The 114447-nt window shown below is 39.5% G+C and overlaps 7 protein-coding genes across 9 annotated transcripts; 3 read left to right on the top strand and 4 right to left on the bottom strand.

The window, feature by feature from the left end:
• The first annotated feature begins 12975 nt into the window (after nucleotides 1-12975).
• Nucleotides 12976-29952, top strand: LOC134675177 (facilitated trehalose transporter Tret1-like). 2 transcript variants are annotated; one of them, XM_063533373.1, is made up of 12 exons: nucleotides 12976-13153; nucleotides 16100-16252; nucleotides 16835-17037; nucleotides 17408-17594; nucleotides 19781-19945; nucleotides 20868-20937; nucleotides 21094-21160; nucleotides 21668-21760; nucleotides 25883-25994; nucleotides 26100-26214; nucleotides 28547-28696; nucleotides 29393-29952. In XM_063533373.1, exons 1-12 carry the CDS (start codon nucleotides 13090-13092, stop codon nucleotides 29430-29432), a joined length of 1419 nt encoding a protein of 472 aa, XP_063389443.1. In that variant the 5' UTR covers nucleotides 12976-13089; the 3' UTR covers nucleotides 29433-29952. The 2 variants fall into 2 exon arrangements, with proteins under 2 accessions (XP_063389443.1, XP_063389442.1); XM_063533372.1 differs by lacking the exon at nucleotides 21094-21160 and having other exon boundaries at nucleotides 12982-13153; nucleotides 20868-21004; nucleotides 29393-29945.
• LOC134675190 (chaoptin-like) lies at nucleotides 22305-24583 on the bottom strand. Its single transcript, XM_063533391.1, has 2 exons — nucleotides 24431-24583; nucleotides 22305-24001 (listed from the first exon to the last, which is right to left on the bottom strand). Exons 1-2 carry the CDS (start codon nucleotides 24450-24452, stop codon nucleotides 22803-22805), a joined length of 1221 nt encoding a protein of 406 aa, XP_063389461.1. The 5' UTR covers nucleotides 24453-24583; the 3' UTR covers nucleotides 22305-22802.
• A 94-nt stretch (nucleotides 29953-30046) lies between the features above and the next one.
• On the bottom strand, nucleotides 30047-65754 carry LOC134675370 (coatomer subunit alpha). Its single transcript, XM_063533582.1, has 21 exons — nucleotides 65747-65754; nucleotides 65354-65453; nucleotides 64351-64514; nucleotides 63411-63548; nucleotides 62489-62572; nucleotides 61549-61729; nucleotides 59442-59612; nucleotides 57784-57936; nucleotides 56871-57091; nucleotides 55879-56016; nucleotides 48185-48288; nucleotides 46920-47086; nucleotides 45120-45317; nucleotides 41316-41497; nucleotides 38574-38703; nucleotides 35635-35743; nucleotides 34731-34863; nucleotides 34087-34262; nucleotides 33169-33384; nucleotides 31576-31781; nucleotides 30047-30362 (listed from the first exon to the last, which is right to left on the bottom strand). The coding sequence occupies exons 1-21, from the start codon at nucleotides 65752-65754 to the stop codon at nucleotides 30105-30107; spliced, it is 3237 nt and encodes a 1078-aa protein (XP_063389652.1). The 3' UTR covers nucleotides 30047-30104.
• Nucleotides 65755-70038: 4284 nt separating this feature from the next.
• On the bottom strand, nucleotides 70039-93952 carry LOC134675325 (uncharacterized). Its single transcript, XM_063533532.1, has 6 exons — nucleotides 93946-93952; nucleotides 93512-93523; nucleotides 88532-88729; nucleotides 83577-83945; nucleotides 70562-70908; nucleotides 70039-70059 (listed from the first exon to the last, which is right to left on the bottom strand). Exons 1-6 carry the CDS (start codon nucleotides 93950-93952, stop codon nucleotides 70039-70041), a joined length of 954 nt encoding a protein of 317 aa, XP_063389602.1.
• Nucleotides 93953-94132: 180 nt separating this feature from the next.
• On the bottom strand, nucleotides 94133-96381 carry LOC134675369 (coatomer subunit alpha-like). The gene is made up of 4 exons (XM_063533581.1): nucleotides 96044-96381; nucleotides 94863-94979; nucleotides 94204-94440; nucleotides 94133-94147 (listed from the first exon to the last, which is right to left on the bottom strand). Exons 1-4 carry the CDS (start codon nucleotides 96269-96271, stop codon nucleotides 94133-94135), a joined length of 597 nt encoding a protein of 198 aa, XP_063389651.1. The 5' UTR covers nucleotides 96272-96381.
• Nucleotides 96382-96737: 356 nt separating this feature from the next.
• Nucleotides 96738-98365, top strand: LOC134675235 (exosome complex component CSL4). Its single transcript, XM_063533451.1, has 3 exons — nucleotides 96738-97090; nucleotides 97270-97518; nucleotides 98097-98365. Exons 1-3 carry the CDS (start codon nucleotides 96917-96919, stop codon nucleotides 98346-98348), a joined length of 675 nt encoding a protein of 224 aa, XP_063389521.1. The 5' UTR covers nucleotides 96738-96916; the 3' UTR covers nucleotides 98349-98365.
• A 706-nt stretch (nucleotides 98366-99071) lies between these two features.
• On the top strand, nucleotides 99072-112509 carry LOC134675119 (solute carrier family 53 member 1). Of its 2 annotated transcripts, XM_063533278.1 has the most exons (12): nucleotides 99072-99409; nucleotides 100267-100420; nucleotides 101186-101421; nucleotides 102316-102577; nucleotides 104789-105159; nucleotides 105947-106094; nucleotides 106558-106584; nucleotides 107648-107842; nucleotides 108167-108339; nucleotides 108734-108864; nucleotides 111102-111257; nucleotides 112334-112509. In XM_063533278.1, the coding sequence occupies exons 1-12, from the start codon at nucleotides 99341-99343 to the stop codon at nucleotides 112443-112445; spliced, it is 2034 nt and encodes a 677-aa protein (XP_063389348.1). In that variant the 5' UTR covers nucleotides 99072-99340; the 3' UTR covers nucleotides 112446-112509. The 2 variants fall into 2 exon arrangements, with proteins under 2 accessions (XP_063389348.1, XP_063389349.1); XM_063533279.1 differs by lacking the exon at nucleotides 106558-106584.
• Nucleotides 112510-114447: the final 1938 nt, after the last annotated feature.

Below are 114447 nucleotides of genomic sequence, written 5' to 3'. Positions count from 1 at the left end.
CTAATGGAAGTGCCCAAATGATGGCTACAAAGCTTACCTTTCGAATTAAATGATGGCCCCTATCCTATGACAGTTCCTTCAAGTATCTTTTGGTTGGGTTTAATTTAAAAAAAAATTGAATAAATAACTATATTAAAATACTAAGGTAGAGTAAGGCATGTTATATGTTTTATGATAAAAAATAAATTACGGGCAGCTATCCCACGTTTACCCTGTGTATAAACAAATCTTGGATATAAATCTGCGAGACAATAAAACTCCTCTCATTAATAAACAAGTCTGGCTGAAATCCCATCCGTCCGGGCCTCAGATTAATTAAAAAAGTTTGCGAAAAAACGCCCGACTGGACCCACAGACTTGCGAAGTTAAAGGACGCGCTTTTGACGTGATAACGTCTTATAAATCGATGAACAATTGAACACCGGTAGCACCCACGAAAAAGTGTCGCGTTGTGGACAAAATTTAATATCCATGGTAAAACGTTGTGGACGAATCTCCATTGTAACGTTACGTAATGTAATGGTAATGTTTTGTTATGACGTTATTACGCAAAATTATCGTTCGTAAACCGACTTTACAGACATATTTATTGCTGCAAAAAGATTTTAGAGTAAGAGTTTGTGTCGACAAAGAGATGTAATGACAATTTTTTTATTAATTATATTTGAATTTCCCCAAAATATTTGTACTTTTACAATGTCACTTTCTGGCATTATTCAATATTATATGACTTTTAAGCTTAATTTTTGTACTTTTCGTACTGATAAACGTTCTGCTTCTTAAACTTTTTATGATGGAAGTATCAAATAGATTTATTCAATAACAAAACTTATAAACTATTATTAAAATTAAGTATAACCTAAATAAATAAAATCTAATAGAATAATTATGGAAGTATTGAAAACCTAAAACCTAAATCATTAACTTTTGTAATGTCCACAGAAAAGATGCCGGTTTTCCCGAACGTTTTTGACCCATCTCATCCTTCCCCTTCTCCCAGCTAAAGACACATAGAAAATGTACCTATCGAAGAACTAAACACGCAATGCAGCATTGCGATACAGCGTGGAAATGCCGCCAGCATCCTTGGTCCTGCCTCAAGGGTCTAATTTTAGATTTAAGGTAGTTATTAATTTCGTTTAGTAGTACCACTGTACGAATATATACCTTGAATGTAAATAAATTCGATACAATATATAAAAGCAATAATATAAATTGAACATAAAATGTCAATGCAAAAATGTAATAAAATAAAAATATGGTATTGGCTCAGCGCCAAAAACCAAAGATAAATCGTTGAATATTTCAGCACACAACTGCCAGTTCATACGTTGACGTCGTTGACTGAACCAATTAAAATTCTATCTGGATTCATTATGACACTTTTATTTTTAAGTGATCATTAAGGATGCTAGGCCATCCAAATGTCGAAGTGATCTCTCAAATTAATGGTAGGCAATGGTAGGTGTATCTACAAATTTATTTTTTTCAGGCTCAAGAGGATTTAACAATTTATCGTTTTGTAAGTACACATAATAAATGACATTAACGAGTCTAACGCGATTAAATTTCATTATTTTACCTTTTTCCGACGTTTCAGCCAGCTTGCACTGAAGTCTGTTTCTTTAGGTATTTAACACATTCACTGCCCCCAACGCACATGTGCGTTCACCGTCATACAAGTTTGTTCTTAGGCCACGCCCCCTGGCAGTGAATGCATTAAATAAAAGTAAACAAAATCTACCCTCAAATGGCTCCTTAAGCCAGTTGAGGGACTTGAGGGTAGATGAAAACATTATATGATCAAATAATGTAGGTTAAAGTCAGGTCGTTCAGTGACAGATCCAGGTGGTTTTGCATTTGGTTGGTTAACCAATAAATGTTATATATAACTATAAGGTTTACTCGGGTAATTCCGAAATTCGGATAATTCCGAAAATCAGATGAAAATGACCCAAAATCCCATCATAATAAGAGTCCGTTTTCGGAATTTTCCAACGGTTTTCGACATTCGTACTTTTATTTAAACACCTAAAGATACAGACTATAGTTTCAAAGTGTCATGTCATGTCATTCTATGAAATATGACGTTTATAGTGGCACTCTCTTACTTTGTTCTGTTCGAGTCAGTGCGAAGTTAGCTTAGACGAACTCATTAAGGTATCAATTTTAATCCGCAACAGTCAAATGTCCTTATTAACAGCAGTCAAAACATCCGGAACCCGCAGGAACTCATAAAGAAACCCTCGCTTCGCTCCGAATGCTCGCAGGAGCGCACGGAATTTTAATCACCAATTTGTATTTAACAAATCTACCAAGAGGCGAGAATTAGGGTTCCGCTAATAAAGGAATCTGTTAAGAAAGTGCTTTAAAACAAATATAGTCAAACGTTGAACATTATTTTAATTTATTCAATAACAAAACTTATACAAACTATTATTAAAATTAAGTATAGACTAAATAAATTAAAACTAAAACTAATAAAATAAATAAATAAATAAAACTTACCCACCTACCTTAGATCCCCCAGATCTGTCCCCTGCGGAAGTGTGCCCATAAGGCTGGCTACATTCCCACGCTGAATAGCTATGCCTATTCTTTGGCCTAGGAATGAGCCAGCCCTAGGGTCACCCGTCGTTTCCAACAGTCTTTTTTTAAGGTCTTTAAAAAGGTTGTGGGCGTCACGACACCACGGCCCCAGGGTCTCTACCGCGAACGCCGCAAATATGTGGTTGTTTGTAAGACCAGCATATTTGCGGCGTTTTAGGGTTTCAGCCGCTGCTGCCGCGCCGCCAGCTCTCTGAGACGTGGCGACTAGATGGGACGGCGCTAGGGTGTCTACACATGTGGCATCCCAGATGAGCGGCCGTCCCATCTGCCAGGGGATGAGGGTTATTCCATCGGGCCTCTTGCCATCGTCGCGCGCCAGACCGGCTGGTTCCAACGCGGCCGGCACGCCCACGCTGACAAAGGCCCGACGGATGACATCGTTGAGGCTGGCGTGGCGGGACAGGCGGCCGGCACTCCTTCGGCAGGAGAGGCCGTGGGAGCCCAGACTGTCAACTTCTGTTCCGCAGGGACAGCTGTGGGGGACAACTATTTCGGCGCCTAGGCGGAGGCCGACAGCCAGTCTGAAAGAATTATTGTCCAGTAAAGTTGCGCAACGTTGAATAATTTTACGGTTTAGACTCACTTGTTTTTAGTCACTCGCGCGACATGTTTCGGAGAGCCTAGGTTTCCTTTCTCAAGCAGTAACAGTGCGAGCAGCGTTAACGACGGCCGTGTATCGCGCGAGACCTAGGCTCTCCGAAACATGTCGCGCGAGTGACTAAAAACAAGTGAGTCTAAACCGTAAAATTATTCAATGTTAGTATGTCTCACAACAGTTTAAATTCGATAGTCAAACGCTACATCAGCATTCGCTTGCCTTTATTCCCGTCTTTTGGAGTCGGACCTCTCCGTCGTTCGTCATCTCGTCATTCACCCTTTCTTTTCATACCATCTCTCAACACACAGTCTCATCAGTGGCGGATTGGCCCTAAGGCCCAGTAGGCTCGGGCCTAGGACGGCAAGATATTTGGGGCGGCAAATTGTGACAAAAAAAAATCTGATGATAGTAAATAACTCAAAATGTAGTCAATATGATGGGTGCTGAGAAAGGGGCGGTTACAGGGCCTGGAGCCTAGGGCGGCTAACACTGCGAATCCGCCACTGAGTCCTTTTCCTTTTCCTTGGTTTTCCTTTCCTCTTACTTCCCTTCTTACCTCCCTCCACATTCATTCCTAATACCTTTCGCGTCACATGACTTCCATCCCACGTACATCTCGTACCAAGTCAAACGTTACAAAGAGGAACTAATTCTGCACATATTTTACAATGAGTATATACAATTGAGGCAGTGCCACTATCCATAATATTTTATAGGAATTTCACGTTCAAGGTGCTCCCGCTGCAGAGTTAACTTGGTCTGATATGAAAATGAATGGAATACAGAACCCAAATGTCTCATAATGAATCGACAATAAAAATAAAATAACCGTCTTTCGAGTAAATTGAACGTAGGCTAATAAATCACAGCTATATGCGCGGGCGCTGGTCAGACACAAAGGAATAATGTCATAAGCGACTAATCATATCATCGACGTGAGAAAGGCCCGAGATTCGGTCGGCAGTCGGTGGGGCTGTATTGTTCTACTTCGCATAAAACATAAAACACACTCAAAGGCGAATAAATTGCGACCTAAGTTACCGCTACTTTTACTGCTGATTGTGCCTGTATCATTCTAGGGAACTTGCTAACTATGTAAACAAAAGTCACTAGTAAATACGTCATTCAGAGACAATTTCAATATGGCGGTTTGTTTACATAGTTAGCAACTTCCATAGAATGACACTTTACCTATAGCGCTAAGCAGGTTCCAATAAAAACGGGCCATTCATGTTTAATAAAAAAAATTGGGAGGGATATTGTATAAAAAAGCTCTTCGGAAAAAATAAGTGTTCCTACCTTTACTTTTTAAAGCAACTACATTAAGCGTAGCCATATTTTGATTTGACCAACGATTGGTACATAAGGCGTTATGGAACCGATTGCGCTCGATCGTTATTGCCTGTTAGTGACTTTGAAGTGCTCCTGCGCATGATATCGCACTCCTAATTGTGCCGTTTATACATGATGCATTGACTTTTACTAATTGATCTCATTTCAAGTTGTTTCTCTTAAGTTTATTTGTATCTTTTTATTTGATCATGCATACGATGTATCTTGGAGATACATATAATCTGATAAACTAACTTTCTCAGTAAGCAGTCAACAGAAAAAAATAAAAATGTTGGCCTGATTTGTAATATTTGTATAGACATATCGTGCCAAAATTGGGATATAGCTCCCATACATCTCGTTCCTTCATTCGTTTCGTTCGTTTTATTTTCGTCTTTCTCCGCTGACATATAGGTTTGCCAGACTACAAATGCTACCATATTTTATCTAAGTAAAACTTAGGAAAGTAACAAATAGTAAGTATATAAAGTTTTATATTTTACAGGTTGGTTCTTTAATTATTGTTAATAGAAATAAGAAAAGGAATATAGGTAAATAAATACATATTTAAACTTTATGAACTCTCCACATCTATCTACACTTAGAAGCTCCATATTGATATCGTATCAAATCTGTCTTAGGGTAGATTAACAAAGTGAAGTCTTATTATTTTTGACTAATTTCAGCCTACAAAAACCAATAGAACAAGACATCAACCAAGCAATATGGAACACAGATGTAGATGTCGCCACTTAACAGATAGCTTTTTGACGTCCGGAAAACGAACCTGTCCTCACGTCGTCGACAGACAAATTTTTCAGCGGGAAAACACATCTCGATACCAGTTAAGAAATAAGTTAGGCGTGACATCTAATTTGTGTTCAATTTGAAATCTTAATAAGCCGTCAAAGCGTTCCAGAAATAACTAACTAACTAATTATGAACAGGGGGCCCCGCGACAATTGACAAATGGGATTCGTACGGCGCGATACATACAATTAGTAGAGGAATGCGAACGCATCCTTAAGAAATGACAGCGCGGCAAAATGGCGGGAAACCATAGACAATTTTGGCGGGAACTTTATAAATAGATCAAACTAATTTCCACAGATAATAATATGATTTAAAACAGTTATTGAACCGTATTATAACGTCATTACGACCGGTTTTACTTTACATGTTATAGATTTTATGCCCGTAATGACTCCCAAATTGGGTGTTTGGTTTACGAGGGGGCCTAATTCAGTCTTTGTGGATGGCGATAAATCATTCTGTCGCGATGTGTGACAAATTGCCCTCTGGGATGTTATTCTTATCGCCCTCGAAAATAGTGGAGACGAACAAATGCAGTGCCATTTCCGATGAGACATGATTGTTACGGAAGTACCTAAATCAGTGTTTCTCTGGTTCGCCTAAGGGTTTGACTTTGTGGGGTCATTGGAATAAAGGGGCGGGGAGGTAACTATTTCGGTTCGGGCGTCGCCTATCTTGCGTAAAACCCGTTATTGTTTTGCATAATCACCGTAACGTGTACAATGAAAGAGAAGTCTCTAAGAACAAATTAAATTACATTATTTCTTTCCATTTAAAACAAAGTAGAGATTGAACACATCATTAGTTAAGAGACATCTCCCAGTACCTACACATTTTTGTAATTATACCACTTATAAAATTAGATAAGAACAAATAATATAAATACTTATACTCAACTCAACATTTTGAAAAAGAAAGATCTTAGGACTTAATATCATCATAAGGCATTCTTTATTCAACCATTAGTTCCAACAAACAAAGTATAAACGACGTTGGGACGAGGTATTGTACCTAAAGAAGAGAGACGAAACGAAATTGACCTATACCTAAATAAAATATTACAGCACTGCGATAGTGGTATCAATCCTACAAAGCATTACAAAAGTTGTAAAAATTTCAACGATTCACCATTCAAAGCAATGACAAATAATCTCAATTCCGTCTGCCACTCGTATCCCTCAAGCAATTAATATTATGCACAGTCACCGTCTTTCATAACATTCCCTAATTAAAACACAATAATACGTTCAAATTGCCACATGTTTGTATCCAACTAATTTCAACGCATTTCGATTCCCACTGACATCTGTGGACATCCAAACAGATTTGGTGCCGACAGGCGTACCAACCGATTCGATACATCGACTTTTTTCACCAACTTTTTATCGATTTTATCGATACTTCAACATTACACGAACGCAGCGCGTCGAATCCGTCCGAACCATCAATTAGTGGATGCTCTCACAGCGACGTTCCTTTTTCAAAAACATACGGCTTTGAAATCGATGAGCAAAAAGACGATAGAGGTGGCGGGGAAAAAGGTCCGATTCGGTTTTGATACGCGTTTGTAATCTGTTCGTTTTCATTTGATTTATAAAATCATTTGGTGTATATTTCGTGCAATGTGTTACTTTTTAAGTGGTGTTTATTTTTCTGCAACAATCATTTCATCTAGTTTACCTACCTATCTTTTGATCCTATTCTGATTTTTGTAAGCATTCGCTTAACTTCCAACCGAAGTTGAGTGTGGTATATTATACATTGATTACTAAAATACATCATTTAAAAAGTATGCAGTAGCATACCTGTAACGCCATCTGTGAGTGTGAGCAGGTAATTTACAGCAGTGCACATTGAGAATACTCAAGGGCTCAAGGCGAATAAAGTTAGAATGGAAACTGCATTCCTGCTCAACTGGTATCATTTAATAGCAAATAATAACAGATGACGCTAGGAGTACTTACTTACTGTGTTAAAATATATAATACACTCTTTATCTTTCCTCGTACCTAAACTCCTCAATAACAAAAAATGCTCTTGTTATCGTCGAACGTATCGTATAAACTTTGTTTAAAAAAAACAATCACGACGATGCTGTGATGCTGGCTGAAAACAAAAACTGCTCGTTTAAAAAGAAAAATCAATATGGCGTCGGTGTCGCGGCGAGAAAGTGTCCCGCCACAATATTTTAACGCGGCACTTGGGGTGCTGGCTAATTGGAATCTGGTTACAATAAACGCGTTGCAAAAAAAGTAAAAACCATTGACTATCGTGGTACTGATGATAGGTATTAGAGTCAGTCCAAGAAAAGTTTGCAGCGGATTTGACAGCCCACGCAGTGCATGTGTTATTTTAAACGTCAAACTTCTATGAAGTTATGACGTATAAACACCTACCTAACACTTACACTGCGTGGGCTATCAAATCCGCTGCAGATTTTTATTGATCCGACTCTAATAGGCTGGGTAATCTGGGGTAATACATAAAGTTTAATTGGCATAAATATGTGTACTTACTATTTCTATGTATGCTACGTATTTGTTTGTCTATTATTTTATGCTTATGCTTATACAATACAATACAATACAATACAATACAATACCATTTATTTCTCACATATAAGCTTACAGTAGTTTACCAATTCGCTTACACGGTAAAATAGAAGATAAGACACATTAACAAATTATAAATTCAAAGAAGTAAAAACTCAAATACAGTGAAAACAAAACAAATAGAATTAGGAAGCAGATAGGAAAACAAATACAAATAGTGGCATAGCCTTAAACAAAGGTAAATATTTAATATTAACTACCAAGTTCGGTAAGGTTTAGAGCAGACATGGTGGCAATGATAAATTTCCCCAACCTGTCAGAGAATAAGTCGGCATCCGGGACCTGGGTGAGTATATTATTTATTAGAGAGATGGCTCGGGCGGTGGGCGCGTTTGCGGCATGCACAGTGCGTGTCTCAGGGCTCGCCAGGAGGCGCCGGCAACGCCGCGCGGGGCGCGCGCCGCCAGTACTCGCACCTTCCAAACGGAAGCTCGGCGTGGGAACTGCTAGACCCACCCGGCCCAAAACAGTGGGATTGTCGATCCCGCCATGGACCAGAGAATGGTAATGCACTATTAACATCAGTTTTCGTCTGAGCTCCAAAGTATCGAGGCCCACCATTCCCAGGACAAAGCGGGATGGAAAGAGGTATGGTTAGTATCCGTAAGTCCGTTTATAAACGTACCTAGCGAATTTTCGTTGAACTCGCTCAAGCATGAGCCCATACTTTGTTTCGTGCGGGTCCCACACGACGGCTGCGTACTCTAATCGGCTCCGAACATAAGCGTAATAAAGTGTTAAGGCTATTCTGGTGCTAGAAAATTGAGAGGCTATCCTTATAACGAATCCCAGAGCTTTACAGGCATTCTTACAGGTCATCGTCATGTGTAGTCTGAAGTCGAGTTGTGTGTCTAATGTCAGTCCTAGGTCGCGTATCTCGTGTACCCTGTGCAGCTCCGTGTTACTGAGGTGGTAAGTCGCAAAAATAGGGTTTTTGGCTCTAGTGAAAGTAATCACCTTACACTTTGAAGTATTGAATGGAAGCCGGTTGTCTTCGCTCCATTTTGCCACTGCGTCAATATCACGTTGTAAAAGTTGGGAGTCCTCATTGCATTTGATGTCGAGAAACAATTTCATATCGTCTGCAAACATTAGACATTTAGCGGCACTGACGATCTTCGGCAAGTCATTAATCATTATTAGAAATTGAGTAGGACCTAAAGTACTTCCCTGGCTAACTCCTGAGCGAGTGAAATAAGGTTGTGAGTCATATCCTGCTAGACGTACGAACTGACTACGGTTATGCAGATAGCTGGCGAAAAAGGTGGTTAAATGCGGTGTGAACCCTATTGCAGCGAATTTTTGGAGTAGAATATCATTATCGACAACATCGAATGCCTTTTTAAAATCGAAATATGCCGCATCAACCTGTCGTCGACCATCCATAGCAGTTGCAACATAGTCCACAAAGTCGGAAAGGTTAGTGGTGGTAGAGCGGCCCCTGCGAAATCCGTGTTGATTGTCTACAAGCTGAGCTGAAATTTGTTGACTTATTTTGTGATCAATGATTGTTTCAAATAACTTGCCGAAAACTGAAAGTACCGCTATTGGCCTATACCCCGTGGCGTCTTTACCGGACCCACTTTTGGGCACTGGAGTAACCCTAGACCTTTTCCAGCATGCAGGATAGATAGCTGTTTTTAGCGAGAGATTATAAATGTATAGAAGCGGGAGTTGAAATACAGGTATACAGTCTTTAGCTAAAAATGGAGGGATCGCGTCAGGACCCGCGGAGGAGCGCGGTTTCAATCTACGCGCCGCTCGGCTCAAGTCCGAGATGTCAACACTATCTAGATTGACGCACGTCGCGTCTCCCTTACTCTTTTGTGCAGCCTCCGTAGGGTCTAGCCGCGGTTCCTCGGCCTGAAATACACTACCGAAGTATTCAGCAAAAGCATTAGCAGCTTCTTGGCCTGCCACTGGTTGGTCTTGGTAAGTGTAATCGTTATGTTGACGCCGGTCATTACGTTTACTCTTGACGTGGTCCCAGATTTTTTTTGGGTTGCTAATAATATCCTGCTCTATATTATTTTTGTATTGTTGGTATGCTTGATTTATCAAAAGTTTTACGTGGCTTCTATAGTACTTAAAAAGTTCATGATTATATACGGCTCCAGTTTCTTTAAACTTTTTAAGGTGGTAATATTTATTCTTAATGTTTTGAATAATATCCTTGGTAAACCATTTTGGATACTGGTATTTACTAACTTATGTTTTTAATGTTAATATTATTTATGTAACTTATGTTTTTAATGTTAATATTATTTTATAGAGTATTAACACTAATACTAACTAGATTGAAGTAAAAATGACATAGTCCGGACAGAGTCCATAGAATTGAAAATAAATGAATTTCCTAAGCGTGAGAAGCTTTACGTTTTTTTAATGTGCTACGTAGTATTATTATTTGTATGTCTTTTCCATATCTCGGGACCATGGGGTCCCGGACCTTTGGGAGGCGTACGTGGGGCCGAAGCCAACAGCGCAGAGGCCCTTTAAGACATTTTAATCTAAAAAGCAAGGGATACACGTGGCGGATACCATCCCCGAACGCACAATGTGATACATCCGGAGATGGTCCCCGCCAGGTGCAAAGACTATTGCAGTGCAGCACTTTTGGACTGCGATGGGAACTAAGGTCATGGGCTATAGATTTGAAAGTTGGATGGACTGGATAATGGGCTATGGGAGAGACTAGCGGACACCTGCCGTGACAATCAGTCTCAAAATTGTATAAGACAGGTGGTGACTCGCCAACTCATTGAGTGGGCCCCGCAATGGCCGCACGCACAGTGCGACAACAGGGCAACCCTTTGGAGCGGCTGTGAGGTTGTCGAGAGGTGAGTCTGCGGTAGCCAGATCCCGGTAATCCGTTCAAGGGCCGCCGGCGTTATGACATTTTACACTTCCAACCTGGAGCATAGGTCCCGCTCTTGCGACTCCACTCTGGCCGGCCAGGCCAATCAAGGCAAACACAGAGGCGAGGGCCAGATGACAGGGCCCTATGGAATAGGGGTCCGCGGTGTCGCCACTCACCGTCAGCTCGCCACAAGCTGCCCCCGCGGGGGTATTATTATTATTATTACACTATCACTTAAGAAAAACAAACTCTATTAAATAGTCTTATTTAATTTAAAAAGTAGCTAAATATGTGTTATTATATGTTTATTTCCTACTAGATACATTTAAAAAACAGTTAAATTATAATCACTACCGTACTGCATTAATTACTGTTAGTATTGTAACGAGTAAATATCATGTTACTTACAAGAATATTGGTAGGTAAAGCATGATAAAAACTGATTAAACGTTAGGCGGTGTTGAGATAAAAAACGTAAAAAAATCTGTGATGGTACGGAACACTAGTAGCGCGAGTCCGAGTAGCAAAGGTTGGCCATTTTATATGTTTCCGGAGAATAAACATTAAAATAAAAAAAAATGTGTTATACACTTTCTCTATAAAAGACAGTTGCCCTTTACATAATGTCTCTTTTTATTTCATTATTTTCTTCGAAGATCAAGAAAAAAAACCCTAAAAAAGGACTCTGAAATAAATGACTTGCAATTTTACCCTTTTTAATAACTGTTAAACCTACCAAACCGCCTTCAATAAATTATATAAACAGTGTTGTAAATTATTAAAATGTAAGTTGAAGTTGAAAAATTGTAATAAAAGTTAGTTTAAAATTATCATTAATCGAACCCACCATATGGACCACACTACTAGTTTTAACTTCAATTATTCATTTGACCTTTAGCCTCCAATTCTAAACAATTAAGTTTAAAATAAAACCACGTACAAAAAGTTCATCTAAACACTTTCGTTTCGCAATTATCCTTTACTTGTAAAAACCACAAATTACAATTAACCAAGCCTATCCACTGGAACGAAGACACGGTAAAAACAACTCTAAGCAAAAAGCGGAAGGATCCAAAGTTGACTGGCGACAAAAATACATTCTAACTGCATTCAATATCAAGGGCAATCGTAATTATTCTGATATTTATCGTAATCGTTGGACACGTTTAGAGGAAGATAAGTGATTTGATATTACGATATCTTAATGATTTGTTTTGGTATAGCTAAGGTACTTTTATTACAGTTGGGTCCGTATCTAGGCCGCATTTATTTAGATCCTTGTACGAGTAAAAACAGGATCGCTAGAGACCACGAAAAACTTACCTTGTCATTTTATCAGATCAGAGAGGATTAACTCTATACTTCCCTACTCTGTATTACGAAAGCAATTGAAACTAAAAAGGATTCATAATATTATACGCACTTAAATTTAATTATATGGTAAGCCTTTCTCATCTTAGTGCTTTCCGGGCTGCATTCGAAACGAATCCGGGCCCCGCTTTTTATGAAAAAAAAAACTAAAAATATACACTGCACTGGTTTTTATCAAAACGAGTGCCATACCTTACCTGACATCTGAAATATGTTTACTTGGACTATCAGGGAAAACTCGTCTACAACGTATTTCTTCCAGTACGTATTCCCTGACAAAAAAATTGTAAAAAAAAACATTACCTACATTAAATTATTTTAAAGTACATATGGTCCTATTTTCCCGCACTAGTGCGTAAAATAGCAGTTTTCGTGCGTATGTCAAAAGTTTAAAGGGTCATATGTACTGTAAAACGTTGTACGATACACGTGCGAATAGGTAATTCGCAACTCGTGTCTATTTAATACACCCCCTTCGATTTTTCGGTTTTCCCGCACTTGTATCGTAAATAACTATTTACTCATGTGATAGCATCAAAACATTTCCTTGGTCGTCTCCGCGACCTTCAAATGTCTTATAGGCAATACAGGCTTAAACAGCAATTAAGTTTTTATAACAAACAAATCAAAACAAAAAAATGTGAAGGGAACGGTCCTAGGACAAGAGACAAAGCAAATATGCTACCACAAATTAACAGCTATGGCAGAGAGTGCACGCGTCTAAGTACATTAACAATTAAAAAAAAACGTTTAGAAACTATTTTTTTTAAATCCGTTCGAAAACTAACAAACACTTTAAAAAAAGTCTGTTAGAAAACTAATAAATATTGTGTTTCAAATTGAGTTTACAAGTGATTAATTTATTTGTGGTTTTATGAATTAAATAGAGAGTGATGTTTGATACGTTCAAGGCGCAATTTAGATTAAAATGGCGTCAATATTTAGCAGCATCGTTAGGTAAGTAATAAATAATTACTTAAATTATTTAAGATTACTAGAAAATTTAGAAAATAATCGTACACCGCCCTCTTGTACCCACACAACCTCTGGGATGCTCCGTGCAAGATAAACGGCGCGATTCGGGAAATGAATTAGAGATTTATTAGATATGAAATAATAAAGATATGTGACGTTCCAAGGAAAAAGGTACCATTGGCCCCGCTGAATATTGGAACGGCGTTAATAATAGCGTAAGAGCCACCCGCCATAAGGTACCTTTTGCCGTGGAACGTCACATATCTTTATTATTTCATATCTTTTCCCGAATCGCGCCGAAAAGCCAAGAGTAAATTGCAGAGTTATAGGGGATTGCGAGGTCTACAGCTCACACAGCCACTGTTGTAGTATCTATTTTTTCTCAATTTCTGCTATAACACTAAAAAAACCTCAAAAATAAGGAATGCTTGTGTCCCGAGGAAATCTCGTTATAAGTATATATGTACCCCAAATTTAGTTTAGATTATCTACCTCTACCTAACACTAGATAAGTAGATACTACCTACATACATATCGATAAGAGCCAAAAAAGTGTAATAAATAAAAAGTTGGCTTCTAATTAAGATTACTTGCATTGCATACCTAGATGTTTTTTACCGAGCTTTTGTTCAATGTTGTCCACGCAGAGATCAAGGCCGGTCGGCATAATAGACTTCAGTATTTTTATTTGTCAGATAAGATGCATTATTGTTTACAGCTTGGCAAAAAAGAGTAGAAATTAAAAAGTGCCAACACTGTAGTGTCGTCCCTTTCAAACCAATATATATAAGAAAACGGGACGACACTACAATGTTGCCACTTTTTAATTTCTGTTCTTTTTGCTGTAAATTGAACTATTATTATGGAGTTTCCCAAAATGAATAGGAAACATTATAATATTTTAGGTATGGGAATGCCTTGTTAATTAAAAAGTAATTTATCATCTATTGGGAAAATGCACTTAATTGGAAATAAATCGAATACCTACTCCTACTCATGTTTAAGTCAAATAGTACGGTGCATAAGTAGAATATAGCGGATAGAATAACTCATCAAATACATTTATCTCCCTCCTTGATAGATAAAATGCCTAAGAAATAAAATGTTTATCTTTTTCAAACTGTTTAATCTGCCATACCAATCCCGAATTAACCCGAACGCAATATTTTTCCACTCTGCATTCGAATTAATTTCCAGACAGCGAAATCGACTCCACACTCTCGTTCGCGGCTTGGCCCGCGATTCACGCGCATAGTCTGGAGGGGGCTTTATACATATACACTAGCTACCTCCAGTTACTAGACTTCCGTGTAACATAGCTTATGTTAATTTAAATGAATCCACAAGCAAGCTATAACAGCGAATCAATACACTCATAAGCATCATAGGTAGGTACCATCAATTAAATCGGGCCACGATCTTGTAAATTACCTCTACATTTCCGACATTGTTTTAAATGCAGTGCTTCTATTCCAATAGCTGACATAGTCATAAACAGACCAGTGAAGGATTGCTTAGGGTTTGTGCACAAATCTCGCGAGGTGTTTTCGACTACTTTTTAAGGGTATCGTCTTGGGTCGTCCCATTCCGTTTTCGTCAAGTTCTTAAATTAGTCCTATTCTGCTTTCGTCATTCATTCTACATTGAAAGCCACCGACGATTGTGACGAATGTAGAATGGGTGACGAAAGTAGAATAGGACTAATTTAAGAACTTGACGAAAAACGAATGGAACGACCCAAGACGATACCTTTTTAAGATAGGTACCCGCGGGGGCGATGGGGCACGGAGATATTTTAAGTCTAGCTGGGCATATTGAGATCAAAGTTTCATATGAATTGGTCACGCTTTGTTTGGTAAGTGGTGAGAATTATAGGCTGCAACTGGTTTGTTTATAAATATTAACAATTATAAAGCCTGATACACAAAGCAGAATAAACTGCATGTAGGCACAGTGGCACGCTCTCCTCTCGTTTCGGAGGCGAAGATTCTTTTTCGATCACTTAGCCAAAAAAGTAGAGTAGTAAGGGTAAATCTACCAATGAGGCTACAGCAGACCCTACTTTGGAGGAGCTAAAGGGAGGGTTAATAACCGCCTGTATCCTAGTAAAAATCTAGCAAGTTAAATTTGAGTTTTCGTGTTATTGAACTATTTAATCTACATATTGCAATATGGACAACCGGTCTAGCCTAGTGCCTGCGAAGCCGACGGTCCTGGGCTCGAATCCCGGTAGGTAAGGGAATTTGTGTGATGAACACAGATATCTGTTACTGATCCATGGTTGTTTTCTATGTATATAAGTATGTATTTATCTATATAAGTATGTTTATATCGTCGCCTTGTATCCATAGTACAAGCTATGCATAGTTTGGGGCTAGGTCAATTTGTGTAAGATGTCCCCAATATTTATTTATTTATATTGCAATAGTGGATATTAATTACCTACATGTTGTATTAATCTCGTGACTATACAGCTGATACAAATCTAGTACAACAATTTTATTAACATATCTTAATTAAGTCATGCTTGAATAATTTATTTGCACTTTACAGCAACATTTACCTATGTATATTATACAATAGCTTGTTAGTTCTCGGATGGTAAGTATAATTGCTGTAACATTGATTACAAGATTTACAAACGTGAAATCGTAATACTTTTCTGGTTTAGGTACATGTGTAGAAATGAGTTCGTAATAATGACGGAAATGGCTTGACAGAGTATATATAAAATAAGACCTACAGCAATGCGTTAAATCTTAAATGGACTAGACAAGCAATTTAAGACTCATCTAAATAAATTATTTTTATTGCCACGCAGTATTGTCTATGGCACCTGGCTTTTTGTATGCATATAATATTCTATGACCATAGACAGCCTGTGTGACCAGGATACTTTTATTTAATTCTTTATATAATTCCCAACAGCAAGCTACGGCAGCCTATGCACGGGGATGTCCATGGGCTGGACGTCCCCCGTGATGCCTCTCCTGAGCGGTCCCGACAGTCCCCTGGTAGAAGCGCCTACTCACCAGGAAGAGTCCTGGATCGGATCGCTCCTAGTGCTAGGCGGCCTCTTCGGTGAGTCCTAATCTACTACAAATAGAACACGTGGTCTGAGAAATCTCCAAAAAATCGGGACCGTTAAAAAGAGGATAATAGTATCCTCTTAACGGTCCCGCGTCACATACCCGTTTCCTTGGACCCAAAGAATAGTCTGACCATTCTTCAGCTCCTTTCCCGATGTTCTAGTTAAAAGTACCCAATGTTCGCTTTTAGTTCTATAGCAATACAAGAACTAGCTCGAGATGAGAACCAATTCAAAAAACTGCTATCTGACCTTTCAACTCAAAGAGGAAGGAAACATAGTGCTTAGTTCGGTTTCTACACAATTTATTTTTTCACCGAAGATTTTCAAGGAATTTAATCGTTCGAATCCATGATCTCCAGTTCAGTCCAGTTCAAGTGGGGGTTGACGCCGGAATTCGACTTTATTTCTGGATACGATACAAGTGTAATTTCCTTTAAGGATGACTCACGTTAGACCGGGCCGTGTCCGAGCTGGAAATTCCGGCGCTTAATTTTCTATGACATGACAGGCGATCACGTAATGCTTTCCGGACACGGCCCGGTCTAACGTGAGTCATCTTTACTCTTCCCCAGGTCCCCTCATCACGGTCCCCCTGTCCAAGCACGTCGGCCGCCGGTGGATCATCATCTCCACTAATCTACCGCTCCTCCTGGGTTGGCTGTTAGCTGGTGTGGCCACCACGTTACCAACGTTGTACGTCGCGCGGCTGATGTGGGGATGCGCTACAGGGATGATGTTCGCCACTATACCGCTCTATATTGGGGAGATTTCTGAGGTAAGTATGTCACGTATTTGTTTCGCAAAGCGAGCCAAGCGTCATCAGCACGACTCTGTTCGATCACACTATACCTGCCAGGCCTGTGGTCGTATTTGCCGCTCCCGCATTGGCAAGGATAACTCGCGTTAGACTGGGCCGTGTCCGGGCCGGAGCTGAGCTTCCGGCGCTTACTTTTCTATGACATGACAGGTAACGTGATGCTTTCCATAGAAAACGATGCGCCGGAAGCTCCGGACACAGCCCGGTCTAACGTGAGTCATCCATACACCATACACAGCCATGAGAAACGTTGTCGCCCTACCTGACACTGCTTGTATATTCTGTAATAGACTCGAAGGCCAATGATGAGTGATATTATTGTTTACAGGACGCAAACCGTGGTGCTCTGAGCGCGCTTTTCCTCCTCTTCATCAACGTCGGCTTCCTCTTAGCGTACGCCATTGGTCCCTTCACATCCTACTGGGGCCTCACCGCTGCTGGAGGGATCCTGTCATTATTCTACGTGCCTTTCACCTGGTTCATTCCGGAGACGCCCTTCTATCTGGTCTGGAAAGGTAAGATTCAATTGCTAAGCTTTTTCCACTCTTTCTATCTCACTTTTCCTCTTCTTTATCAACGTCGGCTTCCTCTAAGCGTACGCCATTGGCCTCTTCACATCCTACTGGGGCCTCACCGCTGCTGGAGGAATCCTGTCATTATTCTACGTGCCTTTCACCTGGTTCATTCCGGAGACGCCTTTCTATCTGGTCTGGAAAGGTAAGATTCGATTACTAAGCTTTTCCCACTCTTTCTATCTCACTCGGTCTTTCTCTGTATCACTTTTCCTCTTCTTTGTTAACCTCGGCTTCTTCTCTCTCGTCGCTTTTAACTCTTGCGTTTGTACCTACACATATCTACCCCACATAGGTACTGAAGGTCGGTAGAGCATAAGGAGTGAAGCTCTTCCTTCCTGAGCTATAACCGCGAAAATCGAAGTTCGCAAATTGCGGGCATCTGTCTCTGTCACTCTAATTACAGTTTAGAATAGAATAGAATAGAAATAATTTTATTCGTAAGCACAAACACAAAATAAAAACTTATACTGAACAGAGAAACATAAAAAAGAGAAAGTGCCACGAAATGGTCTCACCTCAGCATGTTGCTGGCGACTTCCAGCGCTGATCTTCCGATAAGACCATCCGGTGAAACAATCACGACAGGTAATTGGAGTAAAAGAGAAAGATCCCCGCAATTTGCGAATTTCGGTTTTCGCACCTGAAGTGTGTCTGAGCGACATACGCGTATAAATACGAGAGCTTTTCCCTATAACGGCCTTCCCTGCAATACATTTTATGTGTCGATTTTGTCCACATCGATTTCTTACATGGATAATTTCGAAAAAATGCAATTCTTGCTTTTAATAACTATTTATACACGTCGGCGTATTTTTTTTCCTTTATTAAAACGTAGTGCAATGCAAGTCTCAATAATCGGAATCATTATGCAAAATCTCTTAGTATTTGAATAAAATAAGCAATAGGTATATTTAAACAAATTCATGATATACTGTAACCAATCCGCCATGAGCCAATTCACTATTTACAAGTCATTCATCGAATCATGTAAACATCTTATCACAGCACTTAAAATCTACTTTATCCCACCTCCATAAGAGCTATTTTAATCTGTCAACTATTTCGTTAATCGTGCCTTAATTTGAGGTAAACTGGTGGAGCGTGACGATGAATTGATTTGTGAATGACTGACGATTACTGCGCGTGCCGACGCATAGGCTGTGACCTTGGAGAATACCGTGGTCATGAACTATTGCGTTCTCATCTAGAGTCAAACCAAGAAAAGTCTGCAGCGATTTTGATAGCCCACGCAGTGCAAGTGTTATTTATACGTCATAATTTCGTAGAAGTTTGACGTTTAAAATAACACTGGCACTGTGAGGGCTGTCAAAATCGCTGCAGACTTTTCTTGGTCTAACTCTAAACGCGGAGTTTCTTGCAGGTCTCATATTGGGATACCCTCCTACAATTTAGGAGGGAATTAAAATCTTCTCGGGTCAGAGGTGTAGGGTTAGAGCCGGCATTAGCTTTATCGCGTATCTTTAGAACTAGCCTTATGAACCAATTCTGCATGTATAACTGGCCTTAATATTTGTAGTAGATAGACAACAATGGCCCATAATGGTTAGTAACAATTAAGATTAAAAACTAAGTGTTAGCTTAGTAGAACAAAATCATAAATCGACAAACACACACAGACAGCAATAACAATAATAATCACCTAGTAGCGGTTAAAACACGCTCAAAATGCCGCATTATAGGTGAGTCGTATCGGCCCGCTACAGTAGAATGCGGTTGGAGCTGGCCTGCACTTTGCAGAGCAACGAGGCAGTTCTCTTGCGTATTACGGCATACATACATACATACATACATCACTGGCTCAGGGACCCAAAGAGGATCTTGGCCTCTGACACAAGAGAGCTCCATTCTGCCCTATTCTGCGCCACTTCACGCCAGTTGTGAGTTGGGTATTCCGAGGGCGGACAGGTCTTTTTGGGCTTCGTCACTCCAGCGGTATCTGGGATGCCCAGGCGGACGTTTTCCGCCCGGGTGCCCCACATACGCTCTTCTCACAGCACGATCCTCCCCCATCCTCTCCAGGTGACCAAGCCAGCGGAGTCGTGTGGCTTTGAGCTCGCCAATTACGGCGTATTACGGCATAGTAGTCATAATTCTCCTTCTTTCAGGCCACACAGAAGAAGCCTCAAAGGTGCTCCAAAGCTTACGAGGAACATCAAAAGATGCAGTACAAGCCGAGTTGGATGGACTGAAGGCCATGGTGGCTCGGGAGTTCAAGGAAGAACCAAGGATCAAGGACTTATGGGCTACCAGGGGCAACGTTAAGGCGTTAGGTTAGTATTGCATTAAGGGCCCGATTCGGATTTTGAAATAGATATCTATTAGATATCTTTTAGACATCACCAAGATAAGATAACGATATGTTTAAGATCTAACCTGGCAAATTTGAAATTTGCGCGATTCTGGAGACACTCTTGAACGATTTCCACAGGATATGACTTAGAGAACCAATTTACATCTAGTAGATATCTTACTCTATCTAACGTAAAAGTGACATTGGTTGCCCGAATTGCGCTGCAAAAGAGAACTAGTTGATATCTAAACTATAACGTATCTAGAATGGATCTAGTACGTGTCGTCTCTTGTGAATATCTTGAAGTTCGAATACGGCAGTAAGTATCGCAAGTAACGGAGAATATTGTTTTGAAGACATATTTTAGGGTGGTCCCTGTCAGATTTTGCTTAATGAGAGAGTGAGACGCAATAACATTACACCAAGATATTTAACAGATGGAATAGCACCCTTAGATGCGTTTTAGCTGGGATTTTTGAGGGGCAAAGTAGAAATAGTAAGATGAAAAGAATAATTAGTGCTCACTGACCTGCCCGCGAGAGCCAGGCTCCAGGGGTTCAGCATTTATTGAGAGTGGAACTGTTCCTAACAGCAGCAACCAGACACCCTCCCCCGGCGAAATAACCGACGGTGGCCCACGAGAAAGTTTCTGTGGTGCAATGCCTTATGCCATAGACAAATAATATTTTTCTTTGGTCATACTGAAAAAAGCGAAGAAATTCAAAGGTGTATGTGAAGTCCCCACCCGCATTGGGCTAGCGTGGGGACTATACCCCAAGCCCTCTCGCGCATGAGAGGAGGCCTGTGCTCAGCAGTGGGACGTATATAGGCTGAAATGATGATGATGATGATGATACTGAAAAATGTTGGCTGCAGTTTCGCATATATTTTATAATTTCCAGGTATCTGCGTGTTCTTAGCCATGCTGCTGCAGCTGTCCGGGATCGACGTGTTGCTGTTCTACATGGAGGAACTGCTGAAAAAAGTCGGGACCAAGATGTCCGCCGCCAACGGGACCATTCTCATGGGCTGTGTCCAGGTTTGTGGCACTTTTGACGGTGAATTTTCTGTCTAATCTAGATAAACCGTACTAAAATATACCCAGATAAGAGTTGATAACTTTATCTGGCTGCTGAAGAAAGTCGGGACCAAGATGTCGGCCGCCAACGGGACCATTCTCAAGGGCTGTGTCCAGGTTTGTGGGACTTTTGACGGTGAATTTTCTGTCTAATCTAGAGAAATCGTACTAAAATATACCTAGATAAGGGTTGGTAAGTTAATCTGGCTGCTGAAGAAAGTGGGGATCAAGATGTCGGCCGCCAACGGGACCATTCTCATGAGCTGTGTCCAGGTTTGTGGGACCATTGACGGAATAAATTTACGTCCTTACCTAAGCAACTTGTACTAATATACTTATGCCTAGATATTACGGGAATAATCAATCAAGCTTCTGAAGAAACGAGTTCATACAAATGGACGTTGTTCAGGTGTTGGCAGCGTTGGCGGATTGCAAGCATTAGCAGATAAATGATGGGTCCTCGTCATGAAATGCCCAGATAGGGACCAAGATGTCGGCCGCAATCGGGACCATAGGTACTCATACTTTTCTGTTTTTACTAGATTTTACTTAATAAGTACTAAGGTACCTCATCATCATTACATGTGTCAGAGTCATCCCATGTCAATTTAATTATTTTCACAGGTCATAACAAGCTGCGTCACTCCGCTGGTGGTGGACAGGCTCGGAAGGAAGTTCCTGATGTGGACCACTTCGCTCGGACTTACCATTTTCTTAGTAAGTATATAACTTCTTAGTATTCCTACTACTGAGCATAGGCCTGGGCGATCCTGAAGAAAAATCGAAAATCATAATTTCGTTATCTGCCTCTTATATTTTCGCGGTAGACCCTCTTAATCTTATCCAGCGGACCTAAGATGGTCGCGCTTTTATCGTCTGGCCACGTGGCCATCTCTTTTTAACGAATATATTAGCAAGACAGTAACGCAAGATAGACAATAAGATTGCAACCAATTTATCCAAGACCATAAAAGCTTCCGTTCTGATGCGACACCGCAATTTTGATCATAAGTTCACGAAGCTACTAAAAGCCATTTAAAATGAGGCATTTAAGGATTTCTTCCCAAATATAACATTGTGAAAACATTGGAATATAGATTTTAATCATCAACGCCATCTATGAACGAATTATGGAACTAGTGGAAACGCGATGTATATCGATCACGGTAGATGGCGCGGAACTCAATTCTCTAAACATGAAATAACTCTTATGAAAACTTGATAATGTTTAAGAACAAAGTAAAAAACCAAAACGAAGTCATAATATACACGCCCATTTATTAAGACGAAACAGGAGCTGAGTTTTAAATATTTTAGGTAAATATACCCGTCTCGCTAATGGAAGTGGCTCCTAAAACTTGTGCGATAAGGACAAGGCGAAAAATCCCGCGTAAAAATCTCAAAAATCGAGGTTTCGTACTCGACTGTTTCCTCCTCCAAAACTTAACCAATCGTAAGCAAATTTAGAAATCTAAATGATTATGAAATTATCTGTGTCGGGCCGTTTTGCTTTTTTGGCTAATTGATATCAGTTTTGAATACTACGCCTCTCATTGCGGCATAGTCAATTAGGCCATTTTGGCCATTTTTAAAGGGCTCTAGCGCCTTAAAAAACAAAAATATCAAAAAAAGCAAAACGTTCAGACACAGATATTGTCAATATTAATCTGTGTTGAAAAAATCATTGCTCTAGCATCAAAACCCACGGAAGAAACAGTCAAGTACGTTTGTATGGAGAAATGACCACTCCTGTTGGCTCTTAAATAACGTTATCATATAGTTCACTATAAAATTCATTAAAGTTCGGTTGCCTTTTACAAGTAAATTCGTCCGTGACACAAACAGGGCGTCGGCCATCATATTTATCACTATTGTAGGATATTCCGTACTTCTTAACTTCCACCAAAATATCGTTCAGACACGCACATTGCCACGGGTTGTCCTGAAAGAATAAATGTGATAATTTCACTCCGGAGTTTCTTAATTCTAAGTTAAAATTGTCTTGTAAGTATGTGAAGCGATTATTAGATAAGTTCAATCGTTTCAATTTTGTGCCACGGAATGCGGTAACTGGAATATATTCTATAACATTATTTGCTAAATCAATGTTGTTCAAATGACGCATATTTTGGAACAGGGTCTCTGGAATGTTTTTCATCTTGTTATGCCCTAAAAATATCAGTTGTGCTTTCTTCAATGGTTTGAAAACGTCTTCGTGCACTTCCGTTATATAATTTGCAATTAGATTTAACTTTTCCAAGTTTTCTAAATGCGTGAAGATTCTAGGATTTTCAATTTTGGTTATCTCGTTCGTTGACAGGATGAGATGTTTCATCGTTCGTAAATTTGATCTGGTAGCGAAATTAGGGACTTCTGTTAATGAGCACCGATCTAAATTGAGAAAATCGATAGCTTCAAAAGCCGCTAGCATGTTCCCTGGAGTACCACTCATGTCATTCCTTGAAAAATCCATGAATTTGATCTGCGGTGATTGGTCGAAAATGTATGGATTTAAGCTCCTTCCTTTAATTTTGTTGCTTGATAAATCTAGATGTCTCAGCTTATGTAAAGGATCAAAAATGCCAAGCTCAAGGTTTTCCAGTCTATTCCCTTTCAAATCAAGTATTTCCAAATTGGGCTTTTGCGAGAGATTTAAGAAAACTGTCTTCTTGAATCCATCTAGAACGCCAAGTTCTAATCGGGATATCTTGTTCACGCTGAGATCGAGGTACTCCAAAGCGGGTAATTGGTGGAAGGACTCCATTTCGATATCTGTGATCCTACAGTTCCGAAGGGTAATGCCAGTAGTTTTGCTGTTTTCTGAGACCAGGCCCCGTTTGAGGATATAATCCGAGTTGTCAGTGGAGCAGACCACGTCGGTGCCAGGGTGAGTGCATGTGAGGTCTGCTTTGACCGCCATCGTTGTTAGTAGGATGATCCACGCTTTGGAAGCCATATCTGCAATGTAACGAAAGTTATAAGTAACGTGGAACATAAGTTTTGACTCGAGCATAGATTAATACGGCCAGCCAAATGTGCCGGTGATTTCAGCTTAGAAAATTCAACTGTCTTTCTTTTTTTTTTCTTCCTCTGAGCACCGATCTCCGCTACATCGAGTAGGTATTTAAATATTTTATGGTAGGCCATAACAATTAGATTGGAAGGGATGCAAAAGTATCTTCAATTATTACTAAACTGTTACTAAATTATTACTAAACTAAACTGTTTCAAACACGATTCAAAACACCTATACCAACTAGCTACATTATTTACCGTACCTCCACTCAAACCAAGCTTTAAAAATGTAAAACTGTCTATTATAAATAAAATTACTTCCTAGAATATTATTAACAAGTGTTATAAGAAATAATTGTAAATATCACTTACCCAACATCGAATTACCACGCATTATTAAGCACTAATTTGTAAACAAATTGCTCACAAGGCTAAATAACTTATCAAATGAGGAAAACCGGCCATTGGTTAAAACTTAGTTCCTATTTATTATAGATTCTTTCCAACGGTTATTATTAATACCATAGACGAGCGGTCGGCAACAAGCGGCCCGCAAGCCTCCCTGGATATTTTGTATGTAATATTGACAAACGACAATGTTTGATAGTCATAAATATTAACAAAGTGCGGCCCGCGTCAACTTCGTTAACTACTGTTGCTAAAAGCTGCCCTTGGCTGCTAAAAGGTTGCCGACCGCTGCCATAGACGACCTATCGAGCCGGTTTCTAGACAAGTAATAAGTCGTACAACCAGTGTTATACGATTGCGTTTCTACATATTAGGGGTCATCCATTAATTACATCACACGTTTAGGGGGAGGGAGGGGGTCAAGAAAATGTGACATATTGTGACATGGGGGAGGGGGGAGCACAAACTTTGTGACGTCACTTTAACTTCATCAGTAACCGAAAATTTATTTATTAAATTATTTTATTCGCTGTACATTTAAATAAAAAGTTTTTAAAACGATGATCGTTTTGGGTTATAAAATTACTAATATTTATATCGTCAAAAATAAATAAACTTTGATAAAATATTAATAATACTTAGGTACTTAATTCGATTTGGCGATTTCGTAGAAAAAATGTGACGTCACACTAGGGGGGGAGGGGTTTGCCAAATGTGACCAAGTGTGACAAGGAGGGGGGGAGGGGTGAAAAAACCTAGAAATTTGTGTGACGTAATTAATGGATGACCCCTTATATTAATTCCTGCTAAAACAGAGAGACCATGAGCTACAAGTATATTGCTCTTCATGATAGTCCAGGCTCATATAGTTGTTATTCGAATCACAAGCTTTTAGAAATTGATCCAACTATTTTATTATTTCGTAGGTACTGTTAAAAAAAAATAAGACTTCCCATCGCATCACGGATCGACGGTTTTCTTGTTTGAACTTAATTTTACACTCTGTTACAGCGGTTTTGTAGTTTGAAGCTAGTTGTTTTGCTATTTTTGAAAAACTATAGCACTTTATAGCAGGGGTGTCCGAACTGGTCCGCATTGCAAGCATTTACTTTTGGCCCGAGGAAAGGAAACGAGAGGCCGATGGCCTAGCCGCGGCCCTTGGATCAAAAAGTTTGGAGACCGCTTTATATAGCGTTCTTTGTATAATGTAAGGCCTGAGTGGACGCTCGGAGCGGAGCGTTCGGCGGGGCGTGCAGCGTGGCGTCGGGCTCACAAGTTATTTGAGCAGCGTGCACTAAGGCCGCTCCTATACGTTTGCATTTGTTTAACATGCACGCCGCACTCCCCGCCCCGCTGCACGCCCAAATCGAGCGTCCACTCGGGCCTTACACTAAATATATCATGCTTTCCCGCCAGTTCCTGATCGGAGTGTACGCAGTACTGGACTTGCATTTCAAGGTGGATGTCAGCTCGTTCGCCGCCGCTCCGCTCGTTTGTCTCGTGTTCTACATGATTCTATTCACACTGGGTAAATAGTAATTTTTTTATGACCATCATGCTGGCTCGTTGACCAAATGTGTTGCTGTTTGGAAGCGGTAGCAACCAGGTGATATTAATAAATGTCGACTTGCAGGTGTGGGTCCAGTGCCATGGATCCTGGTAGCGGAGATGTTCCCGGTGCGGACCAAGTGTCTCGCTAGCGGCATCGCTTCCTTCATGTGCTGGCTCGCCGGATTTGTTTGGACCAGGTATTCAAGTATATTCGTGAACGATTCTCAAAATCAGGGAACACCAATCGTTTATAGTTAAAATTTTTCGAACTGATCTTGTTCACTTACCTGTACTAACAATGGCATTGTTCTATTACAATCCTATTATCTGCTTTTGTTCTCGTAGGCGCCAACCAATTTACTTACAAAATAAGTTCGAAGTACATTGCATGTATATTGAATTTTAAACCTTATTTCTTGTTGAATGGGGTTAAAATGGTCTAAAAAGATAATATCATATTCAATCTTTTGGAAAGTCACATGCACCTTAGCCACGACAGGGACGTATTCTGGTGTTAAATAAAATATGTAGAAAGATAAAAATGTATAATTATTAATAATAATTTATTATACACATTAGTTAACAAAAATAATCACATTTAATCAAAATCAACAAGTTCTTATACAAATATATATCAATATTCAATCTGCGAAATGTTTTACATGCTACTAGAGGCAAAAAAAGTTACATAAGTGTATATATAAAAAAATAATCGCATGTGTCCAAAATCAACAGATTCTTATACAAAAATATGCCTATAATCTTAACACACACAATTTGATAACAGGCCAGGTAATTATTTTTTATTGGTGTCTCGCTCGCTCTTTTATTAGGTATACTTTTAGGTATAGGTCAGAAAAAAATACCACTAAATAACATTCCGACATAAACAGATAAACCACGTGCATATCAATTGCAACAATGCGAGTACGACCCTGGCGGCACATCTGTTATCTCTAAATGCAAAACGTATGAAGTGTTATTCTTACCTTCAAAGCAATTTTATCCTTATGATAAGACTATAGAGCCGATAATATAATGAAATTGTATGGTATCTCATAGCTGTTTTTCTACTGAGTGCATTCTTTTTGAGTGTCGATGGTGGTTAAATGCAAAAAAGTTAGGTTAGCCATTATTTAGTTAGTGTATTTTGTAGTCTATTGTTTAAAGAAATAGAGTCGTTAATCTATACTAACATTTCAAGGCGGTTATAATCTGCTTTTACTACGAGGTGATTATCCTAATTTGTGGTTTACCATCCACCAGATAATAGGATTGTAATAGAACAATGCCATTGTTAGTACAGGTAAGTGAACAAGATCAGTTCAAAAAATTTTAACTATACCACACTTAACACTGCATACATAATATAAGTTTTTTCACCACACCAGCTCGGAAAGGCTTACTTTGCACTTCAAAAACTGATAGCAAAGTTGCATTTTATTCACATGTGAGGCAAAGTAATCAAATGCAATTTTTGAGTTGTTTTCTTAAGTTTGCTGGTAGAATTGACTTTTAGATGATGATTTTGGATGATAAATATTTAATAACATTCATTTGGATTTCATTTGGTTTGATTTTGTATGATATTTTACATTTAATATTTGCTTCGGGTTGGTGTGGTGAAAAATTTTGTGTTTCACTTGGGGGCAAATTTTGTTTAACCCTCGAGCTTTGATACCCTCGCAACGCTCAAGATTCCATTTTTCGAACCACTCGCTACGCTCGTGGTTCAATTTTGGAATCTTTCGCTTGCTCGGGTATCAATATGAGCACGAGCGGTTAAACAACAACTTTGCCCCCTTGTAAAACAAATAACTATTGTGAGTCTTTTGGATTGTTCAATTACTAACTGTCGCTGTCGTGAACCAGGCCTTTGGCTCTCCTGCTTCCTTTTCGAAGGCCGTGGTTTAGGCCTCGATCGACCGATTTGATCGAAAATGAAATTGGCGTTAAAAATGTCCCCAAACGAAAATACCAGCGTCACTAATTGGTATTCTTGCGTCCGCATCTCGCCATTTGATCTGTAATATCGGTCATAATCGGCGTGCCTAATTGGCGTTTGCGTCCGCACGGCCTAATTTGATCGGACAATTTAATCAGATTGACGATAATTGGTCCCGTCTGGACGGGGCTTAAACCTAACTACCTATTACCTACTTCATAACTTCTGCTTGCTTGACCTCCACTTGAAACTAAAAGTTGAATAATCAATTAATAAGCCGATTAACTTAAAGTTAACAATTTCTATAAAAAATGCTTCATTGATATGATTTTATATATGCTAATGGTACGATTTAATCAACTCGTCGGCTAAATATGACATTGAGCCGTATTTTTTCTACACAAACTTGTTACTATATAAGTACAGTCGTCATCATATATATCGGAGCGGCCAAGGTGCTCACAAATATCTGAGCACGCCTCTATTGTCAAGGCGTTAGAGTGAGTTCAGATATTGTGAACACCTTGGCCGCTCCGATATATCTGATGGCGACTGTACTTGGTCGTATTTTTTTATTTCACCAGGTTCTTCCGCGAAGTAGAAGCGTCATACGGCATCTACACGGCGTTCTGGATACTGGCCGTGTGCTGCGGATTCGGGTTCATATTCTCTGCGGCCTTTCTGCCTGAGACCAAGGGCAAGACCTTCGATGAGATACAGGCGATGCTTAACAAGTAAGTCTACAGGGTCATTTTTGGATCGTTAGCCATATTCTGCGAGGTGATTAGGACATGACTTTGTCTATGGGGCCAACCCCGAAATTTAAAAAAAAATTGGACCCATAGAAAACGTCGACATCCACTCGACCAAAATACATGGAAAGGCCAAAAATTTTTTTGTGATTTCGGAGTTTCCCTAGAAAAAGTTGTTCAATATGGCCTACCTAATCCTCGCACAATATGGCTAACGGTCCAAAAATTACCCTGTATATAGCAGTATCCAGACGGGACTGATCAAATCGGTCGATTTGATCAGAAATGAAATTGGCGTCAATCTCCAATTTTAGATTTATGGTGATATTAGAGCCCTCTAAATTGAAAACATGCCCCAGAACGAAAATACTGGCCTCACAAATTGGTATTCTTGCGTCCGCACCTCATTTTATCAGTAATATCGGTCATTATCGGCGGTTGAATTCGGCGAGCCAAATAGGCGTATAAATGTAAATGTCCTAGTGCTCGACATGCTCATGCCCAACAGATGTCACTTTGCCGTCACCTCTATTGACTATGACTTAAGTTTCAAGATGACATGTACTGGGACCGCGTCGAGCACCAGTACGTTTACCTTATAGGACTTTCCTTGATTTAATTGCAGTTGGGATTATTTCTAGCGAAATTGCAGGTTTTGACAGTGCTTACTATTTTCAGATCTAACAAGGAAGAGGAGCCCAAACCAGTTAATGTCTAGAAATAAATATAATTATAAGGTTTTTTTTTTTAATTAGGTAATTATAAGTTTTATTTATCTCACAAAGGATACATTTTACAAAATGTACAAAACTTAAGAAACTAAAACCTCTGAGCCATGCCGGGTCCATTATAAGGATTATTTTCATAGGGTATATTGATATCGAATTCTGGCCGCCATTTTGGTGATACATGTACAACTCACAACTAGTTTAAGTCCTTGGCGTTCAAACTGTTGATTAGGAATTCCAATATGTAAAGTTAGTCACTAAGTTAGGAAAAATCATACAAACGCACTAGTGTTTCATAGCCGGGCTCATTTAGACGATGCGAGAACTCGCATGCGAGTTTCATTACATTGCGGGTTTTGACCGGTCGGTTGAATTGGACGTAACCAACAGTCCGCAATGTAACTAAAATCGCATGCGAGTTCGCGCGCCGTCTAAATCAGCCCTAAACCCAATGGTTAACAATATTTTTACGAATAGCAACTATTGGACGAGTATCGACGTGGAAGATTAATGTTATGTAGTATGTATAAGCAAAATTATGTTGATGTTAAGTCAAAATAAACTTCACAAAACTGTTATATTACTTTAATAAAAAACACTCTAATATAATAATACTTTTATTCTATATCCTTACAATATACATATGCAAAACGGAATACACATTATCTAGTAAACTGAAGGGGACAGATCCTAAGTCCAAGGACATCTTTTCCAATTTCGGCGACTCCGCAGACGGGGCAGAGTTTCCCTTTGTGCTCGGGGAGGTATGAAGCGGCGCAGAGCGAGCATTTTTCCTCCGGCTTGCCGCGGTATATCGGCTTGTAACTTATGCCGCAGATAGTGAAGGGGTTATGCTCATCGTATAGTAGTTGGTGTTCGTCGGTTGGCGTCTTTTCGCAGGCTTGGAGGATTTTTCTTGCCTGTAAAATAGGAGAGGTTTTTGAAATAGGATATTTTCCTGTAGTTACTTGTATAGATGGTCAAGCAAATCTTTTCAGTACAAAAAGACGCGAAATTCAAATTTTCTATGAGACCTTCGCGCCTATATTTTTCAAATTTGCTTTTTCTACTGACATGATCTGCTTGACTAACTATATATGGAGATGACATTGAGAATATTTAAAGACATTAAATACTACTCGCATCATCCCACTAACTTGGGGTTAAATGGTTAAACCTGGAGTTACCATGGTACGATTAGTACAATTTGAAACTGGGTTAGGAGCATTCCACGGGCTGTCCCGTACAAACGCATTTTATTTCCTGTGTTGCGACTTTTTTCTCGGCATTTAAAGCAGGCGATTATTTTTATGTGCATATTTTTGACCACTTGTCATAGATAAGGAAACTCTTAGACCTTTAAATCTTCAGAAACTTCGCGTTTGTACGGGACAACGGTAGACAATTTCATGGAATGCTCCGTTAACGGTTTAATCGGTTAACCCCGGGTTAGTGGGATGGTGCAAGTGGCGCTAAGAGGCTTTTAGTTCAAAGCCCTTCCTAAGTTGTCGGTACAGAGTCGATACAGTACGCAGTGTTTCTTCGCAGATTGGTGCGTATGGGTGTACTTGAGCCTACGCGCCATTCAAGTGGCAAAACTCATGTAGCAAGTCAAAATAGGGCTTATAAAACAAAATATATACAATCCAATTAAGACATTTTTACGAGTCTGAGTCTACAAATCCTTCTCGAAAACCCAAAGTAAGCTTTGTTTCAAAGCGTCCAAACCAGAATTAAGTTTCGAAAACCCAGAGTAGGATAAGCCGCATGATTTATTTTACTCGTCACTTTTCATCAGATGAAGACTCTTAGCGGCGACTTTCAATCTAGAGGTCGCGGGTTCAAATCCTGGCTTTTTGACCAAACCAATGAGTTTTTCGGAACTTATGTACGGAATATCATTGGATATATTTACCACTAGCTTTTCGGTGAAGGAAAACATCGTGATGAAACCTACATACATCCGCGAAGAAATTCAAAGGCGACCCAAGACGATACCGTATGTGAAGTCCCCAACCCGCATTGGGCCAGCGTGAGGACCATCGCCCAAACCCTCTCATGCTTGAGATGAGGCCTGTGCCCAACAGTGGGACGTATATAGGCTAATATTTTTTTTTTCATCCAATTGTTTACCTGTTGTGCAACCTCGGGCCTAGGTCCAAGTTCCAGCAGTCTCCTGGCGAAGGACGCAGCGGTCCTGTAGTTCTTAAGCTTGAAGAACATATTCAGGGCAGTTCTCAAGGTCAGGATCTGGTGAACGGGCTGGAGCTTGCAGTGCGTGAAGTAGGCTGCCATTTCACAGGTCCGCTTCTGCTCTTCGAGTGTGTTTTTGGGCATTGCTGTGAAAATAATTAGAATAAGGATAATATCGTCAGGTGACAAGCAAAAGTCACTAATTACAAAAAAAATTAATAATAATAGACTTTTTTTAGTACTAATATAGTTCACTATGGCTATGAACTTGTGGTGGTACTTAGTGACTTTTGATTGTCATCCGACGATATGTACAAAAAAATTGTATGCATTTGCCAAAGAAAGAACACGAGGATGCATTTTTAAAACTCGAATCCCACGGATTAAACTGTCGAGGTTTGTGAATACCATAAAATGTGGTTAATACGAAATAAAATGAGGCCCAAATATGACATAAAATGTAGGTAATTAATTACATAAGGAAAGAAAAATAAAAAAACAAAACTTAAACAAATACAAACATTGCTAATTTCGTTTAACAATAGGGAATATTATGCAAAGCTCTGCGTAGGTGGCACCTTTGTGGCACATACAGTAAACAAACGATATTGACACATCACACTTCACATCAATCACATGGCCTACAGCAAAACAAGAAAATCGAAATTTCGTTATCTAATCTCTCTATCACTCTTGCATATTTGAGCGATAAAGAGGCAGATAACTAAGTTTCGATTTAGCGTTTACCGTAGGCCCTTGTTAACAAACCGCTTTGATGCATCAATGTCATATTTTATTGTCTGTGAAAACTTGTCAAAAAACATTTTAAGGCACAGTATGTATAAGTTAGTCTATGAATTTACTGAGTCGGTAGTGCTGCACTCTGGCGGCAGATCATTGCAGTAATATCCCCTATTTAAGTATCAGGTAAAACCATCCATAAATATTTTTTCAGTACTTACATGACATATAATCTGTACAAAATTAAACTTTTTAGTATCCAAATTATAAAATCAAGTTAAGTGAAAACTTAATTAATCATTCTATCAATTTTATCAGCATGGCGTAATTGACTTAATGCGGTTGACCGATTGAAACAAGAATAACAGAAAAATATTTTGCGAATACGCCATAATACTACAAAATATGTGGCAATTATATACATCGACTAAACATGTAAGTAGAACGTAGTACAACATTTTTTCTAATAAACTGTGCTAATATTGTCCCTCGGAAAAACAACAAGAAATAGTTGATCCATCCGGTAGCATCAGGTCGTTGAGTTTACACCGTGCCATTATACAGAGTATCTGTGTAACATTTCCTTTCTCGACCGTCGCTATACAAAAGTCCTCGGTAGTTTGCAACTGTTGGTCACAGCTCAGGACCGGGATAAGTGGCGTACTAGAAGAGAGACCTATGCTCAGCAGTGGGCGATAAAGGGCTGGTATGATGATGATGGTCACAAACGACGTCCATAAGAAACCCTCGTAGACTTTACCCCTCATGGGCCACCAAAAAATGAAACCTCACCTTTTCTAGCCGTCTCCATCTGCAGCCCCAACAGATATTCCCTACAAATAGCCAGTAGTTGTTGCGCCTCAGCCAGCTCCGCTTTCCCCTCGACGTGTAACAGCGGCACGCGTTGGACAACGCGCTGTAACTTCTCTGTGGCCTCGGTGAACTTGCCGGCGGTTGTAAGTTGGTAACATTGTTGCAGTTGGGTGACAAGGTCGTTGAGTTTTGCAGCTGGAAAAGAATTGAGAAATGTGAAAATTCAACGAAATAATAAATGGCCTACCTATTATACCTAAGTAGGGTGACTGCTATAGTTTTTGGCCACTATATAGTAATTGGCTCACTCCATAGTAAGGCAGAAAGAAACAAGCCAATAGAAGTCTTATTGTCAAGAGTGGCCAATTTGGGTGGATCAACTTTTTTGTGTTGTTGTTCTGGCTCCATAAGCTTCATGAGCTCATCGCTTATAATTTGTTTACGCAAAAATGTATGTATGGTAAAACCATGGTAAAATCATTTTAAGAATTGTCCATATGGAATGTAACCATGGCAACGATTAACACTAAAAAGTGTATTCACCCAATCGAAATTATTAAATTAGGAAAAAGACAGTCACTACAACAAAAGTAAATTAATTAATCCTGGTCACGGCACCAATTTAACTAACCTTTATGGTGTATATAGTTCTTTTTTTAGCATTAGAAAGACTTTGAAAGAAGGTAAGCGATCTTGACATGTCTTTTATATGAAAACGCTTTTTAAAAATCAATAACTATTACTTATGAAAGCAGAAGTATATAAATGATCGTATTACATTCATAATTGTTACATATTTGCCGTAACTTATTTTGAAAATATGTTTTTCAATTAAAAGACACATCAAGATTGTTTACCTTATTTCTAATGCTAAAAAAACGGACTATAGGTACTTACTGACTATAGGCAGTAAATCTTTGCCACTAGCCTCCTGCCAGTTTCTGTGCAGGTTGGCGACGAGCGGCGGCGTGGACGGGAGCGCTCCGAATGTTAGCCGCGCGCTGCTGTACATGGCTAGGAACGTTTCTAGGTACGGCTCGAAGTTCACTACGCCTACTTGCTCGTTTAGAAGCCTGAGGAAAAAAATAGGTTTATTTAATTAATGTGTGCGCACTTTACGAATAACACCCGCACTTTAATAAAAGGACTCAAACGAAACCGGACTGAGAAGATTTTTTTAAATGTACATATACTAAGGTGATGGCTTCAGTAATGGACAAGGACCCCCCCGATGTATATCACTTCTTATTTTAAAGAAACTAACAGTAAAACATTTATTTTGCAACAATCAATTTAAGCCCGTATAATTTTTAATTTAGAAGGAAGTGTTCGTCGCTAGTGCCGATATGGTTTGTGCCTGGCACCAGCACCTCAATTGCTTAGATAAAATCAGTCTATGACAGGTACATATGTAGTGCATAATTAATTCCCATCGTATTTTCACGAAAGTGTCTTGCTATTTCAGTCAGCCTCGGTACAAAAAGTACTGAGGTTGACTGAAGTAGCATGACAAATACGAACGTCAGTGAGACTAATATTACCTGAAAGCGATCTCGAACTGGCCAGTAGCGACGTGGTCGTGTGCGGTCTTGAGTTTAGCGGACAGGGCCACGCTCGAGCCACGGGTCGGGGCCACGAAGTACGCTGGCGTGTCGTCGCCTCCGTCGATATCCGCTACACAAACAAAAAACATTAGTTCATGCTTATAAGATCAGCAATGACGTTTCGAACGAGGGTCAAGAAACGAAGTTTCGATGGAAGAAGAACGAAGAACGTTCCTAACAGAAGTTAAAAATTCAATACGTGAGATCGAGTACGATATGAAGCAATTAACTAGACCATCTAATAAATTACACTTAATAATATCGTTCAAATTGATAACTTCTGGATACAAATGGACACCCTACTATGAAGGAAAATAGGTGTACGTCAAGTGTCATCGCTTTCGCGACGAATTTAAACATTTGACAATGACAAATTGACACCTTATTGCTCATAAGTATTTAGTATTTCATGGCTGTTACTTTGGAAAGCTTATGATATAAAACAAGTGTTGTTAGAGCGTTTTCACATTGTCCGATCCGATATCGGATGTCTGAAGGAAGTAAAATGTAAGATATAAGCGTAAAAAACGATAAATAACGCTAAAAAAACGATAAAAAACTATGGACTTAATGCCAATGGCACTCTGCTGCAGCTATTTTCGTCATATGCGTCTTCCGACATCCGATATCGGTGCGGCGCTTCGGCGGAGGCGGGTGTAGGATGGTATAGTTGGTCAAGCAAATCTTGTCAGTAGAAAAAGGCGGCAAATTTAAAAAAAATTAGGCGTGAAGGGTTATCGTGCCATAGAATATGTGAATTTCGCGTCTTTTTCTACTGACAAGATTTGCTTGACCAAGTATATATCCGATATCGGTGAGGACAATGTGAAAACGCTCTTACCAGAAACAGGAGCCAGCTCCTCGGGCAGGTCGAGGTCCTCGTCGCCTACGTCCCAGCCTCCATCATCGCAAGCGTCTTCCATTGGCTCCTCGTCGCCATCACCTGCCTCCTATAACATCACATAACATTATAGTTCGTTTTTTTTTTAGCATTAGAAAGAACTTGCAAGAAGGTAAGCGATCTTAACATGTCTTTTAATTGAAAAACGCTTTTTAAAAATCAATAACTATTAGTTATGAAAGCAAAAGAATATAATTGATCGTATTAGATTCATAATTGTTACATATTTGCCGTAATTTATTTTTAAAATGTGTTTTTCAATTAAAAGACACATCAAGATTGTTTACCTTATTTCTAATGCTCGTACCGCCCAATGTACATTAGGATGTACACTCAGTTTCGATGGAATGTCAACCTTAATTAAAAACAATGTAGGTAGCATTTCATTTGTCTTGTAAAATTTTCAAACAAATGAAATTCAACCCTATTGAAAATACAACAAGATTTTAATTTCCTTGGCTATAATTTTGTATGGTGGGCGGCACGAGGATACAGAGGGAATATAATAATAGGCAAGGCTCTGCGTAGATGGCACCACTAGCACATACAGTAAACAAACCTCATTGACATCATCAATGACATTGACACTCATCTCGGTCAACATGATCACATGGCCTACCGTTTTCACGACAATCGAAAGTTCGGTTTCTGCCTCTCTATGTCACTCTTGCTTATTCGATCGATAGAGGGGCAGATAAAGAAATTTAGATTTTCAAGTTTCGCGGTAGACCTGTAAACTGTAAACAAACCGCCTTGGTGCATCAATGTCCTAGTGAAAACTTGTCAAGAAACCGTTCAAGGCCTAGTATGTATAACTTACTTTATGGTTTACTAAACAAATTAGTGCTGCACTCTGGCGGCAGAACATTGCAGTAACACTCCCTATTGGCCGCCTATTTTCGACAGAGGGGAACGCCTGTTAATGGCTACTCCGTTAGGTTATATCCTCCAAGATTCGTATTGTATTCCACTTACAGTCAGCCGTAATAGTTGCTAAGCGGGCGAGGTGTTCAAAATGATCTTGACGCGACTTTATTGTTAACGGCCACTTGCACCGTCCCACTAACCAGGGTTAACCGGTTAAACCTGGAGTTACCATGGTTACCAGTACAATTTGACACCGTGTTAACGGTTTAACCGGTTAACCCCGGGTCAGTGGGATGGTGCAAGTGGCGCTAAGAGAATAAGAGCGCGTCAAGGTAATTTTGAACACCAACATGCCAACACAACACCAACATTTCTTTTATTGATTTTATTTTCTTTTCCTTTTGTAAGAATTTGATGTTTTCTGAAAGAGCTACGTATTTGTATGATTTCATGTACATATATGTTTATTTTTTTATATCAAATTCTATAAAGTGTAACGTAAAAACGTTACATAACCTTGGTTACATTTACAATAGTTAAATTAAATCATTAGATAACTAATATCCTAATAAAAACATAAATACCTTAATAATAATAAAACACTTACCTAAAATACACTAAAATTAAAATACATTAACATTATATAAATACTTAGTATCAAGTCTCAACTTGTGTCCTCTTTTCTGCGACGCACTGTACTTCGCGCAACATTCCTTTGTTTCGAAGTAACCGGCTGTTGGCGTTCCCCGCCCCGCGCCCTGCTCCCGCGTCGGCCCACTCGCCAGCGCTGCCGGTCAGACAGATCTAGCTTTCGAAGCCGGCGCACGTTCGCTTTGTCTCCGCGCAAGCGACTCTAGACGTAGCCGGCGAGTTTTAAAATCGAATTTTAGATTTTTTCTTTTTCTTGTACTCGTTCAGTACTAATTCACTAAATTCAGTGTAATAAATCCCCTTTGGGTAAGTGTTGAACATTTCTTACGCTTATTCTAAGCAGGTAGATTTGAATGTTATTTCTAACGGCTATTTCGCTATGCTATTTCTTTGTGTGATTTTGCTTGCCACTTAATTTAGGTACTCTTGCAATCATTCCACTCTTATTTCATCTCGTTTTAATTGCTAAATTGTGTTTATTTAAAGTCTATGAGATAATTTAATTTCCAGTAATTTTTAAATTCAAAATTTGACCGTTAGATCCTATACTCAGTTTTGTTTTATAACTTGTTCTTTTAAACTTAACATCAGTGCAAAGTGTAAACTCCGTCTGACTGTACCATTCCGCACATCACCAAACTTTCACCATCATCATCACGCAGTACTGCTTCCTGCTTCGCTTCTTGCCGTGCCGGGTACAGTCAGCGGAGACATATAAAGAACTTCTCTTCACACTATGGAAATAAATTCCAGGGAGCCTAGTTACGGCTAAGACCGTAGCCGTGAAGACCAGCCGGCAGTTCCTGAGCGGCCCAGCTGACGTCCCTCAGCTCGTCCGTCTCCGTCTCCAAACCCTCAGTGGCTCCGGCAGCTTCAGGGGAGTACTTGCGTGGTGGAACTGTCCTCGGAGCAAAATCAGTACCGGCCTAGAACCCTACCCTACGACCTATTCGTGTGCTTGCGGCGGAGAATAAATTAGTTACTTTTCTTAACTCTTTGTTTAATTTCCTCTCCGCCTACCCGTAGCAAAAGTTATGTACTCACTGAGTATAATTGCATGAATTCTATAGTAATTTAAATTGTATTTTTCTTAATTACTCGTAATGCATGTTAATTATAAGATGTATTAATGTTTTGAAAAGATGTGTCCCGCCGAGTTTGTTGCCGGTCCCATATTGGGATACCCTCCTCCAATTGAGGGGGGATTTAAATCTTCTTGGGACATAGGTGTACGGTTGGAGCCGGTAAAGGTTTATTTGACGTTTATAAGCGCATTGTAATATGTATGCCTACTTGAATAAACTATATTTTATCTTATCTTATCACCTCGCCCGCTTAGCAACTTGTGCTGTTGACTGTACCTTGTTTTCTTGAAGTACATCCTCGTCATCGTTCCAAGCGCCGCCAGCCTCCAGGGGCTCGTCACCGACAGCACCCACGCCGGTGTCCAGGCCGCTAGCGCGCGCTGCGCTCGCGACCTCGAACAGGGACCTGTAGACAAGCAAAATTATTTGCCATTAAGGTCAGAAATAAATTAACCCTTTAACCGCCAGAGTCTGATATACAGGGTGGAAAGGCACGACGATCCTTCCCGGAAGTATTAGGTCGTTTAAGTGATACAGAGCAGATTGGTAATGGTAAGAATCGTTAATTGAGTAAAAAATAAAAATACCAAATTTTCTACTTTTTAACTGTGGTGATAACCCTATAGCATGAGCACATGACGGCTAGATTAAGGATCTCCGTCGGGAAAGCTCGGGACTTTACGCTTTTTTCCGATCGTTGACAGAAGCGCAAAGATGTATGAATGACGCATAAATGACAAATAAATCAAATGAATGCAAAAATATTACAAACAATTTTATTACTTTCCTAGATAATTACTTTTTGACAATATTTAACACTATCCTTCTCTTCACATACGGTGTTCAAATATACCTACGTGTCTTATAATGTACGCCGCAGCACGCACCCGAGCCCGCGCACATTGCCTATGCGATAGTTTATGCTCTTCGTCATTTTTCCTCCGCAGATTGTCAAAAGCAGCGATTAGCCTTTAATGTCTCATTTCGTCCGCAGTTTCACATTCCGTTTGGTGCACCATATCTTTTACACAGCCCCACAAATTTAAATAACCACGAGCATCTAACAATGGCATTTTTATTTGAAGAATATGAAATAAAGTAAATATGAAGTAAAGTTCAATGACAATTTAATTTAAAACATCAGACGTCTTGTCTATTTCCTACCACACAAGAAGGTTTGTTAGTTAGGTATTTAAGAAGTATTTATTCTTGATTTATTCTTAGTATTTCATTTTTGCAAGTTCATTTGGTAAATCAAACACAACCTACTTGTAATTTTTTATTATTTTAGATAGTTTCCAATTATTCGAAAATAATTTTGTGAAACGTGTTAAGAAACTAAAACCTTTTTATCAGTCAAGGAAACCAGAGATATTTATAAGACGATTGCGTACTCTGAGTGGTTGTCAATGTCACAATTTGAACTGTCGTTGTAAACAATGTTGTGGTTAGTATTATTAATATTAAGGAATAACATAACTACTTCATTCAAGTATTGAACAAGTGGAACCACTAGGAAAGCGAAAATCCTGCAACGATTCTTACCGTGTTGTAAGCAGACCTAAGAATGGTTATATGGCAACAAATTAGCATAATTTCCTGTCGTATACTGATTGTTTACAAGTAAGTTCATTGACCCTGTCACCTGTTAGGGTTAGAACAAAGTAGTTTTTTGCACGGATGTTTAAAAGGCCATAATTTAGAAACGGTTGCCCATATTAACATAGTTTCTATAGAGAAAATATAGAGCTTAGGCTAAACAATCCCCCTTTTGCGGAAAGGATCGCCGTGCCTTTCCACCCTGTATAAGACATACATATCCAGCTCATTTCGCCACAGTCTGATAAATAAGACAAATATCTGATTTGGTTTTTACAGCACATTTATAATTCCCGTAACTATGCCAACCTTACTCTGCGTGGTACAATTACTGTCGGTGGCGACACGAGCACGCTCGATCAAAAATTGCTGGCGGTTAAAAGGTTAAAAGTACTGATTTAAACGTTCACGATTATTAAACATTATTAAATTGTGCAACTCTAAACCCCCTTTATCTCCGAAACTACTGGATCTAAAATTGTGAAAAAAATACACAAAATAATTCTTTATCTATAGATGACAGGAAAACTTATTAGAAATCGGCAGTCAAGCGCGAGTTGTACTTAATTACTTAGTTTTTGATCCGACCCTTACGGGTTTTTTAAAGACAGTTCATTCACGTTCCACATAAAAAATACATTGTTAAAAATTGAGTAATGTACGGAACGGAACCCTTGGAACGCGAGTCCGACTTGCACTTGACCGGTTTTTTCGTCAACTCGTTATTAAATCATGGTAATCCACTGAGGTTATTTCATGCCATTTTCGCGCCATTCTGTAAAGTAACTTCTAAAAGCATTCTGTAATTTAGACCTAAAAGATATCCCTACTGTAATAATATAATTTTCACCACACCAACTGGTAAAGGCTCTCTTGATTGTTCAAAAACTTATAGCAAAGTTACATTTTATTCACATGTGAGGCAAAGTAATCAAATGCAAATTTTGAGTTATTTTCTTATGTTTGCTGGGAGAATTGACTTTTAAATGATGATTTTGAATGATATATACATATTTAATAACATTCATTTGGATTTGATTTGGTTTGATTTTTTTTGATATCAATATTAGCACGAGCGCTTAAAGAGCAAATTTGCCCCCTTGGATAACAAATAACTATTTCATCACATTCGCTCAGTAAATGTGGAATTGCACGCAGGTTTAGCAGGAGTTATAGAAAAAGCGTTCTCCCTAGGGAGTTATGAAGTTTCTAGTGCCATAATTAATAGTTTTTTGTCTTTATACTTAATTTTTGTATCGCAAGTGTGATGAAAAACATTGTGTGTAACTCGGGGCGTAATAATATTGCAAACTCGAGTCTATAAATCGCGACGGCTTGCCTTACTCTTACTTAACTTACTCTCGTTTACAATATTCAACTTACGCCCCATCCCATATTGCACAATGTACTATTACTTACTTGGAGACTGCGAGTAGAGGCCAGTTGGGCTGCGAGTTCTGCACCGGGAGCGGGGGGCGGAGCACCTTGTCCTGCAGCTTCACCTCCGGCACCGGGCCGCCCGCCGCCTCCAGCTGCGCCTTCAGGGCTTCCGCCTCCTCGTCCAGCTTGTGATTGGCTGCCGTCAGGTAGGCTAGGGACAGCTGGGGAAAATTACATTTTTAGGTAAGATTTTTCTTCCGGTTATAGGGACCGTGCGCGATGGAGGACCTGCCATCTTGTGGCCTGAACGGGAAATATAAACTATACATCGATACTTTCACGCCAAAGAAAGTGCTGCCCTCCACAGTTTACGTACGTATTCTGTGCATTGTAGATTCTGGCACCTTGTGGGCTACATTGGCAGCTTAAGCGTTGAGTGATTCAGTGACGGAAAACCAGGCCCCTATTTCACCACGGTGACAGGTGCGACAATTCGACAAGTCTCTTTGTTGCTGACGTCACAGGTATCCATGGGCTACGGTTACCGCTTATCATCGGGTGGGCCGTATTCTTGTTTGTCACCATCATTGTATTATATAAAAAACTTTATTATATCGGGGAAAAACAGGTATTTCTCTTGCGATGTTTATGATGATAATGGAAGCCTGTGACGTCAGTAACAGTGATGTCGACAATTGTCGGACCTGTCACGGTGGTGAAATAGGGGCCTGAAACGATGCAAGATCGAAAAGTTCTTAGTAGTAACGAAGCTGACGGTAGAATTAAAAATAAAGTCAGCCACACATGGCATCGAGAAACGGTAAAACTATCAAAAAATGGACTGTTTAAACTTTTTATCTTACGTATTTCTTTGTTTGGGGTTTCCTTGTACAAAATCGATCCAGACATTTAAATAATTTTCTAGACAATTTACGTGTGCCACGCACCAGAAAATTATGCAATGAGAATTCCACTTTTTATGAAGTTTTTAAATCGCTGACGATTTTGATTTAATAAAAGAGAGTATTATTAATTGGCTGAATATTTTACCTGTCCCGCGCCTTTTAGCAGCCTGACTCTCTCTGCAGCATCACCCAGTAACAGCGCCCCTTGGAACTCCGCGGAGGTGTCTTTACAGATCTCTGCGATCTTCATCTTGCGAAGCTTATCCTGGCTACCAGAGAGAGACAGTTTAGATAGTGTTGTCTCACCTGTCCCGCGCCTTTAAGCAGCCTGACTCTCTCTGCAGCATCACCCAGTAACAGCGCCCCTTGGAACTGCGCGGAGGTGTCTTTACAGATCTCTGCGATCTTCATCTTGCGAAGCTTATCCTGGCTACCAGAGAGAGACAGTTTAGATAGTGTTGTCTCACCTGTCCCGCGCCTTTAAGCAGCCTGACTCTCTCTGCAGCATCACCCAGTAACAGCGCCCCTTGGAACTGCGCGGAGGTGTCTTTGCGAATCTCTGCGGTCTTCATCTTGCGAAGCTTATCCTGGCTACCAGAGAGAGACAGTTTAGATAGTGTTGCCTCACCTGTCCCGCGCCTTTAAGCAGCCTGACTCTCTCTGCAGCATCACCCAGTAACAGCGCCCCTTGGAACTGCGCGGAGGTGTCTTTGCGGATCTCCGCGATCTTCATCTTGCGAAGCTTCTCCTGGCTACCAGAGAGAGAGAGAGAGTTTAGATAGTGTTGTCTCACCTGTCCCGCGCCTTTAAGCAGCGTGACTCTCTCTGCAGCATCACCCAGTAACAGCGCCCCTTGGAACTGCGCGGAGGTGTCTTTGCGGATCTCCGCGATCTTCATCTTGCGAAGCTTCTCCTGGCTACCAGAGAGAGAGAGAGTTTAGATAGTGTTGTCTCACCTGTCCCGCGCCTTTAAGCAGCCTGACTCTCTCTGCAGCATCACCCAGTAACAGCGCCCCTTGGAACTGCGCGGAGGTGTCTTTGCGGATCTCCGCGATCTTCATCTTGCGAAGCTTCTCCTGGCTACCAGAGAGAGAGAGAGAGTTTAGATAGTGTTGTCTCACCTGTCCCGCGCCTTTAAGCAGCCTGACTCTCTCTGCAGCATCACCCAGTAACAGCGCCCCTTGGAACTGCGCGGAGGTGTCTTTGCGGATCTCCGCGATCTTCATCTTGCGAAGCTTCTCCTGGCTACCAGAGAGAGAGAGAGAGTTTAGATAGTGTTGTCTCACCTGTCCCGCGCCTTTAAGCAGCCTGACTCTCTCTGCAGCATCACCCAGTAACAGCGCCCCTTGGAACTGCGCGGAGGTGTCTTTGCGGATCTCCGCGATCTTCATCTTGCGAAGCTTCTCCTGGCTACCAGAGAGAGAGAGAGAGTTTAGATAGTGTTGTCTCACCTGTCCCGCGCCTTTAAGCAGCCTGACTCTCTCTGCAGCATCACCCAGTAACAGCGCCCCTTGGAACTGCGCGGAGGTGTCTTTGCGGATCTCCGCGATCTTCATCTTGCGAAGCTTCTCCTGGCTACCAGAGAGAGAGAGAGAGTTTAGATAGTGTTGTCTCACCTGTCCCGCGCCTTTAAGCAGCCTGACTCTCTCTGCAGCATCACCCAGTAACAGCGCCCCTTGGAACTGCGCGGAGGTGTCTTTGCGGATCTCCGCGATCTTCATCTTGCGAAGCTTCTCCTGACTACCAGAGAGAGAGAGAGAGAGTTTAGATAGTGTTGTCTCACCTGTCCCGCGCCTTTAAGCAGCCTGACTCTCTCTGCAGCATCACCCAGTAACAGCGCCCCTTGGAACTGCGCGGAGGTGTCTTTGCGGATCTCCGCGATCTTCATCTTGCGAAGCTTCTCCTGGCTACCAGAGAGAGAGAGAGTTTAGATAGTGTTGTCTCACCTGTCCCGCGCCTTTAAGCAGCCTGACTCTCTCTGCAGCATCACCCAGTAACAGCGCCCCTTGGAACTGCGCGGAGGTGTCTTTGCGGATCTCCGCGATCTTCATCTTGCGAAGCTTCTCCTGGCTACCAGAGAGAGAGAGAGAGTTTAGATAGTGTTGTCTCACCTGTCCCGCGCCTTTAAGCAGCCTGACTCTCTCTGCAGCATCACCCAGTAACAGCGCCCCTTGGAACTGCGCGGAGGTGTCTTTGCGGATCTCCGCGATCTTCATCTTGCGAAGCTTCTCCTGGCTACCAGAGAGAGAGAGAGAGTTTAGATAGTGTTGTCTCACCTGTCCCGCGCCTTTAAGCAGCCTGACTCTCTCTGCAGCATCACCCAGTAACAGCGCCCCTTGGAACTGCGCGGAGGTGTCTTTGCGGATCTCCGCGATCTTCATCTTGCGAAGCTTCTCCTGGCTACCAGAGAGAGAGAGAGAGTTTAGATAGTGTTGTCTCACCTGTCCCGCGCCTTTAAGCAGCCTGACTCTCTCTGCAGCATCACCCAGTAACAGCGCCCCTTGGAACTGCGCGGAGGTGTCTTTGCGGATCTCCGCGATCTTCATCTTGCGAAGCTTCTCCTGGCTACCAGAGAGAGAGAGAGAGAGTTTAGATAGTGTTGTCTCACCTGTCCCGCGCCTTTAAGCAGCCTGACTCTCTCTGCAGCATCACCCAGTAACAGCGCCCCTTGGAACTGCGCGGAGGTGTCTTTGCGGATCTCCGCGATCTTCATCTTGCGAAGCTTCTCCTGACTACCAGAGAGAGAGAGAGAGTTTAGATAGTGTTGTCTCACCTGTCCCGCGCCTTTAAGCAGCCTGACTCTCTCTGCAGCATCACCCAGTAACAGCGCCCCTTGGAACTGCGCGGAGGTGTCTTTGCGGATCTCCGCGATCTTCATCTTGCGAAGCTTCTCCTGACTACCAGAGAGAGAGAGAGAGTTTAGATAGTGTTGTCTCACCTGTCCCGCGCCTTTAAGCAGCCTGACTCTCTCTGCAGCATCACCCAGTAACAGCGCCCCTTGGAACTGCGCGGAGGTGTCTTTGCGGATCTCCGCGATCTTCATCATCTTGCGAAGCTTCTCCAAGTTGCCGGTGATGAGATACAGGAAGGACAGTTTGTCGAAGTTCTTCGTGCGTTGGTAGCACATCTCGACGATCTGTTGGGGGGGAAATAATATGTCAGTTTCAATTCAACGATAATAGATATAAAGCGCGCCGCGACCGCTGCAGGGGACCATCGAGTGCGCCGACTTCTGGCCGAAAGGTGTCGTGTTTTGGAGGTTCCGGGGCAAACTGCCGAATCCGACACAAGAGCAGCCGATGCAACGGAGCCACGCCGTTTTGTCGTCTAAATAGCGTTTAGTTTTAAGTTTATAAAATACGTATGTATGTTAGTCTGTAAGGTATTTGTAATATGAGCCTTGTTGCCTGAATTAAATAAATAAATAAAGCTAAAACCATAATAGACATTTTATTTTTTAGGGTTCCGTACCCAAAGGGTAAAAACGGGACCCTATGACTAAGACTCCACTGTCCGTCTAGCTATCTGTCACCAGGCTGTATCTCATGAACTGTGATAGCTGGACACAGACAGATGATGTATTTCTGTTGCCGCTATACTAACAAATACTAAAAACAAAATAAACTAAATATTTAAATGGGGCTCCCAACAAACGTGATTTTTTGCCGTTTTTTGCGTAATGGTAATAACCCTTCGTGCGCGAATCAGACTCGCACTTGGTCGGTTTCATTTACCTAAAAGGTCAAGGTGATTTTCTCGCCTTTAAAGCCAACTAGATTTCGGACCTAAATATACATGTTATAAGATCAAAAATTCATTACAAAGCAGCCTCAGCGAGTTTGTCCCACGAAGATTTCTCGAGGGTCTTAGTCATTAATTAAGCCACTTAGATTTTGGACCATATCATGCTACATATAAGGTTGTATTTAGTACATTACCTGATGGTTCCCAGTCTGCAAGGCCGCCTCAGCAAGCTTGTCCTACGAAGATTTCTCATCCAAACTCTTGGCTGCTTTTAAAGCTACCTCGATTTAGCCACAAAGAAAGCCAACTAGACTTTGAACTTAATTACGCACATCATAAGGTCGTATTTAGTGTGTCACCTCATGATTGTCTCACCTCCTGACCCACCTTGATTTTGAATCTTATTGTGTAATATTAAAGTCGAATTTAGCAGATTACCTGGTGGTTCTCAGTCTGCAACGCAGCCTCAGCAAGCTTGTCCTACGAAGATTTCTCATCCAAACTCTTGGCTGCTTTTAAAGCTACCTCGATTTAGCCACAAAGAAAGCCAACTAGACTTTGAACCTAATTACGCACCTCATAAGGTCGTTTTTAGTGTGTCACCTCATGATTGTCTCACCTCCTGACCCACCTTGATTTTGTATCTTATTGTGTACTATTTAAAGTCGAATTTAGATGAACCTTATTACGCTATATATAAGGTTGTATTTAGTACATTACCTGATGGTTCCCAGTCTGTAACGCAGCCTCAGCAAGCTTGTCCTACGAAGATTTCTCATCCAAACTCTTGGCTGCTTTTAAAGCTACCTCGATTTAGCCACAAAGAAAGCCAACTAGACTTTGAACCTAATTACGCACCTCATAAGGTCGTTTTTAGTATGTCACCTCATGATTGTCTCACCTCCTGACCCACCTTGATTTTGTATCTTATTGTGTACTATTTAAAGTCGAATTTAAATGAACCTTATTACGCTATATATAAGGTCGTCATTACCTGGTGGTTCCCAGTCTGCAAGGCCGCCTCAGCGAGCTTGTCCCACGAAGATTTCTCATCCAAACTCTTGGCTGCTTCTAAGGCTACTTCGATGTTGCCGCACTGTAGGGCCAGAGACAACCTCGTTCGGGCGTCTTTCACAAAGTGGAGCGCTACTTCGGGATAACCTAGAATATACATTATTTTGTTAGTTTAACATTCATATGTAGAGTTAGACCAAGAAAAGTCTGCAGCGATTTTGATAGCCCACGCAGTGCCAGGATTATTTTAAACTCAAACTCATGACGTATAAATTACACTATTGCACTGCGTGGACTATCAAAATTGCTGCAGACTTTTCTTGGTCTTACACTACATGAGGGTGATATTCCACCTGTCCAATTTCTTTGTCCAATGTCAGTGCGTTTCACTCTCTCATTAAAGCAAAATGCGAGACGCAAGGACAAATTAGACAAAGAATTTGGAAAGATGGAATACTACCCTAAGATATATTGGATAGGTGGACTGAATCGACTAATAGGTACATTTTTCTCTCTGCACCAATTGTAGATATCTCTGTTTGGCCCTATGGTTGACTGGTAGAGAATGCCATTTGGCATTAAGTCCGCCATTTGTACTTTGTTGTACGTATTTTGTGCAATAAAGTTTAAATAAATAAATCTAACTTATTTTCACAGTTTTTAACCGATTTAAAAAAGAAAGCATGTAAAAAACCTGAGAATCAGTCGCACACACAATGAATCAATGGCGTTGGCGACTGTCGAAGATAAGGTCCCTTTTCATAATAACGTCACGTATGACCTCGGCCTCTTTAAAGCTAGAGTGAATAGGCTATTACTGAACCGGTGAGCTACATCTTAGGCTCTGTCTTCACTTTCCATCAGGTCTGACTAGAGCCAATCGCCGATCAGTTTATTATAAAAATAAGTTTTTGTACAAGCTCTATTTTCTTACGACAGACAACTAATACTCATCGAGACAATTCTAAAAACCCCTAACACAATTAGGTTGCGTTGTTTCATCACAGTGTTCCTATGGCCACCTCCTGTCTCCATCATCAGATCAGCTCGATGGTACCATAATATTGCATTGTCATCTGATTTATATATGCATGCAAAATTTCAGCTCAATCGGAAACCGGGAAGTGGATCAAATTTAACTTGCAAGATTTGATAACACACAGACAACGGAACAGGTGAAACTAAATAAAAGCTTGTACATGTAAACAATACGTTTGAGATGAACAAACTATATATAGTGAGTACCTTTCTCTTGTAGATATGCGATGATGCTCTGCCCCACCAGCTTAGCGGTGCGCACCATGTGCAGCACCTGGTCGTACTGACGAGTCACCAGCGCCAACTTGAATCTGAAAATAAGAAAAATAAACCAATATATTATGGGACAATTTTACACGGTGTACCCTTGTTTTGCCGACAAACTTTTCATCGAATATTATTTCATCGACAACAATTCATCGAAACGTTAGTACTAGTAATATTGTTTGGCGTTATTTTGTTTCATATACTATTCATTTCAATTTTTCTTACTGCGTAGAAATACTATTCAACGAATATTACTTGATCGCTAATTCGTTTCAAAATATTTTAATTGGCACAACTACTAGACATCGCAATTCATTTGTTCGACGTATTACTTTAATACATTTTTATATGGCGTACTATACATTTATAAATTTTTCTGTTGTAAGAATTTTAGATTTAGGTTTTACGTTTAGGTTAGGTTAGAACTGCGACCCCACACAGAAACGAACGGCTATCAAAGTAGGTTTAGGTTAGGTTAGAACTGCGACCCCACACTGAAACGAACGGCTTTTTAAAGTAGGTTTAGGTTAGGTTAGAACTGCGACCCCACACAGAAACGAACGGCTTTTTAAAGTAGGTTTAGGTTTGGTTAGAACTGCGACCCTACACAGAAATGAACGGCTTTAATTATACCTATTTATAATTTGGCCAAAATGAAAATGGCAGCCTTGTTTCGATAAGAAATATAATATATATATATATATATATATATATAATTGAATAATTTTACGCGTAATCAATTTTATTAAATATAATACAAAATTTTTTTTTTTTTTTAATCTAATTTTTATAGAGGCTTTGGACACTCTGGGTGAACATGTCAGCCTCATGGGTGCTTTCATAATTGCCTACTCAAGGGAGAGATCAATAAAGTGGTATACACTGATTGCATTATCAGACAAAGGTTCTGCCAACCAACAATTGATCTGTCCATTGTGCATGGAACCCAAACTACCAAAAATTCTTTTTCTCAAATCCGAATTCCGGACGCAGTCCAACAACACGTGAGACAAGTCATCAGTCCTCTGACAGACTAGACACAGAGGTGACGGTTTAACACCCATCATACACAGAAACTTATTTGTAGGGATGTGTCCGGACCGGACTCGGAATGCTGAGACTAACACTTTTCTAGCGAGGTTGGCAGAATCAAACCAGGGTATCCACAAGGGTCTAGCTTGGATTGTTCTGTACCAGATTCCTACATCCCTTGATAAAGCTTGTTCACCAAAATGGTATTCCCATTTCTGTAAACATCTTTTTTTAATTCTGGGAATTATTTCACTTGGATATGGTATAGAATCTAGTACAGAGCCATCCATTACAGCGGTTTTAGCAAGCTGATCTACTGCCTCGTTTCCTGCTAACCCTACGTGGGAAGGAATCCACTGTAATTTAACAACCTTATCATTACAAATAAACTCATGAATTAACTGGAGAGCTTCATACGCAATAGGCATGCCTCTTTGTCCATAAACACAACGATTAAGGTGTTGAAGTGCACTCTTTGAGTCAGACAGTATTACAACTGGAGCACTATTATCTAGATTCTTTGCATAACATAGAGCTTCTTTAATAGCTACAAGTTCAGCTCGCATAACGCACGCGTCATCATGAAGCTTCCACATGAGTGAAACATTGCACTGAGGATCAAACAGAGCTGCTCCAACACCTTGTACACATTTCGAACCATCAGTGTATATTTTATAAAATTGGATATACTGCTCAGTGAGCACCCTCAATGTAGAATTTCTTAAAGCCTCATTCTGTTGATGCCGTTTAGGAACATCAATATAAGCAATGCTATCCTTTATACATGACCTGGTGTTGACCGAGGACACCCACGTGTTCAAAGAGTACATATCCAATTTGTCACAGTGATGCACAGGTAAATCTTTCCACTCATCATAGATGTTTGCTAACAAAGGAAAATTTTTATCAGAAAATAGATTACGTTTAACCAAAATGCTCTGTAACGCGGAAATAATGGGGCTGTTTGATCTTGATCTTATTCTTAGCAAAAATCTACAACCCAGCCAATAACGTCGCACAACCAGAGGAGGAATGGAGAGTTCACTTTCCATAGCTATAACAGGAGTACTGCGAATGAAGCCTCCGCACACACGCAAAGCTCTATTTTGTAAAATATCTAATTTCCGTAAATGACACACAGCACAACTTCCATAAATAAAACTACCATAGTCCAGGCGACTTCTTATGAGAGATATATAGAGGCGCCTGAGATGTTTAGGGTGAACTCCCCAAGACCTACCCGCTAGAACCTTTAAAATATTAATATGTTTGTAATTTCTTTCACACAGCTCTTTTATATGGAGCCCCCATCTCAAGGTTGAATCCAACCATAATCCTAAATACTTAGCTTTACCAACCACCTCGAGAGATTTGCCATTAACAACTATGTTAACATTCACAGCTTTTCGTGATCTTTTAAAAACACATACTTTTGATTTATTCTCAGATAGATACAAGCCAACTTTTTCTAGACATCCAATCAAACAATCAATAGAAAGTTGAAGAACACTTACTGTATCTGAAGTACGCCCTCTTTCCACTGTTTTATACAACACGAAATCATCAGCGTATTGTGAAATACAAACATTATTAATAATATTACCTATTTCCATGGTTGCGATATTAAATAAAAGAGGAGAGATGGGATCTCCTTGGGCTAATCCTTGGTGAGTATGTCTAATTAAAGGGTTACCTCCACAATTCAGAATGATTCTACAGCGCCTATCAGACAGGAAATTCCATAGATATTTACATATCTTACTACCTACGCTTATGCTTTGTAAAATCTTAATTAATGAACTTATATTTATGTTATTATATGCATTATCGATGTCGAGAAAACAAGCCACAGTAGGTTGTTTATTACCAAATCCTTGTTGAATATCAGATGTAAGTAAAGCTAAATTATCCAAACAAGACTGTGACTGTCTGAAACCAGTCGATGAGCTGGGAAGTAGACCCCGACTCTCCACAAACCATTCAATTCTCTTCATAAGAATCAAGTGTAGAATTTTACATGGACAAGACATTAAAGAAATCGGACGCAAAGAAGATGGTAAGCCGGGGTCCCTCCCCGGCTTAAGTATAGGGACTATTTGGACATCTCTCCACTGATCCGGTACAACCCCAGTCTGAATTATGAGATTAAATATTTTGAGCAACATTAATTTACCATTGTTTGAAAGATTAAAAATCATAGAATAAGATATGTTATCAACTCCTGGAGAAGTATCCTTCTTTTTTAAACAATTTAGTAATTCAGGGAGAGTAATCGGGATTTCTAACACAGAAGATTGTACACTAGAAAAGGACGGGTCCGGTTCAGCAACACTATCCGGGGTCAACGAATGTAGCAGATTCCTGGCGTTATCGGGATCAACTCCAGCCCGGCCTCCAGAGTTTCCTTTCATCCATCTCATTTTCCTCCACATGGTAGTAGGTGATGATTCATGGTCGATGCTCGTACAGAAATCTTTCCACGCTTTCGAGCTAGCCCTTTTTATTAGTTCATTGGCTTTTGACACCTTGTTTTGCCAGCAAGAAAGATTTGATGGAGTAGGATTACGTCGCACCTTTGCCAGGGCTAGACGTCTCTCTGCTACAGCTTTGGATATTTCTGAATTCCAATAATGTTTAGGTCGAAATTTTGATGAAGGGTCTTCACTTGTTTTGATCCAAGGTATATGTTTATCAGCTAATGATTGGATGTTTTTCAAAAATATATCATAACTAGTTTGAACGTCATCACTCACTAAATCATCAAACACTGTTTCTGCTTCTTTATTGTACTCCACCCAGTTAGCCTCTTTATAATTCCTCTTCTTGGTAAACATTTTAGATCGGATATAACCACAGTTCATCTTTAATATCACATGATCACTACCTAAGTTTTCATTACAAGTCTGCCAGCTAACATTAGTAGCAATATCCGTTGAAGCGAATGAGATGTCAGGTGAAGATGTCTGCAGGCTGCCATTAACCCATTTTATGCGAGTGTGTGACCCATCATTTAGACACACGAAATCATTATCAAACATAGCTTTGTACACAGCCTCTCCTCTCCGATCGGATTTACATGACCACAGGGCGTGATGAGCATTCATATCACCAAATATGAGACATTCTGATTTAACAAAACTGAAGATTGAGTCCCAATCATGCTGATTAGTGGTTACGGAGGGAGGGCAGTATATCGATATAATATGTTTAAGGCCAGGGATATTAAATATTTCAATAATCATAACTTGCATTTGAGGATTCGTTACATTATAAGGTCTATGTGAAAATTTTATTGATCTGTGTATGATGGCGCACAGGCCACCATAAGAATCGGACCTGTCTGCTCTAACTACGTTATATCCATTAAACTTGAGAGTAGTTTCAGTAGAAAGCCAAGTCTCACTCACAAATGCCATATGAATTTTATCTTGTAGTAATAATAGTTCAAAGTTTCGAGCTTTAGGTTTTAAACTGTTAGCATTCCATTGGTAGATGCTTATCAAATCCTTTTTTATTGTGTTACTGGCCATTATTGAGATTTTCGTATAGCTTTAACAACATCTCTATAGTGAAATACTTCTGAACAAAATTCTTAACCTCGCTCCAGATAAATTCCATAAATACCTTAATTTTATTTTCAAGATCTCCCTCGGTTGACATTACTTCCTTTACCTTGTCTAAAAACCTATCTATTAAGGACTTTCGTTCTTTGCGAGTTCTTCGAGGTTGCTGAACGGGGACTACATCAATTGGAGGTCGGGTACTTTCTGTTTCGGATGATTCATCAACACTCATATTAAGTTTCTCTCTTCTCCTCGATTTGCGGCTTTTTTTGTCACTTTGTTTTTTGGGTTTGCTTCCAATATTCTTATTTTGGGGTTCTTCTAATTCGCTTTCAGTGTGCTCTTCTTCAAAATTATAATTACTAACCGAAGCCCCAGCACATATATCTCTATAAGAAGGCTTCGAGGATTCACCAGTTGAAAATACTGGGGGATTAGGATTCATTAGAAGTGTTTCTCTCGCCTGGAAGCCACTGCTTACATCAGTATTCTGTTTTTTTTCTTCGTTGATTTTCTTTAAGGCTACTTTATATGCGCAATTGTTTTGCCCCATAAATATGCGAATGGATCTCTCTTTTAAAAATGCGGGACATAAGCTTTTCATCAAAGATAAATGGTTTCCTTTGCAGTTCACGCATTGGAACTTCTTTGTTTCACAATTTTCATGCTTTTCTCCGCATTTAGGACAGATTTGTACCTTGGATGGACAAAAATTACTGACATGGCCAAATCGCCAGCATTTCGAACATTGCGTGACTGGATACTTATACGAATCTACCGCCATACGACATCCATACGCCTTAACGTAAGGGGGCAGGATTGACCCTCGAAAACAAATACGTACAGTTTCACACTTTACCCACTTGCCCTGCTCATCTCTTTTGTTTAATCGTTTGACGGCTAGAATCTCTGTATCCGAATCGCACACAAAAATATCTTTTAGATCCTTTTCCTCAACCTCAAAATCTATATCCCTTACTACCCCGTAGCAGAATGGCAACTCATTAGTATTTCTACAAATCCACTCATATTTCTTCGCAACTTCACTCTCCAAGAAACTGTTTGCGTTAGAATTGGTATTAAATCTGATCAGTAATTTGTAAGGACTCTTATATTTTACTCTTAAGACGCCCTGCACATTATGACTCAACAATATCTTTGCAAATCCCAATTGTTTCGGGAGAACGTTCTTGGAGCTAACTGAAACCTCATAGACAATATCATCAGACTTCGGTAGAGGACTAATCGACGGGGGAGAGCGACGAACATCTCTACGTTTATTCCTAGATACGACCGTAAACCCATCATCATCACCACCTTCCTCCGCCTCTAACCGTCGCTTATCTCGTCGCTGGTCCGCAGAGTTCAGCTCGGGCACCACACCGCTTTGGTTACCGACATTCAAATCTCCTTCATCCCATTGCAAGTCCATCTCGCCATCTCCTTGAGAAAAGGACCCCTCGGAGCCCATGATAACCTTCCTGATTGATTCTGGGGTCATCTCGGCACTCGAGGCCGGCTGCGGGGCCGGTTCCTCGCCCGATTCACTCATAATCACAAATTGAGGGTAGTTCGATAAAACCACTAAAATTGTGTTTACACGAAAATAAACGACTAATTAACTTAGTTTTTCACTTATTATCAATACTATAGTCATTATAATCACTTTTTACACACTCGGAATTATAATGCTCTAAGCAAAACACAAAAAATCGGTATTACAATAAGATAAACAAAGGAACGCGTCCTAACGTAATCGTTGCGCACGCCAGACTGATAATACAAAATGAAATAAGAAAACCTGTAAAGAAATACCACGATATAAACTATATACAAAATAACTCAAGTACCAATTAAAAGTCCCCGATTTAAATTTACTAGTATCGATTCTTCGACGCAATAACTTGTCGATGAAATGAAAATACTTGAAACGTTGTCTTCGAAATAACATTCGATGAAATGTCTGTCGGCAATTCAAGGGTAAACCATTTTACACAGATCTACCTATAGTTCGTTTTTGATGTGTCTTTTCATTTTAATTGAAAAACACATTTCGGAGTGTCTCTTGTCTTGCCACCAGCCAAATATTTTGGGTAAACTCCATGTACTATTTATACAGTATGTGTCTGACCATGTGGCTTTAATTCCAGGGCTTGATTTTACTCGCTAAACTGAGCTACTTTTACTATGGGACTAACCCTAAAATCGGGGATTTTTTTTGGCTTTTCCATAGAAAACGTCGACATCTGATCAGCCAAAATGTATGAAAAAGTAAAAAAAAAATTCGGGATTTCGGGGTTGGTGCCATAATAAAAGTAGCTCAGTTTAGCGAGTAGAATCGAGCCCTGGATTTAAAGCCCCATGGTCAATAACACCCTGTATACTGACCTGTACTCTGTAGGGTCGATGTTCAGCACCTTAGGGCTGGCCTCGCGGTCGAGACAGACGACTCTAGCGCCAGACTCGGAGGCTAGCACCTTCACGGCGTAGACTGGCACGTCCAGGGTGCGGATGATGAGGTGTTCCGAGTTGTCAAGGTGGTCCGTGACACAAAGTAAAACACCCTTCAAGCCGGACTTATCGTTTATCCATGCAGTCAGCGGGGAGACACTCCTCACTTCGGTCAAACTCGGCTCCGTTCGGCTCAGCATTGCTCCGAGCAATTATTAGGGTTGGCACCACTTGACGTCCTTTTGCGTGCGCGACCACAGATAAGATAATCACTTGAATTTTGATAGCCCTAAATAGCCGAAAGTGATAGTGCCATATATTAAGTAAGGGACAGCTTTATTCGACCCTGAACCGCTGTCAAACTTCGGGTTTGTAGGAAGTGTCCCTTCTGTACGGTAGTACTATTATTTCGTCGGGTGACAAGCAAAAGTCACTAAGTACTATCAAAAAATTAAAGTAACAATGCACTTTATTACACTTGTAACACGGTTTATTGTCCAATAATTTCAATGGTGTTAGTTAGTGACATTTGCTTGTCACCCGACGATTTATTCTGTGATGATTCCCATGTATACCATGTAAACTGACCTGTACTCTGTAGGGTCGATGTTCAGCACCTTAGGCCTGGCCTCACGGTCGAGGCAGACGACTCTAGCGCCAGACTCGGAGGCTAGCACCTTCACGGCGTAGACTGGCACGTCCAGAGTGCGGATGATGCCATAGTCACTGCAAAAAAAAATAAGTTTTTGGAAAAAAAATCATTTTCGGTACAAGCTTTTATCGTCGACTGTACTTTTTTTCCACAGGCAACTAATACTCACCGAGACAATTTAAAAAACCCCAAACACAATTAGATTTCGTTGTTTTATCACAGAGTTCCTATGGCCACCTCCGGTCTCCATCATCAGATCAGCTCGATGACCCCATAATATTGCATTGTCACCCGACTTACGTATGTATGCAAAATTTCAGCTCAATCGGAAACCGGGAAGTGGATCAAATTTAACTTGCAAGATTTGATTACAGACAGACAGACAGACAGACAGACAACGGTCAGGTGAAACTAAATAAAAGCTTGTAACATAAATAACACATATTTCTAAAGACTGAGGAGTTTTACAACCATATGTATGCAATAAATCAGCTCTAAACTGAAAATCGTAGTTCAAGAACAAAAAAAGTAAGACAATGTTGCCACTTTTTACTAGTGCGTCTTGTATTTATGTAAAAATAAGTAAATAAAAGCACTTGTTAATTGAATGTACTATCAAGAAATACTATACTGAAGTTTATACTTAGCTGGGTTTTTTAATGCACATGTATTTTACTTTCCTCATATTCGAAATGAAAAGTAGAGTGTTTAACTCGGGTGAAAGGCACCATTTCATCCCTTGGTTGACAATCTACTATTGATTTTGCCATATCTTCATTAAACACTCACCCGTCTCTGCAGCAGTATTTTATATGGTTGGCAGAGGTGTATATGAACACCAGCTGCAGAGTACTGTCATCGAAGGCTCTGGACTTGATTCTAGCTCTTCCTGTCACGGAACAGTAGTTCCAGAAGTGTATGAACTCACCCGTCTCTGCAGCAGTACTTGATATGGTTGGCAGTGGTGTATATGAACACCGGCTGCGGGGTACTGTCATCGAAGGCTCCGGACTTGACTCTGGCTCCTTCTGTCACGGAACAGAGCTGTTCCAGCTTCCTGGTGCAAATGGTTACGGTGTGCTTGCCCAGTAAGGCGACGAGGGACATGTCCGAGTTCCAGATGGCGTAGCGGCATTTGGACACTTTCACCTGGAAAGTGGAAAAAGTGCAGTTCAAAAAACAAATCAATTTGATGAAAATTACCTACTCTTCATAGTTTTAAACGCGTTTTAAAATATAAATTTGTGTCTAAAAATAGCTGCTGTCTACGTTTCTCTATTAATCTTCTAATGCTTTATTCCATGCATGGTGTATAATAATTTATTTTAAATACATTCAAATCAGGAATGTTGCGGATGCAGATTTTTTGACATCCGCGGATGCGAATGCGGATGCGGATATTTAAAGCCTCACATCCGCGGGCGCGGATGCGGATGCGGATGTCAAGATTTGGTACCTACTTAAAAAACGTCAATTATTACATTATTAGCATTATTTAAAAAAAAACGAAACGTTTAGTATTTGAGCAAGAATATAGGTGCGTTTTATTTAATAAACAGCAACTTGGCCGACTTTTCGGGATCTAGACGATTTCGTAATATAAAGTGACGAAATTACCTAGCACTTACGCCGCCGGTGCCGCCGCTAATACGTTCCTGTTACCGACTTGGTAAACATCCGCATCATGCGGATGCTCCGCATCGATTTTATGCGGATGCAGATGCAGATGCAGATGTTGAAAATAATGCGGATGTGCCGCGGATGCGGATGCGGATGCGAATATTCGCAACATCCCTGATTCAAATACCCTATTTTCTATTCTACATCCTAATTGGCCTTACCGTGGCGATGGTCCTCTTCTGCTGTACATCCAGCAACTGAACGCAGTCCGGTTCGCGAAGCAGCAGCATGCCCGTACCAGCATACATGATCTCCTCGCAAGTTGGTGTGGAGATCTTTTTGGACACCTCGTTCTTCAGGTTCTTTATGACGAGCTGTAACAAATAAATCGGAGTTAAATTATAGTTCGTTTTTTTTAGCATTAGAAAGAACTTGTAAGAAGGTAACGATCTTGACATGTCTTTTAATGGAAAAACGCCATTTAAAAATCAATAACTACTACTTATGAAAGCAGAAGAATATAAATGATCGTATTAGGTATTAGATTCGTAATTGTTAGATATTTGTACATAGTAACTTATTTTTAAAATGTGTTTTTCAATTAAAAGACACATCAAGATTGTTTATCTTATTTATAATGCTAAAAAAACTCGGAGTAATTAACAATGGAGCCGCCATTAACAGGCGTTCCCCTCTGTCGAAAATAGGCGGCCAATGGTCAACCATATGTATGGACTGACGTTTATCTGACATGACGTACCTATACATTTGATGTGCCCCTCCCCCGCAAAAAACGGCAGACTATTTTGTACCGAAAATTTTAGACATGGCGTCTCCGTTGGTTATATCCTCCAAGTAAAAAAACGACCTATAGCATTCGAGTCGAAGGACCGAGTATGTACTCATGTGGTAGATATTTTTTCTTAGTTTCGTTCACTGTAGAAAAATACACGTGAGGTCGCCTTAAACCTTAAACCCCAACGTGATCTGTCGTGTTTTTAGGGTTCCGTACCCAAAGGGTAAAACGGGACTCTATTACTAAGACTCCGCTGTCTGTCCGTCCGTCCGTCTGTCACCAGGCTGTATCTCACGAACCGTGATAGCTAAACAGGTGAAATTTTCAAAGATGATGTGTTTCTGTTGCCGCTATAACAACAAATACTAAAAAGTACGGAACCCTCGGTGGGCGAGTCCGACTCCCACTTGTCGGGTTTTTTTTTCGTGACTGTCACAACCCCCATCGAACCTCGCGTGATTTGTACAGAAGCCCTATGTTGTTGAACATGATATTTCTAACGAATTGCGTCACCTGGTATAGTTCGTTATTTTTTAGCATTAGAAATAAGGTAAACAATCTTGATGTGTATTTTAATTGAAAAACACATTTTAAAAATAAGTTACGGCAAATATGTAACAATTATGAATCTAATACGATCATTTATAAGTAATAGTCTAGTAATAGTTCTGCTTTCATAAGTAATAGTTACTGATTTTTAAAAAGCGTTTTTCAATTAAAAGAAATGTCAAGATCGCTTACCTTCTTTCAAGTTCTTTCTAATGCTAAAAAAACGAACTATAGTTCCTGTCTATAGCTCATCCACTGAGTATACTGTGGACCTTAATATTTCTGTCAAATTGTGTCAGCATCAACATCTAATGAACCTAAAGGCCATTGGGGCGGAAAGGTTCTCGAGTGGCGACCACGTACCGGAAGGCGCAGCGTGGGTAGACTCCCCACAAGGTGGACCGACGACCTGGTAGAGGTCGCGGGAGACCGCCGGGTGGCGCAAAACCGGTCAGATGTAGCTCTCTTTGGGGGAGGCCTATGTCCAGCAGTGGACGTCCTCTGGCTGATATGGACCCCTAATATGGTCCTAACCTGGTGGTTTTTGTCCAGGGCAGCGAAGCGGTTCCTGGCGACCCATACAGCGTGCGCGGCGGGCGCTCGCAGCGGCTCGGCTGTCTCGCCGCCCTCGCGACCCGCGTACAACTCGTATGAGCTGCTCTCCCCGATCCTCCAGTTTACAAGGACACACCATTCTCTAGCGGGCTAGCCAAGTTGACAAATGGCAATCGCTTGCGCTTCGCCATCGAATCGCTTTGTGTCTATCACTCTTCCATATTAGCAGGCGTGGCTCACTCCGCGATTTCGTCGCTTTGCTACAGCTAAAAGTGCATCCGTCCGACCCCAATTTTGGGGTTTGTCATAAGCCGCGCGTGGCGCTGTCGCCAGCTAGCGGCCATATCTGTGCTGATCGTGACAGAAGCGTTTTGTTAGAGAGTGCGTCTTCTGTACCTAGTACTATTATTTATTCTGTGATATTAGTGTGACAGTGACAGTTGCGTTTCGTTCGCTACGGAGCGTTAGCGATTGGCATGTTGTCTACGGAGCCTGGCAGTTCCTGTCTATAGCTCATCCACTCCATATGTTGTGGATCGTGATATTTCTGTCAAATAAGGGTTTCCGCGATCGAGTTTTTCACTAGATGACAGCACCCTGGCGAGGTCTAGCTATCATAATCAGAGCTCGGCGGGGGTGAGCTGTTTTCAGAGTTTGCACAACATGGACATGCCTTGTCATTTGATGGTATATGTGGTGTAATTTAATAACTAAATAAATTATTTTATTTAGGCTGCTTTTCCGCTACGATCTTTACGTCGCCATTAAAACAAATGAATTTTATAGCAAGCTTTTTTAGTAAACCTCTTCAAATAATATGTAAGGACTGTATCGTTTATTATAAATACAACTTTACTTAGCCGTTTTTTCTGGTATTATGTTTTTATTAAAAAATTACACATATAGTTTAATTAGTGCTTTAATAATAAGTAACATTTCGTCCTGGGAGATCACGTAAAGCATATGGTTTGGACAATATTTACCCAATCCTCCCGAGTAACTACAACGATTTCGGACAAATACTACAAGAAAATTTACGGTTTGCGAACAAGATAAGTATTACACAAAAAAAATCGTACTATGTAAACAGCAATTACATATGATTCGTAAAGCGAAACATCTGGGCATAGTCTAATCATTTCTTTTAGTTGGAAAAAAAGTTTTGGATCTGTGCTTGGTGGCCTTTTTGAAAATATGGCATGTTACTTACGACAACCCCGACTTTGGTATACAATATAACCATCATGGAGCGTTTCTATCGACCTGTTCTAGCCATGGTTCAACGCCATGAATGTCCGTTAGGCTTTGGATTTCGGTAGATTCTTTTAGCTGTTTCCGTCATTTCCCTGGCGTCAGAAATTGACGGGAATCCAAAATGTTGCATAAAAAGTCGTTTTCATGTAAAGATAAAATACACCACATTTATTCTGTGGATGTTCAATTGAGCAATCATGAAAAGGACACTTAGATGGCATATTTTGGCAGCATATTAACCTTTTGTTTCTTTAAATCGTACTAAGGAATCGGTGAAATAGTCTCAAATTAAGCTCGATAGGCTTGTCCGAATTACATTTGCTAGAAGGTATTAAAATCATCATAAAGTCCCTAAAATAAAATAAATGTAAAACATTCTTATATCAGATATGTCTTAAAAATACCCCCAGATTATACCTTAAGAACATAGTAATACAAAATAATACACACGTCAACAGTTAGACCAGGTTTTATCTGTATTTATAATAAACGATACAGTCCTTATATCCATCCATATGCTACTATTAAAGTTTATTTGTACATAAGGCATTGTCATTTTAGTTTAATTATAATTAATAAAGTTTTATTTTCATATTTCTTTCTAAGGTGCATCTATATTAATATCTACACTTGACATAAGTGATGTCAAAATGGCTCACCCCTGCCGAGCTCTGGTCATAATCCACCAATCATGATTAACCATGTTTTTTTTATTGGTGCATTTTGACAACAGCTGTCAAAAAGACCTCTCGTCACGGTGCCGCCATCTAGTGGAAATGTCGATCGCGGAAACCCTCATTGTGTCAGCATTGACCCCTAATATGGTCCTAACCTGGTGGTTCTTGTCCAGGGCGGCGAAGCGGTTCCTGGCGACCCACACGGCGTGCGCGGCGGGCGCGCGCAGCGGCTCGGCCGCCTCGCCGCCCTCGCGCCCCGCGTACAGCTCGTACGAGCTGCTCTCGCCGATCCTCCAGTTTACGAGGACGCACCATTCTGCGTGGTTTAGTGACATACTGGAAAAAAAACATTTATTCAGACGAAATAAACCCTATTTGTACAGATTTTTTCTTCTACCAAACTGCATGACAGTTTGTTGACAGAGGGAACTCCGTTTAAACATAAATGGAATTAAATACATATAGTTCGTTTTTTTAGGCATTAGAAAGAACTTGCAAGAAGATAGGCGATCTTGACATGTCTTTTAATTGAAAAACGCTTTATAAAAATCAGTAACTATTACTTTTGAAAGCAGAAGAATATAAATGATCGTATTACATTCATAATTGTTACATATTTGCCGAAACTTATTTTTAAAATGTGTTTTTCAATTAAAAGACCCATCAAGATTGTTTACCTTATTTCTAATGCTAAAAAAACGAAGTATAGATAAATAAAACGAGCGCTTAGGAATCGATACAGGACGATTTTTTCGTCGGTGGCTTCCAATGTAGAATGAGTGACGAAAGCAGAATAGGACTAATTTAAGACCTTGACGAAAAACGAATGGGACGATCCAAGACGATACCGTAAATTTTAACCTTTTGAACGCCAAACGGCGCATCCATTTGCCGTGCCACTGACATCATTGGGGTAAAATTTAGTTTTGTGAATAAATAATGCCAACCTAAAAGTGGGGTGTTTTTCAGTAGATTTCCATCAAAAACCGATCGACGTCAAGTGCCGTCTTCGGCGTTCAAAAGATTTAAAAAATACAGTTTTTAATAAAGTTAAAGTATTTTTTTATAGATTTCTTAATTCCAGCAATATCTTACCTGTATGGTTGATTTCTGCCACTTCCCTTGATCTGCATGACAGGGGAATCACGGTTGGTCTGCATGTCCAACTTGCGAATTTGCCTGTAAATAGTCACGAGCTTTTAGACCCACCTAAAGTAGAATATCGGTAGTGTCTTGTGAAGTGGAATTTACAATTTGAGACCCACCTAAAGTAGAATATCGTGTAGTGTCGTGTAAAGTGGAATTTACAATTTGAGACCCACCTAAAGTAGAATATCGTGTAGTGTCGTGTAAGGTGGAATTATAATTTGAGACCCACCTAAAGTGTAATATCGTGTAGTGTCGTGTAAGGTGGAATTTACAATTTGAGACCCACCTAATACAATTTGAGACCCACCTAAAGTAGAATATCGTGTAGTCTTGTAAGGTGGAATTTACAATTACATCTATGTATTATATTCAAACAAGAAATACATGTAATATAAACAAAATAAAAACAATTATAAACTAAAATTAAAACTACATAAAGCTACAACTAAAATAACTACTAAACTAAAATAATCTATAAATAAAAAACTGGCTCCAGTTCAGTGCCTTGGGGCAGGGTGCCAAGAAGGCTGGCGGCATTGCCGCGCTGGACGGCAATACCAATTACATTGAGAATTGCATTTTTAAATTTGATTAAAATGGTATTGTAAGTTAAATTATTGATAATCTCGGTGCCGAGCTGAATTCTTGTATATTTATATATTTCGGGGATCTCGGAAACGGCTCTGACGATCTAGCTAGGTCTTATCTCTGGGAAAACGCACAGTTCGATTTGAATTCTTATATGTTATCTCGGTCTCCCAGATACTTGGCAATAAATGATCATACTTATTTCTGCTACTTTAATATACAAATCTGCTTCTAAATTTTATAACGGAGTCGAAAGATGGCTAAAAAACAGAGTACTTACCTGTCTTTAATATAGAAGAGCAGGTTGTTATGCACGGCGTACGCGGGCCGCTCTCTCTGCAGCTTGAACAGTATCATGCCGGCGTCGTGGCCCGCCGCGAACAGGTTCAGAGTCGGGTGCGCGGCTAGCACCCAGTATCTACAACAATAATATATTATTGTATTAGAGCCGTTACTAGCTGAAAGTGTTCCAGCTGCGATCGCGCCATTACGTGCACTTCAGCTCTTTCGTGATGCGCGTGCCGCGGCCGCTGCTGGAAGCCATCGCGAGCGCGGACTTCTGGCCGAAGGGTGTGGTGTTCCGGCGGTTCCGTGGGAATCTGCCAAATCCTACACCGGAACATGAGACACAGCTGAAAACCGCCGTGTCGCCGAAATATTTTTTTAGCTTGTAATATTTTACTATTGTATGTATGTTAGTTTGTAAGGTATGTATCTATGGGCCTTAGTTGCCTGATAATAAATGATATGTGATTTGATTTGATATGATTATTATAAGATGAACGTTCTTAGATTTTACAAAAAAACTATGTCATATCACTCGCCAAGTGGTCTTAAAGCGTCTCATCATCATCATATCAGCCAGAGGACGTCCACTGCTGGACATAGGCCTCCCCCAAAGAGTGCCACAATGACCGGTCTTACGCCACCGCGTATAAAAAAAAAACATTCGCTATCTTTTTCCACTAGTATCGGCTATAGTTCGTTTTTTTAGCATTAGAAATAAGGTAAACAATCTTGATGTGTCTTTTAATTGCAAAAAACACATTTTAAAAATAAATTACGGCAAATATGTAACAATTATGAATCTAATACGATCATTTATATTCTTCTGCTTTCATAAGTAATAGTTTTTGATTTTTAAAAAGCAAAATGAGCTAACTTAGGGTTTTAAGGTGCTTTCCGGACCCATAATTTTTTTACTGCATAAATGTGGTTACCGTTCGTGTTCGCGCCTGAACGAGTGCAGACACGTTCTCTTGGTCATGTCCCAGACACGTATGAACTTGTCCTCGCTGTTGGACAGGATCAGCTCGTGCCGCGCGTGGAACAACACGCACGACACATTGTTGTAGTGCCCGCGGCACGTGTCCACTTCCCACGCCTGCAAAAAAAATATAGTCAAAATATGGTAAAACCCAAATAAGGGCATTTTCACTTAACTGTGTACTATTAAGTAGAGATGCACGGGATATTCGGTTACTATCCGGCCATTATTTTACTATCCGGCCGGATACCAGATTCTCTCTCGGGACTCATTTCGAACCTAGAAATGTGTCCGCGCGAATGTTCACTTCGAAACAGGTTAAACCTGCAGAATGCGCACCTTAAAAACCGAAATGTAGGTAAAATTCCGCTGGCCGAATATTCGGCGGCCGGATACCGAATATTCGGCGGCCGGATACCGGATATTCGGCCGATGGTTAGGCCGAATATCCGGTATCCGGCCAAACAACTATCCGTTGCATCTCTACTATTAAGAACCTTTTCAAATTGTCCGATTCGATATCGGATGTCGGAAGGAAGTAAAATGTAAGATGTAAATGTTTCCGATAAATTCAGCCAAGCTTCGAAGCCCCTCGTCAGTTGTCGGACCAATTCGTTTGTGTGTGTATGTGTAGGCATGTTTATTGTAGTGTGCGTGACCGCTGGCGCCGGGGCGCGCCCCCGCGGCCTGGCTACGGGGATGTAGGATCCTACATCCGATATTGGACCACATTTAGGTTGACTACTATGGGCGAGCTCGCTCCATCGTAGGCCACGTCTACGCCTCGGCTAGTCTGTGGCCAAGAGTAAGCCCATTCATAATAAAAAAAAAAGACTTCATACGCCACAGTTTCACTAGGCGGTCGTCAGCGGCGGACACTATAATCGGTAGAGTGGGATGGAACGCTGCCCAGTTGACTCTTAACCTTAGACACATACACTTTAAGTTCACTTTACCTTGGCATCGTTCATACGCCACAGTTTCACTAGGCGATCGTCAGCGGCGGATACTATGAGCGGTAGAGTGGGATGGAACGCTGCCCAGTTGACTCTTAACCTTAGACACATACACTTTAAGTTCACTTTACCTTGGCATCGTTCATACGCCACAGTTTCACTAGGCGATCGTCAGCGGCGGATACTATGAGCGGTAGAGTGGGATGGAACGCTGCCCAGTTGACTCTTAACCTTAGACACATACACTTTAAGTTCACTTTACCTTGGCATCGTTCATACGCCACAGTTTCACTAGGCGATCGTCAGCGGCGGATACTATGAGCGGTAGAGTGGGATGGAACGCTGCCCAGTTGACTCTTAACCTTAGACACATACACTTTAAGTTCACTTTACCTTGGCATCGTTCATACGCCACAGTTTCACTAGGCGATCGTCAGCGGCGGATACTATGAGCGGTAGAGTGGGATGGAACGCTGCCCAGTTGACTCTTAACCTTAGACACATACACTTTAAGTCCACTTTACCTTGGCATCGTTCATACGCCACAGTTTCACTAGGCGATCGTCAGCGGCGGATACTATGAGCGGTAGAGTGGGATGGAACGCCGCCCAGTTGACGCCGCGGTCGTGCCCTTCTAACACATGCTTCACTACTGCGTCCGCCTGAAACAATAGGATATAGTTTACATTGCAAATTTGTTCGAAAACTACATAATTAAACTGTCGAGTGACAACCCTTCCTCTTAATTTTAAATATTTCAACCCCCTTAGGAGATGAAAATGGTTTGATGTAAGATTTCATTTTATTTACGTAACCTATGTCACAGATCATATAATACTAGTACAGATACCCAATCCCATACTAAAAACGCGCACCGTCCTAAGTTTCTTATACTTGTAGCTAATTTTTTAGTTCACAGCCACGAACTAGATGGCGCGCGGAGCCACACGGAGCTAAAAAACTCTTACGATTAACATGCGTTGAAATTGCGTTGAAATAGCCTTCTTGCGACATCTGTTGTAGCTTTGACGCATTAAACCTACGCGTCACATTTACTTTTAAGGTTTATTATCACTAGATGGCGTTTCTGATATCGGCGACATAATTAAAATTTATTTACATATTAAGTCAATTTACGATAATGAAATCAATTTGACTTTTTTGTTACTTTTTTTGTATTATTAAATTGAAGTTTGATCAGGTACTTTAGTAAGGCGTCAAAGTATCGTTACGAAACACAGAGGGGCTACTGCGAAAACCGAAATTCGCAAATTGCGGGGATCTTTCTCTTTTACTCCAAAGAAGGCGTAATTAGAGTGACAGAGAAAAATGCCTGCAATTTGCGAACTTCGATTTTCGCGGTTATAGGCCTGGTCATGTTCTCATCGCTTAGGTACCTTGCTTCGACGCAAGGCCCCAACGTTGTCTGTTCTCTTTGACGGCACAGCAACTAGTATCAATTCCCTATCCTCGCTCTTTTAAAAATGCTGTTTGTCAAAAAATGACAACCATACTGTTGACAAGATGGACTTCAAATCAAGGTGTTACCGTTTTAGGTGGTGTCAAGTTGTGTATGTGTGCGTAAAAATGTATATAATAATAATTTAGCCTATATACGTCCCACTGCTGGGCACAGGCCTCCTCTCACTCGCAAGAAGGCTTGGGCTATAGTCCCCACGCTGGCCCAATGCGGATTGGGGACTTCACATACACCTTTGAATTTCTTCGCGGATGTATGCAGGTTTCCTCACGATGTTTTCCTTCACCGAAAAGCAAGTTGTAAATATCAAATGATATTTCGTACATAAGTTCCGAAAAACTCATTGGTACGAGCCAGGATTTGAACCCGCGACCTCCGGATTGAAAGTCGGACGTCATATCCACTCGGCCACCACCGCTTCACGTATATGTGTGCTCTTTTAGGGATGTGAAATGTCGATTTTAATCATGTTATATATTGATAAACGCTACACAGCGGAACGAAATAGCGATTAATTGAAGCTTCAATAAGTATCTTCGTAAAACATAAACAGCAAGATGGATTCACATTGTTAATCGTCATAGAAGGTAGCATCCTATAGAAGTAGTATACGCGTGCCTCCGTGAGGGACTAAACCATAGATATAATATATACTTACGATTACGTCTAAGCGAGCTGTCACTTTTACCACTTTTGTTTAGTATACGATTAACAATGTAACTCCACCTTGCTGTAGCCATGTCGATAAAGTCATATCGATAAACTATCGACATATCTTGCAATTTTAATTTTACTTCAAAGGTTTAACGATACCTAAAATGAACAAAAACGCTTTTATTCTTTATTGTGGTTATCAGATCACAATTTTATCTTCACGCCCCAGCAGGGAAGGGAAAGTTCAGATATTTAGTTAAATACATAAATACCTACTAAAATATGTGTCCCACAATAATTGAATTGTTTTATTATATTATATATTATCCATTAGCATTTCAATTATGTTTATGTTTAACGAAGATATCGAAGCTTCAATTAATAGCTATTTCGTTCCGCTGTGTAGCGTTTATCGATATATAACATGATTAAAATCGACTTTTCACATCCCTAAAAGAGCACACATACATGTTTTTACGCACACCTACACAGCCTGGATGAACCAAAAAAGGCAACACTTTGATTAGAAGTTCATCTTGTCAACAGTATGGTTGTCCTTTTTTGACAAATGGCATTTTTATAAGAGCGAGGAGAGAGAAGTGATACTAGTTGCTGCGCCGTCAATAAGCGCTATGATTTATTTTAATAATAATATTCTTGGCGCTATGCGATCATATAGTGCGTCAAGCAAATCTTGTCAGTAGCAATGTAAAGCAAACTAAAGTAGGGCAACACTCAAAGAGTAGTATTGCGCTAAGAAAAACAGCAATGTACAATTTACATCGAACCAAAACTTTTTTTTCCGCTAAGCGCGCCCTATTAAGTACGTACGTCAATTCAAATTGTCACTCGCGGATTTCTGTATTGAAAATGTTTGAAATTGTTATTAATAGATATAGACGGACAATTTAAAAGCGGTGTGTGATGTTGATAAAAATATTAACTAATTTGAAGATATCAATATAAAATTAAAAGTGGATTATGCCGTTAAACAAGAATATATGAATAAAAACATTGTTTCAGCAGGTAGATGTCCTACTGGATTTCAATATTGTATTAGATTTTTCAGTTGGCCCTGTAGGCATTGTAGGCACCTTAGCTTTGATTAACCATAATCTTATTTAATATATTCGTATTTAACAGCAGAAATATCTCTTGAAATAGAATCGATTCAGAATGTAAACAAAGATGAAGGCTGTCATTCGCGGTCCACATTCCACAGATAAAACACAGATGACACGTGATTTTCGAATTATTCGAACACAGTGTTGCTAACCCGCGATTTTTCAAATTTGCCGCCGTTTGCTACTGACAAGATTTGCTTGACCCAGTATAGATTAGGAATCCTCTAGACCGAGTTTAGAGCAATTATTTCATGAAACCGATGATGCCAAAAATGCGGAGGTGCGCGGGACGAGGTGAGCGAAGTCCCGTGCCGTGATTGTTCCGTTCCTACACGGACGTCACACAAAGACACTTTCGACTCGAACATGGAGTAAAACTACCGTATGCATGGCAGAGGGGGTAGCGCGACTATGCTCAGTCTGTAGGATGTTTTGTCTGTGTATGCGATGCATTGCTTGCTGTGCACGTGGCCTTGAGAGGCCCAAGGTTGCGCCGATACGAAAGATTTGATACTTACGTTACGTTCATTAAAATCGAAACTAAGCGAATGTAGCTTTAGCATGATAAACGCTTAATAATCTTAATTTCAAGTTAAATATTAAGTAAATGAATGTGAAGTTTTTCTATGAAAAGGGACCTTATTGTCGAAGGCGCTTACGCCATTATTAACGATGTTCCGATAAAAATACAACGCCACGCGACGCTGTGCGGCGTAAGCGCCATCGACAATAAGGTCCCTTTTCATAGATAATGCCCAAAATAACTATCATAGTACATTCTTAGACTGATTGACTAAGTCCCACGATAAGCATAAGGAGGCTTGTGTTAATGGGTAGATTGGGTAGGTACTTTCTCAGAAAACGTACGATATATATATATATATATATATATCTATATATATATATATATATATATATATATCTCGGCTCCGAGTATTTTTTATGCCATTTAGGGTTGTGAGACCCTTGGTCTAATGATCTACAGCTTTTTAAAGAGCTATCAAAAAGACTGATCTATTTCACTGGTGACCGAAGAGCTGGCAGCTTTCTCGCACAACGTTTTAGCATCGCAATATAGTGGGGAAATACTGCCAGCGTCCTCGGCACCAAGCCAAAGGAGCCAAATTTCTTAGATTTTTATTTTATTCAGTATTCGTTTTTAGTTTCAATTTAGTTTTATTTTATAGATAAGTTTAAGTTACTTTATTTTTTTAAGTACCTACCTAAAACAGAAAATAAACAATGAATACATAGAAAACACCCATGACTCAGGAACAAATATCTGTGCTCATCAGTCATCAAGTGTTCGGCAAAGTCGGTGCCACACCACGGGATTCCTACTAGAAATCTTAATATGAACATGACTCAAACGCCGCGATCTTGGTCGAAAAAGTAATTTGAGTATGAGAAGATTGAGTGTTATTTATTTATAAATGGACTTGTATACACTGAATAAACACATAAATTGTATCATTATTATTTAAAAACATTGATACTTACACTTTTACAGAGCAGGTATTATTTCAATTTCCCGTATAAATTATATATCATACTTCTTATTTTTGCACCCGTGTTAAATATAGTGTATATTGTTTTAAATATAACCAAGTAATAACATATTAAATTACATAAATTACTATAAGACATAAATAGGAATATAAAACTAAAACTAACTACAATTAAAATAACTAAAACTAAAAATTAAAAATACCTATCAAAATTTGGTGCCCTCGGGAGGGTGCCCAACACGCAGGCAGCGTTCCCGCGCTGGATTGCGATGGCAATTCGCTGCGCGAGAAAGCTGCCCGCGCCGGGGTCACCCGTTGCCTCCCTCAACCTTTTCCCAAGCTCCTTAAGGAGCATATGTGCGCCTCTGCCCCACGAACCAAGTGTCTCGACGCCAAATGCGACGAATTCGTATTGGGCGCCGAGACAGCTGTACTTGGCTACCTTTAGACGCTCCCGAGTGTCCGATGCCGCGCCAGCCCGCCCGCTGGTCGATGGGACGTAGGACGCCGCTAGCGTGTCAGCGCAAGTGGCGTCCCATACCAACGCACGACCCATCTTCCAGGGAATCAGTGACATCCCGTCAGGGCGCTTACCGTCGTTCCGCACTATTTGGGGCTCTAGAGCGGCGGGAACGCCGGCACTGACAAGCGCCCTTCTCAGGATGTCATTGAGGGCGGAATGGCGAGACAGGCGACCGGCACCTGAAGAGCAGGCGAGCCCGTGGTGGCCGAGGCTATCCACTTCAGATCCACATGAGGCGCAGTTGTGGTCGGCACAGACAGCAACACCTTAGCCGGAGATCAGCGGCTATGCGAAGCGTCTCTGGGTCTATAAAGGTGCCGGTGTTAGGCGAGGGATACGCGTGTAGCCACTGACCTGATTCTGGCCTAGATGATGCCAGAAGCCTCGCAATATAGTGTTGTCTAAAGTAATAAATAACCATTCACCTGACTAGCTGGCTTGTCGAATCGAAGGTCACAGTTGGAATTTCTATTGTTTGCGTCTAATCTAAACTAGGACGAAAGAGACGGCAAACAGTGTCCCTTTATTAGTTAATTCTATCCTTTTCTAGTTTAATGATAAGTAATTGGTTGATAACCCATTTCTAGTAGAAAATATGTTTATTTATATTCCTCAGACCATTAAGTTCGCATGTTGTGATTTAAAGTTTATTTGCTTAGTGTTTGTATCTATTGTAAAACCTTCACCCCTGGTCCTTATTACATTTATTAATTTTATAATACTGTAATTTTATTTCAATAACTTATTAAAATTAGAAACATTGTAGAAGTAAGTCATACAACACGAATTCCGGAATTCCCACGGCACGCGGCATATTAGCATATTGATTGAGGTCATTAACCCCGTGTGGCACCAACTCTGCCGATCACCTTATCACACAAATAAATGCCCTTAGGGATCATCCATTAATTACGTCACATGATTTTTTTTGACCCCTCCCCCCTCCTCGTCACATTTGGTCACATTTTGCAAATCCCTCCCCACCTGGTGTGACGTCACATTACAGGCAATTTTGTTTTCAACGAAATCGGCAATACTAACTCGGCATTTGTTTTTAATAAAAAAATATTTTTGGTAAAAGAAATATTAGTAATTTTATAACACAAAACCAATTAGGACTGAAAATTACCTACTTCCAAAACCTCATTATTTAAAAGTACAGCGAATAAAAAAATATAAATTAATTTTCGGTTACTGATGAATAGTGATGAAGTTAAAATGACGTCACAATCTTTGTGACTCCCCTCTCCCCCATGTCACATTTTCTTGACCTCCTCCCACCCCCTAAACGTGTGACGTAATTAATGGATGACCCCTTACCGGGATTCGAACCCAGGAGCATCGGCTTCACAGGCAGGGTCATTCTACCCACTAGGCCAGACCGATCGCCAAATAAGGTAATAACATTACTCATATTAGGAGTCATTAGGAGATTCATAGTTGTATTGTATTGTATAACAAATTATAAATAAATAAATCGTAGATAAATATTAGGGCCTAGAGGGTAGATCAAGCCGCAGGACGTAGTGCGTGCCATCATGGCATGCCCCATACCGTAATTAGTGAACGTCCTCTAACAGTACCTCCTCAGGGCTCTCCAGTGTCCTCTCTCTCTGATCTACTGTCTTAGCACAGTAGGAGCGCTGCGACAGCACAGAATAAATAATAGTAGGTAGTACTACTACCGTACAGAAAGGACACTTCCTACAAAACCCAAGTTTGACAGCGATTCAGGAACAAATCATGCTATCCCTTTCTACTGAATGTCACTATTTCTTTATGATTTTTTTATTTTGGTTATTAAGGGTTGTCAAAATTCAAGTCTTAAGCTGTGGTTGTGCACGCAATAGGACGTCAAGTGGCGACGCACTGGCAAAAGTATTTCGCTTGCGTGATAGACTACTAGGTAGACTAGGTACCCATCCGTCTCATATAAACTAAGTTATAAAGAGCTCGGTACCTACCCATCGTTTGATTTGTGCAGTAGACACGCGAGAGGCAATTAGCGTGACTCACGCCTGAGTCGCGCCATAGTACATTGTGCTAGCCTCGCGCCTCGCCGTTCTCGCCGGGCATTCGCCGGGCGACTGGACGAGCTTGATTCGGAACGAGTGTTGCTTTGCGTGTTTTAAACTACCTATATGATTGAAAAATAAAACACAGTAAACCTTTTTTTTTCTTCAGAATTTCATTGTCATTTGGATTTTTGAATTACCTACTTATACTGCAAAACGTACCTAATTCAAGACCAAAAAAAGTAAGAAAATGTTGCCACTTTTTACTAGCGCATCTTATATTTATCCAAAAATAAGTAAATAATAGTACATTATTGTCGAGGCTCGGAAGTAGCTACTTGCAGGCTGAGGATTCGTTTTAAACGGACGACCTTGGGAGTCCGTTTAATTGAATCTGAAGCCAGCAAGTAGCCTTCCAGCCGAGTCATATATAGTGCTTTTCTCAAAAATGGTGCAAGACATATAAATATCATAGAAATATTTTACAAAAGCAACGTTCTTAAGTATTTGTTTTCACAGAAAAAAGCCCATGCCGCCTTTTTATAAAAAAAATAAATAGAAGTGTATTTTTCTGGCAAAAATACGCCAACCTATTTGAGACAGCTAAATAGTCGCAGTACTAATCATCTGTTTGGCTGTTTAATGGGCCTGTGCCTTCATTTGATATGGTCATTTCAACTTTTAAAAAGTTTGGATCTCGACAAATAATGGAATTTGTATGCAACATTGCAGTCCCAAAATCGAGACTGCAATGTTTTTAACTTTTTAATTTTTTACTGACCATAAACTACGCGCTTCGCGACCTATTTTTTATACGGCAAAGTCGACTTTGCTGTCCATTTTTGAGAAAAAGTACTTTTTTAAATCGTAAGAGTAAAATTACTAATAAATAAATTATCTTAGCGTGATTATCAGTGTTCGGCAAACTTGGTGCCACGCGGGGTTAATGACCTCAGGCATTATGCTAATACGGATATGCCGTGGGAATTCCGGGATCCGTGTTGTATTACTTCCTTATTCAATGTTTCTAATATTAATATTAATAGGTTAATGAAATGAAATTATATTACAGTATAATAAATATAATAATGAATAGCGGTGATGGTTTTACAATACCTAGGTAAACACTAAGCAAATAAACTTTAAATCACAACATGCGAACTTAATGGTCCGAGGAATATAAATCAACATATTTTCTACTAGAAATGGGTTCTCAACCAATTTCTTATCTTTAAACTAGAAAAGGATACAATTGACTAATAAAGGGAAATAGTTTGCTGTCTCTTTCGTCCTAGTTTAGTTTAGACGGAAACAATAGAAATTCCAACTGTGACCTTCGACAAGCCAGGTAGTCGGGTAAATGGTTGTTTTTTACTTTAGATAAGTTTATTATTTTAAACAATACTATATTTAACACGGGTGCAAAAAATAAGAAGACAAGTATGACTTATAATTTATACGGGAAATTGAAATAATACTCGGTTAAAGAGTATGTTTTTTTAAATAATAATGATTTTTATTCATTTTCATTTACAAATAAATAACACTTAGGTACTATTCTAATACTCAAATTACTTTTTCGACCAAGATCGCGGCGTTTATGTCATGTCCATATAAATATCGCGGCGTTTATGTCATGTCCATTTCTAGTAGGATCCCACGGCGTGGCACCAAGTTTGCCGAACACTGGTGATTAGTATCAAAAGGAATTTATTATATATAATTATTGCAGTGGCAACATTGTCTTACTTTTTTTGGTCTTGAATTACGTTTTGCAGTTTAGGTACCCAACTAAGTGTGTTTTGTATCTTATTCAGTGCGGCTACCATGTGTTGACATTACATGTTTACGATCCCATAGAAAAAGTTGTACAGTATGACCTACCTAATCACTTCGAACAATATGGCTCAAAAACGGTCCAAAAATGACCCTGTATGGCCTTTATTTATAACTTTATCAGACATTGTCATTTGTCAATATTACATACAAAATAGCCAGGGAGGCTCGCGAGCCACAAGTGAGAGGTTAGCGGGCCGCATGCGAGCCGCGGGCCGCCTGTTGCCGATCGCTGCATTGAAATGAGAGTCGGGCCACAGAATAAATAATAGTACTAAGTACAGAATACTCACTCTCTAACAAAACGCGTCTGTTACGTTCAGCACAGATATGGCCGCTAGGTGGCGACAGCGCCACGCGCGGCTTATGGCAAACCCCAAAATTGGGGCCGAACGGATGTACTTTTAGCTACCTGTAGCAAAGCGATGAAATCGCGGAGTGAGACACACCTGGTCGGGCCTTCAATATTGAGAGGAAAGGGGCGGCCGCTTCTCTCCATAGTTACGTAGATCCCATTTTCCTCATTATGGAAAACATTTGTAGGTACATAATTTTATGTACATAGGTAAGAATAATATTAACCTTAGCTATGCCACTACGTCTGACTTTTTTCGAATTTTTGATTGTTGTAAAAATTAGGAGCGTAAAACAGATTTCATACAAATATAAAATATTTAAATGCTCCTAACTTTTATAACAACTAAAAATTCGTAAAAAAATAATAATCGTAGGGTCCAGGGATGTTGCGGATGCAGATTTTTGACATCCGCGGATGCAGATGCGGATATTTAAAGACTCACATCCGCGGATGCGGATGCGGATGTCAAGATTTGGTAGTTAAAAAAGGACAAATATAATTATATTATACTTACGCCCCATGTTGCACAATGTAGGTACTATACTTTTAAAAAAGCAAAACATGTTAATGTCAGGTTCTATGTGATTCTATTTCTTAAAAATAAACAAAAATTATATTCCTATAAGTAAATTGATAAAACATTGAGTTACTTAAATAAAAAAACAACAAAAAGTTAAGAGAGGACATTATGTTTATTTTTGATAGCCAAAGATAACCGTGGAGTAGACAACCTGCGATTTATAAGCTCGCTCGGTGAATACTCGTACATTGGACAGGGTGCTGTTGCGGCTGCCGCGCTGTGCCGCGACGCTTTGCAAAGTCTGCGTCAGCCGCCACAGTCACAGCCTCCTGAGCGTAGTAGCGGGGAGGTGGGACAGTGGCCTAGTCAGGAACTGGGCCTCGCTTCACAGACGCACAGCTGTCTCCATGCTCAAGACAGCGAGCGAATGATCACCCCACACGATGGGGCGCGACATGCAACAGTCTCAAAAGCAGAAATGCAGACCTCTCACATCCTTCCACAAGAAGGGCGTCGAATGATTTACCTACCTATTCCTCACTTCACTTAAGTTTAGGCACTAAATATAGTTGTTTAAGTATTTTCATATTACCTACTAACAAACTATGGACACATATTCGTATGAAATAAATGCGTTTTTCTTTGTATAAAATCTCGGATATAAAATGGCCTTCGAGTATTAATCCTCTGTGCAATTGAATTATGTGGCCAGGCTACAGATGCGATTTTTTCACAGTGTAACAGCTAGAATTTTAAAATGAATTATACAATATTTCTGAAAACTGCAGCACTAGTTGTTGCTCCACCGCAATACTATGTAACAGATCATATAATACTAGTACTATGTTTACCTTTTCATGCAGCATGCAGCAAGCATATTAGCATAATCAACTCTAGGATCTAGGACCTTAGGTGCGACGATCACATACACAGATTATTCTGACCTTAATTACCAATAATTCGCCTCATAAAATAAATGTAATGATATCCGTCAAAACGATATACATTGCAAGTTGCAGTTGGTTAACAGTCGCATCACGGGTCGATAGCGAAATTAAATGTTAAAATCATCAATTATAATCATCTTTATTTGTGTTGCAAAATTTTTATTTTAGATTTTGAATCAAATGATGACTTCTTAGATTTACAAAAATCGTGAATCTTAACTTGAAATAATTATCTTATCAAAAAATCAAGATGAGTTGCATCGTGATAATCATCAGGAATTTCGGTATTATTAATCAAATTTGTAATCAAGTTCCTCTCATGAATGAAGTCCATTCTATTATTAAACAATGTAAGCAGTCGATCGACTAATTGTAACAAGGAATCAGTAGGCGATTTAACGTCGGTGTAAGCATATTGCTGTATGTTTTGTTAATCAATAATAATTCCCTTTTATCAAATAAATCAACTTCATTCTTGAGCAATACTTGTTTACAGATTGAGCAATCAAATTTTTCAACGCACACCTTGCCCAACCAACCTGCAAAATATACAACCGAACATGTTTCCAAAGTTATTTCGTTCGTGGATCCTGGGATGTTTTCAGATGCTACTATTTCTGAAACAGAAATGGTAGCTCCTGAATTGGAAGGACCAGCAATAGCTTCTTCGCTTTCAATACGGTGTGTTGAAATTGAAGACGCTATTTCTGACCCTTCAAGTCGTTGTGTATTCGGTTGGTTGGTGGTTGACAAAAATGTGTCATTATCTGATTCGCAATTTGTATTTTCTAATTTGATTAAATTGTTCAGTAAATTTGATCGGAACATAGCTCTTAAACTTTTTGATGTTGGATTTCGATTACACCCACCTCTAATTCTGTAAATTCCGAACAAATTTTCGATCACGTCTTGATTTAATCTATTGGTCATTAAAAAATTTACCTCGGTGCCCTCAGAAAATTCTTCGGCGGAGAACTGAAGAACGGCATTAATTGTTTGCTGCATACCCTCGAAGCAAGGGGGGGTTGTCAATTTAATTGAATTATTTTTCCCATCATCTTTTTTTTCAAATCAGCAAATGTTTTTTTCCCTTCAATTAAGATTTCGTATACACGTGATTTTTTATTGTTAGTTAAAGCGCATTTGTATGGATTTTTATCGAATTTATTTTTTTAATTTAATGAATCAAATAAATCATTGACATGCATTACAAAATCAGCTGTGTTTTTTGCCGTGTCGCTTTTCAGTTCTCCGCTATCTATTGCCGTGATTATCGCTGCACCGACCGAGTGACTCAGAACTTGGGTCGCAAGTTTAATTTTCATTTTTTGAAAGTTATTCGGTTTAAGATGCACCGGGGTTAATTTTCTCAATGATTTACTTTTATTATCTTTATCAATATTGTACACCTCAATTATATCTTTAAATGAAATTTCATTTCCATTTAAATCAAAATTATTATCAATCAAATTATTTCTTATATTTTTAATCAAATGAGGCACATCATTAATTGCAAAAATCTTGTGATCATCAATAAAAAAGAAAGGATCGTCTTTCGTTGCCCCCAAAGTTTTAATTGCCTTTACGTTTGTGGTGGCTTGGTCACACACCACGACTTTAGGCAACAGCCCACATTGAAATAATTTATTAATTACAGATCTAATCAAATTAATCAAAATATCAGCAGCAACGGGTTTGTTCGAGAGAAAATATGCCAGAGGGATTTTCCATTTAGTGTAAATTCCTCTGGCAACAAACACCAGTGCATGCTGGGCAACTTTGGGGGAACGGTCACCTTCACCAAAATCTTCAAAACCTTCAATCATATCAAATTTCATTGTATAATCTAAATCAACCTTAATGCTCATTTCATCGAAACATACAGCGCATGCTTTGTCTTTAATTGATGAATCAGCAAACTTATTCCTAATATTTTCAAATATATCATCGTTTAGTCCGGGTAAACAATCGGTGGCTTGTAACCACTTCTGGATCCCATACAACCATTTCCAGTCGCCGTTACGACGCGGTGTAGACACATCTTGTGTCGACACCGTCTGTTTCGGTCACAATTCCAGTCGCAGAGTCGTCGCCGTGTCGACACAGTTACCAGAAATGGGGAAGGGTCGACACATGACACAAAGTGACATAAAGTGTGGTCGCCGTGTGCACACATTGTTACTAGTTTGCGACTACTTTATGCCAAAATCATTCGTTCATTCGTTCATTTTGTTCCTGTCAAATGGAAACTGTCAGATGGAAAAATAGTTAAATAAAAATAAGTGACATTAATACGCCATCTCTAAAACGGATTACAAGACGTAATTATATATTGTTTGCATTTATATTACAATAGGACTTAAATTATAATGGGGAATTAAACTGCTCGAGTGATTTGATAAACTAAGTGTAATATAATCAACGCGCCACCACATTGTTTTAGTTTAGCCGGAAATGAAATTGTTTACTTCTCAGTGCTTGTGTTCATAAATATATTATTTGATGCATTTTTAGTACTTCGATGCGTATACTATACTTAAATAACAGAAATAACGCTTTACATACTACGAAACTTGTTAATTATGATGTATAAATATCGTTTAAGGCTGAGAAATATTGCAGTCACAAAGTAGTCGCAAATGTTTCGACTTTGTGTCGACTCTGTGTAGACACATGACACGCGCTGTCAAAAGTAATAACAAAGTTACTGGATTCGCAAAATGGCTCCTTGTGTTCATTTGTTTTCAGATATTCTCAAAGTGTAAAAATGACGTGGTCAGAGATGGGACTTAATAGATTAACTGTTTATTCGACTAATTAATGGAATAAAAAAAGTTAATCCTCAAATTTTAATCACGATTAGTTTAGTCGACCTAACATAGATTGAAATTGAATTAATCTGACTGATTAAAATTCATTCCTTTTTAGATATTAATTTATTAATCTGAACATTAATCGAATAAATTATCGATTAAATCTCGGTTGGAAGTTGACAGGGGGCCATTTTTGTACGTAAAAATAATTGAAATGTCTTGCATGCAGATGGTAGCCAAACACGTTGTCATAAAAGTCGAGATGGGTGTCGTGGATGGATGGAGTGCCGATTTCGAAAATGATAACCATTTTGGAAACCAAAATGGCGGCCATGCACTGTGTCATAAAAGTCGTCATGGATGTCGTTTTATACGTTTTAGGGGGCCCCAATTTTGAAAATGATGACCATTTTGGAATCCAAAATGGCGGCCATGCACTATGCCATAAAAGTCGTCAGGGGTGTCGTTTTATAGGTTTTAGGAGGCGCAGATTTCAAAAATGATGACCATTTTGGATTCCAAGATGGCGGCCATGCACTATGTCATAAAAGTCGTCATGGATGTCGTTTTATAGGTTTTAGGGGGCCCCGATTTAGAAAATGATGACCATTTTGAAATCCAAAATGGCGGCTATGCACTATGTCATAAAAGTCGTCATGGGTGTCGTTTTATAGGTTTTGGGGGGCGCAGATTTAGAAAATGATGACCATTTTGGATTCAAAAATGGTGGCCATGCACTATGTCATAAAAGTCGTCATGGGTGTCGTTTTATAGGTTTTAAGGGGCGCAGATTTCGAAAACGATGACCATTTTGGATTCCAAGATGGCGGCCATGCACTATGTCATAAAAGTCGTCATGGATGTCGTTTTATAGGTTTTAGGGGGCCCCGCTTTCGAAAATGATGACCATTTTGGAATCCAGAATGGCGGCCATGCACTATGTCATAAAAGTCGTCATGGGTGTCGTTTTATAGGTTTTGGGGGGCGCAGATTTCGAAAATGATAACCATTTTCGATTCCAAAATGGCGGCCATGCACTATGTCATAAAAGTCGCCATGGATGTCGTTTTATGGGTTTCAGGGGGCCCCGATTTAGAAAATGATGACCATTTTGGATTCCAAAATGGTGGCCATGCACTATGTCATAAAAGTCGTCATGGGTGTCGTTTTATAGGTTTTAGGGGGCGCAGATTTCGAAAACGATGACCATTTTGGATTCCAAAATGGCGGCTATGCACTATGTCATAAAAGTTGTCATGGGTGTCGTTTTATAGGTTTTAGGGGGCTCCGCTTCCGAAAATGATGACCATTTTGGAATCCAGAATGGCGGCGATGCACTATGTCATGAAAGTCGTCATGGGTGTCGTTTTATAGGTTTTGGGGGGCGCAGATTTCGAAAACGATAACCATTTTCGATTCCAAAATGGCGGCCATGCACTATGTCATAAAAGTCGTCATGGATGTCGTTTTATAGGATTTGGGGGGCGCAGATTTAGAAAATGATGACCTTTTTGGATTCCAAAATGGTGGCCATGCACTATGTCATAAAAGTCGTCATGAGTGTCGTTTTATAGGTTTTAGGGGGCTCAGATTTCGAAAACGATGACCATTTTGGATTCCAAAATGGCGGCCATGCACTATGTCATAAAAGTTCTCATGGGTGTCGTTTTATAGGTTTTAGGGGGCCCTGATTTCGAAAATGATGACCATTTTGGAATCCAAAATGGCGGCCATGCATTATGTCATAAAAGTTGTCATGGGTGTCGTTTTATAGGTTTTAGGGGGCCCTGATTTCGAAAATGATGACCATTTTTTGAATCCAAAATGGCGGCCATGCAGTATGTCATTAAAGTCGTCACGGCTGTCGTTTTATAGGTTTAAGGGAGCGCAGATTTCGAAAATAATAACTATTTTGGAATACAAGATGGCGGTCATGCACTATGTTAAAAGTCAACATGGATGTCGTTTTGTTGGTCATGGTCATCATTTTCGAAATCTGCTCTTCCTTACACCTATAAATCAACATCTATGACGGCTTATATGACAAAGTGCACGGCAGACATCTTGGAATCCAAAATGGTCATCATTTTCGAATTCTGCACTCCCTGAAACCTATAAAACGATATCCATGACGACTTTTATGACAAAGTGCACGGCACACATCTTGGATTCCAAACTGGTCATCATTTTCGAAATCGGCACTTCCTAAAACCTATGAAACGATATTCATGACGACTTTTATGACAAAATACGTAGCCGCCATCTTGGATTATAAAATGATCATCGTTTTCGAATTCTGCACCCCCTAAAACCTATAAATCGACATCCGTGACGACGCAAGTTATCTTTATTTTCAGATCTAACAAATTGCTACGGAATACAAAGGACAAAAAAAGAAGCGAGGAGGTAATGAAACAAGCAAAAATACAGATGATTCCTCGACGCAATGGGATGCTTCTTAAATTGTGTCCAGATTTTTTTGTCATAAAAGTTTTTATTTTTCACGTATTACTCTCACAAGTTCCGTGACATTTCGACCTTGTAATTTTTTAAGTAAATGTTTTTGTTTATCTGTGAGGATCTCACTAGAATAATATAATCAAGGTATGTTTATATTTGATGATTGAAATAGTAACGCAAAAAAAAATATTATACTTGTGTCTTATATTCCTGCCGAAGACTTTTATTTTTCCTTTTCCTTCTACACAAGTTTGGTCAAGTAATAGTAATTTAGGGCTCTCAATTTTATTTTGACTTTTACAACAGTAAAGCTACGAGGCCATGTTTGGTATCGTTTTCGTATAAATTCGCAGTACCAAATTTAGTTATGGTATCACATTGACACCATTCCAAAGTAAAAACATATAAACTTACTTTCTTTTAAACTCCTCTTCACGCTTAAACTGCTGAACAGTTTTAATTTAAATTTAGTACACATATATTTTGAGTCCCGAGACAGGACATAATAAGTTATCTCAAAAATCATCCTTCAAAGGTGTGAAATGAGGTGTAGGGGGGAAATCAGAATTGACTTCTTGAAGTTAATACTGTTTAAGTTTAGGTTTAAGTCATGTTTTTTTTATCATTTTTAACTAAATCAAAGATGTAGACCATCCCAAATTTAATATAAATCGGTTCAGCGGTTATTGATTTCCCGTACAAATTTCCACGCCACTTTTCACACCTTCAAAAGATGATTTTGGTTATAAGATCTATCCTATGTCCTGTTCCGGGACGCAAACTATTTCTATACCAAATTTCAACGAAATCGGTTCAGCGGTTAAGCGTCAAGAGGAGTTTAAAAAAACCGACCAAGTGCGAGTCGGACTCGCGTATTAAGGGTTCCGTACATTAAATCCGACTCGCGCTTGACTGCACATTTCTGATAGGTTTTCCTGTCATCTATAGGTAAAGAACTATTTTGTGTATTCAGACAGACATACAGACGCACGAGTGATCCTATAAGGATTCCGTTTTTTGCTTTTGAGGTACGGAACCCTAAAAAGGTTTTTTTTTAATTTTGTGGAATGGTGTCAATGTGATACCTTAAATGGATTCAGCAACCCAGATTTATACGAAAACGATACCATACACGGCCTAGCACCTTCACTGATGTAGATATATCAAGATAAAATTGAGAGCCCTAAATAAACTTTCAAGAGCGGATATCTCAATAACTATTCAACATATCGAAAAAATTGACTGAATAAACTTGTAACAAATTAATTAACTTTCATTTTGTATACTTAAGTGGCCATGTCGCTAAGATGCATAGTTTCCGAGATATAATCGAAAAACCGGAAAATGGGACCTTCAAAGCCCCCTCTCTTCCCCCCGCTCAAGGGCTACGGCCGGGGACTTTTGATATGTTCACCTCCTAACTTGTCCAAACCAAGTTACAGAGTCAAAAATTGTGTTCCGAGCATTTCCCTCTACAACTTTTTTGAGCATTCGTTGGCTGACCTAAGTAGCTTATTGCATTTCTTTAAAAACTTTTCTGTAAAAGGTTGACGGGTGTTGGGTGTTTATATGGTTTTGGTCGATTATTATCATTTGCATCGCCCATGATGACTTACTAGAATTACTTACGAGCACACGAGACACTAATATTAGTTTGACAAACCTTGGTTTTCAAGAGGTATTTTATATTGACATTTGCTGTCACAAATTTGCTGTCAGATTTAGTCGCAAACCGCACGCAAAGTGCACACAAATGTGTCGACACCTTGTTACGGAAAAGTGTACACACGGCGACGACACTTTGTTTCGAAACAATTCTAGACACATTGTGTGGACTCTGTTACGACACATATGACATTTAGTTACCACTTTGATGATTCTGCGACTGGAATGGTTATATGGGATGGTGGTCGGAGCAGCTAGTACTACACCTTGCTTTCTCAAATGATTATATGTGGCTGGGGATTTGTAAAAAAGTGACATACAAAATTTTTTTTCGGCCTCGGTCCACTGTTGCTTATTGCTTTTTCTTAACTGCATCTGCGTCAACACCTTCGATGCATCACTTTTAAACTTAGTAGCACTTAAATTTATGAATTTCTTATTTTGGATTTTTTTCTGCAATCTTCTATACTTCATTCTTTCCTTCTTCAACATTTTTTTGGTATCTTCAATAGCAGTTTTTAATCTTTTACAATTCGGTGTGTCGCTATCGGCTGGTCGCTTGCGTTTTTTCGGTGTCGTAAATAGTTCTGTGTCATATAAATCGCCTTCGTCCTCATTTTCTTCACGATTTTTAACACCAGGGTAAACTTTTTTTGGTGTTAATACTTTAAATTCTGTCGGTCCTTGGCCTAGAAAAAGAAAATAGGTACATAATATTGTAACGAACCGCGATAGTTATTCATGAAATATAACTGTGGAAACGGATCAAATCAATGGGATTCAGTTTTTCTTTAAACATATTAAATGTCTGACTTTGGCCATAACTCAATTTAAATGGAAATATATGAGTGCCTATTTTAAAGTGATACTTTTTAGAATGAGGAATACTTATATGAACTAAATTGTCCATTTTTTATTTAGTACAAATCGCCACTGTGACTGTAAAGGCCAAAATTGTCCTAAAAAATACATATACTTAATTTTCATTTATTGTGCAAAAATCAGTTTATTTGTATGAAAAGGTAGAACGATTATTTTAACAATTTTTAAGAAAAAAAACCGACTTCTATGGGCCCGGTGAAAGATTATGGTAGATGGTGCACTATGTAGAAAAGGAGGTAAAACCAGTACTTTCTAGTAGCATTTCGTTTCCGTAAGGGTCGTAGTTCTAGCCTAACCTAACCCACTTCTCTGATAGCAGTTCGGTTCTGTGAGGATCGCAGTTCGAACCTAAGCAAACCCACTTTTCTAGTAGCATTTCGTTTCTGTAAGGCTTGCAGTTCTAACCAAACCTAACCCACTTTTGTTCGGTTCTGTGAGGATTCGAAATCACCAAACGTGTACTATGCGTTGTTGAAGAGTTCTGTTTTGATCATCATCAGCAGTTCCACTTCATCAAATGCGACAGTTTTTAGGATTCCGTACCCAAAGGGTAAAACGGGACCCTATTACTAAGACTTCGCTGTCCGTCCGTAAGTCCGTCCGTCCGTCCGTCCGTCCGTCCGTCCGTCCGTCTGTCACCAGGCTGTATCTCACGAACCGTGATAGCTAGACAGTTGAAATTTTCACAGATGATGTATTTCTGTTGCCGCTATGACAACAAATACTAAAAACAGAATAAAATAAAGATTTAAATGGGGCTCCCATACAACAAACGTGATTTTTGACCAAAGTTAAGCAACGTCGGGAGTGGTCAGTACTTGGACGGGTGACCGTTTTTTTTTTGCTTTTTTTTTTGCATTATGGTACGGAACCCTTCGTGCGCGAGTCCGACTCGCACTTGCCCGGTTTTTTATTAATGTAAATGCTTGATTTTATGATGAGAATATAGAAAATTCTATACGTACGCCTTTAAGATTTGAGGAGTTCCCTCGATTCCTTATGGATCCTATCATCAGAACTCGAGCTTGACAGAAATGTGGCTTAAAAACTAAACTTGCTTAGCAAACATAACGAAGAGGACAAATCGCCAAACGTGAACTATGCGTCGTTGAAGAGTTCCTTTCTGATCATCATCAGCAGTTCCACTTCACCAAATGCGACAATGAAAATGCTTGATTTTCTGATAAAAAATAAATCTCTATACGCATGCATTTAAAATTTGAGGAGTTCCCTCGATTTCTCATGGATCCCATCATCAGAACTCAAGCTTGACAAAAATGTGGCCTAAAACTTAACTTGCTTAACAAACATAACGAAGAGGACAAATCGCCAAAGGTGAACTATGCGTCGTTGAAGAGTTCCGTTCTGATCATGATCAGCAGTTCCACTTCATCAAATGTTACGTTTTTGAATGTATATGCTTGATTTGTTGATAAAAACACAAAAATCACTATATGTATGCCTTTATGATTTGAGGAGTTCCGTCGATTCCTCATGGATCCCATCATCAAAACTGGATTTTAACAAAAACGGGACCAATCTGTATACATATATATACAATCAAAAAAAGAATTTTCAAAATCGGTCCAGTAACGACGGAGATATGGAGTAACAAACATAAAAAATAAATAACCGGGCAAGTGCGAGTCGGACTCGCGCACGAAGGGTTGCGTACCATAATGCAAAAAAAGGCAAAAAAAGACGGTCACCCATCCAAGTACTGACCCCGCCCGACGTTGCTTAACTTCGGTCAAAAATCACGTTTGTTGTATTGTATGGGAGCCCCACTTAAATCTTTATTTTATTCTGTTTTTAGTATTTGTTGTTATAGCGGCAACAGAAATATCATCAACTGAAATAAATGTCATATACTAAGAAAAAGTGACCAAGGCCTCCAGTGCCCCAGGCTGGAATCGAACCAGCGTCCTCTGCTATCGCGGCAGGTGCCTGAACCACTCGGCCACCGGGGTCACAGAAACGTTAGTCAAATTTTCCAAGTATATGCACTTTTTTACTGAAGGCTTGTGGCGCCCCCCACAAAAACAAATAAAATAAAAACAAATTAAAATATTTCCTGGAAATAATTTAATTTGTTCAAATACTTCATTGTATAGAAATATCATCATCTGTGAAAATTTCAATTGTCTAGTTATCACGGTTCGTGAGATACAGCCTGGTGACAGACAGACGGATGGACGGACGGACAGCAGAGTCTTAGTAATAGGGTCCCGTTTTACCATTTGGGTACGGAACCCTAAAAAAAAACATGTATCCAACCGAATTGATAACCTCCTCCTTTGGGATTTGTAAGTAGGTTAAAAATGAACTCTCCGTCCCTAAATTATACAAAAACGATATATAACTTGACCTAGTTGCTAAGAGCATGAAGAAATATAGCACAGATTGGACCTGGGGAGTCGACCGTTTCCCCTCTCCGCTCCTTTTTGGTACACGGTACGAGTACATTATTTGGCAACAAAGGTATGCAAGGCATCTAACACAACCAATAAAACCTCCATGAACTTAAATGGGAGACATATTTCAATCCATGAAGAATCTTCAGATATACTTACTTATTAACGTCAATTAAGCCACCAGTGTTGGGTTGCCTATAATTATATGCCCACTTCGATTAACAATGAAACTATTATTCCGTGAATATTTTTTTACTTAATAACTTATAAATCACATTTACAAATAATGTGAAAACAACTACTTATATAAAAATCTAAAAAAATTATAATTTGTTTATTTTTGGATTTCATTAGGGTTTCTGCTCGAGAATTCCCGAGGCGAGAAATCTCGAGAAATTTGTCCTAAGTCGAGACGGGAAAAAAATATTCAATGCCTCGAGAACTCGAGAAATAAATCTCTTGTGATAAGTAAAAAGAAAACACGCGTATAACACATGATGTGTCTATAATGTATTTCTTTAGGTAGTTAAATAAATATGAACAATGTTTTTTTTTTACATTTTCAGGTAGGAACCCACTTAATACATTTATTACCAACCAAATAAAAAACTAGGTATCTTCATCCGTCCCCTATCGTTCTAGACTTAACCGATTTTCATGTTTTGAAACTTTTGAACTATCATGATTCATATGACATTCATGTAGTGTCTTATTATTGAAAAACGCTTTAAAAAAAATTGTTACGAATTTTGTTACCATGTAATAAGTGTAATAACAAATATTACAAAACTAAATTACTTTTGATAAATCAAATCATCCCAATATATTCCTATTAGCAAAATATTACAATTTTAGCAGCTTTATTGTTACGTTGAATAAGTACGAGTAATATTACGTAGTAAAACTTCTGTAAGTTTTGTCACATCGAGTTAAATTTATTGACTGAATATTGCTGCCTAATAAAATACCATATTATGGTTTATTTACATTTTGTTGAATACCTAAAGAAATACACTATAGCATAACACATGGCCGATGCGTACGCCTGCATCTATAGTTTTTTTTTGTTGTATTTGTGATTATTAAGTGCAATTTATGGTGACTAAAAATATACCATATGTTAGATTATTGATCTCACCTACGATTCCTACGTGTCCCATTTGTAAAATGCCAAAAAAATTTTAAATAACATGGTGTTTTTTGGAGCTTTCAAAATTTCTCGAGATACTCGAGAAACTCGAGAAATCTTGGTCGAGAATTCCCGTGCCTCGAGAAATTAAAAAGGTCGAGAAACCAGAAACCCTAGATTTCATACAACGTTGAAAATTTTCAAAGTGGTTGAGCAGCCCCTTGTAGTTGAGATAAAATTACAAAACTTGGTGTACATTATCAGCATAATAAGTGTAACCAAATAAGGGGGTGCCGCTTCTTCTAGCTACAGTTTTAATTTTTCCCATACAAACGTGAACCACCCTAAAGTACGTAAGAAGGACGGCCTGTATGCATTAGTAAGAGATTTTTACCTTGTTGCCACAAATGGATTTTTTTATAAAAGATATATTTTATGCAATAGTATATTCTGCATTAAATAACAAAAAATTTATCTCACAAGTATTAAAAAAAAAGTTTAAAAAATTAAAAATATATTTTTAAGCCTTTATAAACAAGTTACTATCTTAATTTTTTTTTTGAAAATGAACTACCATTAGGTGCATGTAACATCCAAATTTCAAAACAATAGAACCACTAGTTTAGCCACAAAAAAAATTAAAAAAAAAAATTGCCAAACCAAGGGGATTCTAGGCTTGAAATTTGGTAAAACGATATCTTATAATAAGACAAATAAACGCGCCTAAGAAAGGGCATTTCAGCCAGGGGCAGTTTCACTATGGGATTGTGGCTAGACCCTTTCGGGCATCTTTTATCACATCACCAGCAAAGACACTGAATAATCATAGGTAATCACAATAATCACATACCTTCTGATGTTGATGCAACTGGTGAGTCTGGGAAGTTCTCTGTCGATTGATCTCCTTTGTAATGGACAGGTACGCCTAACTTATTCAATCTTTTACGTATACCATCTTCCTTTTGAATGAACCGCTTTTCGAAATGATCAAAGCAGATATATTTGTGTCCAAGAGCATTTCGAGACAAGTGGGCAATGGTCATGCTACCTGAAATTTATGAAATGTATTTAAAATTATTTGTTTTGCACTAGTGCGGAAATAAGTACTTTCCGTGCCTATGTCAAAAATTTAAACCGCCATATGTACTGTAAAACGTTGTACGATACACGTGCGAGTAAGTAGGAATATCACTCCTTCAGGTTTGCATGATATGGCTAGTGTTCGCTATTAGGCAGATCACGAAATGGCGGCCTTTCATGATCTCTCGATATGCCCCATTTTACGATCTGCCGTCGGCATATACACGGTGGCTAAAAATAACTGCATTCGATTTATACGAAGTATACCACTTTCTTAGGAGGTCACATTCTGAGTTCGTCACTTTCTGAGGTCGTCATATTCTGAGCACGTCACTTTCTGAGAATACCACTTTCTGAGGACGTCACTTTCTTTTCGTAGTAAGATTTAAGCGCGAACAATAGATAATCATGTTAGCTGTACGGCATAAGGCCACTTTTATTTATACAGGGTGACATATCGACGTTGCTACCCGGATTTTTGACATTTGTGGCAGCTGGTGCAGTTTGTGTCCAAACGGAACCTTAAGAGTGCTTAAGACATTTTCCCGTTATAGTCTAATTAATAGATTCGTATTTCCCTTCAATTAACCACTGAAAAAAAACATCCTGTAGGTATATGTCATACATAAAATCGACCGTATGCCATACAGCTGATTGCTGATAATTCCGTTGTTTGTGCAGGTATACGCTTAAATCTTAGTAGGAAAAAAGTGACGTACTCGGAAAGTGACGTCCTCAGAAAGAGGTGTTCTCAGAAAGATACGTACTTAGAAAGTGACGTATGTACTCGGAAAGTGACTCGGAAGTATGAAATCAGCATGTGACGTCCTAAAAAAGTGACGTTCTCAGAACGTGGCTTAATTATAAGTGACATTTTAAGAAAGTGACATAATCCGCCTAAACCAAAAAAGGGGCCAGCAAAAATGTATAAAACAGCCAAATTTTTTTCGCGATTTCGGGGTTGATCCCATAGTGAAAGTTGCTCAGTATAATCCCAAAACTTCACTGGCAACGGGAATGCAGTTATTTTTTAGCCACCTTGTATATTTTATTCTTATATCATATTTAATATTGATTTAGAATAACTGTTATTTTTTTTGTAATGGTGATATTGAACAACCTATGTTATTTATTTAAACTTTATCACACCATTAAGATAATAAAAAATATATATTTGATACAAACTTTTATCATCAACTCTAGGTACAGTATATTTCCACAGACAACTAATATTCATCGAGACAATTCTAACAACTCCAAACAAAATTAGGTTGCATTGTTATAACACAGAGTTCCATTAGCCACCTCCTGTCTCCATCATCAGATCAGCTCTATAGAATCATAATATTATTCACATTGTCATCCATCTTACATATGTAACTATACAAATTTTCAGCTTCATTGGTAACCGGGAAGTGGGCCTAACTTGCAAGATTTGATTACAGACGTCTCTTTACACTACACAGACAGCAATGGGGCAATGGGACAAGTGAAACTAAATAAATACTTATGCTAGGCAAACCTTGTGTCAAATAGCAACAGAGATAGGAGTTATTAAATTACAAGATTTTTTTACTGGTATATGTAAATATTAATATAAACCAACAAAAATATTATATAGTTATATTATACTAGTTATTTGCACATAGCATAACCCCTGGTAGCCAAGCGGTAAGAGTGTGCAATTTTCAATCCGGAGATTGCAGGTTCAAACTAGTATTATATGACCTGTGCCTGCTTGTACTACCTTGTACCAATGAGTTTTTTGGAATCTATGTAAGTGGCTCTTCGTTGAAGGACTCATATTATTTTCATATATTTATTCATAAAACATACCTATACCTACCATTCTTTATATCCTGCTACCCCAAGGTTGTCTGGATGAGATCGCTTACAGCGATAAGACCGCCTGTTGCTACCATTATTTACACTGTAAATCTGTTATTGTATTTTTCTTTGTGGTGCAATAAAGTTTATTTACTTACTTACTTTTTACTCAATTTTTTTTCTACAAAATCAACTACATTATGAGAATCAGACTAATCCCAGTAAAGCCTAGTTTCCCCTCTGGATTGGCAAAATCAGTAGGAAGTCACTTTCATCAAAACTAGTGCCTATGCCAATAGTTGGAATTAGTTGCCAAATGTACATATTTAATATCCACATAAAGCCGCTACATCAAATTTTATTTTTAAATTATGTAATATTAAAATTTAACAGTAAAAATTTGGTGCTTGTAAAACTATGTATGTATTTGTAAACCTGATTTCCTAAACATCTATCCATGTGTTGAATTGTGTTTCATACTTAAAGTCAAACTGCTCATATATTCAACTATACTTGATATTTTCCAAGACAAAAGTAAAATTTCAAAATGCAATGGATTGGAACACCTTTTAATTGGCATCTACACAACAATACGCAATACTAACATTATTTGTCTCTGTATGTATGTAATATTTATTACCTGTTACACAATAAATTATAATACATATTTCCGTACTTGTAGTCCATAAAATAACTGTAGTATTATATATACCTATCTACTTAGGTACTGTACCTAGACCTGTATATATTAATATCATTCAACCGACCAGTCTAGCCTAGTGGGTAGTGATCCTGCCTATGAAGCTGATGGTACTAGGTTCAAATCCCGGTAAGGGCATTTACTTGTGTGATGAAGCATATATATGTTCCTGAGTTATGGTTGTTTTCTATTGTTTATTTATTTATTTATTTATTAGAAATCTATATATGTAAATATTTATATATTTTATACATCAATATCTGAATACCCACAACACAACCGTTTTAGAGCTTACCGTGTAGGGCTTAGTAATTATGTGTAAAAATGTCCTATAATATTTATTTATACCTACATTATGATATGATGTAAGTAATCCTGGATGGGTCAAAATGTTAATGACAAAATATTACTGCATTAAATTTTATTCCCTAGTTTATTTTGTTATGAACTTTTACAGCTAGCGTTCTATCTGGGGCAAATTACAATCCACAGTGGCATCATATTTTACTTACAAACCTATGTGAATATAATCAGATCGGGCATATTGTGTTAGATAACAGTTGAAATGGTTCTCAATATATTTTTATGAAAACAAAATCAGTTTAGGTATATTCTATATCAATAGACTAATATGTACTGACACTACTGACGTACTGTACGTTGTCAATACAGCGTAAAGGATGACTCACGTTAGACCGGGCCGTGTCCGAGCCGGAGCTTCGTTTACTATAGAAAGTACCACGCGATCACCGATCAGCCGTCATAAAAAATTACATGTCGGACGCCCAGGTCCGGGCACGGCCCGCTCTAGCGTGAGTCATCCCTAAACTGTAAACATTTTTAAAAGCAATTTTAGAATTGGTTGTAGGAAAGATAAATTTAAGAAAATAGTAAAAACTTACCACAATTGTCAATCCAAGTTTGCAATCGAGCACTGTCGCCAGTTGGGAAGTGGAACATCGACTTCTGACCGATCTTACATTGGTAATACGAACACGTGGGTGGCATTCTTCTGCAGCACTTTTGTTTTCAAAACCCTTCGGCGTATACAAATCCAAGCCAGGTCGTCGTGATTGCAGTAATTGTCGGAGTCCTATTAATTGCCAGTCGCGTATATGGAACGTCCGTAAAAAGTCCGTTTGAAAGCCAAGTCGTCGTTTGAGATTAAGGGAAACTAGTAAATAAAAAATTAAGGTGCGCTTTCGACTCGGAAACCAGCAAGTTGAGCAAGTGAAAACTTGGATTGTGTTTACAAACAAAGTATTCACGCGTTTTGATAATGCAGTAGTGAAAGAGAAAGACATCGCGCTTTGCGTTTTTAATTTGTATTTTAACATCAGGTAGGCCTGATGAAAGTAGGCTTTAAAACACCCATTTAGATTATTTGTATTCACCGGTCACTTTTTTACATTTTGTGGTCATTTTCGTAATTTATAACTTATATGTAATTGTTTGAAATCAAACATCACATCATGTCTTAAAACGAGAAACAAAACGCAGGATAGATGCATGGAACTGAACGCACACACTCGTCCCGTTTTGATGATGTAAACATACCGGAATCGTGGTGGCTCCATCTAGTGACAATATTCAATATTATTTGGCTAGCCTCATAACTGTCGCGTGCTGTTGCTCATGTCGTAGACGATCGCAATATAGTTGTAGCAACTTGTAGTTTATAACTTTCTAAAATAATGCATTGATTTCGTGTTTTTATTGATGCTTGTATTTAATTTATAATGTTTTTAATTAATGACACCACAGATGAAACTTAAATATCACTTAATCTGTAGGATAAATATTTCGTAATGGTCGATCGTGACATATAGCGCCATCTATGATATCGATTTGAAAATAATTATAAGCCCTTCGAGATGGGAGGGCATGCCTATGTGCTATGTGCCAAACTCCAATAACATCCGTTCAGCCGTTTTTGCTAGACTGAGCAGCAAAAATCCAAACTTACACATTATACATGAGCAAAAAAAAAGCTTAGAAATGGAATATTAGGTAAATAAGTGATCTCATGTAAAATGTATGGTACCAGCAACCTAAATTCAAATTATGGCCTCTACAACTACATACAACTAACTCATAATATGTTTTTTTTTAGATATTACAGCAGGCTACTTCACTATGTTTTGTTACTTAAAAAAAAAAGATTGCTAATAAATACGCAAGTATGATTAACAAGAGCATTTAATATTTCATGTAGACACTTACAGCTTTCTTGTCCTGCAAAAAACACCGCGAAATTAGTTAACTAATTGGGTATTTGTAGGTATTTGTTTAATATAGTGTGTGACCGACCGACCGAAAAATAATGCACACATACTCACGGCGGTTTTTGCGAAGGTACTAGAATTTTGAATTTTGCTACAAGTTGTAGCGAAGAATTTGGCGTTTGTAGCCTACAAAACAAGTCATTGAATTTATAGTTCTAATTCCTAATTTCGTCGAACTTGGGTTAAAACGCCCTGTATAATAATATAAGGAGTAATTGAACCTGTCCAAATAATCTTTCGCCTGCGGGTTCCTAAAATGCTGCCAACCCAGCGCCCTGGAGCCCCGTTCTTTTTCCGCAGCCCGCTGAAGTCCCACACACGTACAGACTGTTCCAGAGATGCAGACATCAGATCATCTGTCAGATAACTGACCTGACATAGTTGTGTAGATGAACAGACTGGCCTAACACTTGAAGAACTTACTTGTCCAAACAGATCAGTGGCCTGCGGGTTCCTAAGATGCTCAGCCAAACCAGCCGGCCCCGGAGCCACATTCTTCTTCCGTAGCTGGCTGAAGTCCCACACACGAACGGACTGGTCCAGAGATGTAACAATCCAATCATCTGTCAGATAACTGACCTGACATAGTTGTGTAGATGGACAGACTGGCCTAACACATGAAGAACTTACTTGTCCAAACAGATCAGTGGCCTGCGGGTTCCTAAGATGCTCAGCCAAACCAGCCGGCCCCGGAGCCACATTCTTCTTCCGCAGCCCGCTGAAGTCCCACACCCGGACGGACTGGTCCAGAGACGCGGACACGATCAGGTCGTCCGTCGGGTGGAACTGAGCGCACATCACGTAGTGGTTGTGTCCGGTGAGGACGCTGATGCATTGGCGGGACTGCCAGTTCCATATCCTGATTGTCTGGTGGGAAAAAGTACAAAAGCAGTTAGAAATTATTGATCTACATGGTCATCATAATTGGCCCTTATTGAGGACGATTTAAGGTATACAAAATAGGCCAATCACTGTGAGTTAACCTTAATTAAAAATAGAAATAGAAATAGAAATAATAATTAATAGTGAAAATGTGTGTCTGTCTATAAAACTACCGTCTTTTCGTAAAAGCAGAATTCCAAACAAACAAGAGGTTAACTGGAAGAGATTAAATAATAATCAGTTCACCTTTGTACTAATGATGTGTTTTATTTTTATGTTTTTTGTACAATTAAGTGTTTTACTGCTAGAAGACTGTAACTGAATGTATTTATTTACCAACCCTTTTTCTTATTTTTTTGAGTATTTAACTAACCTGGTAAAAGGCTTTTTATTATTTTATAACTAACCTGGTCATCTGATGCACTAAGGATCCACGGATACTCGTGGTGGAAGCATGTGGTGCGGATGTAGTCCAAATGTCCCAGCAGCGTGAAAAGGCAGCGCCTTTGCTTGTAGTTCCACACCTGAATGAGTAAATCAGTATTTTAGGATTGATGAATAATGGCATATTTAAACACACATTAAAAATACACATGCAAGGCATGCAATGGTATCTTATAAGAAATAAAAAGTAATGCATGATGATTTCAATTTCCCTTCAGATTCAGGTAAGTGATAGCTCTCCTCAATATCCAGAATTCCAGAATCAAGAATAGGTTACCAAAAAAGAAAGTAAATAAAATTATAAATAAAGTTTCATGATGATTACATCAAACTAAACTTAGTTAAGCACTCATTACACTTCCTGATTTAATTTCTGATAAGAGACAGGGTGATGTTGATAAGGTATGCTATAACTTTCCTTCCACAGAATAAATTCAGCAATTTATTGTACAATATAATAGAACAAATATATATAAATAATAGAACAATATATACAAAATCAAACTTATTTTAAATGAATTAAGTATTCAATAAAAAGTATGTCCTTGTTAGAAGAATATCACCCAAAATATTTATTTCACAAAATATACAGAAAAGTTAAAATGTTAAGTTACTGATAAGTAATGATTATTCAGGTTAAGATAAGGCAACACTGATGTGGACCGTAAAGTTAACATTTCATTCTTATATTCATATGGGAACATACTTAACTGCTGCCAAAATAATATATCAATTTTAATCTAATTGCTGAATATAGTCCAGGAACCTGAACATAATAAAATCTTCTAAAGTCTGTGTCACCGAAAACAGTCGCAATGCACTGTCAGGAGTGCAAAACTCCTGACTTCGGTCAAACTCGGCTCCGCTCGGCTCAGCATTACTCCGAGCAATTATTAGGGTTGGCACCACTTGACTTCCTTTTGCGTGCACGACTACAGATAAGATAATCACTTGATTTTTGACAATTTTTGATTAGAAAGAGACAGCATGATTCGACCCTGAACCGCTGTCGAACTTCGTTTTTGTAGGAAGTTTCCTTTCTGTACGGTAGTCCTATTAATTATTCTGTGGCACTATATCAAAAAACATGTTGTAGATATTCAACCAATACCAGACACTTCCTGTCAGCATTAAAAGGCCTTACCTTGATTTTATAGTCATCTCCACCGGACACAAATAGGGGCTGTTGGATGTGGAAGCAAATGCCACGTACAGGACCGTCGTGTTCATCAAATTTCTCCAGCAATGTACACATACGATAATCCCACAGCTGAATCACCCCATTGTGCAAACTGGCCAAAACCCATGGTCGTTTGGCATGAAATGATATGCCTTTAACCCTCGCCGACTTTGTCTCGAATTTTGTCAGCATTTTCACGCGAAATTATAGAGATATTTAGTTAAATTAGACTCTTACGGAAAGATACAAACGATCGACATGTCAAACCGGCTGACGTGACACGTCCAAACAGGGATGTGCAATGCGAATCGGTAAAATATAATTACCGGTTTTTCAATCAGTCGTGCTTTAAACAAAGTATCCGAACGCAAAATTATGGTAGATGCTAATAAAGTTAATGTCATAAACGTATAATACTAAAGTCTTAAATCATTTATTTACATACAATATATAGAGATAGAGATAGAGATAGAGATCTTTACAGATCTATTCAATATATACAGTGGTACAACTAAACGAAATTAATAACTAGCTTAAATCTAAAATAGGTCCCTGAGGCATTGCACCAAGGATGCTGGCGGCATTACTAAAGAGATTTAAATGAAATTTGTGTAATTAGCATCACAGGCAATGTATTAAAAAAAATTAAATGTCAACAAAGTTTGCGTAGTGGTGGTTTTTGCAAATAGTTTATTTGTTCGTATTTATTGTATTGCTTTTGTCCTAATACTCATTGTATTTCTCAGTAAGAAAACTGCCATTAAAGCAAAATTGTTATAATTTACTTTGAGATAGTTATCGACAATTTTGAGAACCATAACATAACCTCAACCAAACATGAATGTGAGTCAAGAAGATTTGAAGGAAATTGGGCAAATATGTATTCCCGGTATGAGACTGAGTTTGGCCGACAAAGAGCACATCGCTGGACCCGGAACATATGAACTTAAAGGTTACATTTATTCCACATTGACTGGAGTCTTAAAAATTGAAGATGATGAGAAAAATAAGGTAATCAAATCATTTCTGTTTAGCAAAAACCTATACAGCATCAGAAACATTTTCTTTAGGTCCATAAGATCCATCATATATAGCCGGTCAAACAACTTCTATGGCACCTACTTAAAAAAAAACTACTGACGGAAATGGCTTGACAGACTATATTTATTACCAGTGATCTTTTTTTTTAGGTCAAAGTCATATCTGTAGAAAGTCCAAGAACACCAAGCATTCTGCCAAAAGCTGGTGATATAGTCACAGCTAAAGTAACAGTGGTTAATTCCCGAATGGTGCAATGCATCATCCTGTGCGTTGGTCCATCAGTTCTGGTGAGACCGTACAGGGGCATTTTGAAGAAGGAAGACATCAAGAGTACTGATAAGGACAGAATTGATCCTTACAAATGTTTTCGGCCAGGAGATGTGATATTGGCTAGAGTTGTATCCTTTTTTTAATAAATCTAAATATAGTAGTAAGCACTATAAGTAGTTCATTTTTTTTAGCATTAGAAATAAGGTAAACAATCTTGATGCGTCTTTTAATTAAAAAACACATTTTAGAAATAAGTTACGGCTAATAGGTAACAATTATGAATCATTTATATTCTTCTGCTTTCATAAGTAACACATAGTTTTTGATTTTTAAAAAGCATTTTTCTATTAAAAGACATGTCAAGATCGCTTACCTTCTTGCAAGTTCTTTCTAATGCTAAAAAAACGAACTGTAGGTACAATAATTAGAAATAATAAAAGACTAGGAAAGTGGGAAGATTATTAATATTTCATTATCAGGGCATCCTAATATTAAAACAATGGCTTAACTTTGAAGTGCATATTCTCAATTCAGTGTCTGTATGACTTGTATTTATAACATGGGCAATGGCAATGGGTATTAAGATTTTTTTATCACAAAATCTAGAGGCCATTTTGATGGTAATGTTATTCAAGCCTAAAAGTGTCTTGCTTGAGGCAAATAAAATTTTTTTTTTTAAATACCAGTTCCTCAACACCACTCTCAGCTGCCAATGACAGAAATCCACTGGTACCACATATCAACAGCTGAGAACGAGCTGGGCGTCGTCATAGCAACAGCCGAGGGATCCCCACAAGGCGTTGGAATGGTGCCCATCAGCTGGTCAGAGATGCAGTGTCCTAAAACACTGGTCAAGGAACCGAGGAAAGTCGCCAGAGTCATCCCGGACAACATTATGAACCAAAATTTGTTCCCTGCTAAAGTTAAGAAGGAAGTAGTTGAAGTAAAAGACGACTAATAAAATAGTTTAGTATATTGCTTGTTTTAATACTAAATAGGCTATGATTGCTATGAATTAAGATGTGCTTCAACCAAGTTTGAATATGTACGAGAAATCATATGTGTCGTCCCACGGGTAAAGGTACCTTATAGCGGTTGGCACTTACGCTATTATTAACGCCGCTCGCGACGTATGCGCCGGCCACCATAAGGTACCTTTTTCGAGGAACGTCACATATTTAGATACTACTAACTTTTAGTGGACACCGTAATCCGCAACAGTGCTTCCGTGTTACTAAAAATTTATTATCTTTGCTGATATTTATTGCACAGTAAAAGTTACGTTCTATAAAAGTTTTGTAATAGACCTATAATAACTGTTTGCCTCTCTTTCTAACATGTGTCGTAGAAAGAGGTAAATAGCGATTACACGTCACGTTACCAAAGAATATAATACGTTACCGAGCGAAATCTGTTCAGGTTACTGAACGAAGCTGTCAATCAATCACATGTTTGACGTTCAGAAACCTTTAGCTCGTCATTATTCTTATACAAAATCTCGATTTATGTGAATGTTTTTTGATAAAAATGCTATAAAACTATAGTTTCTTATTGAAATTGAAATATTATTAATGAATTGTTCAATATACTTTAATATTTGATGTAATAGTTTTGTTTGTGTTGTAATCAAAAAGTCAACAACTATTGACAGCGTGATTTTGAACGCGTGGTACTTGTAGTTGTCAAATTCTTAGAAAATATTTGTAGCCAATGTAGCTTTTGCTCATGAAATTTACAAGGAAAATTTAAAGTTACGCAGGACCTGGGCAAGATTATAACTTTAAGATAAATCCGTAATCATTCCATTGTTTTGTTAAGCATTAACTTTAGTGTAATGAGGTCACCGTTGTCCGGTTATCGCTGAACAAACCTTAGGCTTTATTTATGGCAGTGTATAGATTCAGTTGTAGCAGTATTTAACGATCACCTAAGCCTGACAGACGCCTGAAGATGAAGTTCGCCGAGCATTTAAGTGCCCATATAACGCCGGAATGGCGTAAACAATATATCAACTACGAGGTATTTATGAAATTTGTGTTTGTAATAGTTTGCTCTAGAAACAATTATGTTTTAAAGATTCAGTGGCAAGGTCAAGTCGATTACACTCATTGCCTTACTGCAACTAAGGAAAATGAACTAATTTTGCAATATTTATCTTTGATAGTCTATTAATGTCTGTGTTTATCAGACAAACTTTATTAATTTTATAAAACATACTTACACTTATCTTGTCACATTTGTTTTCTTTAGTTATATGAGTCATATGTGCATGCATTTGTTTTTAATCATTAATAGGGCACAAATAGATAAAAGGTAAAAAATACCACCCAATAATGTCATCTTTTTGTATTTTTTCCTTAACCACTCAACCGTCCGGCCCGCGAGACTGTTTTCCTGTCAACCGTCCGGGTTTTTTTAGCGACGCACGCCGCGTAGCGCATTCACAACTTTCTACAAAAATTATAACTACACTGCCATCAAAAATTTTTTAGAGCTAACTATTTAGTTAGGCTACGTTGTCGCATCAAGAGAATTAGTAAATAATGCCGAAATATTCTGTTAGATGGCTCTGAAATCAATTCTTTCTTCCACCCCTTTGGATAGTAAGGTTCCCGCGGACGGTTAAGAGCATATTTTTTTTGGATGCTATGCTATCGTCGGACGGTCAAGTGGTTATGCAGAATTTTAAGGACTATAAGGCAATGAGGCCTGAATTTAAGATTTCTTATAATATGGTACATTTAATGGTTAATGCTTAAAGTTTGAAATAAGATAGATCAAGTTACAACCACTTCTTAAATTCTGTTAAATAAAAAATATATATAACACATTAGTTTGATCTCAACAAAGACTCCTAAACATATTATTTACTCTAGGAAATGAAGGCCATGTTATACACAGCAGTAGAAGAAGCCCCGTCAGCTGAAAATGTGGAGCCTGAGGTGTTGTCCCGACATTTTGCCAATTTTGATGAGACCTTCTTCCTCTATTGTGACCAGGAGCTTAAGAAAATCACTACATTTTACTCAGGTACCTTAAATATTTGGAATAACATAAATATTTAATTTTTATAAATGTTTGATAAAAATGTAAGAAGCACTGGTGGCCTAGCGGTGAGAGCGCGCAACTTGCAATCTGGAGGTCGCGGGTTCAAACCCCGGCTCGTACCAATGAGTTTTATGGAACTTACGTACGAAATATCATTTGATATTTACCAGTCGCTTTTTGGTGAAGGAAAACATCGTGAGGTAACCGGACTAATCCCAATAAGGCCTAGTTTACCCTCTGGGTTGGAAGGTCAGATGGCAGTCGCTTTCGTAAAAGCTAGTGCCTACTTCAAATCATGGGATTAGTTGTCAAGCGGACCCCAGGCTCTCATGAGCCGTGGCGAAATGCCGGGATAACGCGAGGAAGAAGAAGAAGATTCACCAATTATTTTGAAATTAGCTCATTTTTAAAGATATGCCTTGAATGGGATGAAAATATAATGAAAGATATGTACTGTAATATGATTTATAAGACCCTTAAACAAACTGACATAATTATATTGTGAAACTTAATAACTTTATACTGTAAGAGACCACATAAAATCCATAGTCCAAATTAACATTTGTACTTTAACAAATAAAATTTCAATATTTTTATTTAATTACTGAATTTAACTCAGGATTATACCACCATTATTGTGCAAGGTTTTGCAGTATCTTGCGATACCAATAATAAAGTCAACAGTCAAATTAAAATTAAATAAAAACTTTCAAAAGAAATGTACTGACATTTAACCCGATTTCACAGAAAAACTAGCAGAAGCAACGAGAAAATTTGCCACATTACAGAGTGAGTTGAAAAGCCAGTTTGATACTATGAAACCCAAAGCAGGTGGGGACGGCAAGAAAGCCCCCATACCTCGACGGAAGGTCCAGGAACTCAAATTGGCATTCAGCGAGTTTTATCTCAGTTTGATTCTGCTGCAGAACTATCAAAATTTAAATTATACAGGGTTTAGGAAGATATTAAAGAAGCATGATAAGGTAGGTTATTATTATATAGGTTCATAAGTTTGTATGACATTGTCAAACACACATTTTCGTTTTACACCTGTAGATTAGTGCAGACACTCTGCTGCGCTTAGCATAAGAGCAGTAACACATTTTGAAATCTCTTTCAATAGGCTACATTCCTACTAGTCAAATCAGCTTCTTTTTTAGAACTGTCAAAACGATTTGCTAATATGGAATTTATATGAAAACAAATATAGTGACGTCACGGTAAACTCACCTACTTTTTATATTTCAATTCGATTTATTAAATACAAATTGTACTTAAAAATAGCTGCTATCTATGTTTTTTCTAATAATTATCTGGTGCTTTATTTCGTGCACGTTTGAAATAATTTATTTTAAGTACAGGAAACATCCCTATTGTAGATCATATCGCACAAATACAAAGTATTCAATTGAATGACATTTCAAAATGAGTTAGGTACTGCTCTCATGCTAAGTGCGGCTGCCCTGCAGTCCTACACTCCTTTCTTTTCAGGAAATAGCCAATTTTCAACTACTCCAATTTTTTTCAATTCCAAGTTATGGTACAGTATGTACTTGTATAGCACTTTTAATGTCAAATTGTAAAGCTGCTTATAAATGTAAAATTTTCTAATATGGACGTCAACATTTACCCTGGACACTAAAAACTAGAATCTAAATCAATTAACTCACTATTTATAGACAGGTCTAAGTCTAACGCGAAATTTATTCAATTACCTTTATTTACCGACGTTTCGACACAGGTTTCACTGGTCGTGGTCGCGGCTAACTGATGTCCCAGCAAAATGTCAAAACAGACAAAATAAATCCCGACTATAAATGTGAGTTAATACCTATGTGTTCAAAACGCGGAAGTTCTAAATCAATTGTTCTTTTTAGTTATTAAATGGCACAAACGGTGCCCAATGGCGAGCGGAACATGTGGAAACATCCCACTTCTACACCAACAAAGACATAGACAGACTGATCAGCGACACAGAAGCGACGGTGACCAACGAGCTAGAGGGCGGCGACCGTCAGAAGGCTATGAAGAAGCTAAGGGTTCCACCGCTTGGAGAACAACAGAGTCCGTGGACGACGTTCAAAGTCGGGCTGTTTTCAGGCTCTTTCATAGTGCTGTTCATCACTGTTGTGTTATCTGGTAAGTATATCCCTATAGTCTGTATCTTTAGGTATTTAAATAAAAGTAAACAAAATCTATTCAAATGGCTCCTTAAGCCAATTGAGTGTAGATGAAAAGATTAGGTACATGGTCAAATAACGTAGGTTAATGTCAGGTCGTTCAGTGACTGATCCAGGCGGTTTTGTCTTCGAAGGGTTTTGTATCTGATTGTTTGTTTACTTTGGTTGTTCGATACCCCACAAAAAAAAATCACAACGACTGGTACTTTTTCATGACAATAATTGGGTACTTAGTTTACTTTATGAATGAAAATATCACGTATTGTTCCTAAAAACATATTCACGAACACTTAGATTTCTATTTAATACGAGAAATGTGTTAATTGTCATTGTTTTGGATGTCCTTTATTTCAATTCAATTTTAACCGACTTAAAAACAAATTCTCAATTGCTCGGGATCTTCTTTGTTTAACTTTTTAAACTCTGCTCCCTGATTTTTCAATATTGTTTTACAAATATACCGGGTGTGGCCTATAATATGAGCAAAAAATTAAACCGTAGGCTGTACTCCTCATACTGACCACCATCAACATTTGTTCAGCGACTTTTAAAAATAACTTGTAGTTTGATTTTTAATACACTTTAAATTTTATTCTAAGACGCAATATTTTGCGAATTTTGTTATGTTTAAGGCGTGATAAGCAATGTTATGTTTAAGGCGTGACAAGCAACGTCAATCACAATGATAATGGCGTGGTAATGGCGTCCATTGAAGATAATATTTATTTTGTATGAAAAATAGGGAGTCTAAATACTTCATAATTTTTAAAAGTTGTTAAACCAAAGTGTCACCGTTTGAGGAGCACAATAATCTATGTTTTAATTATTTGCTCGTGTTACAGACCACACCCGGTATACTTCGGTTGGTCTCATTGTCGTACGATAAAATAGGGTATTTGACTATATATGTATACATATATGTATGGAATAAATTATTTTACACCATGCATGAAATAAAGCACCTGAAGATTAATAGAGAAACGTAGACAGCAATTATTTTTAATCACAATTTTTAATTTATATGTATAAAACTATAAAGAGTAAGTAATTCGATTGTGACGTCACATGCCAGTGTTTAATATAAATTACATAGTAGCAAAATCGTTTTGACAGTTCGAAAAAAAAAACTGAATTGACTAGTAGTCAAATACCCTATTTGTACCCATTTCAAGCATTTTTTCATTCGATCATAAAAGATATTCGAATAAGATTCAAATTTATCTTCTTTATCAACAGATATCAAACTGCTACCATCATATTTAACTGACTATTCATGAGCCTTCTCCCCCATACATAAGGTCTATAACAGAACTGTTGCTTAGAACTGTACTAATAATACTAACATCGGTATTTGCGTACTGATAAGCCTAGTAAATTTACCTTGGTCTGTGTGCCATGGCGATTTATAGACCATATTACAGTTGTAAATATTGTTTGAACTTGTTGGTTTAGAGATAATCGTTTGATAATGTGATAATTATAGAGATGGAGTTATTACGCAATATTATGCTCCATTCAAGTCACTGGCGCCCTCAATAGTTTCCTCCTTGTCTTTCATAGTCCTTCTGTCTCTCCTTGTCGCACTAAAGTGTCATTCTATGGAACTTGCTAACGCTCATAGCCGATCCCAGCGTTTTCCCGCTTTGTAGAGTATTTACCCGCGCGGGTAGGTGAATATCGGGTAAATACCAGAGAGCGAGTGTTAGTTACACATCTCCATCCATATATGACATTTATTTCGGTTTGTTATATAGTAGTGTTTCTATTTGAAACTTAGAGCATTTAATAACCGGAGTCGCCGTTAAGAGCTTACCCCTCTTCAAAAACCTTGCACAACTGTGCAAACTTTTGTATGGACTGACGTTTATCTGACATGGCTATTTGTACGTTACCTACAAATCATCATACATTTGACGGGGAGGGGCCCCTGCAAATATCAGCAAGTTTTGTACAGAAAATAACAGCCATGGCGTCTCCAGTTACTAAATACTCAAAGACTTGAATAGCACAAATTAAAATATTTTCATTTGTTCTATAAGTATAGCACCATTATTTTTATCCGACTTCTAAAATAAGCAGTTCTACCGTTAGTCCCATTTTCATCAGTGCTAGGTCTGATGATATTTTTAGTTTCATATTTAAAAGTTACAGCAACAATCATTTGTTCCAGCACTATTCCACGAGGGCGGCACAGACAACTTCAAAACAGCATTCAGACTCTACAGGGGCCCGTTCCTCTTAGTCGAATTCATCTTCCTAATAGGCATCAACGTCTACGGGTGGCGATCCTCAGGCGTCAACCACGTACTAATATTCGAGCTAGACCCAAGAAATCACTTATCAGAACAACACTTAATGGAACTTGCAGCGATATTCGGTGTAGTTTGGGCTTTGAGTATACTCAGCTTTATATATAGTGCGAGTTTGAGTATACCGCCTTTTGTCAATCCGTTGGCGTTGGTGATTATAATGCTGGCGTTTTTGGTGAATCCGTTGAAGATGTTTCGGCATGAGGCGAGATTCTGGTTTTTGAGGATATGTGTGAGTATTGGATACGTTTGACTGAGTTTAAATGTGACTAATGAAAAACCGATGGCAATGTGCTATAATTATAACATTGAGCTGATCTGATGGTGGAGGTTGAAGGAGGCCGGAAATTAGGTGATAAAACAACGAAGATTAATTGAATTTGGGTTTATAAGAATCGTCTAGAACTCTAGATAAAACAAATATGTAGTAGAAGAGTGTTGAAACCGGAAAAAAATCAATGTTAAATTAAAATTAAAAAGTTTTTTAATTTTAGCTGGCGATAAAGGCTTGAATCAATATTTTTTGTTCAAAAACTTTACAAAAACGCTACACATAATGTCGTTGTGGCTTGTTATCACAAAACACCACTTCTTTTAAAAGAAGGAAATAGCTTTATTCTGTGCGAAACCGCCGAATTTCGCTTACGGTCCCGTCTGTGAATTAGATATAAAATTACCACTAAAATTACAGAACATTTATAATTATTTTTTTGTGAAAGCTGACTTAAGTTTTCATTTATTAGAAAAACTAGATATTTCTGAATTTACAATACATATCAGATAGGGTCGTCTTAAACTATGCTGGGGCCCTTGGGCTCATACGAATTTGGGGCCTTTTTGGAAAGTAAAGAAATCGAATTAAACTAACATTTTTCTACTATGATCTTCTATTTATTATGGGTAATCAAATATACTGTTACTGTCTGTCCTTCGGGGCCCCCTTCGGGGCCCTGTCTGAGGATGGGGGCCCTGGGCACGGGCCCCGTGTGCCCTTATGGTAAAGACGGTACTGATTTCAGGGCCGTATCCTAGCCGCTCCATTCATGCCAGTACTGTTCGCGGACTTCTGGCTGGCGGACCAGTGGAACTCCTTCGTTGTGGCCTTCCTTGACTTCCACTATTTGGTCGCGTTTTATGTGGCGGGCGGGGATTGGTTCAAAGTTAATGGTGAGTTGTTTACTGCCTCTACAGTTCTACACTAAAGTTAGACCAAGAAAATTCTGCAACGATTTTGATAGCATATGCAGTGCAAGTGTCATTTATCCGTCATAATTTCATTTTGTAACCTTTTGAACGCCAAACGGCGCATCCATTTGCCGTGCCTCGGGGGTAAAATTTAGTTTTGTGAATAAATAATGCCAACCTATAAGTGGGGTGTTTTCCAGTAGATTTTCGTCAAAAAACGATCGACGTCCAATGCCGTCTTTGGTGTCGTTGTCACGATTTCGCGTTGACGTAAAATGCCATCTGTGGCGTTCTAAAGGTTAAAATAACACTTGCACTGCGTGTGCTATCAAAAACGTTGCAGACTTAATTGGTTTAACTCTATTCGATTTCTTAACATTTTAGTTTTCTTTGCATGCATTGCATATTCTTCTTCTTTTCTAATATTAACATGTAACATTTTCAGATATCGCTTCCTCTGCTACCCCATTAAGTAAGTTTTTTAATATTATTATTTATCACTAATATTAACTAAAGTTTGACATGTTATAAAATAAGCAAAAGATAACGTCAAATATAATGGATGCAGTATAACTGTCCCTTTACATTGATAAGACGATAAGAATAACAGATAGTAAAAGTATGCATTTTAAAATTTAACAAACTTGAACTGATAACGAAAAGAAATAAGCATATACCGAATATTTTTCGCACCAAATGTGAAATCGTGGAAAAAAAATCCCAGAAAGTATTGACGTATGATCAGCCATGTTTTTCAGCGATGAAGTTGGATTCCATGGTAAAAGTTAACTACCTATGCTTAGCCTATCGAAAGACAACGGTTTTTAATTTTTCGCGAAAACTCATTTATTGCATAATAAGATTAATAAGTATTATAAAATGAATATAAAACTAAAATTAATTACAAAGCTACAATAACCAAAGCTAAAAAACTAAAAGTACCCATCAAAAATTTGCGCCCTTGATAAGGTGCCCATCACGCAGGCAGCGTTCCCGCGCTGGATTGCTATGGCCAATCTTTGCGCGAGAAAGCTGCCTCCGCGAGGGTCACCTGTGGGCCGCCTTAGGCGTTTGCTGAGCGCCTTGTGGAGCTCCCGAGCCCCCCTACCCCACGGACCTAGTGTCTCGACGCGAACGGTTTTTAGGGTTCCGTACCCAAAGGGTAAAACGGGACCCTATTACTAAGACTTCGCTGTCCGTCCGTCCGTCCGTCCGTCCGTCCGTCTGTCACCAGGCTGTATCTCACGAACCGTGATAGCTAGACAGTTGAAATTTTCACAGATGATGTATTTCTGTTGCCGCTATAACAACAAATACTAAAAACAGAATAAAATAATGATTTAAATGGGGCTCCCATACAACAAACGTGATTTTTGACCAAAGTTAAGCAACGTCGGGAGGGGTCAGTACTTGGATGGGTGACCATTTTTTTTTTGCTTTTTTTGTTTTTTTTTGCATTATGGTACGGAACCCTTCGTGCGCGAGTCCAACTCGCACTTGCCCGGTTTTTTTAATTTATTATTCAACTTTTTCAGACGCATTTGAATCGACGAAGTGGTTCATCATAACCCGCGCACTAGTAAGCATAGTGCCCGCTTGGACCCGATTCGCGCAATGTCTCCGGCGTTACCGGGATAGTCGGGAGGCCTTCCCACATTTACTTAACGCGGGGAAATATTCCACCACTTTCTTTGTGGCGTTGTTTACTACACTACGATTATTCTATGCAGGTGAGTGTCAAATCAAAACCCTATCTGCTTAGTATAATAAACACAAAAGTAAACTATATTTCTACCTATTACCACTTCATACTTTAAATCATCAGGCAGGAACTTGTATTAAAATAATCTTTTTGTTCTTGCCATGCTGTAGAGTATGTTCGGAAAGAGAAGATTTGTGGAATCTATTGGGCCCCATACATTCCACGATTCTTCTCTTTCCGTACAGACTATATACAACCTAATGCCTGTAGTTTGTACTGTTGTCACGTCGGCCTTCTTTCATAGCTCATAGCATTGTATATATATAACGTAAAACTGTTTCTTATTCTCCAGACAACTACCAAGACCGATACGACAACCCGTTTCTATACGCGTGGTTCGTATGCCAGCTGATATCCTCGCTGTACACGTACACGTGGGACGTGAAGATGGATTGGGGCCTGTTCAGCTGTCCGCCCACTGCCGAGAATCGATTCCTGAGAGAGGAAATCGTATATAACCCAGGCGTAAGTTCTGATGTAGATTAGAAAAAGTGGTGGCCCAAAAACACTACCTTGAGGGATCCCATGGAGAAATTACTTCGTTGTCCCTAAAAAAAAACATTATTTTTACTCAGGCAGTGTGATTGGTCAAGTAATTAGAAATCGTTTTAAAGACTTCATCACGAATATCAATGCTTTCTTAATTCGCTATAAATGTAGGGATATATTATTATGTATACAGTGTCAAAAGCTTTGCATTGTTCCAAAAATTCAAACCTTGATTATAAAAACAATAAAGGTCGTCCGCTTTTTCTATGAGAAGGGCAGAAATGTCAACTACGTTATTAATCGAAAATAGAGATTTAATGACAATAACAAATAACATTAAAAACTTTTTACATTGTCGTTTTTGTTACAGTTCTACTATTTCGCGATAGTGGAGGACTTTGTGCTGCGTTTCATCTGGATCGTTTCATTCCTGGTGACCGACAACGGTTTCGTGTCTAATGAGACTATGGTCTCCGTTCTAGCGCCATTGGAGGTGTTCAGGTAAATAGACTTATGTGATTTTTTGCATCATTTTGATTTGGTCGAGATAACTAAATTGTGTCGTATTTATGAATGGCAACGATCAGTGCTTAAAATTGAGGGTGACTATTTTAATCAGTACTAACCCGCCCCAGCTTCGCACGGATTAACCCTTTGACCGCCGTTGGCATGTATACAAGACAACGATAGAACGATACAGTGGCGCCGCTGTCTTGTATACAAGACACAAATTCAACCGCTCGGTAAATGTGAAAAAACATCAATTGTAGTATATTTTTACACTCGTGTTAATGTATTAGGTCTTTGATTTTTAAAATAATTACATTTAAAGCAGATAAATAAATCCATTCTTTTATAATAAGGCAATCAAAAAAATTGCTCCAGTTTTCAACGTTTTTCATGTTCCTCGTCGCCGTTGTCTTTGTATATAAGACAGCTAGGGATGGGAATGTTAATTCGATATGAGAATATTAGAGATGCAACGGATAGTTGTTTGGCCGGATACTGGATATTCGGCCTGACCATCGGCCGAATATCCGGTATCCGGCCGCCGAATATCGGCCAGCAGAGCTGCACCTACATTTCGGTTTTTCAGGTGCACATTCTGCAGTTTTGACCTGTTTCTAAGTGAACGTTCGCGCGGACACATTTCTAGGTTCGAAATGAGTGCGCGTGCAAGTCAGTTGAATCTCTAAATTGTTTTAAAATAATAAACAAGTACGATTATGACCGTGACTGTTTCTTAAATCCAATTTGTTTACTCCAAAATCAAGCAATGGTACTATCCGGTATTCGGCCGGATAGTAGGGCACTATCCGGTATCCGGCCGGATATTAAAATACTGGCCGGATAGTAACCGAATATCCGGTGCATCTCTAGAGAATATTCAAAATAAATATCAAGTGGCCAATCTGGTTTTATTTAAGCATTTAAACACCTGTTAAATGCCAATTGGTGATAACTAGTAACTAGAATACGTTAAACGAGAGAGAGACAGGCATAACTATAGCTGGAGTTCAGGGAACTTGTTCAGCTGTCCATAGTAGAGTCAGACAAGTAAATCTGTCCTTGTGGTCTATTTGCAGAACAAATGATTCATTTTGAGATGATAGTGTAGTGGGGAGTGATACCCTGTAGTGACCGCTTCGCACAAGAATGGTACCTACAGGCGGACGCTCGGACTAGTCAGTGTCGCCTAACTATGAGAATGTTATGTATTTGAAATTGACGAAAAATTATTATGGTAGGGAGGGTGTAATACGGGAACTGACAAGCTCTTCTAAGGAACATGTCGAATGTGAAACATGCATTCCCGAACATTTCAGATCCCCACCCTTTTCCAATATTATTGTTCTTCACTCATTGACAATTCAACCCACGTGTCATTTTCCCCAATGCAGTTCCGGTACATTTACATTATCGACACACGATGCGCGGCTCTAACCATACGCTTATAAAGTTTACGTACCGACAAGCGCTTACGCCGTTGACCTAGAGACTATTATTACTTAATCCGCGCGGAAACGGTCCTTGTCGGTCTGCACTGCGGGCAGTCCATGCGCGCCGTTGTCATGTATACAAGACTTCTCGTAGAGCCTAGTGCGGTGATATTACGTCATGAATCGATATTGTTTAGTGGTTGTTTTTAATGATAAAGACCTTTATTTTTAACATTGTCGTGTGTAAAAAGTATGTTAATTTTTGGCATTCTCGAAATAAATTAAAGTTGGTTAAGAACAAAGCCAAATTGAGAATATTTTTACCATAAATTGTAAATATCGATATCACATTTTGCAATCCCTAAACTTTTTATTAGTTGTTTACTTAGAATTTACTCTGGCGTGTGAGTGAGCGTCTTTGCGGACTAGGTCCGGCGGCCAAAAGGTTAACAAATTATACTCCTAAACCTTCCTCAAGAATTACTCTATTGATAAGTGAAAACCGCATGAAAATCCGTTCAGTAGTTTTTGAGTTTATCGTGAACATACAAACACACAAACTGACAGACGCGACGGGGAACTTTGTTTTATATGGTCAGGCGTGGCTCACTCCGCGATTTCGTCGCTTTGCAACAAGTAGCTACAAGTACATCCGTTACACACCAATTTTGGTGGCTAGGCTAGCCATATGCCGCGCGTGGCGCTGTCGCCACCTAGCGGCCATATCTGTCCTGATCGTGTGAGTCTTCTTTACCTAGTACTATTATTTATTCTGTGATAATATAATTTATATTTTAGACGATTCATCTGGAACTTCTTCCGCTTGGAGAACGAACACTTAAACAACTGCGGTAAATTCCGAGCCGTCCGGGACATCTCCGTGGCGCCGCTGGACTCGTCCGACCAGGCCGACATCATCAGAATGATGGACCATCCTGACGGCGTTGTTAATAGGTAAGGAAATTTAATATACCATATTCATGTCTCCATCCCGACAGTAAATATTTGATCCCCACAAACAAGTGCGGTATTCAAAACCGCGCCGCATATTGCCGTGGTACACTACGCGGACATCATTAAGATGATGAACCATACGGACTGATAGCATTCGGCAAGACGCTGCCGCGGCCCGGCAGCCGCGCCCGACCGCCGCCGCCGAGCGTGGCAGCCGGGCGCAGGGCGGCGCCGCCGAGCGTGGCAGCCGCGCCCGACCGCCGCCGCCGAGCGTGGCGGCCGGGCGCAGGGCGGCGCCGCCGAGCGTGGCGGCCGGGCGCAGGGCGGCGCCGCCGAGCGTGGCAGCCGCGCCCGACCGCCGCCGCCGAGCGTGGCGGCCGGGCGCAGGGCGGCGCCGCCGAGCGTGGCAGCCGCGCCCGACCGCCGCCGCCGAGCGTGGCGGCCGGGCGCAGGGCGGCGCCGCCGAGCGTGGCGGCCGGGCGCAGGGCGGCGCCGCCGAGCGTGGCAGCCGCGCCCGACCGCCGCCGCCGAGCGTGGCGGCCGGGCGCAGGGCGGCGCCGCCGAGCGTGGCAGCCGCGCCCGACCGCCGCCGCCGAGCGTGGCGGCCGGGCGCAGGGCGGCGCCGCCGAGCGTGGCAGCCGCGCCCGACCGCCGCCGCCGAGCGTGGCGGCCGGGCGCAGGGCGGCGCCGCCGAGCGTGGCAGCCGCGCCCGACCGCCGCCGCCGAGCGTGGCGGCCGGGAGCAGGGCGGCGCCGCCGAGCGTGGCAGCCGCGCCCGACCGCCGCCGCCGAGCGTGGCGGCCGGGCGCAGGGCGGCGCCGCCGAGCGTGGCAGCCGCGCCCGACCGCCGCCGCCGAGCGTGGCGGCCGGGAGCAGGGCGGCGCCGCCGAGCGTGGCAGCCGCGCCCGACCGCCGCCGCCGAGCGTGGCGGCCGGGCGCAGGGCGGCGCCGCCGGAAGCATTCGGATAGGCGCGACCGGGCGGCGACTGCCAGGTCGCGGCAGCCTCTTGCCGACGCTTACCTTTACCTAGTCTCCAAAAATCTAAATTCAAATCTAAATCCCCGTCTCTTTTCCAGGTTAACAAAGAAAAAGAACATGAAGAAGGCCAAAGAGCTGGACCTGCGGCCGCTGATCAAGAAGGAGTCCATCCAAGACCTGCAGCTGGAGCTCTCCGCCAAGATGCTGTAACCCACTGTGATACACGACACATAGTATTATTACTGATTATCATTATATTTATAGAAATCATTTACATTTGACGTTTTTTTTTCACCCACCCCTTTTACCAATTTGATGAATGACGAAGTACTTTGACAAGTGTGATTAACCTTTTCGGAGCTGTGTCAAACACAATGGACTCGGACTTCCTTAGAGCAGCCATTCTCAAAGTGTGTTCCGCGGAACCCTAGGGTTCCGCAAAGCCTCTGTTGGGGCTCCGCGAAAATACTTGTAAGAAAAAAACCAGCTCTTCTATAGGTATATCTGGTTCACAGTGATGAACGAAAATTAATTTGGGGCTCCGTCAAATATTTCGCTTGCCTTGGGTTCCGTCACCAAAACAGTTTGAGAACCGCTGCCTTAGAGCATTTAGTAACTGGAGACGTCATTGCTGTCATTTTCTGTACGAAACAACTAGGTCTGCCGATTTTTGTGGGGGGACGTCATATGTATTGCTATTTCTACATGATTTGTACGTAACGTACAAATAGCCACGTCAGTCCATACAAAAGTTTGCACAATTGTACCATTTATTAAATGCTCTAAGCGGACTCCACGTCACCGAAGTGTCAAAAACTCAAAACTGAAATTGAACTTTATGCATATGCGCGTAGGTCTAGTTGCTCTGTGACGGATTGATCCGTATGTGACGTTAGATCTATAGTGCGGATATATCCGTCATTGGCCTCAAAATGGTTAAGGGAGCAATGACCTCATTGAAGGGCGTCCATTAATTACGTGAGGCGTTTTTGAGGGTTTTTAGGATCAAGTCGCCTCACCCATATAACCATTCCAGTCGCAGAATCATCAAAGTGGTAACTAAATGTCAGATGTGTCGTAACAGAGTCCACACAATGTGTCTAGAATTGTTTCGAAACAAAGTGTCGTCGCCGTGTGTACACTTTTCCGTAACAAGGTGTCGACACATTTGTGTGCACTTTGCGTGCGGTTTGCGACTAAATCTGACAGCAAATTTGTGACAGCAAATGTCAATATAAAATACCTCTTGAAAACCAAGGTTTGTCAAACTACTATTAGTGTCTCGTGTGCTCGTAAGTAATTCTAGTAAGTCATCATGGGCGATGCAAATGATAATAATCGACCAAAACCATATAAACACCCAACACCCGTCAACCTTTTACAGAAAAGTTTTTAAAGAAATGCAATAAGCTACTTAGGTCAGCCAACGAATGCTCCAAAAAGTTGTAGAGGGAAATGCTCGGTACACAATTTTTGACTCTGTAACTTGGTTTGGACAAGTTAGGAGGTGAACATACTAGTATCAAAATTCTCCGGCCGTAGCCCTTGAGCGGGGGGAAGAGAGGGGGCTTTGAAGGTTCCATTTTCCGGTTTTTCGATTATATCTCGGAAACTATGCATCTTAGCGACATGGCCACTTATACAAAATGAAAGTTAATTTAATTTGTTACAAGTTTATTCCGTAATTTTTTTCGATATCTTGAATAGTTTTTGAGATATCCGCTCTTGAAAGTTTATTTAGGGCTCTCAATTTTATCTTGATATATCTACATCAGTGAAGGTGCTAGGCCGTGTATGGTATCGTTTTCGTATAAATCTGGGTTGCTGAATTTATTTAAGGTATCACATTGACACCATTCCACAAAATTAAAAAAAAATCTTTTCAGGGTTCCGTACCTCAAAAGCAAAAAACGGAATCCTTATAGGATCACTCGTGCGTCTGTATGTATGTCCGTCTGAATACACAAAATAGTTCTTTACCTATAGGTGACAGGAAAACCTATTAGAAATGTGCAGTCAAGCGCGAGTCGGACTTAATGTACGGAACCCTTAATACGCGAGTCCGACTCGCACTTGGCCGATATAAAAAAACATGACTTCAAACCTAAACTTAAAAACAGTATTAACTTCAAGAAGTCAATTCTGAATTCCCCCCTACACCTCATTTCACACCTTTAAAGGATGATTTTTGAGATAACTTATTATGTCCTGT

The sequence above is a fragment of the Cydia fagiglandana genome, chromosome 21 (assembly GCF_963556715.1).
Source record: "Cydia fagiglandana chromosome 21, ilCydFagi1.1, whole genome shotgun sequence".
Lineage (NCBI taxonomy): Eukaryota > Metazoa > Arthropoda > Insecta > Lepidoptera > Tortricidae > Cydia > Cydia fagiglandana.
This window is presented reverse-complemented; position numbering and strand designations above follow the sequence as displayed.

Bases quoted from the DNA above. Each gene is read 5' to 3' on its own strand.
- LOC134675177 (XM_063533373.1), top strand. From the start codon at position 13,090: ATGTTTGATACGTTCAAGGCGCAATTTAGATTAAAATGGCGTCAATAT. The intron at 25,995-26,099 runs GTAAATAGTAAT...GTCGACTTGCAG, and splicing joins CATGATTCTATTCACACTGG to GTGTGGGTCCAGTGCCATGG. The intron at 26,215-28,546 runs GTATTCAAGTAT...TTATTTCACCAG, and splicing joins GCCGGATTTGTTTGGACCAG to GTTCTTCCGCGAAGTAGAAG.
- LOC134675190 (XM_063533391.1), bottom strand. From the start codon at position 24,452: ATGCGTGGTAATTCGATGTTGG. The intron at 24,002-24,430 runs GTAAGTGATATT...GTTACATTGCAG, and splicing joins GCGTGGTAATTCGATGTTGG to ATATGGCTTCCAAAGCGTGG.
- LOC134675370 (XM_063533582.1), bottom strand. The intron at 64,515-65,353 runs GTAAAGTGAACT...TTTTTTTTGCAG, and splicing joins GGCGTATGAACGATGCCAAG to GCGTGGGAAGTGGACACGTG. The intron at 61,730-62,488 runs GTAAGATATTGC...TTTTTTTTCCAG, and splicing joins GGCAGAAATCAACCATACAG to TATGTCACTAAACCACGCAG.
- LOC134675325 (XM_063533532.1), bottom strand. The intron at 83,946-88,531 runs GTATGTGATTAT...TTCTTTTTCTAG, and splicing joins AGTTGCATCAACATCAGAAG to GCCAAGGACCGACAGAATTT. The intron at 70,060-70,561 runs GTAGCCAAGTAC...GTGTTTATTCAG, and splicing joins ACACTCGGGAGCGTCTAAAG to TGTATACAAGTCCATTTATA.
- LOC134675369 (XM_063533581.1), bottom strand. From the start codon at position 96,271: ATGCTGACAAAATTCGAGACAAAGTCGGCGAGGGTTAAAGGCATATCA. The intron at 94,980-96,043 runs GTAAGGCCTTTT...TTACTCATTCAG, and splicing joins GAGATGACTATAAAATCAAG to GTGTGGAACTACAAGCAAAG. The intron at 94,441-94,862 runs GTTAGTTATAAA...TTTTCCCACCAG, and splicing joins TTAGTGCATCAGATGACCAG to ACAATCAGGATATGGAACTG.
- LOC134675235 (XM_063533451.1), top strand. From the start codon at position 96,917: ATGAATGTGAGTCAAGAAGATTTGAAGGAAATTGGGCAAATATGTATT. The intron at 97,091-97,269 runs GTAATCAAATCA...CTTTTTTTTTAG, and splicing joins AAGATGATGAGAAAAATAAG to GTCAAAGTCATATCTGTAGA. The intron at 97,519-98,096 runs GTATCCTTTTTT...CACCACTCTCAG, and splicing joins ATGTGATATTGGCTAGAGTT to CTGCCAATGACAGAAATCCA.
- LOC134675119 (XM_063533278.1), top strand. From the start codon at position 99,341: ATGAAGTTCGCCGAGCATTTAAGTGCCCATATAACGCCGGAATGGCGT. The intron at 108,340-108,733 runs GTAAGTTCTGAT...TTTTTGTTACAG, and splicing joins AAATCGTATATAACCCAGGC to TTCTACTATTTCGCGATAGT. The intron at 111,258-112,333 runs GTAAGGAAATTT...TCTCTTTTCCAG, and splicing joins CCTGACGGCGTTGTTAATAG to GTTAACAAAGAAAAAGAACA.